Genomic DNA, 144179 nt, shown 5'->3' with positions numbered 1-144179 from the left:
ATTGAAAAAAACAAAACCAAAAACATTAGATTGACTCATTGAAACCAGAAGTAGGAGAAATAGGAACCAAGTAAGAGAAGCTTGATGAGAAAATAGATTCTTAGAGATGGACAGGATCTCAAAAGAGTAGCAATCTGCTCCAAAGCACCATCAAATGTGTATTGGGCTTCTGCAAGAAGACTTCTTCATACATTCCCCCCAGTCTACCTTTGCAACCTTATTATATCTTACCTAGACTTTAACTGCTGAATGGGTGTTGCTTCAGACAAACTGGAACCTGAAAAAGACCTTTTTAAAAAAATGTTTTAAAAGGCCAAGCTCTCCCATGTCATCTGGGGCCATCACCTATCATTCTGACCTATGTCTTGCCACTGGACCCAAATGACTCTGGAGGAGAGAGTGAGGCTAATAACTACACAGCCCTAAATACAATTCACTTTCAAGTCAAGATATTACCTTCCTGATGCCATCGGTCCTCTTTGAGAACAGACAAACAATAACAACAAGCATAGTACTCCCCTTCAGTACCTCAGATTTAGCTAAATTGGCCTTTATGACATTTTTCATACACCACCTTCCATTTCCTTTCTCTATCCCCTGTTTCTGCCTACAATTCTCTCTTCCTATCAATGTCTTTAGATTCCTTCAAGGTGCAGCTCAAATGGTGTTTTCTACATGAAGACCTTCCTGCTCTCCTCTCCAGCTGCTATTTCTCCCTCTCCCTACCCCCCAAAAAATCACTCTATTTTTTTATCAGCTTTGCATATGCCAGTAATTAGCATGGTATCTTTTCCTGCTAGACTATACATTCTCTGAAGGAATAAATTGCTTTACCATTGTCTTGCATCCCCAGTGTCAAAACTCATAGTATACATTAGTAAAAATTTGCCCTTTGTGATGTTTAAAAAGTTTGAGAGCCACAGTTTCTGACTAATTTAATAATTTTCTTAATAAGGCTAGCATGTTATAAATAAAAGAGGTCCATGGCCCTCTTGAAAAAACCCCTCATGGCAGTGGGTGCACAATTTATATGCTCTTGGAAGAGTAGGTGTTCCTGGGAAGCAATCAATTCTGATTGGTTAAAAATTAATGTAAGAATGAATATTATAATGAGGTGGGTTATATTCCGATGAATGTCTAGAGATAAGTGATTTTCCATCATCATCTGTCTGATACATTTTCCCAGAACTGTCTGACCAAACACAATGAGCAGGCATTGGCCCAATTAAAATTTATTTTACAGTCTTTGGTTAGATCTTTAACCTGGATATGTCTTTGAGAAAGATTTCCCACACTGATTGATTTCTTAATAAAAAAGTAGAAAAGGGAAAAAACTTTTCTTTCATGTTTATTGATTGATTTTGGGAGTGGGGTGAAGGGCATCCCAAAGCAACACATTCTACTTTGAGAAGGCTTGAACTGTTATGAAGGTTTTTCCTTATAGGAGCTAAAATCTGCCTCTTGGCAATTTCCACCCACTGTTTCCAGTTCTGCCCACTGGGGTCAGATCAAACAAGGTTAATCCCTTATCTTCATGACAACCCTTCAAATGCTTGATGGAGGAATCCATTTGTAGATTTTATAAGAAGGAAGCATTTTTGGGGTGGCTAGGTGGTACAGTGGATAGAGCACCGACCTTGGAATCAGGAGTACCTGGGTTCAAATCCGACCTCAGATACTTAATAATTACCTAGCCATGTGGCCTTGGGCAAGCCACTTAACCCCATTGCCTTGCAAAAACCTTTAAAAAAAAAAGGAACCTTTGACAGTAAAAGTTTTGTGGGCCAGTAAAAATTTCCTGAGGATATGAGGATGGAAGACATTGTTCTAGATAGTGTGCTATGGGATGTTCTTATTTGAGGAACTTAGAAAAGGAAAACCACACTGAACTCTTCACTCTTTTGACCTCCCATTGTTCTTATTGTTTGGACTCTTCCTTTTGTCATCTATCTCATTTGCCACTAGTAAGCTGTGTAACCTTGAACAAATCAGTTTTGTACTTAAGGAAGGAATTCTTAGCCTTGGTTCCATATATTTGGGTTTATTGTTTGTTGCTCATTTGTTGTTGGGTTTAGGTTTCTTTTTGTTTTGGGTTTAGGTTTTGTTTTGGGGGGGTGGTATTTCAATAACTGTGTTTCAATATAACTGGTTTCCTTTAAAATCCTATGTATTTTATTCTATGCATTTAAAAAATTATTCTGAGAAAGGTTCTATAAACTTCACCAGACTACCAGAGGGATCTATAGCATATACAAAAAAATTAAGAACCCCTGATCTGAGCTATATAGTCCAATGCAGCGTTTTCTACTGGGGGGAGGGGGGGTGTCAGAACTCTGATCAAGGTTACAGTCCTCTTGACTTTGTCAGTAACTTACCTGTGTGACCTTGGGTAAATTACTTCACTTTGATGGACCTCAGAGTCCTCATCATCAATCTAAGGGGAAGGGATTGGACTGAATGATCTCTCTTTCTTCCTTCCAACTCTCAATCTATGTTCTTGGGTCATCTCTGAGGCCCTTTTCTTGTATTAGAACTCGGAGTTTCCTGGTGGTCTGCCAAACTATGAGAGAGTTCTCTATTCCAACTATGATTATGTTAGGATCAAGTTAAAATTCAGGGAGAAGGTTGGAAGGAGGGTTTTCTGCCTTCTACACATTTCCAAGGCAAGAGGACTATTAGGCAAATGAATGCTTATCTCTCGAGCCTGTATAAGGAGTCATGGATGAAGTCAGTTTACATTTTTGGGAACTCTATCAGAGAAGGCTCCTGGGAGAAGACAACTACTTTGCCAGGCTGCACACACTGATGATGATTTACAAATAAATAGAATCCTCCATTATGAAGGCAATAGATTCCTCAGTATTTCTGTCTTTGGTGGTTTAAAGGCTGGGCCAAGTTTACTTCTTAGTATAGGGTAGTGCAAAAACCAGATGAAAATTCCAGAGTAGGACCATCTGGTAATGAAGAACAGCTGGAGAATCTTTACAGAGTAGGAAGATCTGCAATGCTATTGTTTGGATAATAATTGCAATAAAAAGTAAAGCATAAATCTGTGTCACTGTGCACAGGACTGTCCTGGCCTCATTTCTAAGTCCTGCAATGTGCTAGGTCTCTTTACTTCTGCTGAGGAAGAGACTTAACCATAGAGACTCTGGGTATGGGTGAATTCAATTTATAAAGTTGAGTAAATAGAAGAACTTTGAAGGTCTGTATATACAGCAACACCTTTTTTTTGTGGAGGTAAAGAGCTAGGACCAAAGCTGATTGCTTTTGACTGGGAAAGAACAGTTAAGCTGAGTGTGGTACATGATTACAATGAGATATTAGTATGCACTAAAGGAATGATGAACACAAAGAATTCAGAGAAATATGGGAGAACTTCTATGAACTGAGACAAAATAAGTAGGCAAAACCCAGAAAACAATATAATAATAATAATAATAATAATAATAATAATAATAATAATAATAATAATAATAGCTAACCTAAATAGCTGTATTTTAGTCTGTTAAAGTTTGCAAAGTGCTTTATATATATATATATATATATATATATATATATTATCTCATTTGAGATGACTATTATATATGATATATACACACATACATAAATACATACATTCATACACACACACACAGACAAAAACCCCCACACTGAATCCTACATAATTATAATTACTAAGCTTGGGTGCAGAGAAAGGAAATAAATCTTTCTCTTTCCTTTGCAAAGGTGGAGGGCTATGGATATGGAATATTCCAAAAGTCTTAGTGTGGTTTGAAGCAGCTTAAAAATGCTCTAAATGTTGGGGGGTATCCTGTATATTTAGTTAATGTGTGGTTAAATTTGGTGAAATATTTTTCTCCTTTTCTTTCTTGTTATTTGTTACAATGGAAAGTTCTCTGGAAAATCGAAGATTTAGGATGTTATTGATATACTAAAATGAAGATGAAAAAAAGATAATTTTCTTCTAAAGAGCTTTGAGCTGAGGTTTTCCACAAAGCAATTATCTATACTATCCCATAGTCCTTGGGTAAATGGGATTTTTATTTGCTGTTAGCATACTTTGGGATAAAATGACAAATCACTGTCAGTCCTTTGACCAAAGAATACTCAACAACCCAACAAAAACTGTGTACAGGATCAAATCCCCAACAATGGGAAACAATAAAATGTAATTAGCAGGGGTATAGAATATCATCTGAATTCTGGGTACCCTCAAATAAGGGCAGTGACCACAGGTACCCCAGTACCCAACTGTCCCAAGTAGACTCAAGGATCCCCTCTTAGACTTGCATCAATACTTTCTTTTCTCAGAGTAGGAATGAGGGTTGTTTTGCTTGGTTCCAGAGAGCGGCACAAGAAACAGTAGGTGCAAGAGAAAGAGAGAGAAATGGGGGGGGGGGGTCCACCTAAGGAAAAATTGTCTTATCAGCGGAGCTGTCCCAAAGTAGAATGGCTACCTTAAGAGTTAAGAGCCCATCAGATACCCTCTTAAGTAGAATCTAGAGAGGATATAGTTAAATATGTTTAATCAAGCATTTACTCATGTTTATTATGTACCAGATACTGTGTTATATCTAACAATATAAAGACAAAATAAGGCAATCCCTGGCCCTCAAGAAGCTTCTAATTTATAGGGAGGATATGAAAACACAGATGGGAAAATAAGAAATGTATACAAAATAATGGAAGTAGACTAAAAACAGGAAGAATTAGAGAAGGTTTCTTGTAGGGAACCACATGAAATGGTCATTGAAGAAAGACTCCAAGATGCTGGGGTGACAAGGGAAGGCATTCCTGGCATGGTAACGATAGCCTGAACAAATACATAGGAAAAGGAGATAGAATGTCATACACCTAATACCATGCAGCTCAGTTTAGGTAGAATGTTTAGTGTATAAGGATGGTTGTGGTTCAGTCATCTTTCAGTCATATCTAACTCTTTTTTTTTCAAGGCAATGGGGTTAAGTGGCTTGCCCAAGGCCACACAGCTAGGTAATTATTAAGTGTCTGAGGTCGGATTTGAACCCAGGTACTCCTGACTCCAAGGCTGGTGCTCTATTCACTGTGCCACCTAGCTGCCCCTAACTCTTCTTGATACAATGGGATTTGCTTGGCAAAGATACTAGAGGGGTTTGTCATTTCTTTTTCCAGCTTATTTTACAGATGACAAAACTGAAGCAAATAGAATTAAAGTGACTTGTCCAGACTCACACAGCTAGTAATAAGTATTGCAGACCAGATTTGAACTCAGAAAGACTAGCCCCCATGGTCTAGCTGCCCCTATACAAAAGAGAGGGGTGTATAATCAGACTGGAAAGATAAATTGGAGTCAGATTGTGAAAGGAGTTCCTATCAGATTTAAAGGTAACCAAGAACCAAAAAGGCTTCCTGAGAGCAGGAAAATGGTCCTGTACTTTAGCATTATCAGTTTGGAGGATGGATTGGAGATAGAAGAGGCAACTCAATTGAAAGTCCATTTTAGTGACTAACTGGGGTATTTTGGAAGGGGTTGTTGCTCAACAGCAATGTATGGAATAGATGGACTTCTAAGGTTAGTCAATCAACAAGTATTTATTAAGGACTTAATATATCACTAGGTATACAAAGAAAAACAAAAACCACTGACCAGGCCTGTCAGGAGGCCCCATTTTAAAGACTCCTTCTAGCTCTGAGATTCTATAACAAAATAGGCCTATAAACTCCCTTCTCTGTCCAGTCTATTCCTTTTTCTGCATTCCTGAAATATGGTTAGGTTTCTGTAGGACAATGCATCCCCACGTGGCCAATTGTTTGACCAGGACTCAGAGATGCCTGGTTTGTGCCAGGCCTCTCCTGGCCTTCCCTTCTTCCCTCAGGCTAGGGCACTCCACCCTTGCCACCACAGACTCTGTGGTTTGGCCTTCCTGGTGATGTGAGCTAAAAACAGAGGGAGTTGGTGCACCCTCAAAACTAAGACCAAATAAGTTTTCCCACATCCACACCTCATCTCAGGTCTTTTGCAACTTCATAATCCATCTCCAATAGCCACAGAGACATTTGTGTTGCTGACATCTCACAAATTTAAAACATGATAAACACTTATTATGTGCCTACTGTATACAGAGTCTTAGTACTAAGGAATACATAAAGTTAAGATAACATATGGACCCTGTCCTCTCTTCTGATGATGTGACTATGACATAGGGTCTAATGTTACAGGATTAGTGCTATGTAATATTTTAAAGGAAGGTCATTACCAATTGAAGGCTTTCCAGAGACCAGAACAATGAGTATGAAAAAATAGTTCTGAAGGGAGGTTAACTCAGCCTGGGAATATTTTCTACTTGAAGTCGGATGGGTTTCAAAAATTTTCCATCCTATTCCCCTCCTGAAGCTCCCTCTCAAGATCCTCCACTAAGAAGGAATTAAAAAAAAAATAGGCTTTTGAAATTTAAAGAACAATCACCTCTTCCTTTGCTTTCCCAGGAGAGGAAAGTCACTAAGTACGAAGGCACTGTCAAGAAATGAAGAAGGCAGCCTTCAGAGAGTAGAAAAAATCAGTGAAACAGAAGTCAGGAGATCTGAACTGAAGTAAGAGCTGTCACTATCTAGCTGTGTGACCTTAGGCAAATCATTTAACTTTTAACCTCAATTGTCTGCCCAGGATAACAATAATTACCTTTCTACTTTATAGGACAGTTAAGAGGATCTAATAAAATTGTGTATGCTTGTGTACATACACATTCATAAAATTATATGTCATATGTGTTCTGTAATATCTTATATGAGCAAATATTTTCAAAAGTGCATAAACATGAAAATATTTGGGGAAAGGCTACAAATAAGGAATTTTAAGGTCTAAAGGCACTACTAGAAGGGCAAAATAAAATATATAGGATATAATAATAAAATAAACAGATGCTGATCAATAGAATGATAAACTAAACTCACTTATTAAGATATACTTTCATCTAGACCAGTGATTTTATCAGCCTGGGGAAAAGTAGATCCCAACTCCACAAGAAGAGAATTACCTTTGGCCAATAGGTAATTAATTACTGGTGGACTTACCTGTGGAAACTTGGAGGTATTAGAGGCAGATCTTTCTGCCTCCAGGGCAGGCTCTGTGGTCATTATTACACATCATCTCTCAAAAGACATTTTAATAGGGATTAATAGAAGTCCTATTCTTGGGTTTAGAAAAGTCAACTGCTTCAGTACAGATTGGGGGAAGTATAAGACTTTCACCACTGACTGAAAAATATCTGGGGGGTTTAGAGGACTGAGGTTTAGTAGGAATTAATGTGGCAAGAGTACAACCATAATACCACTAAAATTTTAGACTGTATTAAGGGAGGTCTGGTATCAAAAGGGGAGAGGTAAGAGTTGAGTCAGACTCTGCCCTGGTCATACTACATCTCTGATTCTGTACTTGGTTATGGGCCTCATGTCTTCAGGATGTCGAGAACCTAGGAAATATTCAGGGAATACTTAAGGGCCTCAAATTCATGCCATATGAAGACCAATGGAATGAAATTGAGATATTTGAACTGAAAAGAGAAGACTTGGAGGAGGAGGCTCAGACCACCATCTTTAAGTCCATAAAGGGTTGTTCTTAGGAAGAAGGAATAGGTTTGTCCTGCTTAATTCCACACCCCCTGCCAAAGTACAGTCAGGAGCGCTGAGGAGAATTGCAGAGAGGGGCATTTGGTTTTGACAAAAAATAAATTGTCCTCTGGTGTGATGATTCACTTTGGCAATTTCTGTTTGGGGGGCGGTGAGGAGGGCAGAAGCTAAGGCTGATACATCTTTTGAGCTCAGGAGTTCTGAGTTGAAGCAGTACCAGAGTCTATCAGCTCTCTACACTAACCCTGGCACCAGTATGGTGAGACCTTGGGAGTCTGGAGCCCACAGGCTACCTAAGGAGGGGTGAATGGATCCAAATTAGAAATAGAGCAAGCCAGAAAGCTCCATGCTGATGAGCAGTGGTATCCACTACACTTCCAGGCTGAATGAGATAGGGAGTCCAGTCCTTAAGGAAAAAAAAATACAGAAACAAACAAAACCCTTCCTAATGATTACAGATGGTTCAAAATGGAATAGGTTGCTTTGGGAAATAGTAGGTTTCCTATTACTAGAGGTCTTTGAGCTAGACTGAATTATGAATTATCAAGAATATTGTAGAGGGTACAGTTATCTCTTCCACATCTTGAGTATCTCCACAGCAGTTTTGATACATTATGGATTGGTAGAAGAAATTAAAAGGGAATTTTTTTAGGAGTTCTGTGAAAGCCTCAGATGACACAAAGTCTATGACCAAAAACAACTCTAATTTTACAATAAAATACTGTAAACATTCCATGAAAGACAAAAAAGAAAGTGAAAATTCAAATTTCTCTGGTACAAAGGGGAGACCAACAAATTTTATAGGGATTTTCCAGAGAGAGGGGTTGCCAGGATGTGGAAAAGATATCTGTATTTCTATTCAAATACAGGTTGAACCACATGATCTCTGAAATTTCTTATGTTGATGATATTCTATGAAATTTTTAAACCATTTTTCCTTTGCACAAGACAAAAGCAAGACACAGAAAATAACTTTTAGTCAATACTTTAGTGAAAAGTTGATGAGCTCCTATATTCTCTGTATGTTTTTATAAAAGTAATATAATCTACTTCTAGACTTTCCTCTATGCTAACCCAGCAAATCCTTCCTCATCTCCAGACCCAACTAAAGACAGCTTAAATGATTTATCCAAGATTGCAGTGGCAAAGGCAAGATGAGAAACAATGTCTTATGAGGTCTTGACCTAGAAGGGTTCCACAGAATCATCTACTTCAGCATTCTCAGTTTAAAGAGAAGGAAATGGAAGGTCAGAAAGGCAAAGATTCTGCGATGTGACCTGTACTCATAGTCAACTTACATAACTATAGATCTAGAGCTGGAAGGATTCCAGTGGCTTCCTTGCCTAACCCACAGGTGAAAAAATGAAGACTCAGAGGCCAAGATCCTTGGAACCCAGGTAGCAAATGTCAGGGCCACTGTTTAGGGTCAAATAGATCGCAAAAGAATATTGGGAGAAGTTCCTTGAATAGAAGTTTAACAAGGAATTGAACCCAGATCTGACTTCAATTTAACCTTCTTTCCCCTGTAATACCCTGAGATTGACTTCCAGCTCTGTCTTCTTTTTATCATTTTGCTGTGTTTAGCAGTCATCTAAGGATGGCATCTCATCCAAGCCACCCCAGATGTATGACCCAGCTTTGCAGCCCAGAGATGCCCTCCTCAAACCTGTCCTCCTTCTAGCCTTTTGGAGAAACATTAAATGAAGGAAGGCATCTATCTGAGCCAACAAGCGACTAAGGATCACAGGGTACCCTCACCTCAGGACACTGATAGCCACGGAGTGGGATCATCCCCAGCAATCATTTCTAAGAGTGCAGGTTAAAAAGTCCTCCTCCTCCTCCTGAAATAGACTTCCTGTTGAAATTCAGCAAGCAAGCTATTTTCATATTCCACAGGCCCTCCTGTGCCTTCGGAAGAGGAGAATGCTGCCTCACTTAAACTTCATACCCAGCCTCTTTCAGCTTTCAACACAGTGTTCTGTGGAAATGGGTGCTCTGAGCTTTGCCTTGTAGTTTCTAGCCCCTTCACAGGCCTCTCCACAGGCATCCTCTAGCTTTGATGCCCTCACTGCTCCCAGCCCCCAGGGATAATTAGTACTAGTCAGGCTAAAAGTCCCAAGGCCACAGATACTCACTCAGAGCAATTTGTTTGTGTTCAGATATAACAGGCACAAGGAAGGAAGGCCCACTCTAAGCCTAACTAGAAAGGATAAATTTGTCCTGGGCTCTCTTCCATCCATCCTCCGGTGTGTTTTCCTTTTCTCTTTCTGGCAACTTCCTCCCCTCTGAGCCGCTACTGGCTGCTCAAAGTCTCTTTCTCTCCCCTCATTTGTCCTACCCAGCCCTGTCCTCCCAATTCACTTTAAATACTATGATTAGCATGAAAAAACTTAGAAATCATCTAGTTCATTTCCTTTAATTCACTTCAGGGAATATCTGTCATTTGTTTCCAGTTAGTAACCCAACTCTGCCCCCCCCCAGCTCTCTCTCCCCTCCACATTCTCTCAAACAAATTTGACCCCTTTGGTGTGCCCTCTCCCTTAGAGCAAAGAAATTTGAGATAAGGTGTTAATGGTTGCTAATGGACTTCATACATTATAATAATAGCTCATATTTTTATGGTACTGAAGATTTACAAGGCACTTTCCATACAACTCTGTGAGTTAGGTAGGTGGTATAAACATTATCTCTATTTTTATAGATAAGGAAACTGAGACTCAGAGGGGTTAAGTGCCTTCCTCAGAGATGGAATTCATACCAGCACTCTAACTCCAACACTCTTTCCGTTATACCCTATAACCCCAGCATAGTACTTACTGAGCAACTGATACCTAATGACTTCTCTAGGAAGTTTATAACAGTTGTGGTTAACTCATTTGATCCTCACAATAACCCATGATGTATGTCCTGAAAATATTATAATCCTCATTTTAAAAATAAAAAAAAAAGATTTGGGTTAACCAAACCCATGGCTACACAAACAATAATTTTAAGAGGCACAATTCGAATCCAGTGCTGCTGCCAACTCCCAGTCTCTTTGCTATATAATATAGCTTCTAATTTTTTGACCTTGTCTCTTCAATTTAATCCTAGTCATGTAAGGTCATTACTCATGTCTTAGGCATCTTTGTATCCCTTACAGTACTTTCTACATAGGCATCTATTAAATGTGTTAGTTTGACTTAATTTATGCTATTCACTCAAAATGACTCAAAATTTACTCCATCTACTCAGCACTAATTTACATTTAAATGAGAGTCTTTACCTAAAAGAATAACTAATGAGAGAATTTTGTACAAGGTAGTGGGCTGATATAACAAGGTAGTCTGGGGCAAAAAGGTTTTTTTTTTTCTTGTGACCTTCAGATCCCACAGAGTCCAGTATTCACACTACCCGCATATCAGGGCAGCCCTACAAGGGAAACTAAAATAGGAAAATTGCTATGGTCCTTGCTTTCTAAGCAGATGGTGGGTGGGATTCCTTCCTTAGCAATAGGAGGCATGTTCTCCTAAGACCAGCTGGCAAAAAAACACAAAGTTATGATTTGAGTAGATTTTAAGCAGCAAGCTTCAGAATCTTAGAGATAGGCAGAAGCCAAAAACGCCCAATGTTTTTCCCTATCATTATCTCTGAATCAATCAGTAAATATTGTCAAAAGCTTTTAAAATGTCCAATATTCAAAATACTATGAAGAGGATGTTCCATGCATCTGTAATGAACTAGGCAATCTGATGAGATCATTCATGAAGTACCCATGAGTGATAGCCATTGGTTGGCTGTCTCCTAGCTGACTCATTTTGACTTCATCATAGTTTCTTTGGGGATCTTGAGCTATATATCTATTTCTGGCTAACTATCCACCCATTACCCTCATTTAGATCTGTTGCAATAGCTTCTTCAGGGGTCTCCCTTCCTTAGATCTCTCCCATTTTCACCCTCCCTCTGTATGGTTGTCAAAAGAATTTTCTTAAGTCCAGATCTGACCATGTCAGTTCTTTACTCAATAAAATCTAGTGTTTCCATATTTTGTCTTACTAAATAGGCACATGTTCCTCCCCCAGGGAGAGTGTAGGAACCATTCTTAGTTACAAACATAATATTAGATGCTTGATAAATGCTCACTGACTTATTGATTAATTACTGCTCAGGAGGAATTTTCTTCCCCCTGCATAAATCAGATTTTCTCATTCACTCCAAGAAAGGGGAATGTTTTGAACCCTTACATCTTTCTTACTTTGCTTACATCATTTACCTTGCTTGGAATACTCTATCTAAATTCTACCTATTTATGATGGTTCAACTGCATCCTATAATCTTCATGAAACTGCTTTTTTTAATGAGTGTGTTTATTTGTTTATGTGTGTGTGTGTGTGTGTGTGTGTGTGTGTGTGTGTGAGAGAGAGAGAGAGAGAGAGAGAGAGAGAGAGCCACAGTGACTGAAAACCAACTTCAGAAGCAGAGACTTAGGTATAAGTCATACTTTGGACACATACTGTTGTCATGATCCTGGACAAGTCACTCAATCTTTCCAATGTCTTAGGCAACTCTCTATGACTATAAATTAAAGAATAGTTGCCTTTCTAACTTGGTTTCTTCACTGGGAATCTGAATGAAATAACAGGTCTAGACCAAGAAAGAAAAAGAAAGAAAGAAAGAAAGAAAGAAAGAAAGAAAGAAAGAAAGAAAGAAAGAAAGAGCAAGAGAGAAAGAAAGAAGGAAGGAAGAAACAAAAAAAGATAAAAGCAGAAAATCAGTTCCTGCTCTTGAAGATCTCATATTCTTTATTTTGAATTATAAAGATTTAATTTTGAGTTTTTACAATTTTTCCCCCTAATCTTACTTCCCTTCCCCCACCCCCCACAGAAGGCAATTTGCCAGTCTTTACAATTGTTTCCATGGTATACATTGATCCATTGAATGTGATAAGAGAGAAATTATATCCTTAAGGAAGAAAGATAAAGTATAAGAGATAGCAAGATCAGACAATAAGATATCAATTTTTTTCTAAATTAAAGGTGATAGACCTTGGTCTTTGCTCAAACTCCACAGTTCTTTCTCTGGATACAGATGGTATTCTCCATTACAGATGGCCCCAAATTGCCCCTCATTGTTGCACTGATGTAATGAGCAAGTCCATCAAGGTTGATCATCACCTCCATGTTGCTGTTAGGGTGTACAGTGTTTTCTGGTTCTGCTCATCTCACTCAGCATCAATTCATGAAAATCCCTTCAGGCTTCCCTGAATTCCCATCCCTCCTGTTTTCTAATAGAACAACAGTGTTCCATGATATACATATACCACAGTTTGCTAAGCCATTCCCCAACTGAAGGACTATTACTTGATTTCCAATTCTTTGCCACCACAAACAGGGCTGCTATGAATATTTTTGTACAAGTGATATTTTTACCCTTTTTCATCATCTCTTTGGGGTCTAGACCCAGTAGTGCTTTGGCTGGATCAAAGGGTAAGCACATTTTTTTTGCCCTTTGGGCATAGTTCCAAATTGAAGAGCTCATATTCTTAATGGAGGAAAATACATAATTTTAAAGAAGATACTTGAAGGGAGAGAGGAGAATGTCTGAAAGTGTAAAGAATACTGCCTGGAGAGGGATGAAGATATGGTTGACTTGGGCATCTTTCTTAAAATGAAGGTTCTAGGAAGAACCAGACAATCAAAGAGAGAAGATTCAGGGATCAAGGATATTTGACCATGTGAAGTCTAAGGTAGAGTGGGTTTCAGGGGTGAGGGGGTTACTGGGGTATTTTTGGAAGGGTCCAGAAATATAACCTGGTTGGAATGAAGCCAGAGGACACCTTTTTAGGTAACAGATTAAAGCCCTCTCCATAGGAAAGATGGCCATTTTATGGGTTATCCTATTTATTTATCCATGTTGTATTTTTATTCCTGAGAAGCAAGGAGGCATATTGGATAGAGCTGATTTCAGAATCAGAGATAAGATTTGACTTCCAATCTGACCATCTAATATTTCTATGTCCTAGGAAACTCTAAATATATACAGTACAGTACAGAGAAGGCTCAATCTGCATTGGTAAACTGGGGTCTCCTCCTTCAGGAGTTCCATTTAACTTATGAAATCACACAGGCTTAACTGTATTTTAAATCAAATTCTCCTGAAAATTTCTATTTTTTCATAGCTTTATTTCTAAAAAATTTACAATGTTGCCAGCTTCTTCTTAATATCCTTCCTTCTATGTCCTTTTTAATAAAGTAAATTAGGACATAGTAAGATGTGGTTCAAGTGATAGTACAGGTGGTGGTGGTGTGGTCTAAGAACTGATTAAATATCTGGATCCAAAGAGTGTTGATTAATGAATCCCCATCATTTTGGAGAAAGGTCTCATAATGTAGTAAGGCAATGATTTACCCTTGGCCATGTTCTTTTCAAATTTTTTTCATTAGTAACTTGGATGAATTTGTGAATTACTCAGTCTTTGGAAAGATAGCCAATGTGTTGAAAGACAAAGGTTGGGATTTTGACAGACTGGAACAATGGCCTGACTGTTGTTGTTTATTCTGGATCTGTTGTAATTTTATCAGCATGGGGGAATTCCCAGTTTGGAAACTCTCATACGGGTCTGCAACCCATTTTGTAACTTAAGAGTCTTTGGAACTATTGATTATGCCACTGAGAGGCATGGGAGATAGGGTGTTTCAATGGGAAGATTTTTGGGTATGAAGTCAGAGGAACCTGGGGTCAAATCTCACCTCTGGCAATTGGAACTTATACAAATTTTAGCCAGTGATTAAATTTATGTAGGGGTAGCTAGATGGTGAAGTGGATAGAACACTAGGCTTGGAGTCAGGAAGACTCATCTTCCTGAATCCAAATCTGGCCTCAGATATTTCCTAGTTGTGTGACCCTAGACAAGTCACTTAACCCTGTCTGCCTCAGTTTCTTCATCCATAAAATAATCTGGAGAAGCAAATGACTAACACTTCAATATCTCTGCCAAGAAAATTCCAAATGGGGTCACCAAGAGTTAGACATGAATGAAAAATGACTCAGCAACAAATCCATGTGGACCTCAGTTTCCTCATCTGTGAAATGATCTGGATGGCCTAGATAATCTTTGTGGTATCTTCTAGCTCTGAATAATTTTGGGTAAACAACTTTCCTGTATTCACACAAGTAGTATATCAGAGGCAAGAATAAATCTCCAGCTTCCTGAGTCCAAGACTGACCCTCAATTCATTTCATAATTAATTACTTGAAACTTAATAGGTAAAATCTGCATTTAGGTTAAAAAAAAACAGCATCCTAGTGCAAGATGAGGACATTGTGGCTAAATAATAATTCAGACAAAGATCTGAGCATATTGGAATTAGTGTTAGCAAAATGTTCTAGGTAATGGAGACATATAAGGAAAAAGTATAAAGCAAAACAATCTTTGCCCTCAAGAAGTTTATATTCTTTTTTATATAAGTTTATTTATTTATGAGAAGTGTACATTATATATTGGGAAGCAACATATATAACATACAATACATGTGTGCACATACAAAAAATTGGCATAAAATATATAAACAGCAAAAAAAAAGTAATGAAGGAAGGGTGAGTAAAAGTTGTGTTATTTAAACTGAGTTTTGAAGGAAACTAAAATTTCCAGGAGGTCACGGGGAGGAGTGAGTGCAAGCCAGGACCAGGGCCAACCTGGGAACTGACACACAGGTGGGAGCTCCATTGTAGTGTATGAGGAACAGTGAGTACTCTGGTTTGGCTGAAATGTAGAGTTTGCATAATAAGATATGGAAAAGTAGGCAGCAGTCAGCTCATGAAGAGCTTTAAATACTAAACACAAGAATTTGTATTTGATTTCAGAGATAATAAGGAGCCCCTGGAATTTATTGAGTAGAGGAATGCCATAGTCATACCTATGCTTTAGGAAAATTACTTTGGCAGTAAGGAGTCAAGTCTAAGTTGTCTGATTCCAAATTCAACATTTTTTCCATAGCACCACAGCATAAGGAAATTTTCCTAAGAATAAGATTTGACTGATAGTAGAATGGGTTATTTTTGGATATGGTCAATTCCTGTCACACAAGCAGAGGTTAGATAGGTGGCCTGGTGGATAGAGTGCTGAGCCTGAACTTCAAACCTCAGATAATCCTTCGCTGTGTGACCCTGGACAAGTCACTTCATCTTGTTTGCCTGTTTCCTCATCTGCAAAATGAGCTGGAGAAGGAAATAACAAACCACTCCAGTATTTTTGTCAAGAAAACCCCAAACGGGGTCATAGAATCATACATGATTGAAATAACTGAACAATTAAGGTCAGAGATGCTGCAGATTAAATTATGCCTGTGGGTAGGGAAGCAGTGACCAGGGTGGAGGTAGGATATGATGTCTGAAGAAAACACTGTGGTGGTGGAGATTAACTTAGATGATTTAGGGTTATCTTAGATGACTTAGAGTGCCCTTTGAACTACAGAAATTTTAAGATTCTATATTAATTTAAGCCCATACAGGGAAAACTGGCCCACTTGCAATTGAATCAGTTCACTTGTTTGGCAGATGGAGCACTGGACCTGGAGTCAGTAAGACTCCTGGGTGAGTTCAAATCTGCCTCAGATCCTTCCTAGTTGTGTGATCCTAAGAGAGTCACTTAACCATTGTTTGCCACAGTTTTCTCATCTGTTAAGCAAGGATAGTAATAGATCTTACCTCTCAGAGTTGTTGTAAGAATCAAATGAGATAATTGCAAAGTGATCAGCACAATGCATGAGACTTAATAAGCTCTAAGTAAATGTTAACTGTCATCATCCTCCTCCTCATCATTATTACTAGAGAAAATTTTTATTTAAACTTTAAAAATTAATAATACTAACACTTAAAAACAACATTTATTTGAAAAATCAGAAAAATATTTAATAAAAATCATGGTGTTTTTTTTTTGTTTTTAACTTTGAATATGGAAGGACTTTAGACATGCTCCAGTCTACCTCCCTGATTTGACAGATACTAAAATCCTAAGATCAGTGACTTGGCCAAGGGCCCATGGTCAACTACTGGGAGAAGCAAGGCAGAACACAAATGTCCTGGTTCCTAAACTCCATTGTCTCTCACCAAATTATTATTTTTAACAATTTTATCATTTTATAATTCTTTAAGCAGTCCCTTTTATACATACATAAATAAGTATGTATGTGTGTATTGTGTGTGTGTGTGTGTGTGTGTGTGTGTGTGTGTGTGTGTGTATGTACTTGCAAGTCAATGGGGTTAAGTGACTTGTCCAAGGTTACACAGCTAGGTAATAGGTAATTATTAAATGTCTCAGGTCCTCATGACTCCAGGGCTGGTGCTCTATCCACTCTGCCACCTAGCTGCCCAAGCAGTCTCTTTAATGGTCAAGTGTTTGAATCAACAAATGGCTTTTTAACTTTTTTAAAATGAAATTCATTCCTGAATGAAGTACCTTTCTCCACTTGGGCAGGTCCCATGTGCCAATGTACAGATGGGCACAGAACATACATCACCCTGCAAGTTGCTAGTTAGAACTACGAAGGTTTGAGATTTGAGGGGGAGTTTGTGTCTGCCCATGTAGGATGGCAGAGATTCTGCTAGAGGCTGGCATCCTGTTGAAGAAGCTGGATTCCTTCCTGCTAATGACACCACACTCAGTGTTCTAGAGTTGCTGAGTCTGAAGCAATTGCTAGCAGAGAGTTGCCCGTTGAGCTTTTCTCTCCTTTTTATTCTTATATCATCTACACCCCCATCGTGATTCTTCAGACATCATATCCTACCTCCATTCTGATCACTGCTTCTCTACCCACAGTCACTCTTCTCCTGACCTGATCACCTTTTATTCAACCAGAAGGCGCGATCCCCTCCAGACTAAAAAACTCTAAGAACAAAGGAATTTTGTAAATGATGAAGAGTTAGCCTCTAACTGCCAGTGCCCAGAAGAACAGAAGAAAAGTGGGAATATAGAGCATGAGGTCAAAGGCAGGGGAAACAATGGCTTGCTCAAATTAACTCCAAAAATCCCTGCCTTGAGGTACCCCAGCTTCTTAAAATAGCTTAGCTATCTCATTATGTTCAGGATAAGCACACATAAATCTGTCCAGATGTATTTAGAAAAAGGCTGAAAGACTAAGCAACCATAGGATCCCAGGATTTAGGAGCTAGAAGAAACCTTGGAGATCTGCTCATCCAACACTTTCATTTTCCTGGAGAAGAATGAGGCTTATAAAGGGGGAAATGACTTGCCAGGCTCTGAAGCAATGAGCAGAGCTGGGATTCAAAAGCCTGGGTCTTTGGATTCTAAGTGTTATCTATACTCTTCCATCTAAATCACCATCTGTCATAGACTCAAGATGGATCAATTCATAAGATAAGGGTATTTGGAAAACTGGAAGGAATCTTAAAGGTTATTTCTTCTACTTTCTTCAAAAATTATCTGTAAAATAGGAAAATAACTTTCTTCACAGGATAGTTATAGGGAAAGTTCTTTGTGATCCTCTGAAATCTGAATTCTTCTTCTTCTTCTTCTTCTTCTTATTATTATTATTCTTATTATTATTATTATTGTTATTATACAGTGAAGAAATTGAGGCTCAGATTAGTAAAGTGATTTACCCAAGATCACACAAGTGAAGTGGCAAGAAGCAGAACTAGGGTTCAAATTCAGTTCTTTAGATGAATATCCTCTGGTAGGATGTAAGTTCCTTAAGGGCTGGGACTGTTTCTATTTTGATTTTTTTTTTGTATCCCCCAGTTCCCAGTTCTTGGTACATGACAGGCACTTAATAAATGATTATCATTTTTGCTGAACAGTATTGCTGTTCCTTGCAAAATTCTTGTTTGAATTTACAAGTGCCCCTCTTGTGTATGGTTAGAAATAAGGAATAATTTTATGGACTACACACAGGGATTTTAATTACACTCTCCCCACTGTCTTCTTCTCCCCTCTTTCTTCTTTTCCCATATTATTCCCTCTTGAAAATTAAGCTGTGAGAGAAAAATTCAGCCTGCCAAACGCCCACAGAGCACATATTTTAATCTGGTTCCTCAGTCTTCCAGGAAAGCAGATGTAAGATCTAACAACATTCTTCCTGCCGACTGGAACTAAGTCCTGTTTCATGCAATTAAAAAGGAGGGATTTTTTTTGGGGGGGGGGGTGTGGGACAGACAACTAAGGAAGAGGAAAAATTGCATATGGGTGATGTTATTCTCGACTCTGGTTTCAGCTGCTTCTGGATTCCTTTTCAGGGGATCAGTCAGGTAACATTAATTTGCAGCTAGAAGGGACCTTCAAGTAAGGGCCTTCCAAGTAAAGAAAAAACACTTTAGATGAGAGACTAAGGAAATGAGATAGAATTTGTAGAGGAGGATGGAATCTGAGGCCCTGAACTCATGAATCTACTTCTCCCAAAGACATAATAAGCAATGTAATATAAGCCAGATCTAGGAGTGAGAGTTTGACAAAGTGGCGAACACTGTCATATCCAGTACTAGAGTACCCTCAACTCTGAATTTTTAGATGATAAAACACTATAAGTTCACACACACACACACACACACACACACACACACACACACACACACATTTTTTGCAAGGCAGTGGAGTTAAGTGATTTGTCCAAGGTCACACAGGTAAGTATTCAGTGTCTGAGTTTGGATTTGAACTCCGGTCCTCCTGACTCCAGGGCCAGTGCTCTATCTTCTATGCCACCTAGCTGCCCCAATATAAGAGTATTTGATAGTTTCAGATGGCTCCTTTATTAAACATTCAGTATGTGTGAAGGACAATGCTAAGGACAAACAAAAAGAGAGAGAATCTCTGTCCTCAAAGAGCTTACATTCTTATGAGGGAAGATAATATAAAAAAAAGAGCTGGGGAAGAATAAAGGGCATCTAGGCAGGTATGGTCACAGAGTCATTTGAGGAACAACCAAGAGGAAGATTGGGACCCATCCCCAAAATGAAAGTCAAGAAAGGAACTCACCAATGGAAAAAAGGGTCTATATAGCAGAAGAATATTTTGGGGGTAAAAAGAACCCATAAACTGAAGGGAGTTTCAGTGTGAGAAAGTTTACAAAGACTTCTTTCACAGAAATCCTCTGAAGTATAGACAATATTAATATTTATTTTTAGACTCACTTTATTATGTAGAAACTGAGACCCAGAGAAATTGTTTCATATCTAGGAAGGGTCAAGGTTGGATTTGAACTCAGATCTCTTGAGGCAAGGCCTGGTGCTATTTCCACCAAGCTACCTTGCCTCAGGAAGTCAAGTCAATAATAGTTGCACAGTTCATTAAGGCAAAAAGCATAGCCAATGGGGAATAAAGCCTGGTATGTTTAGATCCTTTACCAAAATGGCCTGATGGTTAATCATCAATGGGAGGAGAGATATCATCAAAGACTTGCAATCTGAAACAAAGATATCTCTGTGTGTGTGTGTGTGTGTGTGTGTGTGTGGTTGTGGAGGGCTTCATTAAATAGTGGAACTTTGCAGTCATCCAACCTATACAAATATCACAATGCATTGTAAAGTAGTTCCAGCACAGGATTTATTTGTTCCTGTAAAAATTGGAAACTCATTGTTGTAACAGTCTCATTTCTCACACTGTTCTTCCTAAGGGAGACTGACTTGTACCCTCACTGGAGGCAAGTTCTTCTAGCTAGCTGGTCAATGATTCCTCTGAGAGCTACTTGCTCGCTCTCCTCGGACTTCCAGGCTGATCCCTTTCCAGATCCTCTGGCCAACTTCTGGAAGCCTTGCCACACAGGAAATGCAACGATTAGCCTCTGGACTTTCCCACAATGGGATGTTTTTTTGGTTTCAGGGAGATTCAGATAGCAAAGACTCTGGGTCATCGAATGGTTTTTGGTTGTTTCAAGCAGGAAGTTTCTTTAGTGCCTTCTGGAGAAATTTGTTAAGGATTGTTCTTAAACTATTCAAGCAGTTTTTTTAGTTTAGGAATTATGCATCCAATCGGCTTCTTCACTGGGCACTTACCTAGCTTTACGTGATGCACTGTTGGGATATACCTAGCAGCATAAGACAAGGCTCATGTCAAGGCGTTGACAATCTAAAGGAGGAGATAAGGCAAGATAACTTGGTAGAAATAGCATTATGTCTTGCCTCAAGAAATCTGAGTTCAAAATCCAACCCTGACCCTTCCAAGATATGAAGCAAAGTAACCTAATTCCTCTAGGCCACAGTTTCTGAATAAGTAAAATGGATCTAAAAATAAATATTCATATTGTTGGTGCCTCAGGAGTTTTGTGAAAGAAGTTTGTATAAACTTAAATTCCCTTAGAAATGTGAATTATTCTCACTATTATATATCCACTTTAAAAGATAACTAACAATGCCAGGAAATAAGGATATGAGTGATGCAAAAGGAGCAAGAGAAAGTAAGTTCCAAAGGAGTTTTGAGAGAGGTCCTTGAGGGCTCAGTTAGAGAAGGCTTCATGAAGGAGGTGGCATATGAATTAGGTTCTGAAGGAGATAGGATGTAAATAGGTAAGACCTAATGAGGAAGAATGGCAAAAAACTGAGGCAAGTTGGGCAACCATAAAAGGTCAATTAGAGTGGAACAGAGATCTTGGTTAGTAAAGTGGTCAGAGAGTAGCTGAATAGGGCCATATTTGGAGGGCCAGCTCTAATAGTAACTTAATCCTTATTTTGGCTCATTTTTTAAATCTGTAAAATAGAATTGGTAACCATATATTCATTACACAACATACCTCAAAGGCTATCTAAACATTTAAGGTTGGGATGAAGGATCGAATTGGAGCTTGGGCTATGATTTTACCATGAGAAAAACTCTCAATGTGGCAATTCCTTCCACTAAAGCACTTTTGCCATTCCTCTGTAATGTGCAATTTTTAAGATTTCCTTAGGACACTAAGAGATTAATTTAATCTTAAAAATTCATTAAGCATATATTATTTTCCAGGCAATGTTCTAGGAACTGGGGATACAAAAATATCAATCATCCCTGCCCTCAAGAAACTTACATTCTTGAAGTCCATGAGAGATGGTCTCTTTTTCATTTTTTCTCCTCTCTCACCTCTTTTTTCTCACTCTGTAGTTTATCAGATTCTAAATGATTTTCTCATAGCTACACATTCATATGTAAAAAGCAGGGTTTAAACTGAACCGTCTTCCTAATGCCCAAGGCAGACCCCTTCTCCATCACATCAGAGCTGCTTTTGGAATGTAAGCAATCATTATTTATTGTTGCTATCAGTTGAGTACATTAAAATTGGGTATTCCTTAATTGTCTTTTTCAGAATCTAGGAGTTAAGTAGCCTGGGTTTCCATTGGATGCTCTTTGAATTTTTATGAATGGAAGTTTACAGCTGATCTTTGCTATTGCAGTACAAGATTATTTATCATGTTTGGGATTGAAGGGGTTGGAACTAACATGGGATTTCACAGAAAGCAGGATGCTGCAATGGAAAGAATAATGGATTTTTGGAGTCAGGGGACATCATTTTAAATCTTGACTCTACCACTTAAGTTCATAGACTTAAGGGAAAGAGAATGAGTATATACATAATTACAAAATATATAAAGTAGGTAAATTTAAAATAGCTGGAAAGAACCCTAGTAGTTCTATCTTAGTGGATTGTTGTTGTTTTTGTTGATTGTTTTTTATCCTTGAAGAGGATCAATGACATCAGGAGGGTGATATTTTGATTTACAAGTGAATTGGATTTGTCAGACAGAGCTATGCAAAGTCATCAGTCACTCTCTCCTCCAGAGTCATCGGAGTCCAGTGGAAAGACATAGGTCAGAATGACTGGTGACGACCCCAGAGGTAGTGGCAGACCTGGAATCAGGAAAACCTTCTTGTAGAATGTGGTGCTTATGAGGTACCTTGAAGAAAGAGTGATTCCCAAAGGCAGAGATGAGGAGGTCATGCATTCTGGGCATGGGGAACAGCTATGGTAAGGGCACAAAGATGAAATATGGAATATCAGGAGTCAGGCACAAAGAAATCAGCTCATCTGCATCTCAGGGTACAGGAAGGGAAATAATGTCCACTGAGGTTGGGAAAATAAATTAGAACAAGTTGTAAAGGCTTTAAAAGCTAAACAGAGCAGTTTCTGTTCGATTCTAAAGATATTAAAAAATCACTGGAATTCACTGAGAATGAGAATAACAAGGTTAGATCTGTACCACACTTTGGCAACTTTTCAGGAAGATGAGAGCAGAAATGGAAGGCTCTTTTTTCTCAGTTGCCACACTTCAACTGGAGTCCCAACACTTACTGGGGTCATGAGGACCAAGGAACTAGAAGAGATTTCTATGTTATCCCATATCACAGGTCCTTTTGCAATGAGCCACATGTGTTACTAGAGTAATGCATATTCTTATATGGGTACATATTAGACTAGAGGTTCCTTCCATCTTTGATATTTTATTGTTCTGTTATAAATCAATGTCTGAGTTTATTCTATGGAGTAGTTATCCATCATTTGATAAACATTTATTGAATACCTGCTAAATACTATATGATATATAAAAAACAATATATACCATATTTATATAATAAACATTTATTGAATGCCTACCATATATAATGAATACCCAATATATATTATGTTTATATAATTAACATTCATTGAATACCTACCATGTTATATGAATACATATGTACATATATATATATATTACCATTTATTGATTATCTACTATATCTATATAAGGTATTATGGGAAAGATAAAGATAATTAATAGTCTCTTCCCACTCAGGTCCATCAAATTCAGCAATCAATCAAACAAGTATTTATTGAACATCTACTGTATGCCAGTCTTGTGTAGACTGATTAAGTGACTTGTCCAAGGTTACACTAGTAGTATCAGAGTCAGACTTTGAACTGATGTCCTTTGATTACAAAATCAAAACTCTTTCCTTTGCACTATGCTTCCTATCTCCCCTCTGCTTCTGAATTATTGTGATCTTGATGACTTAGGTAGAAGCCCAGTGAAAGATACTTTGCATGGCAAGGAAAGAATAATTTGGTTCTCCTCTTCCTCCATGTTTTCCTACCCAGGAGCACAGCTAACTCGGCCTTAGCCTGGGGCTCTCACCTGAGTTCTCTGGCAGGTTCCTGCCAGGTGCATATATTTGGATTTGCACCTGCTTGTTTCCACCTCTGCCTACAATATGTCAGGAGAAAAGCTGCCCCAACAGCTGGTAATAGGCAAGAAAGACTTTGAGGCATTCTCCTCATCCATTCCTCCCACATTGCTGGGCTTGGCCTGGAATGTACAAGGGAGGGACCTGCCAGGGGGTGCTGATGGAAACTGGTGGAACAGCTGTCCAGAGGAATTACCTCATTCAGCAGCATTTAGATCCCTAAGCTTCTTCTCAGGACCTTTTTGGCCTGGGATTTCCGGAATTAGCAGTCCCCAGAGATCTAAGGGCACAGGGATGGGCAAGGGTCTCAAGAATTTGACTCCCCTCCTACAATTCTTCTTTCTCTACTTATCAAGTAACACTCCATTTGTGCTAGTTGCAAGTCCATTAAAGGTACCCACCTATGAATAAAGAAGTCATATCTTAACATTCTGCTACTTTGCTTCTATTGACCCATGACCCCCAAAGCCAAGGGAAATTCTGTCTCTTCAAAGGGGAAGCTCCAGGCCTACCTAGTCCATGATGCAGTCATAATAAGGCCAGACAAGAGAGTTCCTAGAACATTAGAACTGGAAAGGATTTTAAAAACCAGCTAGAAAGTTCAGACTGTCATTTTTCAAGAGATTTTCAAAAGGAAGAAGTGACTTGCCCATGGCCACAAAATTTATAGTATGAAGTGGTATAAATTATTAAATATTAATAAATTACTAATAAAACAACAATAATAAATACATTACTCAATTACTCAGAGTATCTTTGTAAGCAGACAGAGGGAAGATAAACAGTAATGCTTCTGTATGATGCTCGCATGGGCTATACTCTATACATGTCTATTTCTGTCTTTATTTCAGCAGTTTCCATAGCACTGGGTAGTAGAATACAGAGTTTGTACTTAATACTTTTATTTACCACAGGATTTAGAGCTAGATGAGAAGTTAGAGATCATCTAGTTCAATCCTTTCATTTTATGGAAAAGGAAATCAAGGGCCAGCAATAGTAAATAATTCACCTAAGATCATTCAGATAGAAAATGGTAGAAACAAGATTGTATGCCACCAAATCCAGAACTCTATCCATTACACTTTGTTACTGCTTGGTTGTTTCAGTCATGTCTGACTTTTCATGATCTGTTTTAAAGTTTTCTTAGCAAAGATACTGGAGAGGTTAGCCATTTTCTTCTTCAGTATCTTACAGATGAAGCAAATGGGGTTAAGTGATTTGCCCAGGGTCAGTCACTCCTAAGTGTCTGAGGTCCGATTTGAATTCAGGAAGATGAGCCTTCCTTATTCTAAGCCCAGTTCTATTCACTGTGACACCAAGCTACCCCTTTTTAATTGAAGCTTATTTTATAGCCACCCCCACACAAATGCACATACATACACACACACACACACACACACACACACACACACACACACAAACATACCCACAAAATCTCCATCTAAGAAAGGAGAACACTGAGCCAACTGATATGAAGGTTCTGGGATGAGAGTCCCAATGTCTTTGAAGTAGAGGTTGAAGGCAGTTAAAATATTAACCATTTCCCCTCTGAGTTGATGACTCACAAATTCAATTTTACCCTAGCAGTGGAAAATAAACCTTGATATATTTTTTCTTCTTCCTATCTATCTATTTCATAAGTGGATATATGCTATGCTCAAAGTGGGGGGGGGGTGGATGCTTCCTAGGTACAATACAAAACCCTGATATTACCTACATCTCATGCCCAGGAAACCATCATAGCCCCAACCCAATTGGTTATTCTATTGCTCTTTGGAGTTTCATGGCATGGCTCAACTCTGAGTCACCTCCTTGTTTCTATTATTTATTTTTCACATTCAATGGAATTGGACTTAGGACAAAAATTTATGAAAAACAGTTTTTTTAACAATAAAATTCACCTAAAATATATTTTCCCAACCACTTTCTCTTTCCTAAAACAAAGATTTCTTTTTATACCAGGTTACTGTTTACTTTAAAAGTCTGCTAGGTAATTTCAAGTGAGCCACAAATTCAGTGAAAAACCTTATAATTCTGCTGAGTGATCAAGACATATCTTATATCTAAATAACTGTTCTACCTGCTTGAGGTCAAACAAAAAACCTCTGTTGGGATTATTCTTCCAAGTGTTTTGGTCCCCCCAAAAAAGATGAGTTGGAGCATAATCGAGAAAAGATTTGCCTTTTTCAGTCCCAGGGGTTTGGAACTTCCTCAACTTTCTTTAAAACCTATGTTCACATATTCAGTCTCTGCAGACCTATAGCCTATTCTTTCTGTGATCTTCAATTTGAATTTGATTGACTTTAAAAATTTATTTATAATTCCACAAACCGTTATTAGGGAGCTAATACATACTAGATACTGTGCTAGACTATGGGAAAACAAAAGAAGAAAAGAAAAACCCTGATATACTACAGGTACAGGTTGCTACTAACTATCCATAAGTCCTTAAAGAAGTTGCTTTTACATTCTCTGGATTTTACTGATCAGGTGTGAAAAGGGAAAGGATTGATCTCTATGATGTCTGAACCTCTTTCCATTCAAGCATTCTATATCTATGTTCTTGGAAAGTGGGGGGGATGGAAAGGGGAAGGGACTCAGGGAGGTACGAGGATATATCAGGAATTGATTCATACTCTTGTGTTTTTACTTATAAAATGTTTCCTGCCTAGAAAGCTCTCTCCACCACATCTACAGCTTTCCTCACTCTTCCCATCTTTCAAGGATCATCTATTTCTTCTTCAGCCCCCACTGACTCTCCCTTTCTGAACCTCAGACTCCTCCTCATAGTTTTTAGGGGTGTGAAAAATTTTCCATTTTTAAATGGAAAACAGACATGGCAATGTATTATTTACTTGCAGATAACAAAAGAGGGCAGAAATCTCACAAAGGGCAGTGTATGGGATAGGAGCTGGGTAAAGAGAGTTTAACACAAACAAACCTTTTTGTTAAATAAAAGTTATATGGCATACAGAAAGATTTTCTACTTCCAAGTGAAGCATAAAACTAGAGAAATAGTCTCCAACTAAGCTAGCTAGTTTTTTTGTTTTTTTCAAGGCAATAGGGTTAAGTGGCTTGCTCAAGGTCATACAGGTAGGTAATTATTAAGTGTCTGAGGTTGGATTTGAATTCAGGTTCTTCTGACTCCTCTATCCACTGTACCACCTACCTGGCCCCCTGTTTCTTAAGATGAGATCAGCAACATTCATTGGCATTTCATCAAACTGAGTTTAGTAGCACTATTCAATGTCTATGAGAATACTCATCATTCTTTACAAAATTTATCAAAAACACCCTTTCGATGCTTTGATCTGATCTCCCAGTTTTGTGTATAATTTTCTGTTGTTGGGCAAGTCATAGTTAATGATAAGAGAGACTTGAGGACGTTTAATCCTCTGACCCAGAGATCTACAGAAATAAGTACCTGGCTTGTCCCAGATCTAAACTCTTTTATGGGATATGTCTCTAGGCATGGATGAAGTATTGAGGTTGGTTTCTCTCATGTTTTTCAGTCAATCAGTCTACAACCTTCCTCTTGGTTTTACAAAAAATAATCAGTACTATAGAACGGGACCTACGTTAGTCCACAAATTAATTACATACTGTCATATTAAGTGAGATGGTATATATAAATATAATATATATTTATATTATATATATATGCATGTGTATGCATATATATAGGGTTTAGTAAACCTTAAGGCATTGGGTAAATTCTAATACAACTGTTTTATCATCCTCCAGTGGTTTTGGGTAGTTTTGTTCTGGCAGGGTCCCTGGCCAGGGAAGCACTTCTTCTTCTCTTGAATCCTCTGTACTTGCCAGGTAGGAGATGTGTAGCAAATATGTAATTGAGTCTGTCATAGTTTGACATTCAAGTGATGTCATTTTAATGGTTTGGAGACTGCTCCTATTTCTGATGTCTTACTTTTCTACTCATCTGTAAAATTGAATAGTACTTATTCTCGCTACTTATTTTGTTGTTGTTCAGCCATTTTCAGTCATGTCTAACTCTTGATTTTCTTGGCAAAGATACTAGAATGGTTTGCCATTTCCTTTTCCAGTTCATTTTACAGAGGAGTAAACTGAGGCAAACAGGGTTAAGTGATTTACCCAGAGTTACATAGCTAGTAAGTGTCAGAAGTCGAATTAGAATTCATGAAGATAAATCTTTCAAACTTGGTACTCTATCCCCTGTGCCACTTAGCTGCTTGTAAGCAAATAGAAGCATAATAATGATGGATAGCAGACATTAGTACAACTGCAGAGTGCAATCTTCAGTAAACCTACCCATTTCTTGAGTTCCTTATGAATTCTTGAACCACTCTCCCTGTTAGCATTCTCTGCTATTTGAGAACAGTGTTATAACTTTCTCCCTTTTATTTTCTACATCAAATCTCATGCATTCCCACATTAAACTCTTTGCCTCAAACAAGAAATCATATAAAAAGGTATTAAATTGAATTTTGTCTTACATACAGAGAGAGAGGTTATGACTTGTTAAGTAGGCTCCATCTAGGCGAATGAACCTCATCACATAAAGGCATGGCAAAATGCAGCAGACTCAGGATGCAGACAAGATAAGACAGTCTGCTTTCAAGGAGCATATAGTCCAACAATATTGTGAATAAAAAACAATGAAACAAACTTATCCTCTCTTTCATATCTAATACTTTCCCCAATTAAAACTAGTTATCAGGGGTGGCTAGGTGGTACAGTGGATAGAACACTGGCCCCGGAGTCAGGAGTACCTGAGTTCAAATCAGACCTCAGACACTTAATAATTACCTAGCTGTGTGGCCTTGGGCAAGCCACTTAACTCCATTTGCCTTGCAAAAATCTAAAAATTCCCCCAAAACTAGTTATCATTTATTAAGCTGATCACTGTATCATGCATGGCATAGTGGATGAATACTCTTGGAGTCAAGAAGACCTGCCTCCAAGTCTCCCCTCTGATATACTGGCACCCAGACTACTAGATAGGGGCAGCTACGGTGGCACATATGTTAAAGCACTGACTTTAGAGTCAGGAGGACCTGAGTTCAAATCCAAACTCAGACATTTAATAATTATCTAGCTGTGTGGCCTTGGGCAAGTCACTTAACCCCATTGCCTTGCAAAAAAAAATAGACTACTAGATAAATTGTTCTGAAGATTAGATCAAAGGGCTCTAATATCTTCCCAATTGGTTAGTTGCTAAAGCAACCAACCCCAGTTATATAACTAGGTACTGCAGAAAAAGTTGTAGACACTCTCTACACTCTACTAAACTGCCTTGAATCAGAGAAATCTCTCAAACCAATCTTTATAAAAGGCATTCATTTCACTCTATGAATGGTCCTCAAATTAACTGCATTTTGGAGCCATTTCATTCAGTCAACCAGTGTGTGTAGGCTAACTACTTATTAGTTATTAGTTGTGGTGGATAAAGTTGTAATGGAGTCAAGAGGACCTGTTTACAAGACCCACTTTTTAAATTACTGACTGTGTGACACTGGATAAATCACTTTACTTCCAGGCAGCTTTCTAAGGAAGGCTAAAAATGGAGGAGGAGGTTCCAGTCTACACTAGTGAGGGAAGAGGCTTTTTCAATCTGAAGTTCCTTTTAGAAATGACATTCCAGGTATTGATTTGTATTGTACTGATTGATTGATTGATTGATAATTATCCTTTGTTCTTAAAGAAGATCAAAACATCTGGGATGCATGACAAGCACATGAATTGGATTTGAGTGAGGGGGTGCTGTGCTAAGTCACCAGCCTCACTTTCTCCACCAGAGCCATCTGGGTCCAGTGGCCAGATATGAATCAGGATGACTGGAGATAGCCCTGGATGTGAGGCAATCAGGGATAAGTGACTTGCCCAAGGTCACACAGCTAGTAAGAGTCAAGTGTTTCAGGTCAGATTTGAACTCCTGTCCTCTTGACTCCAAGACTAGTGCTCTAGCCTCTGTAACATCTAGCTGCTTGTATATATTTGTATATATTTACCCACATACATGTGTACACATGCTCATGTATATAACATGTAGATACATGTGTTGTATGCACAGTTGTGATGTGCATACAGATATGTGCATGTGTGTATATTGACGTGTTTATAACATGTACACACGTGTGTGTGTTTTATAGAGAGAGAGATATGTATGTGCCAAGCATTATTCTAGGCTCTGGGACAGAGATCCTGGGGCAGTTTGTACAATCAATCAATAAAGATTAAGTACCTATCATGTGTTAGTCTCATAAACCCAAAACTATCCCTGCTCACAAGGAACTCCTAGTCTGAGAGAGATGACATGTCAGCAACTACTTAAAAACAATCATTTTTCCTGGTATAAGTACACAAATTAAAAATAAAAGACATTGAAAAAAATGCTCTCTGCATCCAGAGAAAGAAATGTTAAATAGTCATATAGAATAAATTTACGTGTGTGTGTGTGTGTGTGTGTGTGTGTGTGTGTGTGTAAAATGGTTGTCATCACTAAGAATCAGGGAAGAAGGGGAAGAAAAAAGGGAGAAAATTTATATGATAAATTTGTTGAATATTTGAAGAGAATATAATATGGTATATGTACAGTTTCATATACAATCATCTTTTTATTATACTGTGTTATAGAAATGCTTGTTTTGTTCCATGAATTGAAAATAAAATAAATTTGTACTACAAAAAAAACCCAAACCCAAAATACCCCAAGATGTTGGTGGGATGAATTGGGAATAGCCTTAGAGGGAAGGCACTTAGCAAATATGAATTGAGCTAATCTACTATACAACAGAGTAGACAAGAACATTAAAGGATGGGTTCCTTGAGAATGTCTAACAACTCAGGACCAGATTGGGAATCTCAGCCTCTTACCTCCTGGCCCTCCTTCTCCCACCTGATCTGAGCAATTGGAGGCTGTGGCCAAGAGTTTGGATGGGGAGACGTAAACATAGGCTGCGGTTCCCATAGCTCTTATTATATTGTCACGTAAAACAGTGACTCACTTAATACCACCGTGAATAGCTTATTCATCAGGGTTAAAATTACACACACGGTGTTTGATATTAAAAATAAAAGGGGCATATATTTGGCTTACAGAGAATGGCAAAACATGGCTGCTCTGTAGAAGGGGTTATTTAGATGGTATGAATGAATGTTTATAAATTCAGATTGCTAGAACTGCTGGGGCAACAGGTATGAACAACTTCCACTAAAAATAGGGGGAACCACAAATGTATTTTGTAAAGTACTGAAATATTTTCATGCCTCAAGGGTAAGAAACACAACTTAAAGATAACAGAAACAATAGTTTTCCCTCTAGAAAAGATTCTCATAGTTCTTATGTTTCCCATTTGGGGTCAATCTGGTACTTTCAGTCATATTCATCAGATATATAAGTTATGACAATCCATATACAACCAGCTTCTGTTTCTACTGTACTTCTAATAATTATCCTAAGAAGTAGTTAGGGAGAATTATAATTCCCATTTTATAGATGAACCTTAGAGCATTATAAGTGTGAGAAGAAGACCTAAATTCAGCTCTAATACATACTAAAGGGACAGGAGAACCCAAGAGCCTCAACAGGATGTAATATTAAACATCCTAAAGTAAGATTCCCAACCATCCAAGTGGATCCCTCAAGGAGGATTTATAGGTGGACTTGAATAAGAGTCACACAGAGTGAGAAGGCATTATTCTAGGCTCTGGGACAGAGATCCTGGTGCAGCTTGTACAATCAATCAATAAAGATTAGGTACCTATCATGTGTCAGTGTCATAAACCCAAAACTATCCCTGCTCACAAGGAGCTCCTAGTCTGAGAGAGACAACATGCCAGCAATTACTTAAAAACAATAATTTTTCCTGGTATAAGGACAAAAATTAAAAATAAAAGACATATTGAAAAAGAGACAACTCTGGTTTGCAATAGAAACCACCATCTCTAAAGCAACCACTCTCCCTCAGACCCCAAAAGTGACAGAATAGGACATTGAACCCAAAAACCTTTGGGATTTCAGAGCCCCCCCCCCCCGGAGATCATGGGGCCTGTTATAGCCTAATACCCACAGCCATCATCCAGGGATGCAACTCTGGTGAAAAAGAGGTTAGCCACCTTCATCAACAGGTAATCTATGGCACCCACAAGGGTAGGTAGGTCACCTTATCTGAGGCTGCAAGGTACAATGAAGGAGGTAGCTTGGACCAGGAGAATCAAACCAGTACTGACATCTTAATTAGCACCTCCATCAGAGGTACAGTAGGAGACAGTCAAGGGACCTCTAGACTACTAGTCATGCTTCCAACCCAGGCCTCTCAGCCATTATTGAGAGGAAAAATTACTTTTGGAGAAAAGACTCATCTTCATTGACCCCAACAACAACAATTGTTACCAATGGACAGATAAACCCAAGGGCACTGGGAGCCATAGCATGCCCTAGATGACTCTGGGTCAATCTGTCATAGTCATTTACTTGAGAGAATGCTTCTGTAGGTATCATAAATAGCTACTGAACATCCAAAGTCCTGGGCACTGTCAAATGGTTCAATATCAGAAACTGATATGATATTTTTCAGGAGAAATGGCATGAAAGATCATGCATTATCATCTACTTTACCACCATATCCTAGAACTACGGAACCTTTTCCTCCAAAACTGTTGAAACCTTCTATCTGCTTTAGAATGTGAGCTCCCTGAGAGCAAAGATGAGCTTAGAGCAAAGCCTTACACTTTTCCTTTATTCACTCATAATGTCTACATGATCTTGGATCATTTGGTCTCTATAGAACTTAGTTTCCTAAGGACCAGAACTGTTAACCTGCTTGCTGTCAGATGAGAAATTTTCAGGTGGATGTGAACAAGTGCTACACAGAGTGAGAAGACATGAACAAGGTACAGTCTGAATTGTTGGGGGAAGACACCACCTGAATGAGATCACAGATCCATTAAAATAATGAAGAAGTACTTGGTCCCTGAGGACTGCTCTAGTTGATACTTAAGGAAATGCCAATTGGAACATTTTCATCTGGGCTTTGAAAGTTCTGATTAAGGTAAATGAGAAGAACACCAAAACAAAGCCAAATGCTGAGTAATTGTAATAGCCAATTTGGTTTCCTCCAAGCAAAGCAGATGGGCTTCCCTTCTTTCCATAGAAAGGTGAGGAACTCTGGGAATAGAATATTGCATTGTTGGCACAATCCCTGGGTCAGCTTTTGGTCTTCTAACATTTATATGGGACATTCTATGTGCCAGGAACTGTGCTAAGCAGTTTTTATAAACATTTTCCTTTGTTTCAAAGGAGGATCCATTGGTGGTTTCACTCTATTACCAGTGGAGATCCTGGAGATTTATATTCAGAAATGAATGTGAAATAGAAACAAAAGGCTATCAATATTTTAAAAAAAATTTCCCTAAGGAGATGGGAAACGTTGACATGAAGCAATTAAAGATAGTCTAACCAATACCTCCCTATTACCAATTGATTAATGATCAGAACCAAAGGGATAGTGTATCTTTGACTAAAAATTAAGGTTATCTTTCCAGTAATCAGCTCAATAGCTACTTATTGAGTGCTTTTGATTTGTGGGGTCCTGTGGTCCCTTCTGGAGTTACAAAGACAAGGAAGATCTGGTTCTTGTCCTTAAGGAGCTTACATCTGAGACATAGAATTTCAGGGTATAAGAGGTATATGAATGATTTTGGAAGGGAGAGATCAAATATCTGGAGAAGGCAATAAAAATGAAAGCAGGGGCCAAGGGAGGTTTCATGGAGAAGGTAACCACTGATCTGTGATGTCTTCATGGAAGGCCTGCTTCCAAATGTGCAGACTACCTTGTTCATGCCTTCTCACTCTGTGTGACTCTTATTCAAGTCCACCTGTAAATCCTCCATAAGGGATCTGCCTAGATGGTGGGGAATCTTACTCTAGGATGTTTAATATTACTTCCTATGGAGATTCTTGGGTTCTCCATCTGTTATATGAGGTTACATGAGGGTCCATCTCCTTTTGTTCTAGAACACCCCTCTTTGCTTATATATTTTATCCTTATTTTTGGTAGTCTGTTTTATACCTACAAGTCATGAAATAAAATCACGTAGATCCAATGCCTTCTAACTAACATACTTTTTCTCCTCTGGAGTATAATCGGAATGGTGAGAAGAATGTTTTTAAGGACCAGGATGTCGGAGTGGGACAGCTCAAACTATATTTCTAGAGTTGATTGACAAATTTTCAGTATGAGCAATGAAACCTCAGAAATCAACTAATGCTATCAAGCAGTGTTTGATATATTGTTTGGTTGATTGCCTAGACCTAAAAAAGTGGTAGAAAAAATGCTGATAATTCAGATCAAGCTTAAGTATATAATGCTGACAATTCTTTTTCAGCAAGTCAATTGTTAAACATTTTGAATCTGCTGGTGATCCATTCAAGTTCATTTAGCACTAATATTTAATACTTTAAAAAATAAATGAAAGTATTTCCTTTGGCAACCTGACATGTACTTTTAAATTTTTTTCCTTATCTTCTCTCTCCATTTTCATGGAATCATAGAACATCAATAGTAGAAAGGATCTTAGAAATAATCTGTCATCTTGTTTTTACAGAGATGGAGAAAGAGATGCAGAATGGCAGTGACTTGTCCTAGGCAACCAGCAATTATTTTTTCCTCTATTTCACCCTAAGTTTGTTTCTATATATACACCATAAGCTAACTGAATACTTCATTGAGAGGTTGAGCTTACTTGAACATTAGGATGACTGACCTAACTAGATCATGACATGGCTGATTAGTGTTATGATGGACTCCAATTCACTGCTTGCTAAATGAACTATTAAGAATCCATTGGGCAATGATTGAGCATTCCTTCTGTACATGAACAAATCAAATGAATTCTCTGGAAATGTGTGGAGTAGAGAAGATTTCAGTCTTAAAACTTAGACCTGGAAGGTCATCAAGGTTTGAAAGGTTAAGTCTAGTTATGTTCTAGAAAGAGGTAACATTGTGTAGTAGATAGGGCACTAGGCAGACCTGGCTTCAAATCTTTATTAGCTGTCCAAATCTCTTTGATCAATCTGGGCTTCAGTTTCCTCATCCTTAAAATAAGGGAGGTTTGGATTTAAAGGTTTCTGAAGTTCCTTCTATCTTTAAATTCATGATTCTATGACTCCATTCTTTGTAGCTACCTTTGTAGACGAACTGTGGTAGGTCAGTGTCACCACAAAGTGTACTAAAGATTAGAATGTCATTTTTCAAGCATCATCCCTCTCCACTATCATTTTCTTCTCAGTCTTGGAGCAGGAGCCCTTACTTTCACAGTTCCTGGCACCCTACCTGAATCTTTCCACTTCATTGACATTTTTCAGAGATTATATTCTACCAGAAAATCTTTTTGCTCTCTTCCATTTCTCCTCCCTTCTGTAATTAGCTCCTACTGTTGTCAAACCAATACAAAAATTTCAAGGCATTCCTAATAGAGGTGACTTTGTTAATTATTAACATTCCATCCTATTTCTTCTGCAATCTCCTAAAGAAAAGTGACATTCTAGACTGTTTATTCTTTAAACCTCTGGCTGCAGGGACCTGCAGGCTTCTAGGTTATATGGAACCATTATAGGTGCATATATCTAGTGTAGGAAGGGACCTAAAAATCATCACATCCAAACCCTTTATTTTACAGATGAGGAAACTGAGGCCCAGAGAGGTAAAGTAACTTACTTAAGAGTTACCTAGTCAACTGTGTAAAGCAAGATTAAAATTCAGTCCTATTCAATATGCCACAATGTGTCTCAGAAAAGGAGGTTGAGTACAGGAACATTTTTCACTATTTATAAAAGGCCAATTCAAAAAAAAGGGCAGATTGTAGGGGATTTTCCTCCCCAGCTCCTTTTTTATTTAAATTTCTTTGTTACACTTTAAGTTCTGAATTCTTTCTCTCTCATTTCACCCTGCACTTGAGAGGACCATCATTTGACATAGATCTATAAATATATGTAAAACCAAACTATACATACTTCTAATTATCAGTTCTTTCTCTGGATGTGGATAGCATCTTTCTTTCTTTATAGATCCTTTGTAGGTGTATTGAATGTTTATAATACTCAGAATAACTTGGTTGCCCAAAATCTTATTGAAGAGGAAAAAAAAGACTAAATTTCTACAAGTGACAGATCTCCTCTTCAACTCTCCTCCCGACCATACCCTACACCCCATCTATCATATAGTCACTATGACCGGGGCTAGGGAAGAAAGAGGCTCTCAGATCTTTGCACAAGTAGGTAGCAGGCAAGTTTTGTTCTGTGTTGTAATTGAGTACATACTGTACATGAATCCTTCCTAAACAAATTCCTTTTCACTGACTGTTCTGGGAAAAGGAGAGTTTTTAACCATTTCCTAGTACTAACTGGTAATGATCTAGACAACAAAGCTCTGCTTCCCCTATATCAGTATCAGCTGAGGGAGAGAGAGTAAGTACTGTCCCCTAGAGATCAGTCTCAGAGTCTGTATTCTTCTATGACTTATGATCAGTATGTGTGTGTGTGTGCCTTTGTGTCTGGCTGTCCATGTAAAATTTTCATCAGTGTTTACTGACTGATGGAAATAACTCCATCCTCACTGAGTTCTGGGATAAAGCAGAGAAGAGAGACACTTATCCTGAAAGGCAGATTTTGACAAGTTAGATTAATGGTCGGGAATAAATAGAACGAGTTTCAATAGGTACAAGTTCTTCCAAAGTTACCCAGGGGAGAAAAAATAAAAGGCAAAGATAGAATCAATCAGTTATGGTCTAATGGATTCAGAAGACCTAAGTTCAAGAGCCAGCTCTGTCACTTACTTCGTGACATAGGAAAGTCACATCCTCATTTCTGTATCCCATTGCCCTTATCTTTAAATGATGGAGATGTAAAATTATTAGATTATCTTTAAGTCTCACCAATACTGTGTGATATAAAAATAAGGAAGAACCTGGGACTGAATAAATCAGTAGAAACAACCTTTGACATAATTTGTGCAACCCTGGTATCAGAAGACTGAATAACATGAAAATCCTGGGGATTTTTAAAGGAAATTCTCATAACTCAGTGTCCTTGCCCTATCAAGAAAAAGTTAAAGGATATAAGCCAGTGCTCTGATGCCAACTCTTCTTGCAAACACATAGTTGATAAAATTTAAAAAGCAAAATGCTATTGAAAAGGTTGATAAAACAAAATAGATAAAAGAAATAAATTCTTAGAGAGTAAAGAAAATGTCCAAAGAGCAACCTTCTCCCAATTGATTTTTTGAAGTGCACTTCCTTCCAATCTTAACCAGGTGCTTGACAGTCTTCAGATGGTCTTTCCTCCCACAATTCTGTGTCAGGGAGCATGAGGGAGCATCCAGCAACACACCTCACTGTGATTCCTTCTTCCATTCTATGAAAGTTCCATCAGGCAGCATTACTTGTCATGAATCATGGAACAAGAAGTAAAAGTAAAGGCAAGGAGAGAGATCACTTCTTTTACTGGAGATGGGTGGGAATTATAGATTTTGCTTTGTAAGATCACATAGTTAGAATGGGACAAGACTCTAGAAGTTCCTAGGTCAACTTTCCCTTTCCTCCACTTTATAAATGAAGATAACCGAGACTCATTTGTCCAAGGTCATGCCAATAATAAAGGGTGGGTGGAAGAGATTGTATTTGATAAGGGTCCTGAAGAACTAGCAGGATTTTAGCATCCAGAAAGCAGTTCAGAAAGATATGGAAGCATGAAAATGTGATATGAGTCAGGGGATGGTAAAGAATTTGTTTTACCTAGATTTGATTATAGGGTACATATAATAGAATAGAAAGACAAAAACCTGGACAGGTTGTCCAATAAATTTGCAAGTTTATAAGAGATAGGGAACCATTAAAGATTTCTGGCAGGGGAGTGATGATAGGAGATAGACTTTAAGGAAGCTTCACCCAGTAGGAAGTATATGTAGTATTGAGAGTTATAAATGATGATTTATTGACTGTGGGATATGAAAGAGTCAAAGGTGGATCCAAGGACGTCTTCATTTGACCCTACCTTCTTCTCAAACTAATCATCTCATATCTCTCCTCCCTTTAATGGCTTAGCTCCTATAAAAAAGTTGTCCACACTTGTTGTCTTTCTTCTCTTACCTCCTACTCACTTCTCCACCCTTTGCAATCTGGCTCCTGTCCTTACCATCCAACTGAAACTGCCTTCTCCAAATTCACAGATGATCTCTTTATTGCTAAATCCAACAGTCTTTTCCCAGTTGTCAAACTTCTTCACTTTTTTCCAGTATTGAACACTATTAACTATCACCTCCATTTTCCCCAGGTTTTTGTGACACTTCTCTGTTATCTCTCTCCTCCTACGTTTCTAACTAAACTTCAATATTTTTTACAGACTCTTTATCTAGGTTCTAACCCTATGAATGCATGGCTACAGGGGATCTGTCTAAATCTTTTCCTCTTCTGTCACTTGGTGATTTCAGCTGTCATCTCTATAGAAATGTCTCCCAAATCTATATACCGAACCCTCATTTCTCTCCTGAGTTCTAGGAAGACATCCATAGGCATCTCAAACTCAACACAACCAATACATATTTGGTTATCTTTCCCCCTAAACTCATCTCTTTTCCTCACTTTCCTGTTTCTGTCTAGGGAACCACCTTTTTTTCTGGCCACTCAGGTGTGCAACTTAGGAGTCATACTCAACTTCACTCTCATAACCCATCAGTTGCCAAATTTTGTCAAATTCATCTCCACACAGTCCCCTAATCTATCTTCTTTTCTCTACCCATATACCTACCACCACAGGTCAGATCCTCATCACTTCTCATTTGGACTATTATAATAGTCTTTTAATTTGCTTCTCTGAATTCAGTCTTTCCCTTTCCCCTCAAATAGCTATTATTTTCTGTTCCCTCCTCATTTCTTTACGTAGACAGATGATTTAAAGGTGGAAGGAACCTTTAAGGTTTTTCTATTCTTGCCCCTTCAGGTTACAGATGAGGAATGTGAGACGCAGGAAAGTGAACTGATTTACCTAAGGTCACAATGTTACTTAATATCAGAGACAGAATCTGAACCCAGGCCCTCTGACTCCAAAATCAGCCCCCCCCCTTTTTAACTTCCTATCCTTTTATTTCTCTACTGATCATCGCCCTTTCTAAAGACTTCTTCAGGGCAGGAAATATGTTTCATTCATGTATCTTCTTTCTTCCTGCACAATGACTAAGACACAGCAACCATAAGATAGCATCTAATAAATTTATATAAATGACCACTAAGGGAGAGGAGAGAGGAGGGTTTTAAAGATATCCTGAAGAGTTCTCTGAGGGGGTTAGAAGTCATGATCTCTTGGGTCCCTTCTTAATTTCTTTGCTCCTAAGAGCCTGTGAACCTAAAAAAATGTAAAGTAACAAAGCCTTAAGAATAAGGAACAGGGAGCGGCTAGATGGCGTAGTGGATAAAGCACCAGCCTTGGAGGCAGGAGTACCTGGGTTCAAATCCAGTCTCAGTCACTTAATAATTACCTAGCTGTGTGGCCTTGGGCAAGCCACTTAACCCCATTTGCCTTGCAAAAACCTAAAAAAAAAATAAGGAACAGGCACCCTACCACAAATACCAGACACTCCTGGGCAGGAAAATAAAGGGTTAGGGGGAGCAAAATGAGACCTACGGCTTTCACCAGGATCTTTGACAGGCTAAGCTTTGGCATCAGAAAGGCCAGATGCCAAAGAAAGCCCAGTGCTTTTCCTCAGGCATCTGAGTATCCACATATCTCTCAGGAGGCTGGATTGGAAGTACTGCCAGGAGTCTATCTGTGGCAATTGGAACATATGGCAGCTGTGCCTCCCAGGGACTTGGTAGAAGGGAAAGGGTTTAAAGGGGGAGAGAAATATGCTCTGCCATGTTCATCATCACTACCTTCTTGAACTTCCCAAAGGAGGTCAAGATTTCTTGTAAGTTTTTAGCTAAAACCTTGGAGTTACCAAACAATTTATTAACAACAATTCACATCTCAACAATCTTTGCAGTTTTCAAAGTACTTTCCTCCTAACAGTCCTTTGAGGTGGAGAGGGCAAACATCATCACCATTTTACATATGTGAAAATGGAACATCATTCTGTTTGCAAATACCATAACCAGACCAAAGCCAAGGTCTCATCTCTAAATTTAGACTGTGGTCTCCTGAACTATGCTACCATCAAAGGAAAGAGCCTTCTTTTCACAAGGTTCCAAGGACATAGTGCCTTTTCCCCTGAGGTCTCCAAATGAGTCTGGGAATATGATTTGGTGAATAAAGAGCTGCTCAATCTGTGACAATTCTAGTCAGGATTTGCCAGGTTCAAGTCTTGCCCCAACATATGATAGTTGAGTGACCCTGAGCAATTCATTTAATTTCTTGATGCCCTAGATAATAAACTAAGATGATAAAGTACAGTTTGCTATGCCTATGAAATCATAGGTCTGAATCAGAAAAATTAAGATTGTGTGTGTGTGTGTGTGTGTGTGTGTTTGCCTGTCTCAGGGGAGGGATTGGGATAATGTTTAAAGATTTTTAAAATTATCATCATATTATAATGGAAAGAGCACTGCATTTAGCATCAGAGAACCTGGATTTGAATCCTGGCTCTTCTATTTGCTACCTGGGTGACCCTGAATAAGTCCTTCCCTGTCTTTAGGCCTCAGTTCCCTTATTTGTAAAATGAGGGGAGAGGGATAGTCCTCTTTCCAATTCAATGATGTTTTAGCTCAACTTTAAGATAATAGTTTTTAAGGAGTGGCTGGGTTGCTCAGTGGATAGAGCACCGGCCAGGAAGTCAGGAGTATCTGAGTTGGGATCCGGCCTCAGACACTTAGTAATTGCCTAGCTGTGTGGTCTTGGGCAAGTCACTTAACCCCCATTTGCCTTGCAAAAACCTAAAAAAAAATGTGAAAATCCAAGCAAATTGTCTTCTCACTGAGTTGTTTAATCCTCATATCTCGTGAGTTAAATAAATTTCTCTTTTTCTTTCTTTGGAGAGTGTGTGGAGGTGGTTCCTCTCTATTATCAGCAAATGTCTCCCCCCCCCCCCAGAAAAAGCTGGTGCCAGGGCCTCTGCCTTTGTTAATCACTGTCCAGGAGAGAGTTGGGGAGTAAGCTGTCTGGGTTCTTTGAGTTGGGGTGGCCCAGCTCCCCTCCTCCTGTTCTTGTAGCTTCAAGCCTTGCTTTTGACAGCTTCTGCAAATGTCTGGCAAAGCATAGCAACCCAGGCCTGTGGTGTAGCAAGGGCCAAGGCAGCAGATGGCTGTGAATTTCTTTAAAAGCAGCTGCTGGTAGAGATGGAGTTTTCTTTGTGTGGCCTTTTCAGTGAATCAGTTTCATGACACAATTTGAGTATGGGAGAGGGAGGCAGGGAGAGCAAAGGAAATTTGGTTTTCTTGTTCTGAGTTTTCCCTCTTCTGTAGTTTCCCAGTCATTCTCCTCAGGGGACAGAGCTGAGATTCCCACAGTTTCTGTGGAAAGTTTCTGTGAAACTTCCTTTAAAGCCAGGCTTGGCAAAGTTAAAGTTGGTGAAGTTTGTATTTTGTGCCACCACTACCAGAGCAGCCCTTACATGTGTAATTTAATATACACAGTAGGTACCTAATAGAGATTTGCTTCATTTTTTTAAAAAAATCAATTTAATTTTTCTTGTTACATTTTAAGTTCTGAGCTGTCTCCCTTCCAACTTTCCCTACTTCACACTAAAGAAGGCCACTATTTAACACAGATTAATGAATATATATAGAAATCATACTATTCATACTTCTATTTATCAGTTCTTTCTCTGGAGGTAGAAAGCATCTTCCATTATAAATCCTTTATTGTTCATTTGATTAGTTATAATATTCAGAATAATTTGGTTATTCACAATTATTATTCAGATATTGCTCTTTCAACATTCTCTGGGTTTTGTTCACTTCACTCTTCATTATTTCATACAAGTCTTTTCATGTTTTTCTAAAATCAACCAGCACATTTAATACAGCACAATGGTATTCCATCACAACCATATATATATATACTACAACTTAATCTGCCATTCCCAAATTAATGCGATATCACCTCAATTTCCAGTTCTTTGTTACCAAAAAGAGTTGCTATAAATATTTTAAGATATATAAGTTCTTTTCCTTTTCCCCGATCATCTTGGGAAATGGAACCAAAAAAAAGGGTATACAGTTTAAAAACTCTTTGAGTATAATTCTAGAATTGCTCTTCAAAATGGTTGGATCAATACACAGTTCCACTAACAATGTATTAGTGTCCCAATTTTTCTACATTCCCTCCTACTTTTGACATTTTACTCATCTATTGTTTTAGCCAATCTGATAGGTATGAGATAAAATGCTTGCTTCATTGAATTAGAATGGTTGAAAGTTAGAGATGGAAGGATCTTGAAAACTCTTCTAGTCCACAGATTCTTAACCTTTTTGATGTCATGAACCCTTTGGGCACACTGGTGAAGACTTTGGACCTCTTCTCAGAATGTCTTTAATAGATATTTGGTAGAAAATGGAAGGAAAGAAAAGTTAACTTTCAGCTAGAGGCTAGTGAAAAATAAAGATGTAATTTTTCCTCCATTCAAGTTCATAGATTCCCTGAAACCTATCTATCGATCCCTGGTCTATGGAGTTCTGGTAAAGAACCCTTAGATGAGTTCAGCCCTCCATCCCACCATCCCAGCTCCCTATGTCATCCAATTGAAATCCCACTTTCATCATTTAAACTTTTTGAGGGAAAGGAAGGACATTTCTGAGATTCTCTGTCCTCATATTTTGACTTGCCCTTGGATCTTCCTACAATGAAGGCTTGAACAGCAGGACAGTAGCTAGACCTCTCTGATTATCCCTTCTTACAGAATTCAGAGTTGAAAGGATCATTTCAAATACAGATAAGAATCCTTCTCTCAAATATCTGACCAACAGCCAGCTTGAAATTGAGTATAGGCCCATTGCCTCCCATGCTAGCCCATTCCACTTTGGTATGATTCTAATTAGTAGGAAGTTTTTCCTTATAGTTTTCCTTCCTCACTGATCCTATCTCTGTCTTCTGCTCCTCTCCATGTTTGATGAGAAGTTCTGCATATCTAGGAGGAACTGACCCGAATCAGAACCTATTTACTGTCCACAGACTTTAAGCTATAGGTTCAAACATAGAGTTAGCATAGAAAGACTGGTGGAACCAGAATAATTATGCTACTTGTACCCTCCCTGGGGTTAAGGTGGGTTGTTAAGTGAGATCTTGTTAGAGACCCTCTGGTCTTTCCCATGACGATAGAGATTTTATTTTTCATTTTTCCATTCTGAGAGTTGGAAACCCCACTGAACACAATGAAATTCTCCAGAGAATGAATGCTACTCATCTTTTCTCAACACATCCTTCTTCCAAAGGATAACTTAAAAAAAAATAACTTAAGGACTCTGATGAACACATTCATCAATCATGATTCCAGAGGACAGATGACGAGGAATGCTACCCATGGACTAATATGCAAAATGAAACAAACATATTTTGAACATTACCAACAATGAAATTTGTTTTCCTTTACTATACTTGTTTCCCCCAAAAAATCCCATTTTCATGCCTTTGCCAAGAGCATTCTGATACATGGAATGTTATCTATTCCCAACTCTGCCCATCTCCACCTGTTGAAATTCTCCCCATCCTTCAAGACACATAGGAAAAACTCAATGGCTACTTGAAATGCATGGAATTCCTAAACCATTCTGACTAGTCTTTTCCTAAAGTAAACACTTATTTACAGGATCCATAAGTACAGCCTTCTCAATGCAAGTTTTGAGTTCAAAAAGTCAGGAGGGAAAGTCCCTTATTACAAATCAGTCTGTCTACATTGCTCACGTCATGTCCTCCATAGGGTCAAGGCTCTCTTTGGGGCAAAGGCTTTCAGTAGTACAGTGATTTAGAGTTAGAAATGGAAACTTTTTGTACTTTGGCTTATGAATTGGCTCTCCAGTCTTCCCTCCCCCTGCAAAAGGACCAGTGAATTAAATATACCTTATTTGGAGTAGCCAGAGTTGAAACCAAAAGTTATTAAAAAACATGTTTCATTCTTATAACTGTCTCCTATCCCAATCTAGCTGGGTGCTGGCCCCTGAAAATTGTAAGACATGCCCAAACTAGCTATAATGGGAGACAATCAACAATGAAGGAGGCTACTACTTTGAAACCAGACTTTCCCTATAAAACCAAAGAGATGGGAGAATAATTGAGGAAATAGGACATTTGTACAGAGAGCTAAGATATCTAAACCCCAAAGTCTAAAAGGCTTGATCAAGTTGCTTTTCAACTTTGGGTGGCTGCATTACCTTTCCATATCTTGATTTCGTGGTCTATAAAAAGGAATTCTTAATCTTTTTGTCAGTCATGGACTCCTTTGTCAATCTGGTGAAGTCTAGGTATCTCTTCTCACAATAATGTATTTTTTAAAATAAATTTATAATTAAAGAAAATGCTAAATATTAGTAAGAGCTTAGTGAAAATAAAGATGTATTTTTTCCTCCATCCAATAACACAGGTACCAATGAACTCATTTAGGGATCAAGAGATCCAAGTTAAGACTAGGTCCATGGAATGAGTGGTGCAGTGAAAAGAGCACCAGCCCTGGAGTCAGGAGGACTTGAATACAAATCCAGCCTCAGACACTTAATACTGTGGGACCTTGGACAAGTCACTTAACCCCTTTGCCTTGCAAAAACAAATGAACAAAAAAAACCCTACTCCATAAAATCAATAATTATCAAAATTTTTCCAACTTATACATCAGAGGCCAAGTTGTCCCAAAGTCATGAGAGATATCTCTCCTTAGATGGGATGGCTGGGAGAGTGGGAGACAGGAAAACGGGGATGGGAAAAAGAAAAAGTTCACTTCTCCCTTGGGATAGAAAAAAATGACTTCTCAAAGTCTATCTGTTCCCTCAGGCAATAAGGATTTTTTTTTTAGGTTTTTGCAAAGCAATGGGGTTAAGTGGCTTGCCCAAGGCCACACACCTAGGTAATTATTAAGTGTCTGAGGTCAGATTTGAACTCAGGTGCTTCTGACTCCAGGGCTAGTGCTCTAGCTACTGCACCACCCAGCTGCCCTGCAATAAGGATATTCTTACAGAAATATTTCTACAGAAATCCCTGACATGGATCTTAGAATCTGGGGCTAAAACAGCATAGGCATAATTTAGGCATTGGATAGAACTAGAAAAGAGCATCTCATACAAGCTTCATTTTATAAATAGTAAACCTAAGACCTAAAGTGGGGAAAGTGACTTGCTCAAAGTAATCCAGGTAGTAAATAGCAGAACCAGGATTCAAACACTTATCTTCTGACTCTAAAAACCATTTTTCTCTCAGCACAAAATGTTGCCTCCTTGGTCACTTTCCTGTTCACTTATAGAAACATTGCTAAAAATCCCCTCATTTCCCAGTATTATCTCTTGTCCTCTAATATCAAAAGGTTGGACTATATAATTTTTTGGTTGGAGTTGTAACCAGTTCTAAACTCTAGGACACTGTGTCAAAGCCAGCTCTTGGTGATCAGGGAATGGGGTAGAAATCATTCCTTCACACAGAAGGGAGAAAAGGGTTCATCTGTTCATCTGAGCTGTTTGAATATCTTTGCAGTGCTTCAGCACTTACTAAATTTTACTTTATAATGCTCTGAATATGAATGAAAGTGTCAGTGAAACATCTTGAGCTCCTTGGGAGATATGAGCTATATATAAATAGGTGATGCATTCATTGTATAATAAGAGCTACCATACATGAAGGGAGGTGAATACACACATGTATATATACCATATGACCCTGGCTCTTCTATGGAGGAGAATCCTGTCTTGGTCACAAGCTGAGACTGTGGATCTCACCTTTAAAAAAGATGTATCTCCTATTAGAGGAGACAGGGTGGAGTGTTTTTCAGTTCTTTTGGGGAGCTTGCATTTAAAGGTATCTCTTTCCAGTAGTATCCAATAGAATGACGAGCATCATTCAAGTGATGACAAGATCTCTTTGTTTCTAACTAGGTGTGGTGTCTTAAGAAGTTGCTGGCCCTGATTGATTCTTGCCAGAAGGGCCAGCTCAGCATCATTTTCACCACACCTAAAACTGCTATAGTTGGTAGGGGAAGAATAGGATTTAAAACTTCAAAGAGCCTTAGAAATCTTATCTCACTTAAATGATCAGGAATAAATGTTCCCTAGCCAGTTGGTTAAAATATTTTTATTATTATATTATATATGCAAATAAGTTATTTGCAAGTTGTCTTCCCCATTAGACTGTGAGTTCCCTGAGATCAGGGATTAATATTGATAGTCATTGTGATTATTATTTTTAACCCTACTTTGTATCACTTGTGCTTTGCACATTTTACATAGTAGGCATTTAAATGCTAATTGAGATTTTGGAAATGCTTGTCAAATGAATGAATGAGTCTTGGAAGAGAGAAGTGCCCTTAGAAACCATTTAGTCTAATTCCCTTCTTTTACAGATGAAATAACTGAAGCCAAGAGAAACAATGACTTATCCAAGGTCAGTCATATAGCTTATCAATGGAAAAGCCCCATTATACTCTTGACTAACAGACCAAGGTACAGGCTACATGTTATATGGCCAACTGAAAGCAGACCTTCCACAGAGCACTGAAAGGAGGTGTTTTTTTTTTTAATGGATGCGGTAGCCAATTGTCATCTGCTGCTTTTAAAAAACACTTCATGGTAAATGTAGGTTCTTACCTGCTATAAGACTTGCTACCAGTGTACCCATTAGCACTTTAGTGCTTCTTCTCAGTGGGCCTCATTTTCTTCATCTGATAGTGATGAAGTGGCCTAGCAAATTTCTGAAGTCCCCCAAAAGAATAAGCCTCTAATCCCTGGGGTACCAAACAAATATAGATATCCCCAAAATCTTAGGGAAGATAAATTCTCCTTTCATGTTAAAACAATTTTACAGTTTTTATAAGTTTTTAGTTCCAAATTCTCCCTTCCTCCATGCTCTCCCTAGATGGAAAGTAATTAGATAGAGGTTATATATGTGTATTCATATAGAACATTTCCATATTATTTTCTACAAGAAGACTTGAATAAGAGAAAAAAGAATGAGAGAAAGAAAATGAGAATAGCATGCTTCAGTCTGATATTTAACAATATCAGCTCTTTTTTTTCTTGAGGCAGATAGTATGCTTCATCATGAGTCCTTTGGGATTTTCTTGGATGATTGTATTACTGAGAATAAGACATTCACAATTCTTTATTGAACAACTTTGCTGCTACTATGTACAGTGTTCTCCTGGTTCTGTTCACTTCACTTTTTATCAGTTCGTGTGAGTCTTTCCATCTTGTTTGTCATTTCCCAATAGTATTCCATTACAATTATATATCACAGCTTTAGACATTTCCCAATTGATTGGTATCCCATCAATTTCCAAATCTTAGTCACAACAAAGAGCTGTTATAACTATTCTTGTACAAATAATTCCCCCCCCCCTTTTTGGATGGAACTAAGATGTAGAGACATGCTGTATTTGTGTAAAGTATAAGAAGAATTAAACCTCTTTTGAGGAAAATATTAGCCTTACCCTTAGGTATTCCCTTTTCCTACCAATACTAAAATGGGTCATACAAGAATAAACTTTTGCAACAAAACAAATTAGACATATCTGCTCATAAATTCCCACCCCTTGACCCCTATTTGGTAACAAAAGCATCTGATTATCATCTTTACCAACAATGTAGAATAGCTATGGTAGAGGTATTTGTAAAGAATTCAGAAATTATGTGCAATAGTAATGGCAAAGCAGTAATGTTATATATTGGGATTGGGGTTGGGAAGGGCTGGAATTGGAGTCAGAAAACTGATTATTAATTCCACTTCAGATGCCTACTAGTTATATAACTAACTGCCCTGTACCTCAGTTACTTCATTTATAAAATGAGAGAGAAGGAGCAGATTCCGTGGTTTCTAAGATCTCTTATGGCATCCAGCAAGGATTTAATAAATGCCTAGTTGATTGAATGATTGATAGAACCTATAATACAATGAAGTCCAGCTCTACTACTCCCTTGCTAGGTGACCTTGGGCAAGTCTCTTTCTTGGAGCTAGCATGATAACAATGAGAAAAACACAGATTTTAGATTAGAATCAAGGGACTTCGGTCCAGCTGATATTTTTTTATTAGTAGCATGAAAATTGGCAATTTACTTAAAATTTTCGGAGCTAGTAAAATGCCCTAGATGGCATCTGAAAACCTCTTCTTTGGGCCTCACTTGCCTTTTCTTCAAATTAACTAATGATAGATAGCAGTAATATAATGCTTTGAGGTTTCAAAGTACTTAAAAAATTATTTCATTTTATCAACACAAAACCCTAGTAAGCAGCTAAAGTGGCACAGTGGGTAGAGCACTGGCCCTGGAGTCAGGAGGACCTGAGTTCAAATTCAGCCTTAGACAATGATTACCTAGCTCTGTAAACTTGGCCAAGTCACTCTTATCCCCATTGCCTTAAATAAGTAAAAAAATTTTTAAAGCCCTGGTAAGGTAATATTATCCTCATTTTAGATGAAGAAACTTAGACAACCAAGGTTAAATGACTTGCTCAAGGTCACATTGAGATCAAATTTGAATTCAGGTCTTCCTGACTAGGGTTCAGGGCTCTAACCAATGCAGAACTTAGCTGCCCTAGAGAGGGAGTAAAATGAAGCAGAAGGCTTCTCAGATTTGGATAGAAGACCTGGCAATCTTCCTAGATTTACTACTCTTTAATAATAGCAGAGGGCTCTTAGGAAAGTCACCTTGCCTTCTGGTCTTCTATCTTCTCATCTCTAAAGTAATAGTGCTGGGCTAGGTTAGCCTCTGAGAGCCTTTCCATGTCTAAATACTATAAAACATTCTCTTAAGACAAAAAAATAATTGAAAAGCAATAAAGGACCAAGTGGAAAGATCAGGGAAGGGGACTAGGCTAGAAGAGCTCAAAGATTCTGAGTCTATGATTCTATTAATTCATCTAGATTATCCAATTTAGTTTCTATATGAATTTAGGCCATAAGATAGACTAGACCTTCACTTTGTCCTCTTTTTTTTAATAGAGAACTAATATTAGAATCATCATAGAATTCAAAGACCTTCCAGCTAAAGTTTTACCTGAACAAGAATCCATTCTATAATAGATCAGACCAATGGGCATCCAAACTTTGTATAAAGAGTTTCAGTGAGGGGGAACACATGACTTCCTGAGTTGCTTCCATTCAACTCTAATTGTTAGCTATGTTTTAATTGCTTACAGATGAAATCTGCTTCCCTACAACCTTCATCCATAACTCCTAGTTCTGCCTTCTGGGGCCAAGTAGAACAAATTCCCTATTTGGTTAGGAGAACCTTTCAAATACAGTTCTCATGTCTTTGCTTGATCTTCTCCATTGGAGTAGTTTTTGTTTCTTTTGAAAAACTTAAAAATACACAAGTGTTGCCATATTACACAATGTCCCTTATACAAAGACCCACATGGTAAATTCCATTTAAGTTTTAGCTCCAGGTAAAACTTTGTTTATGCAAAAAAAAATTCACATCCTCTTTCTTGTTGGACAAAGAGAACTATGTAAGTGAATATGCTTCCCCTTTGGTCTTAACTATTGGAAAATAGAGGCAAGTCCAATGACCAAATTGTAATAACTTACCCAAGGTACCTATTAACATCTACTCTTTTGGCTGCTTTCAGATTGTACACCTTCTGTTGTTACCCATAATTGTCCTGTTTGTTCTATATTATATTTTGTTTGCTACATCAAATCTTTTTTGGAACTAGGCAAAGTATAAATCCTTAATAAGTATTTAAGAAACCAGAGAAGGAATGCCTTTGTGGGACAAAGGATTGCTCTATAATTATGTGAAAATCTGGATTTACAAACCAGATGTCAGAGTTTGCTGTACATTGAGTACACCTGTACAGCTTTTACTAGGCTGAGAATTTTTGTTTGCCTCAAGCCTGCATTCCTATAAGATTGCCCAGTACTGACCACTTAGATTTATTTAGGGTAGCTGCTTTCTCAATGCACTTTTGTTCTGGGAGCATTGCTAAATTATAAGTAGATGACATAAGTATGAATGTTTTTGGATGACCAATGGCAAATGTCACGGGTACACTTTACCATGTCCCATGGTTCCTAATCACAACCAGTATGGTTATGCATTTCTACAAAAAAATCAAATGAAGCAAGCTAAAAAACTGGTTGACTTCAGCCACAGTATAAAGCCTCCTCCCCAGAGTTTTAAAACTGGAAAATGGCTTGGTAGCATTCAGTTCTCTTACTCTCTCTACAGAAATGTTTGATCACTGCATTTCTTAATATCAAGGTAGAGCAGTATTCATGGAACATGAGCTCTGTATGAACAACAATCTGACTACAGCATTGATATTATAAAATTGGTCATGAAGTATGCCTCCCTCCTTTTAGTTGAGGTAGGGGATCAGAGGTAAAAAAATTGCTGCACATTCTTTGAGGCATGGTCACTGTATCACTTTGGTTTGCCTCATTGTTATTCTCTATTGCTGGAGATAGCTCAACTTGGGGTATCTTTGGGAAATGTAGAGGGCAGTATATCCAAAAATGTCTGACAGAAAAACAAAAGACATCACTAAAATTCTTTAAGCAAGTCTCCCTGGGTCATATCCTATTAAATTGGTTTATATCAAATATTGCTTACTATTTGCATCAATTCATGCAACCTCCTTCTTACTGGAACTCTTATTGCTTCTGTCTAGAGATGTCTCAATTAATGATGATGCCAAGATGGGCTTCTTTTTTTTTAAGTTTTTTGCAAGACAAATGGGGTTAAGTGGCTTGCCCAAGACCACACAGCTAGGTAATTATTAAGTGTCTGAGGCTGGATTTGAACTCAGGTACTCCTGACTCCAGGGCGCCACCTAGCCGCCCCCAGGGTGGGCTTCTTATGGTGAAATGAAAAACGCTGAATTTCGAATCATAGGACTTGGGGTCAATTTCAGGTTTTTGATTGAATATCTGAGTATCTTTAAGAAAAATCACTTAACTTCTCTGGGGCTCATTTTCCTCTTGAAAAATAAGGGAAATCGGGTAACATGACTCCAATATTATAAAATTATAGCTTATTTCTCAAAGCTGGCAACCACATAGAAACAAATGGTATCCAAATGGGGACTCTCTCCCCCAGTAATGATTGTTTTGTAATTAAGAAAGAGCGATGGTAGGTTCCCCCTCTGGGGCTGTTTAGAATTTAAATTTACAACGTATTTCCTTTATACTTTGGATTTGAAAAAAAGATCATCACCAAATAATAAAGATCCCCTACTTATTATCTCTGTTTTCTTCCCTCCGTTCCCCAGTCTTCTCTACCATTTAAGCAACTAGGTGGTGAAATGGAGAGAGCCCTGAATCTTTAGTCAGGAGGACTTGAGTTCAAATCCAACTTGGTCACTTAGTAGCCATACTACCCTAGATAAGCATTTAACCTCTCTCTGCCTCAGTTTTCTTATCTGTAATTTGGGGATAAAATAATCCCTATCTTCAGGTTATTGTGAGAATAGAATTATATTTTTTCCTTTTTTTTTAAGGGTTTTGCAAGGCAATGGAGTTAGGTGGCTTGCCTAAGGCTACACAGCTAGGTAATTAAATGTCTGAGGCTGGATTTGAGCTCAGGTACTGTCTATCTACTGCACTACCTACCTAGCTGCCCCAGAATTATATATTTGTAAAGTGCTTTGCGGAAAAAAAAAAGGCATCTTTGCCCTGCTCAGACTAGTCTCATTACCCTTTTACAGTGCCAAAGTTCTTTTCAGTTCCAATTTTCATTGTTCAGTCAAACAACTACAGCAATTGTCTTCTAAAAACTCACTTATTAAGAAGCAAAGATGTCGGACTAAAGAGTCGCTGCTCTCATTAGAGAGTTAAGAGGCAATGGAAGAAAAAAAAGAGCCTGGACTGAGAGCCAGGGATCTAGCTAGGTCCAGCTAAAGGGGAAGTGGCCAAAGAAAAAGGATTTTGAGTTAGACAATCTGGGCTAGGAACTGAACTCTGCCCAGCTCATTGCATGACCTTGGGCAAGTATATTCATCCACTCACTTAACATTTTCTAAGAACTACCAGGTGCAAGATACTTGGGAACCCAAAAACAAAAAAGGGAAATTGTCGGTTGTTGGGAGAAGAGGGAAGAGAACAACGGGTATACAGAGGAGTCCATCAACAAACAAGCAAACAAATGAATATACATATCTCTCTCTCTCTCTCTCTCTCTCTCTCTCTCTCTCTCTCTCTCTCTTATATATATATATATATATTGAATAGAAATTTTGAGGGGAACAGGCAGGAACAATGGGAGGGATCAGAAAGGACTTCTCATAACACATATTCCTTTGAAGGACTCAGTTACTTCTTCTGCAAAATGAGAAAATTAGACCAGATGACCCGTGAGGCCTTTTTCCGTTCTAAATCCCGTCCCAGTTTTGCCACTAACTGGTCGTGACCTTGGGCCAGTGCCTCCGCCTCTCAGGGCCCTGGCTCCTCACCAGTAAGAAGAGAGGTGGGGGTGGAGGTGCCGTGCGTTAGTCTACCCAGGTGCTTTCTAGTCCGGCCTTGCTTTCTTTCTCACTGTTACATGCAGGGTCCCTTTTACTGGGTCAACGAGGGCGGCAGGGGCAGCCTGGGCTCCGGGGCCCGCCCGGGTGCTGGGCTTGCAGGGCCCGGGCCTCGCTGGCGCTCCCCGGCCCAACGGCCGCCGGTGGCCCGGCGGGAGGGGCGGGGCGGCGGGCTCCCGGCTTTTTCTCGGCGCTCCTCCGCAGCTGCCCTTTCCAAACTTTCAAAAGATGCGTCCGGACCCCGCCCCCGGCTCCCGCGGCGCGGCGGCCGCTGAGCAGCTGCGGAGGGCGGCGGGGGCCGGCCCGGGGCGGGCCGGGGCGGGCCGGGGCGGGCCGGCGGCAGGTGGCTCCGCCTCCCGGGGGCGCGAGCCGGCGCCGGCCCCGAGCCGCCCGCCCGTTCCTCGCTGGCTGGGAGTGCCGGCGGCAGGCGATGTCCCGGAGCCGAGCCCTCGGACCCGGGGCCCCGGCGCGCGCCTAGGCGGCGGACGCGGCGGCAGCGGCAGCGGCCGAGGACGGGGCCGTCGATGGCCCTTCGCGCGGCGCAGCAGGACCGCACCCGGGGACCCTCCGCGCCTTCCCTGCCGCCGCCCCCCCCCTCCCGAGAGTGATGGGCAACACGGCTCACAAGGCGCTGCCAGGTAAGCGGCCGCTGGCGCGGGGCCCGCTGCTGCCTCGGACCTGCCCGCGCTCCCCGCGCCTCCCCGCTCGTCGCCGGGTGGTCGTGCTCGGCTCCCGCCCTCCGACCCGCCAACACTCGCACGCTCACTCACAGCCACACACACACACACACACACACACACACACACACACATACACACACACACATGCTCACTCACAGGCACACACACGCACACACATGCACACACACACGCTCACACATACACACATACACACATATGCGCACACACACACACAAACACACACACGCACCCTTGCCCCGGGGCCAGGCGGCGCCCACTGGGGCTGGGGTCTCCAGCCAGGAGCAGGGCGGCAGGACTGCAGCCACCCCCTCGCCAGGTGTCCCCCCCCCTCCCCGAGCTGCGTGGCTCCCCGCCGCCCCAGGCTTTCCTTTGGGCTCTTCCCACCTCCTCACACACGCTTGCTCCGTCCCAGCGTAGAATGGCATTGATGAGAATGGCGGGCACAGGCTGGCATCCAGGAGCTCACCTGAGATCTCCGAGGTGTGTGTTGGGGAGGGGGTGCAGGGAGCGGACAGCAGGGGCGCGGGGACAGCCGTGGAGGAAAGGACCGGACAGCGAAACCTTCCAGCCCCACCGCAGCTCCTGAGCCCCCCACCCTAACCGCCTTTGTGTCCGTCCCCCCTACTGCCCGGAGCGCTTCCCGGAGGAGGCAGCCAGCCTCGTTCCCCTTTGTTCAGGGGCTTCTGTTAGGCCCCCAGTTTGGGGCGGGGGAGGCTGCCGGCAGAAAGGAGATCCAGGTCCTGGTGTCCAGAGGGGATCCTCTGGGAAGCGCCACCTGCAGAGGGAGTTGGTCTTGCTCCCCGAAGTGCCAGGGATAGGATGGGGGAGTCCACCGGGGTGAATGTATCTGCTCCAAGTAATGCCTTGGTGGCTCCGGGGCCCCGGAGGGTGTTACCACTGGAGGTAGAGGGACTGGGGACGGATCCTAACGGAGTCCCAAACAGACTGACAGCAGACTGACAGCCTTCAGGACTATGTATGAGAAGGGATGAACTTTCTCCCCTGCGTGTCGCCACCTGCTACTTCCACAGCTGTTTGGCTTCACGGGGCGACAGGACTTGGACCGGGCTGACTATTGCTATTGAGGTCTTTGTCGCCCGGTCAGCCTTTTCAGGACTGTTTCTAGCAAGTGGTCTAAGGCCAGAAGGCTGTCTTCTTGTCTGTCCTTCGGTTACATTGTGGTATGATTCCGTTTCCCTGTAGTTACTCATCCCTTGGGTTTGAATGCCTCCCCTCCCCCTACAACTGGTTGAGTGGATTCTTTTGGCAAACCTTGACTATCCGTTGATCAAAGATCACAGTCTGACAAAGTATGGAAGGACTTTGTTGTTAGGAAATACAGGCAGTTTTCTGCAGAAGGTTGGAGATTTTTTATAAATCCACAAAAAAGAAAATTCAAGGAGGTAGCCTATAGAGAGGCCCAGCAGAAGACTTGAAAAAGAGGACAGATCACCTTATCCTTGTACAGCCAGCCCCACATACACATCATCCCTTCTTCCTTGGCATCTCACACATGGTTATCAGAACATAATCTCTCTTCCCCTCAAAGAAATTGAAATAGATTCGAGCCAAAGTCACTGATTTTTAAAAACTGAGCTGTGGAAGGTGAAAATGTTTAATGATTGCTCTGGATGTTCATCCAGAACACTGAGGCATTTGAAGGCGCCTATAGATGAACTCTAGAAATTCAGTAAGCTGGTGAGGGAAGAGACAGACTTGATACATTATGATATATTTTACATTTTTTCTGGGTCCTTATTGTGGCATGAAGATGATTGAATTCTCAGATAAGCATGAATTCTGGTATAGACTACAAAGCTGAAAAGATTTTCGATAGGTCTTAGAAATGATTTGTCTTTTTAAAGCAGTGTCCCATTTGAACCCCTTTGCCAATCTGGTGAATTCTATGGACCCCTTCTCAAAACAATTTTTCATAATCAAAAGAAAACCAAATTTATTAAGAGATTAGTGAAAATAATGGCATAATTTTTCCCCTCAAGTTCATGGACTTCCCAAAAATCTATCTATAGACCCAAGTTAAGAAACTCTGGTTTTGAGAAGGGATTAGTCAAGTGTGAAGAGGCACACTGGTGGAAGGGCTACTCAATCATAGCTACTCATGAATACCATCAACCAAAGCATAGAAAAGTAGGAGTACCGATGATGAAAGGAATATCCATGCCAAAGCCATCATGCATCCATAAAGCATTTGAGACTTATGGTACCCTTGAAGAGTGTAAAGAGCATTTAAAAGTTAGCATAGGTAAGTGGGAAGACCTCTGGATTTGGAATCAGAAGACCTGGGTTCAAAATCTCCCAGCTCTGCCACTCAGCCACTATCTTTATTAATCTTTTGCTTTCCTTATCTATAAGATAAGAGTTAGAGTAGATAGCCTCTAAAGTCCCTCTTAGTTCTAAATCTGGGCAGCTAAGTGGATAGAACTCTGCCCTTGGAATCAGGAAGGCTCTTATTTCTGAGTTCAAACCTAGCTCAGATACTAGCTGCGTGACCCTGGACAAGTCACTTAATGCTTTTTGCATCAGTTTCCCCTTCTGTGAAATAAGTCCAGTTCAAATTGTACAATAGTGAACAACAAAAACTCTAAATCATCCTATGATCAGAAGGCAAGAGACTTCTGGTGCTGTCCCAGCTCTGCCATTAAGTAGCTAGATGAACATGAGCATTTCACTTTCTTCTCTGGCTTCCATTCCCCCCATCCATAATGAAAGAATTAGAGGTTCTAAGCCTTCTCTGTATTTGACAATTCAGGGAAGCTTAATGGACCCCTTCTTATAATATTTTGTTTTTGTTTTAAGACTGAGGCTTCCTACCTGTCCCAGGCTAGGAAAAACCTCCAATCCCATCCTAATTGCCATACCTTGACCTGAGTCAATTCATCCCTCCTTAAGTAGCTTGGTGGATCTCTATTCCTGAGACTTAATGCACATTGACTTTAGGCCACTTCATCTCAGCTCGCCAGTCCGCATGATCCACCAGCCTCAGTTTTTCTGGTAGCAGTGATTGAATATACCACCACTCCTGCCTCTGAATAATGTTTTTAAATGCATAAAATATAATGCATAGTACCACCACAAAGGAAACCAATTCCATTAAAATAAAGATTATTTTTGTTCTCCTTCAACTTTACAGTCTCTGGGCCCTAGATAAAAACCCTGGAACATCATCTTAAAGTTCTCTTTAAACTCTGTGGTCTTTGAAATCCCTTTCACTGCAAAATAGGCAACAAGATGACTTTTCTTTTGAAGGTTATGTGTAAGTAAAAAAGTTAAAACAGGAGTCTTAGCTGGCTGTTGCTAGAGTAGATCTTTGTCTTCTTCCTGGTGAACTGTGTCTGTGGTAGGAATTTCCTATGGATATAACCAAATATAGCTTGGAATCATTCTCATCCAAAAAGGAACTGGTTTAAAGAATCACACCCTTTACAGTCTCTCTTAATTAAGAAATGTTTATGCATCTCCAGGGCAAAAATCTATTCTTCCAGATGTGGGTCATCTTTCAAGGGTGAGGGTGGGGGTGGGGGCAGACATACTGAGTATGTGAATGAAAATATAGCATTCTAAAAATAGAATGATATTTATCTAGTAGTATTCCCACTCAAGCTCAAAGCTCACTCCCTTGCCTCTGTCTTTATTTTTCAGCTCTAAGTGAAGAGTTCTAACATAGGTCACTTTTTCAGTACTTATCCTGAGAATCAGAATAGAATTCTGAGGCTACCTAGGCTAACTCATTCCTGATCAGGAATTCCCTCTCCAACATCCTGGACATGTGGTCAGGCAACCTGCACTCCAAGATCTTCAGTGAGGGGAAGCCCATTCCCTCTAGTCCTTCTTGATTTGAGATAGTTGTAATTGTTAGGAAGTTTTTTCCTAAAATTAACTAAAATCCACTTCTCTGTGTCGTCTGTCAGTAGCTTCCTGTTCTACCCTCTGGGGATTGCTAAGGCCCCATTGTTCATCTGCAAGAAAGCCCTCCTAGTACTTCAGGATAATTATCATGTTACCCTATTCAAGTCTTTTTTTTTAACTAAATAAATATCTTAAGGTCCTTATACTTTTTTTCTGATAGCTTAACTTCCAACCCATAATCTATTCTGATTGCTTTTCTCTTCTCTATTCCCTGGATTCTATTCTCTATTCTCTGGATATCTTTCCAGCTTTTCTGGGTTTCTTTCCTAAAATGGCACACCCTAAACTAAACCCAATAGACCAAGTGTGGGGTGACAAATGGCAGAGTCCAGAGGAGCTGTCACCTCCGTATTTGACTCTTCTCTCCCCTCAGGGATCATTGTCTAGCCACACTTCTCAGGGGTATTTCAGATGAAGGACTTTGGTTTCAAACAATTATGACTTTCCCAAATGTATGGATAGTAATGAAAGCAAGGGCAATTCAGGAAAGATAGTCTATTGAAGGAAATTCAAAAATTTCATAGAATCATTTATGATGCTTTGTTGAAAGAATTTCTTTTCTATCTTTCCTTGGTAAAAAAAAAACAGCTCTGTATTCTCTCACAGTTAAAAAGGATACTTATATGGAATTCCTTATCAAGAACTTGAAATAATTGATTTAACATTTACTGAAGAAGAAAAGGGAAATAGGGAAGGATGCCCATCTTATCCCTAACACATATTATTTGCTGCAGAGAGACAACAAATAAATAGAAGATATTTCATTTTTTTCTCATCAAAACACTTTAATCTAATTGTGAAGAGATGAACTTGAAAGTGTTGATGTTGATGAAATTTGTCTTTGTTTCTTTTTTGTTTGTTTCTTTTTTTTCTTCCTTTCTCCAATGGGGTGGGGTGTGGGAAGTAGAGAAAATAAATTTCTGCTAATTTAAAAAATTGAGAAGTGGGAAGGGTGCCACATATATGAACTACTGAATGCCTTTTCAAGTAAGGTCACTGGATTATTGGTTTTACTAAATTGTTTTACTTTCTTGCATGAGATCTATCATGAAGTGGTGATAATCTGTGTCTGTAATATTAAAACAAAACACATCAATAAAATTTCAGTGGGGTGGGAAAGAGAAGAAATAAATGTTTATTAATTGAAGCTTTTATTTTCATTTAAAGACCCACAACAAATGTAAATTAGAATCAAAACCTAGAGCTGGAAGAGGCTTCTGAGCAAATCTAGTCTAGTCCAATCTATGTAGCTCCATAGGTTGCCCTGGACAGTGCTCCAAACTAGTAGCTATGCAGTATGAATATCTCTAGTGATGGGGAATTTTCCCATTTCCAATCGAGACACCCTGTTCTGCTTTATAATAGTTCAAATCGGTAGTCTGATTTTTCTTATCAGGTTTTCTTACCTTCCCTGCAACTTGTTCCAATGGTTCCTAGATCTGTCCTCTGAGACAAAACAGAATTGAACTAATTAATCTTTTACATGACTGCCCTTTAAATTCTTGAAGACAGCCATCATGACCTTTCTTTTATAAGTCTTTTCTTCCACTGAAACATATCCACTTTAGGTTAGCCTTTATAGACCACATCCAGAATTGCTGAGGAGAAGAGAATTGTCAGAGTTGATGGGGAATAGTAGAAAGCTACCTAGAGGAGATGGCTTTTTGTGGAAGAAATTGAGAAACAAGGGGCCTAGGAAGAAGCCTCTGAGGCTGAGGATTTGTAACAATGATGTGTGTGTGTGTGTGTTGTGTGTGTGTGTGTGTGTGTGTGTGATCTTCCCTTCTCTTTGCCAACACATTCCAACCCTGCCTATCCCTCCTGGACCATTCTTCATTATTGGCTCAAGCTGAAGAGGAACCTAAAGATTGAGCTTGAGCTAATTAAGACATTCTATTTTACCAATTCAACTTCATTTTTCTGTCTCCACATGTCAATTTATTATCAGAGATATATTTTGGTTTTAAAGTAAGAAGAGAAAATAATTTTAGCAGACAAAGTCTTGAAATTGGTGAGCAAAATACTACAAATTAGCCATTGTTAAAAAAAAAACAACTAGGATTTCTAGCTTAGCAGGAACAGTTTATTTCTCGTCTAAATCCAACCTGACCCAACAAGCATTTATTAAATGCTTACTTTGCACAAGGGACTGCAGAGACAAAGACAAAATGACAGTTTCTGACTTCAAGGGATATAGTTTGAAAGTATCAGTAGTTCTTGAAAGAAGTTTTGCTGGATGTGCCATGAAATTTTTAGCTGTTGTACTATTAGAGATAAGAAAACTTAAAAGTAATTACATTTAGTATAAATTTTATTTATCAACAAGTATAGTATGGTAAATATAGTATTTGCAAAATAAAACTTTCTTATTACATTATTTTTTAACCTCCTAAGTCTGACTTTAAATTTACAAAGAACTTGACAAAATTGATGTCTACCTTAGTGAGGTCAGTTTAAAAATTCAGTGTTCCTCTTTTTCTCATGACCAAGGACTCTGTTTCATGAGAAAAAAGCAGTTTGAGGACTACTGATTTACTTGATAATATGAGGAGGAAAAAGAGAGAGCCCTATAACAACTGGCAGGATCTAGAAGTGCATCTCACAGGAGGGCAGATGTGCTGAATATTGAATGAAGCCAAGTATTCTAAGAGGCACAGACAAGGAAGGAAAGGTAAATTTGGTCTTGTAAAAGGCATATTTGACTCATTATAGACTAGATGTGCCAAATATAATTTAAAGCAGGAGGATGTAGGGAGTCAGAGGGTCTTGGAAATCCCTTTTTCAAAAGAGAAAAAGGACCTATGTAGACAGAAACACTTAGAAGCTCTTTTAGCAGTGACAAAAACCTGGAAAACTGAAGGGATGCTTATCAATTAATTATATAGACTATGAATATATGTAATACTCTTGTGTTATAAGAAACTGTGAAAGAAAGTTTCAGAGAAGCCTAGAAAGACTTATATGAACTAAGACAGTGAAGGGAGCAGAACCAGAACAATTTAGGTAACAACAATATTGTAATGACATACAAAAAGACTTAAGTTTTCTGATCAATGCAATGACCAAGCATGATTCCAGGAGATGAAGCAGCATGCCACCCACCTCCTGATGGAAAAGTGATAGGCTCGAGATGCAAAATTAGGCCTATATTTTTGGATATAACCAATGTGGGAGTTTATTTTCTTTCACTATGAATATTTATTATAAAGGATTTCTTTTTCTTTCAATGGAGGTGGGGAGAGAAAGGAAGAGAGAAAAATAAAACATATTAATTGAAAAAAATACTTTATAAGGGTTTGTTAAAATGAGATGTCCTCTTAACAGGTGATTAACTTTTTTTTAGGATTGTCTTATTTTTCAACCTTCAGTGAAACCCCAGAAATTTTGAAGTAATTTTCTTAGATTCATAGAATTTAGAACTAGAAGGAAACTTAATTAGCAAATTTGGCTCCCAGGGCAATCAACTAAAATGCACTCAGCACAAACATAATCTTATCAACTTTCAAAAAGTACTTTATTTTCCCCCCGATTACATGTAAAGACAATTTTTAATATTCATTTAAAAAATTTTTTTGAATTTCAGATCCTCACTCCTTCCCTCATCCCCCCTCCATAGATAGTAAGCAATTTGATAAAAGTTATACATAATAAATATTGCAAGTTACCATATTAGTCATATTGTAAAAGAAGACATAATCCCAAAGGAAAAAGACACACACACACACACACACACACACACACACACACACACACACACACAGAAAAAATAGTATGCTTTGATCTTCATTCAGACTCCAGTAGTTCTTTCTCTAAAGGGAAGAGGCAGTTTTCATCATGAGTTCTCTTGTCTTGGATCACTGTATTGCTGAGTCATTCACAGTTCATCATCCTACAGTACTGCTATCACTATGTACAATGTTCTTCTGGTTCTACTCACTTCAGTCTGCATCAATTAGTATGTCTTTCCAGGTTTTTCTGAAATCAACCTGCTCACCCTTTCTTATGGCACAGGTACATATCAACTTTTTAAAACAAATTTATTTTATGGGAGACTTTTGCAAAAGACCTAAAACCTTAGATTGTATGACACTCCTGGAGAGAGAGCTATAGAAAACTCTGTGCTCCAGTGGGTAAACAGAGACAATGGGATGCCAGTCCATGTTAATAAGAGTCACTGGAAGGGGAGGAGATCACAAATTATCTGGGATATGATTCTAAGAAACAGAGGATAGGAAGAAGTAGTCCATCTGGTAGCTTCCTAGCTTACTTAGTTATTCATGCTGACTATAGACCGTCTTCAGTTTTTACCTGCTGAAGGAATATAAATTATTTTCCCCTAAATTAGCTAGTTTTCCTCTAAAAGTGGTACACAGTAACCACATCCCAGTTATAACCTTAAACTTTAGTGACCATCCAATCTCTCTCTCATGTATAAACTGGAGCTCAGTGAAAGACAGAACTTCACTAGGAGCATCCAAAATGATTTTGATAGATTGGAGCATTAGGTTGGATCTTATAAGATGACATTTTGTTGGGGTAAATATAAAGTATTGCTCTTGGCTACAAAAAATCAACTTCATGTACTGGGGAGGCATAGATAGAAGTTTTTCTGAAAATAAAGATATAGAGGTTTTATTGAACTGCAAGTTCAATGTAATGTGGAAAACAAAGTTAATGCAATCTTGGACTACATTAAAAGTGATAGTTTCCAGGAATTAGATCACTGTACTCTCAGCTCTGATTAAAATTCATCTGGAATATTCTGTTCTATTCTGGGTGCCACAGTTTAAGAAGGATGTTGATAAATTGTTTAATGTTCAGAGGAAGGCAACCAACATACAAAGATCAGTTGAAGGAAATAGGCATGTTTAGCTTATAAAAGAGAAGACTCAGAGGGGATATGATAGCAGTTGTCAAGTATTTGCAAGGCTATCATTTGGAGGAAGGATTAGACTTGTCCTGTTTGGTCTCAGAGGGCCAAACCAAGAGCAATACTCGGAAGTGACAAAAAAAAGGGGGAAATTAGACTTGATGTCAGGAAAATCTTCCAAACAATTAGAACAGTTCAAAAATGAAGTCTACTGCCTGAGAGGTGGTGGACTCTCCACTCCCCTCCTTAGGGAGTCTTCAGGCATGATGGCCACTTTTGACCAGCATATTGTAATCAGAAATTTCTTTTGTATAGGTGTTGAACTGTGTGACCAATGAGATCATTGGCAAGAGTCACGGACTTAATTGGTTAGAGCAGTCAAATCCACATTCTCTGACTTTCTACTCTGCCATACTGCTTCTTTAGATCCTGCTTGATAAGTAGCAAAGAATTAATGAAGACCAGCTATTATAATACCCTGTCTGCTTATAGCTTTCTCCTCCATCACTATAGCTATCTCCTCTGTCAGTGATTTAAAGTCATTGCTGCCTTTTCTTCAGCTGTCATTTCCCATCTCCTGGCTACTCTATCATATCATTAGAGATTTTATGGGTCCATTGAGCAAAAACACTGAATTCCTCTTAGTAACCCAGTAGTTCCTTCAGTGTGTATACAAATATCACAGTATAATCAGGCCCAACTAGTTAAAACTTGTAAAACAGGCCAGAGAAAGATTATCGTGATATTTTGAGAATAAAACATAAGATAGTTTGGACTTTGAACTAAGTTGTTTTAGATTTAGGATTGTAATTCTGTGAAAGTATAGTATTGTCTTTCTTTATCATCACCATCATCATCATCATCAGAATCATTATCATCACTAGTAGCACTTAAAGGTTGCCAAACAGTCATCTGACAAATAGTTCCTATTTTAAAAGTACCCTGGATTGATAAAAGTGAAATTATTATTTATGGTGCATAATAAATCAGAAAAAATATGTTGAAGTATTTCCCCCTCTTCTTCACATAATAACAATAATAATGATTGCTAGCACTTATATAGAGCTTTAAGGTTTACAAATATTATATCTCTATATCCTTACAACAACCCTACCAGATGGACTACTGCTTCCTATCCTCTGTTTCTTAGAACCAGGTAATTTGTGATCTTCTCCCCTTCCTCTTCTTCCCCTTCTTATTAACATGGACTGGCATCCCATTGCCTTTGTTTACCCACTAGAACACAGAGTTTTCTATAGCTCTCTCTCCAGGAGTGTCATACAATCTAAGGTTTTAGGTCTTTTGCAAAAGTCTCCCATAAAATAAATTTGTTTTAAAAAAGTTGATATGTACCTGTGCCATAAGAAAGGGTGAGCAGGTTGATTTCAGAAAAACCTGGAAAGACATACTAATTGATGCAGACTGAAGTGAGTAGAACCAGAAGAACATTGTACATAGTAATAGTAGTACTGTAGGATGATGAATTGTGAATGACTTAGCAAATACAGTGATCCAAGACAAGAGAACCCCATTTTATCAATGAAGAAATCAGGGCAAGGGATGGCTAGGTGGCGCAGTGGATAGAGCACTGGCCTTGGAGTCAGGAGTACCTGGGTTCAAATCCGGTCTCAAACACTTAATAATTACCTAGTTGTGTGGCCTTGGGCAAGCCACTTAACCCCGTCTGCCTTGCAAAAACCTAAAAAAAAAAAAAATCAGGGCAGAAAGAGGTTAAGTGACCTAAAAAAAAAAATCAGGGCAGAAAGAGGTTAAGTGAGTTGTCCAGGATCTTTTTTGTTGTTTAGTCATTTTTCAGCTGTGTCCAGCTCTTCATGATCCCAGTTGGAGTATTCTTTTTTATTAAAGATTTTATTTTGAGTTTTACAGTTTCCCCCCCAATCTTACTTCCCTCCCCCCACCCCACACCCACAGAAAGCAATTTGTCAGTCTTTACTTTGTTTCCATGTTGTACATTGATCCAAGTTGAGAGAGAAATCATATCCTTAAGGAAGAAACAAAAAGTATAAGAGATAACAAGATCAGACAATAAGATATGTGTTTTCCCCTAAATTAAAGGGAATAGTCCTTGAACTTTGTTCAAACTCCACGGTTCTTTATCTGGATACAGATGGCACTCTCCATTGCAGACAACCCAAATTGCCCCTGATTGTTGCACTGATGGAATGAGCAAGTCCATCAAGGTTGATCATCACCCCCATGTTGCTGTTAGAGTGTACAGTGTTTTTCTGGTTCCACTCATCCTGCTCAGCATCAGTTCATGCAAATCCCTCCAGGCTTCCCTGAATTCCCATCCCTCCTGGTTAGACCACAGTTTGCTAAGCCATTCCCCAATTGAAGGACATTTACTTGATTTCCAATTCTTTGCTACCACAAACAGGGCTGTTATGAATATTTTTGTGCAAGTGATGTTTTTACCCTTTTTCTTTACTCTTCAGAGTATAGACCCAGTAGTGGTATTGCTGGATCAAAGGGTATGCACATTTTTGTTGCCCTTTGGGCGTAGTCATTTGGAGTATTCTTGGCACAGATACTGGAAAGGTTTACCATTCCCTTCTCCAGCTCATTTTACAAATGGAGAAACTGAGGCAAACAGGGTTAAGTGACTTGCCCAGGGTCACACAGCTAATGTCTAAGAACAAATTTGAACTCTTCAAAACGAATCTTCTTGAATCCAAATCTAAAACTAACCACTAGGTCACCAACAATATATGGGTTCAAAGAACTAGTTTCAACCCTACTCAGTCCACTGCCTAACTGCCTTAATTGCCTGCCTCCTTTGAGAATCTTGCTTTTTTTTCAACACCCCCCCCCCAGCACTCCTGCTCTTTTTCCACCAGCCATGGTAAACTGATGCAAGCTAGGACAGCAAAAAGGAAAACTGTTTCAATGAAAACCTTGCTAGACTTTGGGTCATGAGCATTTTGGGTTTCAGATACTGCTTCCACAGGCTTCAAAGTGCCGTCAAAACTAGAGGTATCATTTGAAAATTTGTCAGGACCCTTTATATATAAAGTGAGTCCCTTTATGAATATGTTTAACTAATAGCTACAATTAATTTAACTGTCCATTTTATTGGATTTTTGCAATCTCTAGAGTAGACTGTTTGACTAATTGATAAACTGTTTAATTAGTAGTGGCTCTGGCTTCAGCTATCAGCCTTTCATATTTTAGAGTTATTTGCAAATTACTACCATTCTCACCTCTGACCATTAATTTTACCTTATGCTGCCATACCTATCTGGTGGTGAGTTTGGAAAGACAGAAAAATTCTGGCTCCATCTCTATTATTTCTCTTCAGGTAGTAATGTGAACGATGGAGGGGATGGCAGGCTTCCTAACGCCTGTGTATACTATATTCATAGGATTTCAGGATTTGAGAGCTGGAGGGACCTTGGGAATCAGTTAGTATAACTCTAACTTGGACCCAGAGAGGGAAAATGATGATGCAGTTACTCGCCAAGTAGATTCTTAGAACAGGTAGTCTAGTGTGTGCAGCCATAAAGAAAATTCATCCCCCTCAACCCCCCCGCATCTCTATTTCTCCACATCCCTGTTCACCCAGATTCTGTGCTTCCCAGTGCGAAAGCAGGCAGCTTAAAATAGATTTCAGGGGCACCAGGTGGCATGTGTCTTAAGAGATGTAGAGGTTGATGTACCAACTTCAAATAGAGGGAAAAAAACTAGAAGATTGTAAGCATAGACACCCAAATAGTGAGTGCCTATCCAGACTCAATTTGGAGAGGCCAAAAGAGATTTAAAAAACTAAAAATTTGTAGGGGCAGGAAAGAGAGGTTGACAGAGACAGGTGGGTAGGTAGCCAGCTAAAAGGGCAGAAATCGTATGAATATATGATGAAGGAATAAAGTATGTTGCTGAGCTATCTCATAGATGGAAACATTTCATTGTTGTATTTTTGGATTCTCAATGCAGTACTAGGCACAGCTTCTGTGCTTGGAGCACAAAAAGGACTGAATAAATGTTTGGTGAATTCTCTCATGCTATCTTTGCAAAGCCAGAATTTGTCATATCCTATAAAACTTGAACCCTTTGCTATTTTATTCATTTCTTTCTTTCTCTCTCTCTCCCCTTCCTTCTCACCCTCCCTCCTTCCTTCCTTCCTTCCTCACTTTCTTCCTTTCTCTCTCTTTCTCTTTCCCTCTCTACTTCACTTCCTTCTTTCTTCCCTCCCTCCCTCCCTCCCTTTCTTCCTAGCTTTCCCTTTCTTTCCTCTCTGTCTCATTTCCTTCTTTTCTTTCTTCCTCACTTCCTTCCTTCTTTCTTCCCTTCCTCCTTTCCATTATTCCTCTTGCCTTCCCTCTCTCCTTCCCTCTCTCCCTTCCTCTTCTGTATTGATTTGTGGGATGCTAAGCAGATCTCTTAACCTCTCAGTGCCATAAATTATTCTTCAAGACTAAAAGCTGCAAAGATGGTGATCCATATTTGGAGAAAGAGTTTCCTCATTTGGAAATTCCCTATACAAAAGAAGTCACTGATCTTGTCCCTTAGTTCTAAAACTGTATAACATCAACAAAAGCAAATATGCAAACAAGAAAAATAAAAGGAGATGGATGGTACATGAAACCATTAGTTTCAAACATCTTTTTTTTCCCTTAAGAGTACACATTAATTTTTTTGACCAAAAATACCTTATTTGTTTCTGTCCTCCTGTCTGATCCCTTCCCTTTCTGTATTTTTAGAGGGATTTTTGATACCACATACAATGCTAGGGTGGTTAAACCAGTTTCTAATCCATTTCATTTTTGTGTTAATGAGCAGTCACTCACTTAAATACCCTGATCAACTCTCTGAGTCACTAGAGGTTATGGAGTAGTCACTGACCTGCATTGGTGAGAAGTTTCCCATATTGATGAATTCCCTATATAGATTGCAGGCCTGGACCACATTTTTTCATTATGATACTATGCATATTATTATTATTATTATTATTATCATTATTATTATTATCATTATCATTATTATTATTATTATTATTATTCAGTTCTCTTCCTGCATCCTGCTGTATATGTCTTCCAGTATTTCTTTAGGTTCCTCATAGGTGTGAACTTTTGGGGGGAGGAGGGGAGGTGTCATGAGAACCAGGTCTAAGATCTAGAGACCACTATCCCACATAAGGAAACTCCCTCTGTTGATACTGATTGGCAAGTGCTCTGTGACTTCTAGTTTTCCATATTGGTCAAGGACATACAACTTGTCTAGGAGCACCTGGCTAATATGTTCCTATTTTGTTGGTTGACTATCCACTAAGCTATCTACTCTGTCATTTCTTATGGCATAGTATTTTTTTTTTTGCAAAAACCTGGAAGCAATCTATCTGTCCAACAGTTAAAGAAGGCTGGTGGTATTTGAATGTCACAAAATAACATAATTGGGGAGCTTCTGTTATTTATTAAGCACTTACTATGTTCTTGGAAAGGTGCTGAATGTAAGGGATACCAGGACAAAAGAGAAGCTGTCTCTGCAGTCAAAGAACTTACATTCCTGCAGAGGAAGCAACATCTACTAGTCCATGTAGGATAAATATAAAAGAAATATGAGATAGTGTGGGTTAAAAACTAGAAGCTGGGGATCAGGAAATATATCATGTCTAAGGTAGCACTTATACTATATCTTAAAGGAATATTCATGAATTCCAGGCATGAGGGACAGCTAGGGGAAAGACATGAAAATGGGAGATGGGAGATGGAGTAGGGGCCATACATATTCTCCTGTCTCTTTGCTTTGCTTTTGTCTCAGTGTTCCACTTTGCTACTTTGCTAAAAGATTATCCTCAGGGTAGGTTGAACTTTTAAACCTGCTTTATCCTTTGGTAAGCAGGTGAGACTTCTTAATAAGTAAAAGTGTGAAGAACAGCAAGAAAGTCTAGTTAGGCTACAGAACACTCTACAATCCTTCTTCAGAGAAGTATATAAAGCAGCTCTTTCCAGGCATTATTCATTTTAGAGCTTATTTGAGTTTAGAATATTTCAAATTCCCTTTAGTAATGTTTATAGTATTAAGCAAAAAAAAAAAAAACCATAAGTATTCGTAGAAATTTTTAATTGCTCAACCAAGATCCATGTCCTTTTGCAGATGGCTCTGTGATCTCCTTTAGGATAAACTTTCCACCAATGAGATTCTTTTCTTTCTGTATTCTTCCATAGTGAATTCACCCCCATGAACTGAAGACTTTCCTCTGGTTCTTTTAATGTTCTGTGGGCTATCTATCTTTTATACATTATTTCTCTAAAATGAAGGAAAAAGTGCCTACTCTGTATCAACACTGTAGTAAGTGCTGATGATACAAATAAAAAAGGCAAAATGGTACCTTCCCTCAAAAAAGCTCACTTAATTGAAAGAGAAAACATATAAAAGAGAATTTGACTCAGGATTGCCAAGGTTCCCTAATTAGAGTGGATTGCCAGATCAGACAGTAATGCCCAAAGGTCTGGGAACAGAACAAATGGTAAGATAAGACCTAGAGGACTCTGTGATTCAGTGGTAGAGCAGAAGGTAAGGCCTGGTGGTCTTCCAGCTATCTGGAAGGGCTGTAGTTTATAATTTTCTTCTCCTCCCTGTGGTAAACATCCAGGTCACTCTTGCCTAGCTAATATATTCAAGCCACCTGCTTAATGAGATCTCTGGGCAGGGAACAGGGTATCAAGTTTTAGGGAAAGATATGAAGAGAAGGCAAGGGTAAAGGACAATCCTGCCTCATTTTCTTGTCATAGAATGACATACCATTGCTCTTTGGGGAATGATCCCCCAAATCAAAGTAAATGTAACAAACTTATAAATATCAAGTGAAGAGGAATGGGAAGGCACTGTCACCCTACCCCCTTGTGGAGGTGGGAGGTCTACAGGGCATTTTTGGTAAAAAAAAAAAATATGACAAAGCTGCCTATTTATTCCATGTATCTCTCCATTTATTCCATCCATCTCTCTCCAAAATAGTCACCTGCCATTTTGATCCTTCTGAGTTCATGATTCTTTAAGATTCTCAGGTATAGACTAGTCCTGAAAGGAATGTTGATGTTGACAATATTGGTTTTTGTAACTGGGAACAGTTTTAACAAAAGAAGCTACTAAGAACTATGGTACTAGACTCAGAGTCAGAGAACATGGGTTCAAATCTGACTGTGGGCAAGTTGCTCTATCTTTCTGCAACCCAGTCTACAAAATGGAGGTATTGGATTAGATGAATCGTGAAGGTCCCTTTCCAGTTGTAAGTTGACATTCCTATGACTAGTAGGGTGAGATTATTTCTCCAAGGAATTAATTTAGTTTAAGTCATTGGTATTCCATAAATCCATTATTTGTGCATCTTAGAGAGGACAGAAACTTAGGTCCATTGTAAGACTTATTAAGATTCCTTATTCCCATTCATCACTTGAGTTCCTTAGTGTGGTTCTCAGGGACTTCAGTCTTTATCTCGGGCCATACATATTCCCCTGTCTCTTTGCTTTGCTTTTGTCTCAGTGTTCCACTTTGCTACTTTGCTAAAAGGTTATCCTCAGGGTAGGTTGAACTTTTAAACCTGCTTTATCCTTTGGTAAGCAGGTGGGACTTCTTAATAAGTAAGCCATTTTTTTATGTAGCATAATTCTCCAGCCTCTTCTTTATAAAGAGAAAAGTCCTTATGCATTGCTGGCACATGAGGCAATGCCTTTAAGCTATTAAAAATGTATTTTGTTTATATCAACAACATCACATAGTGTTTATATAGCAATTATATCAACCAGACTACTTGTTTTCATGCCTTTATTCCCAATAATAATTAATTTAAGAACTGTGTAGAATAGATATACAAAATGTGCCTCATTCTATTTTTGTGTTTCTTCCTTCTCAAGTGGGCAAGATTTCTGTTCCCTAGGAGATCATCTCTTGCTTTGGGCAGTTGTTCCTTGGGGTACTTAGGGCTTATCTGGGTCATAAAACATGGCAATAACTGTGATCAGACACTAAAATGGGCATGAAATTGATAGTTGTAAGGTTATTGGAACTGAATATAAATCTCTGCCCAGCAATTGAACCCCACCAAATGACTCAGATGAATATGGGTTGGTATCTAGAACTGGAAGGTTTTAGAGAGAGATTATCTAATGCAGCCTTCACATTTTACAGGGATCAAAGAAGGAAGAGATTTATCCAGGCAAGGCCATGAAGTTCATTAATGGCATAAACCAAAAATGCCCCAGGGAGCAGGGTTAGAGATGCATGTAAAGAAGGAATGTTTTCTCTGGGTGGAAATCCCACGGTACATGTGCAGGAGAGAACCAAAAGAAACATGACTCCTGCCCTCAGAGTGCTTATAGTAAGGATGAAGGACCAATACATATTTGTGTGACCAGACAACTGATGATACTGTCATAGAATCCCAGCATCTCAGAGTAGAAAGCAACTTCAGAGGTCATCTGAGTCCAGTCTGGACCTAAACAGGAATTCCCAAAATATTCTCCCTGGCAAAGCTATGCTTTGGAATAGGTAGTTTATGTTAAGTAATAGATGAGTGTTATAGATAATAATGCTAGAGAAGTCTGGAGAAGGTATAGATCCCTATGGGCCAAAGTGACCCAGGATGACTTTAAAGAATTTTGCTTTGAGGTGGATTAAAATAGGATTCAAAAAAAGGAAAGGGAGCCGGAATTTCTGACAGTAGGATTGTCATGATCAAAGGTGTGGAGGGGGAAACCATATAGGACATGTTCAGAGATAATAAAGGGCACTATAGATAGATTTAAAAGTAGGATTAGCATTTGAAAGTGAAAGGTAAAGTTATGCTAATAAAGCGACCAAAATATCCAGACTTTTGATCAGAGACTGACTCCATTTGCTGGACTAATAATGCTAGGAAACCATCAATGTGAAAAAAAGACTCCATAGACTCCAAAAATTTGCAGCAGCACTTTTTTGTGATAAATGATAATTGGAAACAAAGTAAATGCTTATGACTGAGGAATGACTAAAAAAAATTTGGCATATGGATGTAAAGGAATAATATTGTGTTATAAGAAATGATATGTGTGATGAATACAGAGAATTATGGGAAAATCTACATGAACTGATGCAGAATGAAGTAAGCAGAGAAAATGTACACAGTGACTCCAAACAATATAAATGGAAAAAATGATCCTCAAATTAAAGTAAATGTAACAAAATTATAAAGATGAAATGGAACTCAAATGAGGAGGGATGGGAAGGCACTGTGGAGGTGGGAAGTCCATAAGTATTATATATCACACATATTTTCAGACTTTTTCAATATATCAATCAGTTGTACTGACATTTTTTAATGACTCTCAGGGAAAGGTTGAGGGGAGGGATAGATATATAAAATAAACATGGTGATAGAAGAAATAGAAAATATCAATAAAAACATTTTTTTAGGTTTTTTGCAAGGCAAATGCAGTTAAGTGGCTTGCCCAAGGCCACACAGCTAGGTAATTATTAAGTGTCTGAGATTGGATTTGAACCCAGGTACTCCTGACTCCAAGGCCGGTGCTTTATCCACTGTGTCACCTAGCCACCCAATAAAAACTTTTTTAAAAAAAAGAAAGTAAAGTTGGAGAGGTAGAAAGGGAGTGGTTTGAATGACAGGCTAAGTAAGGAATTTGGGTTTGCCCCTGCAGGCATTTGGAACCCCAGAAGGTTTTTGAATAATAGGGTAAGGGGATCAGTTGCACAATAGGAAGATTAGCTTGGCAGGCATGAAAATATTCATTTTAGGATTCACTAATCAGTGTTCTTTGTAATTGACAAATTACAATTATCTGTTTTTCCTCTAAAATTTCTTTCAACTCTGAATCTGTGATTGTATGTGTTCTCCCAATATTCGATATTGAAAGGTCATTCAAAGTGATACCATAGGTAAAAAAAAAATCCCTTTCCCTGCTCCCCATGCACAGAAATATACCTATTCTTGAAAAGTAAATAGATTGTTGAAAAGTTGAAGGTACATGAACTATTATGAATCAAACTATATTTTAAATGTACTTGGAATATAAAACAATCTAGAGGTGAATTAGTATTTAATAGAAATAATCACCCTTTAATTTTGTTGATTTCATACATTAAAATTTTCATATAAGGTTTGCTGAAGCTGGGAATTGTACTTCCTAGTTATTGTTGGTTCTCTCAACATTCACCTCCCTCCATTACTGATATAATACTTTAATTAATATAATTAATGATTATACTTTATTATATTACTTAACATAGAATACTATGTGGAAACTTTAATATGACACTTTGTGAAATCCAATCTTAATTTTCTAAAGGCTTAAAGTTTGGATCCAACTTTACTCAAAGGGAAAGTTAAAACCATATGAAATGATCCTATTTTTTCAGCTAATCTCAACAACAAAATGGAGACTTGAAGAGAGGGTAACTAAGTATGTAGGAATTTAGAGTAGAAAAAGACTTTGCTTGTTGAGGAATCAAACTTTTTTATGGTGCTTAATGGAGATTATTGGGTGCTGGTGATAGAAAGAAAATCTCTAAGTGGAATTGGTAGTGATGAGTCATCCAAAACTAGGTGGTCCAGTGGTTAGAGCACCGACCCTGGAGTCAGGAGAACCTGAGTTCAAATCCTATCTCAGACACTTGACACTAACAATGTGACCTTGGGAAAGTCACTTAACCCTGATTGCCACCATATTTCCTCCATATCTGGCCACTATACTCAGATAACTCTGGAGGAGAAAGTGAGGTTAGTAATCCAGTCCATTTGCTTGACATGGCATCACCTTCCCGATATCAGGGTCTCCTTTGAGAACAAAAAACCAAACGGCATCATCACCTCATTACTATCAAAATGCCACCCAGCTTTTAAGACCCAGTTCAAATATTATCCCTTCCATCATGCCTTCCCTATTTTTACCCTTGCTCTCTCTCCCTGTTCCCTATTTGGAGATCATTATTCCATTCTTCAGACTTTCTAAAGCATTTTCTTTATACCTTCCTTGAGGCATTTACTTCATTCTGCCTTTGAGCCATACATTTGTGTATTTGTACTAGAGTTTAAACTCTATGTGGGTAGGACATCTTTCACCTAGCCTTGTGCTTTGTATGTAGTGGGAATGCAATCAACTTTTGGTCATCCAGTCATCACCAAGTTCAGAATGCAAGGACTTTATTTATAGAAGTGTTTTGAGCCTTTAATGGATTTCAGGTACAGAAAAGAAATACCCTTCTTCTCTTCTGTAGCAGAAGAATAGCAAGCAGTAATAGCTGACTCACAAATTGGCAAAAAGAAGGAAGTTCAGTATTAAACCGGTTAGCTTATGACCTCATATCTTTCCTTGTCACATTTGTCACTATCTAGTCACAGCCACCTCCAAGCTCATTTTAAACTTCCAGGAAATGTAGTTTTGGGAGCTTAATGTTGGTTGACTAAAATCAGTCATTCATATCTATATTTATAGGTGTTTCGTTCACAAAAACCTTCACAAAAGTTCACTGTAAGAGTAGCTTTGTGTAAATAAAAATGAAACAAGTAAAAACTTGGATCTGACTTGCCTCTATTATTTTCTATTTGTATATATTTTTCATAATCATTTTTTCTTTCATGAAAACATAAATTTAGATTTGAAAGTTTCCATAAGGGTCATCTTAATTCAATCTTTATATATTAGAGATGAAGATAGATTAAGTGATTTGGCTAAGGTTACACAAATGGCAGAGTCTAGCTTCAAACTCATGGCCTCTAAATCAAAATTCAAACCTTTTTCTATTTTTGCCAGAAAACTATTGAAATTCTTTGTAAATGTAGAGGAATCCTAGGTGAAGGATCTCTTCTTCTGCTGCATCAGGTGAACTAGAATTCATTCTAGCTCATTCTTAGCTCCTCCCAGACTGAGGCAGGCTATAACCAATCTATAAGCATGGTTCTAAAGCAGGAGTCCTAGGGACACAGTTCATATACTTACACCTCTCAGTCAGTTGTTCCCCTAGGAGTTTGCAAGTGTTCTCAGAGCTATTCTGTTCAAAGCCTCCATAGAATCAGTGTTCAGTCTGTTGAGAGAACTCATACCCAGAATATTGCTTCTATTGACTTGATATCTTTGATCTTGCTAATTTCTTCTTAGAATGGTTGAATTATTGGATAAGCCATATAATATCCTGACTTTTCATTGCCAGTAGAGCTATGTTAACTGTATCAGGGACCAGCCCAAGTATAGTTCTCTTGGGCTCACCACTCCTACTTCTCATCCTTGAACATCTCATCTCAGCTACTATATCTATTACTTTACTGGACATCAATGTTTGGTTACTCTCTCCTCCTCCTCTTTCTCACCTTCTTTTTGTCCTCCTGTTTTTCACATTCAGGCCTTTCCTACTCATTGGTTGCAACATGAGGAATGAGGGTGGAAGAATGGGTGTGGAACTGAAAGCAAGGTCAGAGATGCTACAGAGAGAAATAGTGTCCTTAGGTAAATCAACAGATATAGAAAAGTCAAAGACCTTAAATGTGGACTATCTTAAGTGAGGCCATATGCTGTCATAGATTGGGAGCTGGCCTTGGAGCCAGGGATTCTTGAATTCAACCACTACTTCTAAGCACTCTCTAAGATTATAAATTGCAGGAAAAGTACCAACCCACTTGGGGGGAGAGAATGGATATCTTCATCCAACCAATTTGTTGTTGTTGAGGAATTTCCGTTGATGTTTTCTTGGCAAAGATACTAGAGCGGTTTGCCATTTCCTTCTTAAGATCATTTTATAGAAGAGGAAATGAGACAAATAGAGTTAAGTAACTTATCCAAGATCACACAGCTAGTAAGAATCTTGAGCTAGATTTGAACTTGAGTCTTCCTGAAGCCAGGGTCTGGTGCTCTCTCTGTTTTTCCCCCTGGATGTCCTAGTGGAAGGAATTCCTGTATTAATAAAGTCATGAGAGAAGGTAGGTACAGTGAAAAGAATGTTGAATTTGGTGTCAGGGTTCAAATCATTCCTTAATCACTTTCTATATGACTTTGGAAAAGTCTTATCCTCTTAGGGGCTTTGAAAGTGTAAAATAAAGAAATTGAATTAAATGACCTCTCAGATTCCCTCTATCTCCAAATTTATGATTCAATGATCTTTGAATTCTGAGGCAAATGTTCTGGTTGCAATTGCCAGTGATAGCTTTGAATAAATACAGAACTTAAATTCAAAAAACCTGCCTATGCACAATGGCAAAGCTGAGAAAAGGACCATTTTTCTTGGTTTTACTCTTACTTTTAAAAAAGATTTATTTAAATGAGCAAAGAAGTAGCTATAATCACAGGCAACAAAGTTCTAAAAGGAGCCACAGAAAAACGCTGGGGCCTAAAGGAAGGAAGCCATGATTATAGATGGGTCAATGCAATTCCAAATTATAGGGCTCAGTTTGATTTCCTTCAATTACTTTTTTGTCCTGTTTCTTGTTTGTCCTCCCACCTCCATGGTAATATGGAAAGGAGTTTTTCAAGCCCTTGGTGTGCCATGACCTCTCTAAAGTGTGGATCTCTGACATTAGTTTTCCAGGAACTTTGTTCTCAAGGTTCAATTACAGAATGAGGAGAGAATCTTTGTACACTGTCTTTGATACAGTTAAGCCTCAACTGACTTCAAGGGTGTGTCCATTCAAACTACGTCGTTGGCTTTGAATTTTGTGAGATCCATTACTGCTGGAATAAAGGGGCTATCATTTAGACCTTGGAAAGTGAGTATTTTCTTCATACTAAAGGGAGGTTTGCAGTAACCTCTTAGCAGTATTGTAAGACCAATGTCAGAAAATGTTGCACATACTACAGAGTCTCAAAGTTGTCGAAAAGAGTTGAATTCCTTTCTTATATTTAGATGGAGAAGTTTGTGAAGTCAGATGAAAATGGCTTAGCTAGAAATTATACCAGTGGAAGAAATTATCTCCATTTTCTAGTGAAGATTAACTTTCAGTAGATATTTAAACTGATCTAAGCTCTCTTTCCATATAGATTATATAGTGCTCCCCATCATGCAATTTTAGGTTCCAAAAAAACTCACCCTTTGGCTTTTATACAAGTGTGCTTTGCAAGAAAACCCCACCTTACCTGTATTGTTCTCTCTCTTTACCTTAACTTTTATTTTATTTTTAATTTATGAAATAAAACATGCATTTTATAATATAAAACAATAAGAAAGATTATCACACATGAAACTGAAAATCTACTATATATAACTTTCTAATGTCTTTCAAATATACAACAAAATTATCTTTTGTAATGTTTAAAATTTTTGTATTTTTCCCCTCTTTTTTCCTTCCTTATCCCCCCACTCTAGAGGTGACTGCCATTAGACACAAATAGGAATATAAATGTGTAAAATTATTTTAAGCATATTGATATTTATCAGTTATTTTTCTCAATGCTTATAGTCTTTATATGTCCTTCATCTAGTTAATTTGGATATTTATAATAGTCAAAATAACTTATTCACTCAAAGTTGTTCTTAAAACAATATTGCTGCTACTTGTGTACAACATTCTTTTGGTTCTGCACATTTTACTTTTCATTATTTCTTGCAAATCTTTCCATATTTTGCCTTTTACAATCCTTTGTACCCTTTAAGACAGATCAAATGCTGCCTTTTCTGAAACACCACCCTTCATACCCTGCCCCTTCAATGTTAACACTTTCTCCCTGAAACTATTTTGTCTTTCCTTGTATATCTATATTGTATTCATTTATCAAAGCAGCATAGATCTAAAGCTATAAGGGACCTCAAAGGCCATCTACTCTAACTTTCTCATTTGACAAGTCAAGGAAATGAAAACCCTGGAAAGTTAAGTGAATCACTTTAGGACACACTTATCTGTATAAATATACTTACTATGGATAGGAATATAAGCTTCTTGTGGATAGGAACTATTGAATTTTATCTTCCCAATGCCTAACACAGTTAGTAGGTGACTGGTATGCATATGTTGAAGGGACTGAATTACTCCCAGGTGTGCTACCTATGATTTTTGTTCATATCTCTCTTTGAATCCTCCAGAGAGAATTCACCCAATCAAAAGGGCTTCTTGTGGTCTTTTTGATATTTCATGGCTATTAGGACAATACTCAAGTTGTCCATCTGTTAACTTCTCATCCTTGCTACCCAAATGGCCCACTTTATCCTGGTCATATGCATCTTTAATGACTTGTTCAATTCAGTTTTTGTTAAGTTTCCTCACACCATGTCAAAATAACCCCTATGCTCCTTTTGCTGGAACAGAAGCTGTGGATCTGGAGCCATAAAGGACCCCAGAGACCAACTAGTCCAAAGTCCTTAATTTATTGGGGAAAGGGGAGGGAGGAATGAGTCCTATGGAAGTTCAGAACTATATCTGTGGTCATATAGGTAGTGGGGTTAGAAGCAAGATTTAAGTCCAGATCCTCTAATTCTGCAGTCAGTCAATAGTTAAAGTTTCAATTCTGGGACTCAGATGATTTTTCAGAAGGGTCCTTCTCTTATTTTACTTAACAAAGAATTTATAAATCTCCAGCAGAACAATGCCTTTTCTTTAAGTGAAGACTCTTGTCTAGGCAGTATTTACACCTATTTCTCCTGTCCTTATTGATCTAGGCAAAGTTATTCCTCTTGGTTTGTATTTCCCATCCCCTCTGCAGCCTCCACTTGAGGTAGAGATGAGCTGAGTAATTCAGAAAAGGGCACCATCTGCCGAATGCCAACACTTTGGAAGTCATCTTCTTTGGTGCCAGAAAAACTGTGGCTGCTATATCTTTTGCTGTGGATTCTATCAGTCTGAGTTCTAATTAGGAGGAAGGAAGGATGGAATGGATTTTGCAATGAGGAGGAAGCTTATGAGAGGGTGTAATAACATTAGTCTGCAGTACTGAAGCCCAGAAAAAAGGGCTTCTGTCACTGATCACCAAAAGGGAAAAAGATAGTTCTATTTTAAGTCTTTTTTCTCCAATGTTACAAGGCCTTCAAAAGGAGACTTGATAAGGGTTTTGGAATGTTTTTCTCCTCATATCTGTGGTATGGAAACAGCTGTAACTCAGGAATTTTTTTTTGGGGGGGGGGGGGATAAAGGGGAAGGGCGGTGATGTGATCACAGTCCTTAAGTGTTTGAAAGAATGTCAAATAGAAGACATATTAAACTTAGTCTATGTGACCCCAGAGAACAGAACCAGAAGTAATGGGTGAAAATTACAGAGACAAATTTAAACTTAATGTAAGGCTTAACTGCCTAATGATTAGAACTATGCAAAAATGGGATGAACTACCTGGGGAAGTAGAAGGTGCTGCCTCCTTGGAGTTTTTCAGACAAAGGATTAATGACAACTTGGCGGGGATGTAGAAAGGTTTCTTTCTCAGATGTGGGTTGACCTGGATGGGTACTGAGTTCCCTTTTGACTCTGAAATTCTTATGTTCTGTTAATCATAGAATGTCTGAGCTTGCAAAGGACCTTGAGAGAAAGAGACAGAGACAGAACAGTCCTGTGCTGCATGCTAGAAATTCAAATGCAAGCATAAAAGAAAGTCCCTTTCTCTCAAGAAGCTTACTTTTCTTTGGGGGAAGACAATAAAGAAAGCATGGTGAGGAGACAACTGAGATCTGATACAGAGACCTAAACCAGGGCAAGATAAGATTAAAAACCTACACATTGGGGATTAAAGGGCAGAGTCCAGGAATAAAGTGAGAAGGTGTAAAGTGGTATTAAGTATGCAGTTCCTGAACCTAATACAATCCACATGTTATTAGGGGTTCAACCCACTTGAAATTTTTTTGCAAAAATGCTTTACCTAAGTAGATAGTCTACACAAGACTAAGTTGTTCGGTCCCCAGCTTTTAACTTTCTGCCCACCCACTGCCATGTAATGACTGCCACTAAGTGTCATGCTAGCCATCTTGGAGGAATTAGTCATTGCAATTATTTTTTGAAAATATCATGGAACGTGCACCCATGAATTTTTCAGCATGGAACACTACTGAAAAACTTGTATGCCCAAATCTATTCAGATCCTGTCAGCTTCAGAGGACACTGAAGCTTAAATATTTGTGTCTTACCCAAGATCACATATCAGATAAGTGACAAAGATAAAGACTAGGTCTAAAGCATTTTCTCCCAGTCTTCTTTTAACTAAACTAAACTAAACTCCCTATCCCACAAAAGTCCTTCTTTTTAAAAGATGAAAGTTACAACTTGGAAATGATGAAAATTTCCAAAAAATATTAACAGGAAAATGCATTTCTCTCCTTCCTTTGGAAAGTAGGTTTTAATTTGAAGAACTTATATTGTGAACATCATTGAGGAAAGAAGTGTTTCATCCAAACTTATGAGGGTCTTGGTAAATAAAAGCAAAGGAAAAAGTTCCCTGAAACTAAAAACTGCCTTCCTTACCCCAAGCAGACAACTTAAAAATGTTTGCTGCTGCTAACTGCTGGTGAGAGAGAATAGATGAATCATTGTAGAGCCGACTCAAAGCATATGCCCTACTGATGAGTGATGAACAGCATTCTTCCTGAATAGAATATAACAGAACTAGAAAAGGCCCAGAGAGGAACAATTGAATTGATCAAGAGAATTTGGATAGATTTTTAAAAAATAGTTTTTCTCTGCCTGGAAGGATAAAAGCTGAACAAAGATAGGATCAAATTCTGTAGAACTATGAAGGGTATGATAGGTCAACCTAAGCTTGTTTGTTCTGTGAGTGTTAACAGATCTTAGGATACTAAAATTAGCAGAAACCGTTGATGCTGGGAAAGAATATATTTTAGACTAAAAAAAAATGGAAATTTTAGGATTACAGTTTTAGAATTTTGAAGAGGTGTTAGAGATTAGCTAAACTGATCTCCTTGCTTTGTGGGTGAGGACTCAAGGATCAATTGATTAAGAGACTTTTCCAGGGTCCCACCGATAGGAAGTAGAGAAGATCCAGGATTGAAATTCCAGGTCTGTGACTTCAATCCCTTTCCATCACAAAATTATGTCATTAAGGGGATAGAGATAACCCTGGTTTCTGAAAAGTTACGCCAGGAAAGCTCAAGATTTGGCAAATCCAACCAGGCTGGAAAGTAACCGCCAGCATGAGTGAATGTTGTCCTGTCTTTCATGGACCAGCCTTGCCTAAGGATAGAGATTCTTATCATCAGAAGGTTAACCCAAGAGTATGAAAAAAATTTTTTCTGACACAGTAACTCATGTAGAGGAACTGTAAGTTGTATCATAGCACTGCCTATGTTGAGGAAATAATATTTCTCTGCCTACTGGATAAATTTGTGAAATTTGTTACCTTAAGAGGTAACATAGTTTGAAACTGTATACTTCAGGAAGATCGGAGATTAATTCATGAATGTACAGTTAAGGGAAGCAAAGATAATTTTCAGGGACATTTTGCTGGATGACCTTGAACTCCTACAAACTGTTATTTGTTTTACTTTCTAAAGGGAGAACTCAAGTCTGGACTAGACTGAGGGGAATATTGATCTGAATCAGGGTGGCAAACATTATGCTTAAATGAATGACATTGAAGGACAACCCAGCTCCCTGAACCTGTGGAATAGGATTTCTTTTTTTCCAGTTAGATTTCTTTTCCCAACTTTTCTGTCTCTCCCAATGTCTTCTGGCCAGAGCTCCATCCCTTTATTGAATGTTCTATGTCATCCAATAGGCTTCTGAAAGAGGAACATGAATATAATGGAAAAATCTTCTCCCTCTTGTTCTGACTCCTGTAACCAGCTATGTGAGGCTTTGGTTAACCTTAGGCCCAAATCATCATGGTTATTATTTTTTCTTTCAAGTAAAAGGACCATTTTACACAGGTTTCATTGATGTGGCATGGGCCTGCGCTCCCTGCTATATAGAAAAAAAATGTCTTATTTTTAGATGAAAGGCCACAAATGAGGTCTTGGTATGAAAGAGATGGCTGGAAGAGGAAGAGGAGGAGTTGGAAGACTTTGGAAATTGGCAAGCAGCATCATGGCAAACAACAGCTGGCAGAAATCTATCTTGTTACTAGACTTTCACAGAAAGAAAAAGACATCAAGTTTGGTCTTTGGCACAAGTTTTCTATATTACCCTACCTCCATTTAGTGAGTCATTTTTACATATGAAAGGTATTACTTGAATCTAGTTTGAGAGACAATGACTTTAACTTGAGCAAGTCATACAAGATCATTCTTTAAAATTACATTAGGAAAATCCTTTCTTCTCATTGGACAAATGTAAAATGAGGAGCCTGGTTTTGAAACCCCTTCCAGCTCTAATATTTTGTGGTTCAATGATTCTTCAACCATTGACCTTCATCTCTTGGGTCAATGGATTCTGAAAGCTTCCCTGGATAGTAAGCATGCTTCATTTTCTCTTTCTATATCCCTTGGAGGTAAGGCTTGCCTGCTCAGGGTTGTTCTAAAAACAGACGTCAGTTTACATTGTAGCTTTGACTTGATGGTTCTCTTTTTCTTCTTGTTGTTCTTTTATTTTAAGTATCTTAAATTTGTGTAATAACATGTCTTCTTAAAGACCCTTTTTCACTCTGGTTTTCTTTATAATTCATGTCAAGACACAGTACTCAGAGAAAAAAAATCTGAGGAGTTACCACAGTGTTTATCCCTCATTCCCTGAAGGAAGTAAGATCATATAATCAAGATTAAACAAATATGTAAACTTAGCTAGTTGCTTGGCTACATTTTATCTTAACATATAGTTGGTTTTGCACTAAACCCTTCCTCTTATAGTAACAAAGCAGTATTTCTCACTGTCCAATTAGAAAGTTCCAGTGTTCACCAAACTTTTCTCTTAAAAAAAATCTACTAAGAATTGCAGTTCCTTCTCTTTGTCAGGTCACTTTCTGATGACAAACAAAAGTAAGGGTGTTGGGTTTATATTCTCTCTCTCTCTCTCTCTCTCTCTCTCTCTTTCTCTCTCTCTCTCGGCCTAATTCCTCACTTAATGCTTTTCTTTGAAATCTAAAAGTGAGAAGAGCCATCCAACTCAACCCATTTTCTTTTTAAACTCAGACCTATGTTTTATTTTAGATTTTGCCTTTGATATTTATTACTTGTGTGACCTTGGACAGGTCACAATTTCTCTGGGCTGAAGTATCTTCATCTATAAAATGGAGAAAGACTAGATTGCCTTCATGATGCCTTTCAGCTCCAAATCTATGATTCTATATCATTGATTGAGAGAACTCCTGATAGAAAATGCCATTAGGGGCAAGTAGGTGGTACAATGAATAGAGCACCAGCCTTGAATCAAGAGGACCTGAGTTCAAATTTGATCTCAGACACTTATTAGCTATGAGATTGTGGGCAAGTCACTTAACACTGATTGTCTCACATTAAAAAAAAGCGATGGAAACTTCCAATAGTAATTCAGATCAGCAACTTACCCAATTTTAGGACTTGGAGAGTTTTCTGAGGTGGCATTGAGAGGGTAGATAACTTTCTCAAGGTCATATATTCAATATGGATCAGAGGTATTCCAGGATCTAAAGTCTTTTGAACCCCAAGGCTACCACACTTTGCCACACTCACATTCTCTCCCCTTCATTTTACAGATTGAAGAATTGAGTCCCAGAAAGGGCAAAGAAGGCCACACAAAGTTTCAGAAGCCAGAGCTTCTGGTTTCCAATCCAGAGCTCATTTCAATATTGGGTCACTTCTTTTAATAATTAGTTTGTTACAATAAAGAATTGTCCTGTTTTAGGTTATATTGTTTTTTAAAAATTTTTAAATTCACTTACTTGCTCCTCTGATTTCCCCTGACTTTTATAGGTGACTCTCCAATTTTGCTACCAGTTAGAAATAGCCCAAAGGAAGAAGTAGACAAGGTTTGTATCTGGTACACTTCTAAGGTCTTCCACTTCATTCCTCCTTTCCCATTCTTCTCCTTTTCATTGATTCTACCCATCATGTCTAGTTGAAGAAATTAAGAATGAAATATCCAAGGAGATTAGTGGACAAGGGCCAATGGTATGGAGCACCCAGTGGTCAATTTAGAACCAATCATTGAGATTGAAGTAGCATGAAAAGACAAATAAGGGTATATGAGAAGTGTTGTAAAGAGCAAAATACTTTGAAAAAAAAATTTCCTAATACTATGAAACAGTGTACTCAACAGTTTGGCTTACTGGTCTACCTGCTAGACTATGACACTGTTGTGGCTCCTAGATCATAACATTCCTTCTCCTGTTTCTATGCCTTTTCTCTCTTTCTTTCTTTCTTTTTTTTAGGTTTTTGTGAGGCAATGGGGTTAAGTGGCTTGCCCAAGGCCACACAGCTAGGTTCTATCTACTGCACCACCTAGCTGCCCCCCTTTTCTCCATTTCTGTGAATTCTATTCTCCCTCCCCCCCCATGCTGGAATCTTCTTCCTCTTCCTTTCTGCCTTTTCTTGGCTTCCTTCAAGACTCCCATTCTTCTGGAACTTTTTCTGGTCTCCCTTGCTGCTAGTACCTCCCCTAAAAGTTTTCCTTCCATCTGCTTTGCATCTCTCTCGTATGTACCTCATGATTTACTTCTTATTGCCTTTATTAAAATGTCTCTCCTTGTGAGAAAGGACAGTATTTTTTCTTTGTAACAGCACCTGGTGCACACTAAGTACTTAATAATTGCTTGTTGCTCCATTGACTGATGTCTTTATAACATCCCAATGGAAATAAAATTCCCATTGCATGATTAGGTTCTCCAAATGTTCTTCCTTGCAGATAACATTGTGTTGGAACCCTATGGGCATGACTCGATGAGATATATGATCTCCCAAAAGAAGTTGGCTTAGGAAAAACATTTGGTGAAGAATCAGAAGATGATAGCTTTAGAGCCAGAAGGAACTTTAGAAGCCATTGATCTGGTATAGCTCCATCATTCTGGGGAAATGGCTTCCACAGGAATGAAGGGACTTTCCCAAGGTCTCACAGATAAGTGAAATGATCCAGGCATGATTTGAAAGTAGACCTTCTAACTTCAAAGCCAATATTCTTTTCTACTATTCCCCAGTATTTTTCTACTGGTATTGCCCAGATTCTTACATGCATTTGAATGGACAATTCATTGAGTTAGTCAATCAGTATATAGGTGCACATGCACATGTGTGCGTGTGTGTGTATGTGTACAAATATATTATAAATTCTATATGTGTATGTTAATGTATGCATATAGGGCATATAAATACACATACATGTATGAGCACATACAATGTACATCCATGCTATAGCTCTCTATCTAATTATCTATTTATAGCTTAGAGTAGTTCTGTAGATGGACAGTCCTAGATCCAGCTATTGTATAGGAGTAAAGTCAGTTAATTAACAAGTATTAAGCCAGACATTGAAAGACACATAAAAGGGGTGTTGAAAAGGGATAGGGGAAAAGAGATACCTGGTGAGGTCATGGGGGGGAGGCTGACCTGGGCCCCTCCCCAAAATGGAAGTCCAAGAAGAATTCACCCATGGGAGAAGGGACCCCCAATATAGTCCAGAACTATACTACCTTTTCCAAAATAGAGCTTCTGGTAAGAACTAACCAAAGGGCAAAAGAGTGTTGCAGGGATGGGGTGAGGAGGCAGTTATTTCATAGAGAGCAAACTGGACCACCCCTGAGTACTTGCAGTGATCCTAAGCTACTCCCTTTTAAGTTCAACTTTGCTTCATGGTTCTGAATCATAGACTACCATAATTCTAGAAGAAAATCTCCAGTGAAGTCAAGGGGGAGGTGCAAGGTTTACAATGAGTTATTAATGTGGACAACTGGCATGCAAGAAGTGATATCATCTTTGATCCTTCTTTCACAACATGATTAATATGGATATAAGTTTAACATAATTATACATGTAAAACCTATATTAGATTGCTTTTTTGTCTTGGGAAGGGGGAAAGGAAGGGAAAGAGAAAGAAAAATGTGAACTCAAAACTTTGCCAAAAAATGGTTGTTGAAAACTATCATTATATATATATATATACATACATATATATATATATATGTATGTATATATATATATAGTTGAGAATATATATATATATAATATATGAAGAAGTGATATTATCAAGGACACATATGACTAGAAAAACAGATGTTTCAAAACCTAAAAAATTTCCAAGACTTACATGAACTGATATATAGTGAAGTGAACAGAACCAGCAGAATTTTGTGCACAGGAACAGCAATATTGTTTGATGAAAAACTGTGAATGACATCTTTTCTCAGCAATACAATGATCCAAGACAATTCCAAAGGACTAATGATGAAGCATACTATCCGCCTCCAGAGGAAAAAACTGATATTGTTTGAATACACTGAAATGGGCTATTTTTTTCACTTTCTTTCCCTTTTTTCCCTTTTATTCAAGTAATCTTGTAAAAAATGAATCTTTTTTTTGTGGGGCCATCTCTGTTGTTCTCCAATGTTAAAGACCCTGTTGATTCAAGATCAGAGTGCATAGTAGTAATATAAAGTAGGTTTGTCATAAATGATAGACTGTCTCAAATGTTGTGACATCCTTATAGTTTGTCACAGTGGAAAGAGGCTGCCAACACCATGCTGTAATAGGGTCTGGGGGTGCCCATATTCACCCAGACACCCTTCCAGGAGTACAGCAGTGCAGTTTTTATCTAGAGAACTCTGAAAATCTAGCAGAAATGCTCCATAATGCTTAAGGGTTAAACAACTTATTTTTTAAAATTAACATGTAAAAAAAAATAGACTCAGGGCTAGTCCAGCAGAAGTACCTAGCCTTAGACACAGCCTGTTGGGGAGAAAGGGTCTCCTTGCCCTTCTGCCCTCAGGTAGCAAATTTGCCCATCACCAAGGCGAGAATCAAGCTGATTGTCTCTTAATTTTAGCTCATTCTTTAATTGTCTACTTTCCATGTTCCCTTAAGCTCTCGGTATTAAATTAAACCCTTTGAGTGTTCCAGGAGCCCAGTGATACATGTTGATTAGTGTGCTGAAGAATCAAGATACAAAGCAGCAGCCTTTCATTACAGAGGAGAATGTCATTCCCTTCTTGGTGATTACTGCCCTATTGTGTTCTTTACTTTCATTTATTATGACTTTTACTTTTAAAATGGAAATCTAAACACCCTGAACAGGAGAACACCGGAGGAACTTGGGATAATTACTAGTGCCCCAAGTCTGCCACCTCCTCTTAAACCTTCCAGGGTCTGGAAGTGTGATTTGATAGAAAAATGTCTTGTGGATTAAAGGAGTGGGGGTGAGGTGGGGAGGGAGGGAAGCATACTGAGCTTAAAACAATGGTAGAGATTAGGAGACAAATTTATTCTAGTAGGTTGGCAAAACCCTTTGGAAAAGGAGAAAAAAACCAAAAAAACAAAAACAGCTAACATCTCTCTGAGCTTAACAGACGGAGTTGCTTGTTGCTTGAATATAAAGCCTCTTCAGGCTCACACTGAGCCAAATTTCATTAAAAATGATTACCGACAGGTGTTCCTTCTAGAAAAGACCCACATTATAAATAAATAAAGAACTGTGCTTTTTCTCATAGGTAATATGGAGTCACAGTATACTTTCCTAGGATTTGGTGATTTGGGGAGCTGGGCTGACATGGGGGGGGATGGTGAAAGAAGCTCAAAGAAACCAGCCAACTATCTTTCCCACCCACTCCTAAATTCAGTTTATTTATGGTTCTGTCTGATTTACCAGCCTACAGATCTTAGCCCTTAAGAGGGAAACCCTTGATAGGTGTGATAAAATTGCTCACAATTACAGCTGAGATGAAGTGGAAAGAAAACTGACCCTGGAGCCTGAGTTGGGGATGGGGGTGGGAGGGGAGTTTGGGGGTGGGTTCTAATTTCATTCCTGATGCTCATTACTTGTATGATCTTAGGCAAGTGACTTATCCTCCTAGATCCTCTTCAGTTCCTCTGCTATTAAAAGATGAAAACTAAATGTTTTCTGCAATCCTTTCCTGCTCTAGAATCATAATCTAGTCCTAACCCCTTATTTTACAGAGGAGAAAACTGAGGATCAGAGAAAACATGTGACTTGTCCAGAACCAAGTAACTGATGAATGACAGAACCAAACTTAGAACCCAAGTCCCTTGACTCTCAAAACAGTATAGTTCCCTTCCTTGCCCCCTTCTATCAAAATCGAGCAAAAGGTAATTGACCTATAATAATAGCTCACATTTTTAGAGAGCCTTAAGGTTTGCGAAGCACTTTCCATACATTAGTTCATCTGAAACAGACCATGCTGCTGGGAGGGCAGGGGCCTGGAGATCTTGAAAGGCTTCCCTTTGGAGGTGGCAGGAGAGTTGAGTTCTGAAGGAAGCTAAGGATTCTAAATGGGGAGATAAGCAGTGCTTGGGGAGAGGGTCAGATTTTTAAGATTTTCATCTGTTTTGTAGCTTACATTCAAACTGCACAGCAGTCCTGTTGACCTGCATCTTTGTAACTCTGTTTACAAGCCAAACTACTTTTTAAATTCATAAATAGAGAATTTTAGGAGTAATCTTCTTAGTGCTGAAAGGAGAAAAGCATTCTGGAAATACATAATAATAGTTCATAACATCAGGGAATTTAGAGTTGGAAGGACAATAGAAATCCAAAATAAATATCTGAGAAAACTGAGGACCCAAAGAGGGTCAAAGCAGTGACTGTTCTGTGGTAGTGGGGTCAGACTCATGTAATCATAGCCAGCATTTATGTATGGTGTATTATCCCAAGCGTTATGCTAATTGATTTACAATTATGATCTCATTTGATCTTCACAACAACCCAGGTGCTAACTTATAATCTCTATTTTACAGATATGTTATGAAGACAAACAGAGATAAGAGATTTACCCAGGTTCACACAGTTGTCTAAAGTCCAATATGAATTCAGGTCTTCCTGTCTCTAGACCCAATATTCTTATCCATTGGACCACCTAACTGCAGAAATAGAAATAGGACCACTAAACCATGCATAAAGATTCCTGCAGACTGCATGTTGACTAAAAAAAAAACCACTTAGTAACATTTTCTATGCTTCATTGTATTATTATTTATTTGTTAAATATTTCCAATTATATTTTAATCTGGTTGGGGCAGAACTGGATAATGTTCCCAGCTGCCTGCCTGCAAGCAGTATTTTTGATAGCTCTGATATGATGCATAGAGCACCAGATCAAAAAAGTCAGGAAGAACTAAATTCAAACTGCCATGAGGTCACCCTTATTAGTGTGACCTGGGCAAATCATTTAACATGTCTGAGCCTCCATTTTCTCATCTATAAAATGAGAACGATCATAATAGTTCCCACCTCATGGGGTTGTTGTCTATTAAAGGTTTGGGGTATCTTATAACAATATTGAAATGTGAAGTGGTAGAAATGGTAGGTGGGGGAGCAGAGGATCAAACTTTTAAGGGATCTAAAATCTAAGACTAAAATCTAAGATTTAAAATCTAAGTCTCACCTTCCACTTCCCTTTGCTGTCAACCAACTGGACAACAATTCATGTTTTGTCACATTGAATCTGCTGTGGAATTTCTTTTAAATCATTTGGAACATGTGGAACAGAGGGTAATGAATCCATGGCATTCGTGTTATTTTCAAAATGTGGGTTTTCTCATAGCCTTGACATAAAGAATTTATTAAACTTCATTCTCTAGTATGATCCTTTCTTTGTGAACTCTTTAAAGTCAGGAATTATCCAGGCACAGCTTTTAAATAAATTAGTAAGATTTGAGTAGTCTTAATTCCCCAGATGTTAAATGTCTCTCTAGTCTGCTGCTATAGTCACTATAGGGTTTGTTGTGTTTCCCTTTCCGTCCCAAGAAGTTCAATTTATTCTATTTATTCATCCAACTACAAACAGCCACAAGGAGGCTATTTCCTCACAAAGCTGGAACTAGGGTTTAGAGGCAACTTTGTGATTAGAGAGGTACGCCTGGGGCCAGGAAGACCTGAGTTCAAATTTGATCTCAGACATATGCTAGCTATGTGACCCTGGACAAATCATTTAAGCTCTGTTTGCCTTAATCCACTGGAGAACGAAATGACAAACCACTCCACTTTGCCAAGAAAATTCCAAATGTAGTTACAAAGAGTCAGACATAACCAATCAATAAACAAAAGGCCCCTTTCAGGAGCTTCCAAACTAAGTTCCAGATTCCATTCTGGCAAGCATCAGTCAATCAAAAAATGTTACTGGCCAATGATATGGAACTCAATTACACATCCACACCAAGAATGGTTCATGAAATGGTTGGAATAAATTTTTAAAATCCATCTCCAAAACTGACTAGCTGCAGGACCCTGGGAAAGTTACTTAATCAGTGAGGCTTAGTTTTCTCATTTGTAAAATGGGATAAATGATAATAATAATAATGATCATGAGAGCAACTAACATTTGTATAGATCTTACTTAATATAGACAGGCAATGTTAAAGACTTTATAATTATTACCTCATTTGATTCTCACAACCCTAGGAGTTAGGTACAATTATTTTCCTTATTTTACAGGAAAATTAAGTTACAGGAAATTAAGGTGTTCTGAGATTAAGTGACTTGCTCAAGATAGCTAGTAAGTATCTTAGACTGGACATCAAGCCTGGCCCTCTAGCTACTAGTGCTACAACAGCCTCTGCACAAGACTCTTGGGAAAAAAGTACTACATATATATATATATATATATATATACATACATATATATATATGTTGTTTATGTTACAACTTTATCATTTTATTTCTCTTGTCAAAAATGACAGCATGGTTGTACTAAGAAGATACCTGGGAGAATGGGACATAACTAGTGGACAGGAGGGAGAGGATACATACATCAAGGAATAGTTTCAAAGGAGAGCTTTCCCCACAAATATGCCTGGGCCAAGTTATGTACTTTTCACCAGGTTCCTTTTTAGCCCAAAATAATTTTAGAAGCTAAGATTTTTTTCCAAGCATTTGGTATATTCCCCTTCCTTTTATATCCTACCCTCATTCTTGCCACTATAACATGCTGTCTCTCTGGATCGTTAAAAGAGCAATTAATTATATTAATCAGTTTTGCAAGTGCATTTATTTATGGCAACTCTGTGAAGTGGATAATGAAAGTATTCTTATCCCAATTTTATGGATGAGGAAATCAAGACTCCAAAAGATTGAGTAACTTGTTGAGGACCATATAGCTAAGTCAGAGCTGGAATTGGAACCCAGATTCTTTCCAATGTACCATAATATAGTAACCCTTTGTAATTCCTGAAATAGATTCTGGAGATTAGAGTAATTCAAATAATATTTATGTAGAACACTTCTTATTGAGTCCCAGGAGCTAATCTATATTTTTTTATTTACTTGTTTTACTGGATTTGTTTACTTATTTATTTTTAAACTAATATGATTTTCTATGTATGTTTTGCAGACACAAGTCATCAGGCTCGTTTGTTATCCAGTCGGCCATGCTACACACTGCCCACCAGTAGCCATGATCGACGCTCTATCCTGACAATTACTGAGCCCCCACGTTTCCATCCTCAAGCCAAAGGCAAAAATGTACGCCTGGATTCCCACTCCCGCAAGGCCACCCGAAGGAATAGTTTCTGCAATGGGGTCACATTCACCAATCGACCCATCCACCTTTATGAGAAAGTCCGACTTAAGCTAGTGGCTGTACACCATGGTTGGAGTGGGGCACTACGTTTTGGCTTCACTATCCATGATCCATCCCAGATGAACTCTGATGACATACCAAAGTATGCCTGCCCAGACCTGGTGACTAGGCCAGGTTACTGGGCCAAAGCTTTGCCAGAGAGATTTGCACTGAGGGACAATGTTCTGGCTTACTGGGTTGACCGTCATGGGAGAGTCTTTTATAGCATCAATGATGAGGACCCAATACTATTTCACTGTGGCATTAAAGTCTCTGGACCCCTTTGGGCCCTCATAGATGTTTATGGAATTACCCATGAAGTACAGATTCTAGGTAGGTAACACTTATGCTCATTCCCAGCTGTATATTTAAGTAATATCATTTATATTTTTAATCTTGTTTTTGATCTGTATTTATTATTTTGTTGGTTAGAGGAATTTTCAGTGTAAAAATTCCTTTCTCAACTCATCTGCCATGGAACAACCTTAGGAAATTTTCTGTTGTACAACAAGGATATGCAGTCTGCCAAGGGACACACAGCTACTTATATTCCCATGGCAGAATTTGAATCCAAGTCTTCTTGCCTCTGAAGTTAGATTTTTGTCTGCTATATCTCGTTGCTTTGCACTATTAATATATTTTATACAGGAATATATTGTCTGACCTTATATCATATTTTAAATTCATACATCTTGTTCTTCCTCCATTCTCTGATTCAAATGTGGGACTGTGGGCTTCTATCAGTGGCCATAAAATAATTCACCACAGTGAGAAGGGAGGAAGAAGTGCTCCCCAGACAGAATAGAGCAATTAAATACAGTATTTTTCTCTTTTGTACCTCTTTTAGAAACAGGTATTGAACTCTGCAAGGTTTGACCTCTGTCATTTGTGTGTAGAAAGCAATTCTCTTTTCAAAGAAAATATAAGACTACTCTCTCTTCCACGTCCCCATATAAAGCCAAGAATTAGGTAAAATGCCTGCAAGACAGCCTGAATACAAATCTTTGGCCAGATCCTATCTGTCAATTTGCAAAGGGGCCAAGGTTGCTAGCTATGATGTGGGAGAAAAACCCCCAAATCTGACTTAGGCTAGCCAAACTATGAATAGCTAAGACTTATAATCCAAATCTCAAATAAATACAGCACTCTGTGAGTCCAAAATTCAGAGAAACTTCTTTGGTTTTACTCTTCAAACCAAATTTAATTTCTCATTAAAACGATTCAGTAAGATGCCTCAGAGGAATAACACAAATCTTTGTTTAACTTAAATATATTCTTTATCTTGAATTTGGACATTTGTACCATCTCACTTGTGGATTTTTATTATATAATGAAAAGCAGCAACAAGGTGGCATAATGGAGCCCCAGGTCTAGAGTCAGGAAGACCCAAATTCAATCCAGCCTGGAAAGTCACTACCTTCCATTTATCTGTTTCCTCAACAGCAAAATGGACATAATAATAATAATAATAATAATTAAAAAACTTCTCTCCCAGGGTTGTTGAGAATTATCAATTAGATTATATACATAGATATAATGCTTTGTAACATTTAAATTGATATATATATATGCACCACTATTATATCATCTTTAATGGTTTACAAAGCACATTTTACATATTCTGCATGCATCTCAGACAGTCCTTGAAGGAATACTTTGCAGGTTGTTATCATCTTCATTTTATCAGTGAAGAAACTGAGATTCCAAGATGAAGTGTCCTTTGCACATGATTCCTTCAAGTAGGAAGTGATCATCCTGGGTTAGAACCCACTTCTAGTTGTCTTTCAACCATACTTTTCACAGCTGTCTTCCTTAGAAAATAATTTTCTATTGTCACAAAATGAGTTTAATCCCTCTAGAAAGGTCTAAAAGCAGTTAATACATGGATCTCCAGAGGGGATTCAGTTGAATTGTTCTAACATCTGCTTTTTTCTCCATCCATCTTAATGGGAAATGGGGCCCCAGGAAAATTAAGGATCTCAAGTTCTTTCTCCTCTTTTGTCTGATTTCTTGTTTGGGAATCATAGCATTATCTTATATCTTCTTTGAGGGTCGTTTCTGAGTCTGACATTACATTTTATCATTATCAAAGATGCAATATCAATGCAGGACTGTCTTTCTTATCAGTGATCCCAGAAGTCAATTGTGTCAAAATCAGAGAACATTTTCTATTATCCTTCATTTTGGAAGTAAATTCTAGTTAGACCAAAAGAATTAAAATCTTTTAGCTTTGGCCTTTGGTTTGGCATCACAAATGTCTTGGGAGTAACCACTCACATTGTTGCCCAGCCTAGATTGCTGTGAGACAGCCTGTCAGTATGTGCTTGGTTATATAATAGTTGCTTTAAAAATATTTATTGGTCAAACAATTGATTAGAGTCCCATGAAAGGAGAAAAGACTATAGGCTTCCTTCAGCTATCAGAGAAATCTCAAAAGAGAAAAACATATATAGTATTTGCTATTAGATTTTATATTTACAATCAGGATTTGTTTTGTTATTATCCTTATACTGTAACCTGAACTTTTATTTCTTTTGCAAAGTGAGGAACAGAGTAGGTATGATTTGAAAGTGAGTAGGAGAGATAGTTAACATAGCGGATGGCAATCTGGACCCAAAAATATTTCAACAGCCTAGAATAATGGACCAAATCTAATAAAATGACATTTAATAGAAATAAACGTTGAACAATCGAATGCAAAAATACTGAATAAGGCTGGCATGTATAACTGCTGAAAGATTCTTGAAAAAGAGACCTGGGCAACTCAGTGAAGTTATATATCCCTGCCACAGCAATAGTGTAACATAGCAACCAAAGTGACCAGTGTGATTTTAAGGAATATTAGAGAGATGATGTCCAAAGCAAAGTGTCTAAATGGCTGTTGTCCTTGGTCTCGGTCAGGCCATATCTGAAGTATGTGCTCAATTCAGAGGTCAGTGACTTGGACACTGACAAGATAGAGTACATTTGAAAGAGGATGGATGGTCAGAAAGATGAAGACATTGGACTCCCAGGATCCACAGATGATGTGTAACCTGGATAAGAAGTCATCAGGTATCTGAGGGGCTAGCATGTAAAAAAATGTTTTTTCTGCTTGGGTCTGAGAACAATTCTAGAAGTAAGGCCTAGGAGTAATAGAAAGGCAGATTTGACTTGATAAAAGGGAAAATTTCTTAGTGGCTAGAGCAATCCAAAAATGGAATGTACTGCCTTGGGAAGTAGTAAGTTCTCCCTTACTGGAAATCTTCAAGCAGAGTCTGGACAATGTCTTGTCAAGGATGCTATAAGGGAGGAGAGGGAGGCTCCTGTCCAGGTATAAGATTTGGAACTCTAAAGTTCTAAGACTTCTGCTTAGAAGAATGACTTTCTGGAAATGTGTATGACATGGTTAATAGAGGTGGTAAAAAGTGATAGCCTTAGACAAATCTTAACTTCTACAGCTATTTTTATTGTACCCCTCTACCAATAAAATATTTTGAACATGCACAATATATCTATCATTACTTTTTATATGTTTGTTTATAAATCATATACATGTACTGCTCTATTATATATACTACACAATTTATATTAAAAGTAGGCTTTTATATATAAAAGGATAAGATAAAATGAAATAATATTGTAGGAGGGGGTAAACAATTTATGAATGAGTAAGGGAGGGCATGGTCAGATTTGTGCTTCAGGAAATTCACTTTAGCATCTGAGAGGAGGGGAGATCAGAGAAGGATGAATGAGGAGACTATTGCCATCTTCCATGAAAGGTGATGATGGTCTGAACTACAGTGCTGGTTATTTGGGCATAGAGAATGAGAGATAATGGAGATGTGGAGGTAGAAATTTTGCTACTGACTGCATATGCTCAGATATGTTATTAGGGAAAATGAGGAGTGGAAGATAAACTAACTTGAATAACTAGAGGGATGTTGGTGCCCTCAATTCTAATAGGGAAGATGGGTAGGTTGAGAAGGAAAAAAATAATGTAATGAGATCTTCCATCCAGTACACAGTCATCCATGGCTGCTTATCCTTTGTACCTGAGTCTCTCCTATCTGAAATGAAAAGTGGAGAAGTTAGAGCCTTACTAGTTATATCTTAAAAGCAGACCTGGCTCTATCAGAGTTGCCTGCTACAGCCACAGGGTCATCTGGATGGTAGGTATGTTGGGGGATTGGGTGTGGATATGTTGGGGGAGATGAATTTTTACATTGGCACCTTTGTGGCTGCTTTAATGGATACCCAGAATGGAATTAGGTTATAACTGTTCTGGAGGGAGGGGCGGCTAGGTGGTGCAGTGGATAAAGCACCGGCCCTGGAGTCAGGAGTACCTGGGTTCAAATCGGGTCTCAGACACTTAATAATTACCTAACTGTGTGGCCTTGGGCAAGCCACTTAACCCCATTTGCCTTGCAAAAACCTAAAAAACAAAAATAAAAAATAACTGTTCTGAGGGGCTAAACCCCGCCCCCCCCCAGAAACGGGTAAGGTTTTATCATGGAGGGAGTTGGCAAAGTGGAAGAGGTGGATAATGGTAGATATTGTTGTATTGGAGAAAAACCTTAGGATTAATTATCAGTGTAGGTATGATTTTCCTATTTTTCCTCCCTCCAAATGATAGAGCATACCCTACTTGGGGTAGGGTCATATCTCTACCAATGAGTGACCTGAAACCCATTTTTGACCATGCTTCTAATGGCTTTTCCCATCATATAAACAATCACTCCACACCTTTTCTGCCCCTAAAGAACATAGGTCTGAAGCAGTCATTTGGAAAGACTCAAAAGAACCATCAGCCTTCTGGTAATAATATGGTTACCTTCTCAAGAGATATTTGCATATTTATCTTAACTCAGAAAACAAATTATCAAAATAATATAAAATGTGATGGGATATGATATATTACAATACTATGTAATAATGATATGATAGATAATATATAATAATATGAAGGAATACTAGCAGTTGGGAGCCTCAGGAAAGGTTTCACTCAAAAGATGGGGCACCTTAAACAATGAAAGGGTCTCTATGAGACACAGGTAGGGAAAAAGTCAATTCCAGGCATGGGGACAACCATAATGAGATCACTGTGAATTTCTGACTTGGTGGAAGGAATTGGGAGTAGAGAAAGTGATGCCCCTGGGGGTGTAATCTGCCAGGTGAAGACAACCATTATGGAAAGAAGAGATGTCCAGTGTGAGGAACAGAAAGAGGGTTGATTTAACTGGATCATGGATATAGGAGGGGGAGTTATGTCTAGTGAGGCTGGAAAGATAGTCAGGGGTCAGGATTCTGTGGGGCATTAAGAGCTTAACAGAAGTATTTATTTTTTTAATCTAGAGGCACTATAACTAATATTTCCCATTTAACAGATGAAGAAATCGATGCTTACAGGGGGGAAATGACTAACCCACTAGCTACTGTCCCACACTTCCCCTCCCCTTCACATCTAAAATCCTGGAACAAGCCATCTATATATCCCTTCCATTTCTGTTCCTCTCACTCCCTTCTATGCCCCTATGCAATCTGTATTCTATTCCCATCATTCAAATAAAACTACCCTCTCTAAAGTTACTAGTGATGTATGTCTTCATTGCCAAATCTAATAACCTTATCTCAATCCTGAATCTTCTCGGCCTCCATAGCTTTTGATCCCACAGATCACCTTTTTCTGAATATTCTTTCCTCTCTAGATTTTTGTATCTGTTCTATGCAGATGATTTTTCAGATCTGTCTATCCACCCATGGCCAAATTGTCTCTCCTGAGCTCCAGCCTCCCATCACTGATTGCCTCAGACCGGTTATCCTGTATGTATCTTACATGTCCAAAGCAAAATTCATTTTCTCCCTGTTCCTAAGCTCCCTCTTACAATCAAGGAAACCTCTATCCTCTCAGTTACCAAAATTCATAATTTTATTTTCATCCTTGATTCCTTAGTTTCATTCACTGTGCTTATCCAGTTTGTTGCCAAATCTTGTTACATCTGCCATCTTATTATCTATTATGTCTACTCTCCACTTAACAGTGTCTTCATTATTTCTCACCTAGACTTTTGGTAGTTTGGCAATTAGTCTATTTAATTCAAGTCTTTCTCCTTCTAATTTCTCCTCCCCTCAGTTGCTGAGGTGCTTTTTCTAAGGCATTGGGTGATCCCACGGTGTTGTCCCCCTCCCTGTTCAGAGAGTTCTAATGGCTCCCGTTTATCATAAGGACTGAATATAAGCTCCTTTGGTCTTTAAAGCTCTTCATAACCTGCCCCCTTCCCACCTTTCCAGTTTTTTACAATATTCCAGCTCCAGATACTCTACAATCCAGCGTACTTGCAGTTCCTTAGACAATATGCTCTTACTTCTGTCTCCTTTCATTCGCACTGGCCTGGAAGACTCATCCCTTTATCTGCACCTCTTCTCTTCCCTTCCTCACTCAAACACTCATCTCAAATACCTTCTCCTCTAGGAGATCGCCGGTTGTCTTGGCTGCTAACACCTCACTTAGAACACCTTTCATCTATGTACTTACTTGTTTATACATTGTTTCAGCCATTAGAATGCAAATTCCTTTAAGGATGACTTTGTGTTTTTGCCAGTTTTTGTATTCATAGTGTTTAGCATAGTGTCTGAATATAAGGAAGCATTTTTTTACTTTCCAGCTTGATTTGACTACACTTACATAGGGGAATAACCATCAGGACTGGGATTCAAAACTAGATCTCTTCAATGTAAGACTATTGTTCTTTCTCTTCACAATGAGATCACTGTGAATTTCTGACTTGGTGGAAGGAATTGGGAGTAGAGAAAGTGATGCTCCTGGGGGTGTAATCTGCCAGGTGAAGAATTCCTAGAACCTTAGCATTGAGGATTTTACACTCTTAGATGTTAGATCTCATATCCAAATCCCCTGCTGCCACCTACCCCAGACAAATTCAGCATTGTCCAGAATTGTTTTTTCATCTTTTTATGCTCCTGTTGACAAAGGAGTTTTTCTGAAGTTTAATTGGCTTAGTTTAAGAGGAACTGGATGTAGGATGATCTATAAAAAAAATCTTCCACAAAAGGGCCACTGGTGGCTTTTGCCTCTACCCTTTTGAAGAACTGAACATGCCAGAGTAGAAAGAGAAAGGGCAATGTGTGGTTTCCACAGTCTAGACATACCTACATGACTAGGAACTAAAAGGATGTGAGAGGATTTCTGAAAAGAAACTACAGAGGGGCAGGTAGGTGGTGCAGTGGATAGAGCACTGGCCCTGTAGTCAGGAGGACCTGAGTTCAAATCCAGCCTCAGACACTTAATAATTGCCTAATTGTCTGACTTTGGGCATGCCTCTTAACCCCACTGCCTTAAATAAAAATAAAATTAAAAAAAAAAAGAAAAGAAACTATGGAAACACAGATTCCCTCAAGAGATAGTGAAGTGCAAAGGAAAGAAGTTGAATTTATGGCCAGAGGTCCCCCTTGCTTTGCTATCTGGCAAGACACTTAATTTTTATGGGCCTCAGTTTACTCAATTGTAAAATGGGGAGTTAGGCTAGATGATCTCTAAGCTTCCCTCCAACTCTAAAACTATGAACTATCTCCTTCCTGACTCTCCTCTTTTCCCTCTCATCTCCTTGTTTTCTCCTCCCATCTTCTACTACACCTCTCACATATGATTAAAAGGAAGGGTGTGGGGTCATGGACGCTCTGTACCCAAGAAATTATAATACCAGGAGTGTTAGAATCATGTTAGTTCATAGGGGGCAATAATTTTTGTTGGAGCAGAATTAGCATGTGAATCAGAGGACAAAAGTCTGGCAGTTACTTAACCTGAATTTCTTCATCTATAAATAAGGGTGGTCATACTTGTACTACTGACCTCCTAGGGCTATTATGAGACATTCACTAAACTATAAAGTGTTATGTAAATATGAATTACTCTGTTTGTTTAAGCATTTTTTTTTGTTTTGATGGAAAGGGTGAAGGTTTTTAAGTGGGGTAAAGGGAATGTGCAAAGTCACCAAGGTGGGAACTGATAAACTATCTGATTATCCATGAAACTTGCCTGACCCTCCAAGGGAAAGTGATCAGACCAGTTTGGGAAACCATGCATCTTCTCATGCCCTACCTCCATTAAATGAGAATGCTCCCAAGAAGCAGGCTGTTGTGTAGCACCTCTTTCTCTTTGCCCACCCCCCACCCCAGTTCACAGTAGGCAGATAATATTAGAGAATGAGGTTAGTCAAAGTGGTAAGAAATAAGATGGTTAAAAAAAAAAGAGTATTTAATGGAGTTCTTAAATGCCAAGACCAAAAAAGTATCTTATATGTGCCAGATTGAGAATGAAACAATCCTACTCATCCAGGTGTTGTAGTAGATAGAGCACAGGCTCTGGAGTCAGGAGGACCTGAGTTCAAAACCAGCCTCAGACACTTAATAATTGTCTAGCTGTGGCCTTGGGCAAGACTCTTAACCTCATTGCCTTGCAAAAACATAAAAAAAAAGAGAATGAAACAACCCAAGGAGGTTACAATCTAGCAAAAGGAAACTATAGATACAATACTAAAAGTAAATTTGCTGGCTGAAACCTTCAGATTCTTCTTGATTGGCCAACAGTAGATCCCAGGTCAAACTCTACTTGTTCATTGTTTGGGCCCTGATGACTTAGAATGAGTGTAAATATAAAGTAATTCTGTTTGGACCAGAAACCTTGATTTTTTTTTTCTTTTGACTAGGTACAAGTGGTCATGCTGTCCCTCATTTCTTTCTTACCTAGCCTTAATCACTAAATGACCTCAGGCAAACTCTGAAACCTATTAAAGATCTTAACTTACAGTCTCCCACTTCATCCAGGACCATCTCCAGTTGTCCTGATCCATATCTGGTCACTGGGCCCAGAGGACTCCAGAGGAGAAAGTAAGGCTAGTGCCTTTTGCACTTAAATCTAATTCACTTGCATATCATAGCATCACCACCCTGATGTCATGGTCCCCTTCAAGAATGAAGGACAGACACCATATGACAGGAGATGGGGAGGAACTGCCAGGAAGTCTTAGATAGATTATGACATTGCAGCTGAGTTTTGCAGGAAACTAAGGACTTAGGAAGTAGAGGTGAAGAGGGAGAGCATTTCAGGCAGAGAAGACACAGAACCTGTGCAAAGTGGAGATGGGAGGCAGAGAGAGAAAGGTACAAGGAACAGGAAGAAGGTAGCCTAGGTATGATAAGGACTGGGAAACTTGCAAGAACTTAGGCATGAAATGCCTGAACCAAGGAATGGGATCTTATATCTGAGAAAAGGATGTGTTCATTTCTTCTGCAGGGTCAGGTATCAGTTTATTATTTAAATTTCAGCTCTGAGAATGTTCAAGAGGGTGGGAGAAAAGGAAAAGGAGGGAGGAAAAAAGGAAAAGGAGAGGCAGAGGAAGGGAAGGTGAGACATGGAGGGGGAAGAGAGGAGAGAGAGGAAAGAGTGAATGAGGGAGAGAGAGATAAAAATAAATTTGGAAATGAAAAAAGAGTGAGAACAGGATGGAGGGAAGGAGGAAGATAGAGGAGATGGAAGAGAGAGGTATAGGGAAAGAGGAATTTTCATTCTTCAATAAACACAATTCCTGCCACAGGAGGGGCTCTGCAGTAGACATTGGTACCCAAGGAGTTAAGGAATGAACTGTGATGACTTAGGAAGGCTTGTTTGCAGGAGGCTGGGTCACCTTAGTTCCCAGATTCTCTCTTCTTCTGTGGGAAAAATAGAACAAAGGAAACCCAAGGTGGGATTGATGCCATACTGAGATTTGTTAGGTTAGAAATACTGGAAGAACTAGGATGCCTAAAAGGTCAGAGGTTATTGGAAAGGAAGGAACTGAGCTAAGAAAAGTGAGAGAATCAGTTTGAATTGATTTCCTGAAAACATTTTCTCACCTGGAATACTCTAGCATGATGAGGAGAGCAACCTTGCAATCTTGGCCAGATGTTTGATTTTCTTGTATATAGACAAAATAGCCTTGTCTCTGAAGAACTTATGTAGAATGACCCAGAGCTAGGAATTGCAGTAATTATGAACTCTTTCTCCATTCCTCATTAGTTGTTACTCCTTATTCTTTTTGCCAAAGATCTCCCTGATAGCTTTTTGATCACCTGAAAAAAGAGAGATAGTAATATTAACAACAGCAGTAACAATAATCATATCTGCTAGAATTTATTTAGAACTTTAATGTTTGCAAAGTGTTTTAAATGTAAACAAGTTGCTTACAACAACCCTGTGAGGTAGGTAAGTACAATTATTTAACCTCATTTTACAGTTAAGGAAACTGAGATAGGCAGGGGGTTAGAGATGTTAAAGCCTTAGGTTGTAGGTCCCTTCCTCAGGATCACACAACTAGTGTCTGAGGCCAGATTTCCTGAGGTCTGGAAGACCATCACTATCCACAGCATTGCCTAGTTCCCGCTGATAAAAAGTTAACATTGGTCCAGTGGAAACATATTGTGCTTATGGAAATATCAAGCACCTCATGGCCAAATAGTTGCCCCAAGATTGATTTATGAAATTCTTAAAATGATCAGATGATCCTCTTTTCCTGTATGGGTATAACCACTTATCACCAGATGTCTCCTTCCTTTGGAATCTGCAGTTTCCGTTACCCAGATTACTATGGAAGCCTTATAAATCTCAGAGCTGTCTTGTCTCTTCCAGTGCATGCACTTTCATCTTCTTTGATCAAAACAAACAAAAAATGTTCTAGGCTCTCCAATTTTTTGTGATCATTTATTTCTTCATGGAAATTTATTTGTCAGTGGAAGTATATTTTAGTTTTTCAGACATGAGATATATTTAGCCTAAGAAAATGTAGAGAAAGGTTGCTTCGGTGGGATATATATGGATCCAACCATTACTGGTGTCCATCAAGCTAAGGTAAAAGTAGGAATGAAGGTCCATTCACTCCTCCCTTCATAGGATCAAAGTTCTAGAGTTGGGAAGAACTTCAGAGGCTAATCAGAGTTATATTAGAGGAAGCTGAAGCTTGTGAAAGTTCTGTGACTTATTTAAGGGTTACATGGGAATTAAGTGCCAAAAGTGAGATTTGAACACATCTAACATCTCACATTAGAGCAGAGGAAAGAATATTGACTTTGAAGTTAGAAAAATTTTGTTGCCATTTGTGCTAATCACATACCTATATATTCTTGGGCAAATCACTTAACCTGAGAATATAAATATTGTCACTTAACTGACTTTCCCCATTCATAAAATGAGGGAATTGTGCTAAATGACTTTCTGAAGTCCTTTCCAGAACTAGATATGTGAATGAATTGGCTAATTTTAGACCTGGAAGAAGGCTTAGAGGTCATCTTTTCCTGCCTCCTCATTTGAGGACCAGAGAGATGAAATGATCTGCATGAGTTTATATAGATAGATAACTTATAGGATTTGAACCCAGGTCCTCTGCTTCAAATTCAGTGCTCATTTCTATTTACTTTGCTGCTTCTCTCTGATCTCCCAGGATTAATTTATAGAACTATTACTTAACCATTAGTCATATACCTTGTACTTTACCTCTACCTACTTACATGATAATTAGAGGAAAAGCTATTTGTAAACCTCATAGTACTATGTAATGGTAATGTTATTGTGGTTACTTTCATAGTGTATCTCCCCATCCAGATTGTAGGTTCCTTGAGGGAAGGAACTCTAATTTTATACCTATAATTCCCAGTTTAACTGGTCTTGCACCTGATAAACGTTTGTTGATTCCTTTTAGATTCAGTGCTTACCTTAGGATTAGATGATAACAGAATCTTAGTAGAACTTTAGAAATCCTTTACTCCAGGCCTCTCTTTTGATATATAAGTAAACAATCGCAATGTGACTTGTCCTAAGGCACAAGTTGATGGTGGTGGAGTTAGTATTCAAATCTAGATTCTCTGACTCTAAATTCAGTGCTCCTTCCCCTATTTCTCACTGTCCCTGCTGTGTTTTGGCTCTGTTCTCAGGTACAACAAAGGACCCCCAGGAAGACTCAGTAGGTAAAGGTACTTTTGCCCTGCTCCCTTTTTGTTGTTCAGTTGCTTGAGTCAAATACAATTCTCAGTGACTCTATTTGGAGTTTTCTTGGCAAAGATCCTGGAATGGTTTTCCGTTTTCTTCTTTCATTTCACAGATGAGAAAACTAAGGTAAACAGAGTTAAGTGAATTGCCCAAAGTCACACAACTAAGTAAGTGCCTGAAGGAAGATTTGAGTTCAGGTCTTTCTGACTCTAGGTCTGGCACTTCATCTCCTAACTGCCTTCCTGCAGTTAATAGATGATTCATAAATGTTTATTGAATGAATGTACAGACTCTTATTAACCTGTTTAGGCTATTTATGAAGCACTTTTGAAGCACTGTGGCAGAACTCTGGTTCTCAATGTTTTTTCTTTTTTTTCTGATTGCAAGATATCCTTTTGCATGTATGAGGAAATATGGAATCATACCAAGAAGCACACATATGATCATAAGCCTGACTCCCATACTAGTTGGGCAGATTTAGATGGACATGTGATTGTCAATGTATATTATATGATTTTAATAATACAATAATATTATACAATATTAATATTATAGTATGTCAGTCATATTAAACATTAAAATTATAATAATAATTATATAATATAAGAATAGCACATAAATATAATATAAAATAAATATTAATATTAAAGTATATTAATCATATTAAACATTAACATTATAATATTGTAAGTGTTATATATATATATATATTGAATTCTCTAGGTGAAACTCTCATTTGGGAGACTAAAAGCTTAGATAAAACATGATTTTTGCCCTCATAGAATTCTCAGTATAGTAGGAGCATAGGACCAGCAGCTATAATTTCCTTCATTACATCAGAGAACTAGCAAGGTGTCCTTAACAAAATGCTCTGTGAAGTCAGGGGTGGGGGGATGGGAGGTGGTCATTACTTCCTGACCAGCAGAGGTTTCCTAGGGGCATTAGCTTTGAAGTTAAACCTTAAAGGATGAGCAGGAGTTGGAACAGCAGAAAAGAGAAAAGGAGGTCCTTCCAGGCATAGGAAACAGTATGAACAAGGCAAAGAGCCCTGAGATCATAGGGTGTATTGAGGGCAGAGAGCTGTCAGTTTTGGCTAGAGCATAGGGTATGTGAAACACATGAGATAAGTTTGGAAAGGATGGTGCCACCAGGGTGTGGAGCACCTTGAAAGCCAGGCTGTGAAGCTCAGACTTTTACTTAGTGGATAAACAAGGGAGTAACATGTAACATGGTGCAATGGGAAGGTCTCTGGCTATCAAGACTTGGGTTCAAAGCTTGCATCTGTGTGACCTTGGGCAAGTCACTTACCCCTTTTCCAGTTTTTTCATCTATAAAATGGAGATGATCCTATTCAGAACTAAATTTCCTTTTTTAAAAATGGAGGAATCAGATTAGATAGTCTCTGAGATCCCTTTCAGGTCTTAAGTCCCTGATCCTATAATCTATGACCAAATCTTTAAATAAGAAAGATGATTCTGGCAACAGGTCAAAGGGTGGGACAACCAAAGGATAGAGACCAGGCAGAGCCCCACCCTATCCAGCCACTGAAGGGTTTCTGCTCCCTCCTCTGGCTCCACCTTAACCTACAGGACACCAAGTGAAAGTCTACTGGCATCAGCAGACCTTGGCTCTCAGATACTCCATTCTTCTCTCAGGCTATTATGAAGCATTTCCTTGGTCTCCAGGGCTTTTTTGGCCTCTGCCCTGGGATGTTTGGAGTTTAGTTATGCTCAGTGCTCAGTTAGGCTTTGTTGTTGTTGTTGTTGAGTTGTTGGAGTTTTGTCTGATTCATCTTGACCTCATTCGGGGGTTTTTGGCAGGGATACTGGAGAGGTCTGCCATTTCATTCTCCAGATCATTTCACAGATGCGAAACCTGAGGCAAACTTGTCCAAACTTCAGTCCAAACAGATGCAAACTTCAGTGACTTGTCCAAGCTCACATAGCTAGCTAGTGTCTGAGCCTGGATTTGAACTCCTGAAGATGTCTTCCTGATTCCAAAAGCCTGTACCATCTAGCCTCTCCTCTCAATTAGTTTAGGCATCCTTAAAGTAGGGCTGAAACTAGCTCTTTTAACCCATACACTGTTGGAATCAAGAAGCCTCATCTTCAGAGGTTCAAATTTGACCTTAGACACTTACCAACTATTTAACCCTGAGCAAGTCATTGTATCTTGTTTGCCTCTGTTTCCTTGTCTGTAAAATAAATTGGAGAAAGAAATGTTAAACTACTCTAGTATTTCTGCTAAGAAAACTCCATATGGAGTCATAGAGAGTCAGGCATTACTGAACAACACATTTACTGTTGTTATTGTTACTTGTTTTGATGAATTCTGCTACCTCGTCCACACTATATTTTTCTCAAAACTATTAAAATATAAGCTCCTTAAGGGTAGAAATTGCCTTGCTTGCTTGTATCTGTATCCTAAGCATTAATAACAGCAGCTAACATATTATAAACACTTCATAAATGCATTTTTCTTTCCATTCATTCAACCTGAAGGGAAGTGGTTTGGGCCTATCAACCAATTCTCTTTGTCAGACTAAAAGGTAACTTGTAGCAGAGGTAGCAGAGGTTGAAAAATGGAAATAGTTAAGTGCATTTGTCCAGGAGGGTGGGAAAAGACGGGAATGGAGAAGGACTAAAAACCATACTTGCAACTTGTAATTCATGTAGTGTCGTCTTATAATTTGATCACAGATAGCATGTTTGCCGAGACCATGACTTCCTCTCGTCTCAGTAACACTCGGTTCAGCACTTGCATCCCACAAAGTAACCATGACTCAGCCAACTTCAACAACAATGAGCTGGAGAACAACCAAGTGGTAGCCAAAATCAGCAACCTAAACCTGAGCCGGGTCCCAGGAGGGTCCACAGACAACCATGTCATCCCCTGTTGTCCCAACAGACGTTCTCGGGCTCATGGAATACCAGCTTTTTTAGATACAGACCTCCACTTCCACTCCACCAGAGGGCCTGATGTCACCTTCTCTCAGGACCGGATGGCAGCCTGCACCAACTGGCAGGAGAGCAATAGGACCTTGGTGTTTTCAGACCGACCTTTGCACATTGGTGAGAGCCTCTTTGTTGAAGTTGGACACCTGGGTTTGCCCTATTATGGGGCTCTCTCCTTTGGCATCACGTCCTGTGACCCAGGGACATTAAGGACCAATGAACTCCCCGCAGATCCTGACTCACTGTTAGACCGCAAGGAATACTGGGTGGTCTACCGAGCATTCCCCATCCTCAACAGTGGAGATGTGCTCAATTTCATGGTATTGCCAAATGGGGAAGTGCACCATGGTGTGAATGGCAACAACCGAGGAATGCTGATGTGTGTGGATACCTCACAGTCTCTCTGGGTGTTTTTTACAATTCACGGAGTAATCAATCAGCTCAAGATTTTGGGTAAGTTCATTTGAAAGAAGTTGTTTGGAACACTGCCAGATTTCTTACTATTTTTCTTATTTGACTGCTGTTATATTCCAATGCTTTGCTGACTGAGGACATTCTCTATGCCACAGAGATCCAAACATGTTATATTAGGACTAGGAGAATACAAAGAAGAAGAAGAAGAAGAACAGGGTAGGCAGTAGCTAGAGCTCTGGACCGGGGACAGTGAGAACTGAGGTAAAAAAATGATCTCAGACATTTAATGAGCAAGTCACTTAACCTTTTTACCTCTGTTTCCTCAGTTGTAATTTAGGGATAATAATAGCACATACTTCCCAGGGTTGTAGTGAGGATCAATTGAGATCATAATATCTGTAAAGGACAGCATAGTGCTTACTTAGCACAGATATAGATAGATAGGTAGATATAGATATATATCATACTATATAAATAAATATAAACACTATCTAAATAAATAAATAATATGTTATTAAATATTTAATAAAAGGAGAAAATTATTAATTATTAATATGTATAATGATTTCTTAATAGTTATGCATGTTGATAATAAATTTGATGTTTCCATTCATTTATATAATTTGGTAATAATTTTTATCATTATTACTAATATTATAATTACAGTTTGGTCTCTGACCTCAAGGAGTCAACATTCTAGTAGGAAAAAGGAGACATGAAACTTAAATGTAGATATAATATCTGCATTAGCTGAATCCTGATAAAATATGATTTCCTTGAGTGACTGTGTTTGAGTTTGCACACTCACATCACATAATAATGTACCTCCCCAAGCCCTCTTTTTATAGTTGAGGAAACTGAGCTTCAGAGGGATTAAGTAAAAACCTAGGATCATATATCAGCTCTTCTAGGCATTTCAAGCCCTTCACACCTACTAATGAAACTGGCTTTCTTACTATTCCTTACTTGTGACATCCTCCATATCCTGTCTCCTTGCCTTGTTTCTACACCTCGTCCCTAGCATGCCCTTCCTTCTCATCCTTGCCGCTTGGAATCTCTAACTTCCTTCAGGGCTCAGCCCACCTGGTACCCCAAGCACAAGTGACCTCAGACTATCTTACACCTATTTTATTCTGGCCTTTATAGGTACCTGTTGATCCTCTTCACTATATCATAAGCATCAATAAGTACTGTTCGATTTTTTTCTCGTCCCTCCATTAGCCTCATATCATACCTGGAAGTAAGTACTCAGATGCCTGTGGATTGATTCATTGATCACACAGGTGACCAAGTCTGGTATTTGAACCCAGGTCTGCTATAACACAGCTACCTTTCTCTGATATTGGACTATCCTGCCAAATAGAAATCGCATTTCCTCCTGTCTGTCAATACTCAGGAGAACTTTTCACAGACTTCTGTATTGATTTATCAAAAAATGAGATAGCACAAAGGGTCCAATCTTTCAGAGTCAGGAGGCCTAGATCAACTATTTACTGATTTGTGTAACTTCAGTCTAAACCTCAATTTCTTCTACCATAAAATAGTGATAATCAAACTTGTTTTAACCACTTAATGCAGTTTTTTTTCCTGTGGGAGAGGAAATGCATTTTGTAAACTATAAAGTGCCCCAGAAATATAACCCATTATTTTTGTTAGATTTGGGCCTTCTGACTTTATCTCAAATATTTGGTCTAGCTTCTTTCTCACTTCTGTGTTTCCCTCTGACATCAAGGGGGGAGGCTCCCATGACTGCAGCCCTTTTCATTTCAAGGGATTTCTTTGATTGCAAATGCAATGTGAATAAACAATGTGATATGGCAGCTGAGAAACTGAAATTGAATATGACCTTCATCTGCTTCAAAAGGCAGAGTGCCCAGAATGAGGGAGGAGATGGTGTCTCTGGTCAAATATCTTTGAACACTGTGTTTAGTCCTGAACATCATATTGTATGGAGGATATTGAGAAGAGCCTGTGATGTAGGCTTAAGATACAAAAAGAAGAAGACAGTCCCTGCCCTCAAAAAATTCACCTCATACTTAGAAGACTGTGAGCAAGGTGGGAAGAGTATTGGAGATCATGCCAAGGAGAGAAGATTGGATTTCATAGAGTAACTGTCATAAAAAGGAAGGTTAGATTTATTTGGCTTGGCCCTGGATTGTGGAACTAGGAGCAATGAGTAGAATGTGCAGAAAGGCAGATTTAGGCTTAATGTAAGGGAAAATTTCTTATCAATTCTAGTTAACCACAAGCAGGATGGGACTGCCTTGGGAGATAGAGGTCACCCTTCATTAAAGGTCTTCAGGTGAGACAGCCATTGGATGCCTTTTTATCAGGAATATCAGAGAAGAGTTCCTTGTTTAGGAAAAATTGAAGTAGATGTATGCTGGGCTCCCTCCAGATTGTGATTCAAGCCCACTTCAAGATCTATTAATCTGTGCCCTAACTGGTCCTTGTCCCAAACCTCCCATTATATCATTTCTCAAAGCCTCCTAAAGGTATAGAATGTAGCGATTATGTTGCCTTGGTGATAGCAAGAGCTTACTATCTAGTTTATATTTTCCTAATGTTTCTTTTTTTTTTTGTATTTTATTTATGGCATTGGAGTTAAGTGACTTGCCCTAGGTCATACAGCTAGGAAATTATTAAGTGTCTGAGGTTGGATTTGAACTTAGGATCTCCTTTCTCCAGGGCTTGTGCTCTATCCTAGCTACCCCTTTCTAATGTTTCTTAATAAGTTCTTAATAAAATACTTGATGATAGACTTATCAATGTCTATTGTCATAATATTAGTCATTTCTGTGGGAAAAGGGGAAAAACCCCCAATCCTCCTTGCTCTTGATTGAACCTTGCCTTGTGTAAAAGAAAAAAAAAAGAAAATTAAGCAAAAGAATCAGATTAGATTCCATGACACATCTGACAATATATATGCATATAGTTATAGATACATATGCATACACACACATCATTCTGCCTAAGAATGGTGAACAGATCCTTATCTGTTCTTTGAATTCAATTGATTTTTCAGTTCCTCAGGGTTCAACTGCCACAAAGAAGTGTACTTTACATTGTTGTAAATTGGTGAGTATTTGGATCCTAACTTATTTTACAATGTTTCAATTCATACACCTCTTATATTTCTCTGAATTCTTTATGTTAATAATTTCTTACTGTGTAATAATATTCTATTATATTCATTTAGCACAGTTCATTCAACTATTCCCCAATTAAATAGGTACTCATTTTCCATTGGCAGCTAGGTGACACTATGGACCTGGAATCAGAAAGACCTGAGTTCAAAAATGACCTTAGGCACTTATTAGCTGTGTGACTCTGGACTCTTAACTCTTGCCTACCTCATTTTCCTCAACCACAAAATGAGTGTAGCAATAGCATCTCCCTCTCAGGGTTGTTTTAAGGATCAAATGAGTTAATAGTTGTAAAATGTTTTGCAAACTTTGAAGTATTACTTATTAGTTGTTATTATTTTAATTTCTTTGGCTAGTACAGAATGCTGCTATGAATATTTTGATCTATGTTGGATTTTTATTTCTATTTTTGACTTCCTAGAGGTATATTTTTGCTTCCTCTCCTAGTGCAGAGATTTATAAGCTTTTATTATATCATGGACCCCTTTGTTGATTTACTTATCAATATATCTGGTAAATTGTCTAGTTAAATCAATGGGCCCTCTATCAAAGCAATTTTTAATAGTTCTTTTTTTAAAAAATTTATTTTTTCAACTCCATGTAAAGATAGTTTTCAACAATCATTATTGAAAGGTTTTTAAGTTCCTCATTTTTTGCCCTCACCTTGAAAGAGAGAAATCTAATATAGATTATATATGTATAACTACATTAAACATATTTCCATCATTAATCATGTTGTGAAAGAAGAATCAGAACAAAAAGAAAAAACTATGAAAGGAAAAAAACAGAAAACAACTTTTAAAAATTGAAAATAGTAAGCTTTGGTCTGGCCTGAGACTCCATAGTTCCTTCTCTGGATGTGGGTGGTATTTTCCATCACACATCCTTTAGAATTGTCTTTGATTATTGTACTGCTGAGAACAAGCCCATCATAGTTGATCATCACACAATGTTGCTGCTAATGTGTACAAGGTTATTCTGATTCAGAGCAATGTTTTTCAGTGCATAAAACAGAATACATAGGAAGTTAATTATATTTAAATTAAAAAAAAACAAGTTCATGTTTCTAAAAACAGGTTAAGAAACCCTGATTTAATATCTATCCAATCTTCCTTTGTGGATTGTACCCCCAAGACAGCTAGCTCCACAACAGCAGAAGGTCAACCAAAACTTACTGTTTAATTGAAGGCCCCCTCCCTGCTCATCCACCTGCTGACCTGAAAACTGAATACTGAGCCAGCAGCAGCTGTTGGGGCTTGTTGGACCACCTGGCCTCCCCTGCTCCTGACAGATGGGGAGCTGCCTTTCCTGTCTGGAAGAGTTGAGTTAGGCAGAGTTCTTCTCTTCCTCACCACCCAGCCAGCACCTGAATGGAAGAAAACAGCTCTTTTAAAAGTACTGACAATTCAGGAGCAGATAGAAGAACATGAAATATAGGGTTGGAAGGGGGATTAGTCATCACTTAATCTAGAGTTCTTTTAGGGGAAAGAAATATACCTTAGATGGGGAGACATATATCTTTATTTTAACTAATGCTTAGTATCCTTTGTAATCCTATTCATCTTATTTATGCATTCTGGCACAGAGGATAGAGAACCGACCCTGGAGTCAGGAGTACCTGAGTTCAAATCTGGCCTCAGACACTTACCTAGCTGTGTGACCTTAGGCAAGTCACTTAACCCCATTGCCTTACAAAAAAAAAAAAAACATTGTTCTGAGAAAGGGCCATAGACTTCAGCCCAAGGAGTACAGGACATGAAAAAGTCTGAGAACCACTGCTCTGGCCCAGCCCTCTCTTTTTACAAATAAAGGAACTGAGACCAAATGAAGAAAATAGTTCCTATTATCACTCAGATAGTAAATATAGCAGGGCTCAAGTTTGAGCCCAGGTGTTCTGACTCTGGATAATGGGAGGAGGAGAAGGGGGAAGAAGAGGAGGAAAGAGGAGGAGAATAAATATGAGGAAAATGATAAAAAAAAATTATATACCTCAATATATGCTGGACACTGAGCTAAGCACTTTGCAATTATTATCTCATCTGATCCTCACAACAGCCTTGTGAAGATGTTATTATGACCCCCATTTTACATATGAGGAAACAGAGGTGAACAAAGGTTAAGTGACTTGCCCAGGGTCATGGAGCGTGTAAATATCTGAGACCAGATTCTAATTCAGGTCTCTGTGACTCTATATCCCTGCGACACCTAACTGCCCATTCAGTTCCTTTTTCACTTATGCCACAGCTAATCCTTGAGCTTCTCTTTAATACGCTGCTGTTTGGTACCCATGCATTTTGGTCATCCCCCATAATGTTCACTGCATGGGATCTGAAACATTGCTTCAACATATAAAACTGTGATTTTAACTGAAAAGTAAGCAACACTCTATCATAGATTTTGATTCATAAATGAAGCAATAAAAAACAAAACAAAACAAAAAAACATACCTTCATGGATAGTAAAGAAGCCAAAGGCATGGATCCTTCTCTCCAGGAGTTTACAATCTAGGTGGTACTAGAACAGTTCTGGAACACCTGACTGAAATATCTTTTTAGCTCTGTGGCAAGTGAACAGATTCAAACTCAGACGATGCAGACACAGCCCTATATATCTCTCTCTCCTTTGTCACTGCCTTTTCTTCCCTTCTGCCCCCCTACTCCACATATCATATTCTCCTGTGGTTATGTTCAGGATCTCTGCCACCTTCCTAGTTTCTTTAGTCTTGAGAAGCAGAAGGAAAATGTGAATTATCAGTGTGGGAAGTTGAAAATGTCTGGAGAAACATGCCAGCAGATGGCAGGGATTCCACCCCTTACCACCAATCTAGAAAATGAGGACATAGCATCAAGAACCATGTGCCAAACACTACCCAAGGATCCTTAGGAGCCAGAATGTTGGGCTGCCCCCACTTAATCCCATGTGGGGTTTCAATATGAGTCTCAAAAGCAGTTTTCCCTAACTAAATGATCTCATCTTGGCACTGCTACCTTGGCCACTATGAACCTCAGTTTCCTCACCTATCAAATGAGGATTAAGGTTACATTTCCTGTCCTGGCTTATTCAACTGCAGTTGATTGTCCTTTTTTTTCTCTTTGATTTCGTAGGCACCTTGCAGTCCAGCCCAGTGACTGCTTCTCCCTCAGGATCTCCCAGTGGCTCACAGTACGACAGTGACTCAGATATGGCCTTCAGTGTGAACAGATCGTCTTCAGCTTCTGAGTCCTCACTAGGTAAGGAGCCCCTTGGAGTAACAGTGTCCACAGGGCATGGGCCAAGGCTGCCCGCTCAGGGCTCATCTTCCCATTTTAGTTGAAACTGGATTTTCTGAGGAGCAACCCAGTGATAGTTTATGGCAGCCTTTCCTATCCCATTTCCCTTCTTGTTCTCTCTCCACATGCCTCTCAAGTGTAGTTACACCAAATCAGTGATGCTGTGTAAATAAGAAGAAAAAAAATCTAAAAATGAAGCCAAACCAGCCTAGTGTCTGACATACAATTGTTGATGGACATAAAGGGTAGTAATAATACAGTTTTAACTTGGAAATGACTTGAGACTGTGTGTGTATGGATGTATGGGTATAAAAAAATATATATATGAATGTATATATGTATATATATACATACACATTTATATTTTTATATATAAATTCTTTTTAATAGTTTTTTCATGTTCATGTAAAGACAATTTTTAACTTTCATTCTGTATAAAATTTTGTGTTCCAAATTTTCTCCTCCACTCCCCCCCTCCATATGATGGTAAGCAATTTAATATAGGCCGTTTTATATATGTGTGTGTGTGTGTATATATATATATATATATATGTAGATATATATATATGTAGATATATACACATTAACATATAAAAATTCTTTTTAATAGTATTTTATTTTTTCCAAGTTCATGTAAAGACAATTTTTACCTTTTATTTTTTATAAATTTTTGAGTTCCAAATTTTCTCCTCTGCTCCCCCTCCCTATGATGGTAAGTAATTTATATATATAGATATATAGATATATAGATATAGATATATAGATATAGATATAGAGAGAGATATAGATATAGAGAGATATGTAGATATAGGTACTGATATGAATATAAACATATTAACATATATATGAATTCTTTTTAATAGTATTTTATTTTTTCCAAGTTCATATAAAGATAATTTTTAACTTTCATTTTTATATAGAATTTTGAGTTTCAATTTTTTTTTCCTCCTCTCCTCCCTTCCTAAGATGGTAAGTAATTTGATACAGGTCATTATATTTATATAGAAATATAAATATATACATATATTTATAATATGTGTGTATGTGTATACATGAATTTATATATTTATATAGTCTTTTAAATAGTATTTTATTTTTTCCAAGTTCATATAAAGATAATTTTTTAACTTTCATTTTTTATAAAATTTTGAGTTCCAAATTTTTTACTCTCCTCCCCCTCCCTAAGATGGTAAGTAATTTGGTACAGGACATTTTATGTATGTGTGTATATGCATATATACGTTTATGTGCATATATACACATATACATATATGTATGTGTATATAACACATATACATATGTGTATATATGCAATCATATAAAACATGTTATTATAAATTATATGTCAGTCACCAGGAAACTACATACCTGTGGTCTTCCTTTTTCCTCGATGTAATTCAATCTTTAGAAAAATATTAACAGAGACTGCTGTTCAGATTGGATTAAATTTGAATGGAGCAGGGGGAAGCTAGGTGGTGTAGTGGATAGAGCACTGACCTTGGAGTTAGGAAGACCTGAGTTCAAATCTGGATTCAGACACTTAATAATTACCTAGCTGCGTGGCCTTGCAAAAAACCTAAAATAATAATAATAATTTCCTAGATGTTGATCTTGGGCAAGTCACTTAACCCCATTGCCTTGCCACATAAAAAAAAAATTGAATGTAGCATAAATTCTTCCAAGTAGCAATCTAAAGAAGTTTTGTTGAGAGTTCATTTTCCCAAGAATGCACCAATGCTGATGGGAAACTTGTGCAATAAGACTTGTGTGACTTGAGTAGAGGGGAATATTAATGTACAGTCACATTACTGGTTGTTTTTCTCTCAGTCCATGGGTACCAAGTAAGCTCTTTGGGGAGAAAAAGGTATATAGACCATGAGAGATAAACAGAAGGAAATAGCACTGGACAGAAAAAGAAGCATGAGTAGGGAAGAGGAACAAAAAAGAGAGAGAATATGGAAGGAAGAAACCATATCCAAGAATCCAATAATGTTGGCCTGGACAAAGGAGATCCTTTAGTCAGCTTCTGTTTTACATTATTTTTCAGTAACTTAAAACTTTTCATGTTTCTGATGACAAAAATTAAGGAGAAATTGATGAGGTGAAAGAGATGCATGTAAAAACTGACTTGAGCTTAGTTTTTTTGATGTTAAGTTTCAAACTGGTTCTATCACTTCCTAGCAAATGGAGAGGGGAGAAAGGGAAACAGCATCAAATTTTATGTACTTGGGCTCAAAGATCATTGCAAATGTCAACTAGAGCAATGAAATTTAAAATAAAAAATACTTGCTCTCACTTACTAGTGGTGTGACCCTGGGCAAGTCACTTAATTCTGATTGCCTTGCCCCCAAAAATATACTCCTTGGAAGAAAAATTAAGAAAAATTATCTGTATCACTTTACTGTAAAGTATAGTCAAAGCTATGGTTTTTTCCTGTAGCAATATATGGCTGTGAGAATTAGGCTATAAGAAAAGCTGAGTGCTGCAGAATCAATACTTTAAAATTCTGGTGGAGAAGACTTTTAAAACAAGACCTCCTTGGACAGTAAGGAAGTCAAATCAATCAAATTAATTCAGGCTATTATTCACTGGAATGTCAAATGCTGACACTGAAACTTAAATATTTTGACCACATATTTAGAAGATGGAAAAGACCCTGATATTGTGAAAGATAGGAGACAAAAGGAGAAGGAAACAGTAGAGAATGAAATGGAGAGATAGTGTCATGGAAACAAAATGAACTCATATAGAAGGATCATGAAGAGTCAGACATAATTATCACGATAATCCAATTTGTAAATGACCCAGAAAACTGGAATGAATAACTATCAACTTGGATGATAGACTCAAAATCCAGATAAAATCTCAGCAAACTAGCAAGAGGAACTAAAATCAATAAAATGATGTGTAATAGAGACAAATGTAAAGACTCAAACCTAGATTCAAAGCATCAAGCTGCACAAGTACAAGAAAATGACTTGACTAGACAGCAGTTGATAGGAAAAAGAGACAAAGGGAACACAAATTTAGAAAGAATGTACATTTATGGTATGGCAACCAAAAAAACTAATGTGAAGAAAGAACACTGACCCTGGAGTCAGGAGGACCTGAGTTCAAATTCGGCCTCAGACTCTTAATAATTACCTTAACCCCATTTGCCTTGAAAAACAAAAAAAACCCAAAAAACTAATGTAATCTTAATCTGAATTAATGGAAGTGTAGGGTTCAGAATGAGGAAAATGATGATCCCCAATACTCTGCCCTGGTCAGAATGGAATCACAAAATCCCAGAGTTGAACTACCCCTCAGATGCCAATAAGGTCAACTTGTTTCTACAGAAATCTTGATAGTTTGTTGTTCAACTTCTTCTTAAAGAAGATGAACCCACTATTTTGGAGTACTGTGTTCACTTCTGAGCACCACACTTTTTAGGAAGGACCTTCACATATTGGAGCAGGTCCAAAGAGGAGTGATCAGAATGATCTGTAAAATGAAAGAAGCAGTGATAAATGTCATGCTTTAAGGTTTGCCAAATTCTTTTTACAAATATTATCTCATTTTATCTTCACAATAATTCTGGTAGATTGGCATTATTATTGTTATCTCCATTTTGCAAATGAGCAAACTGAGACAAATAGCATTTAAGGGACTTACTCAGGATCACTCAACTACTAAGTGTCTGAGATTGACTTTGAACTTGAATCTTTCTGATTTCAAGCCAAACTCTCCATCTCCTGTACCACTTCACTCCCTGATGTGATATATGAAGATTTCTTGAAAGAACTAAGAATATTGATCCTCAAAAAGGAAACATTTCAGTGAGGAAGGCAGGGCAATTATTTCCTATCTTTAAGTATTAGAAGAAATATCAACTCAGAGTTAGGCTTATTCTGATTGACCCTGGAGAGCAGACCGATGTTACAGAGAGACATTTCAGATATAAGTAAAAACTTCTTAATTATTAGATCTATCCCAAACTGGAATGGTCATCCTGGAAAGGTAATAATGCCTATTGTCAGAAGACTCCCTCAGGAAGCCATGAAGTACATGACCTTCAGAATGATCCATCCAAATGATGAAGTCAAGAGAATTTCTGCTCAAACCCAATTGGAATAGAAGTCTCTTCCAACTCTTGAGTTCATGTGTTTGTATGAAATTATTAGTTTCTCCTTTGGGCAAATGAGATAATGTATGTAAAATGTTTGACAAACCTTAAAGCACTATATAAATGCTAACTATTATTATTATTATTATTATTATTATTATTATTATTAAGCCCCATTTAAAAGAAAATCAACTTAGGGCAGATTTAACACTTTTCCTCAAGCATGTGCTTAGGTGATCATTTTCCCCAGCCCACACTTTTCAGGCTTGTGCTCCTTATTGCCTTCCTTCTGCAAGTCCATTTCCTTGGAACTATGAATTGAAAGGGAGGTAAATATGGAGATGTAGTGGTGAACATTCCTCCAAACCCCTCAATACTTAGGCACCTTGAAGCAAACTGGATCCTTCCTCTTATGAAAATATTTGTAGGTCATCCCACAAGTCTGATTCTTGTCTTTCTAGCAATACCAGGGACAAATAAAATGAGATATTTGAATAATCAGATATCAAAAAGCTCACTGAAAAATATTGTAATTCACTAGCTCCATCTGTTCTCACTTCCCTAACCATCATTAGCTAGTGTGGTGGTACATGGGCAAATTTCCTTAGAATTTTTTTCCTTTCCTTAGATTTAATTCTATTTAATTCAGCATATATTAAATGACTACCATGGATAAGGCCACTATTCTAGATATTAGGGAAAAAAGGTGATAATAAAAGTATGCTATCTTCTCTTAAAGTTTTTAAAAAATAAAATTAGTATATATTTTTAACATTCCTTTTTTTAAAATTTTGAGTTTCTGACCTTTCTTTCCCACTCACTCTTTCCATATTCATTGAAAAGGCAAGAAATGTGATATTAATTATACATGGAAATCATACAAAACATATTTCCATATTAACCATGTTGCAAAAAAAAAGGGAAGAAAGTTTTTTTTTTTTAGGTTTTTGCAAGGCAATGGGGTTAAGTGGCTTGCCCAAGGCCACAGGGCTAGGTTATTATTAAGTGTCTGAGACTGGATTTGAACCCAGGTACTCCTGACTCCAGGGCTGGTGCTTTATCCACTGCACCACCTAGCCACCCTGAAGAAAGTCTTAAAAATAAAAAATATACTTCAATCTTCACTTTGAATCTATCAGTTCTCTCTCTTTTTTATCATAAAGTCCTTCAAAACTGTCTTGAATCACTATTGATCAGTACAGTCAAATCATTCATAGTTGATCATCATATAATATTATTGTTCTCCCTTGTATGATGTACAAATTGTATAATGTTCTCTTGGTTCTGCTCACATCATTTTGCAACAATCATAATTCTTGCCAGATTTTTCTGAAACTATCCTGCTCATCATTTCTTTTAATGTAATAATATTTCATCACAATCATATACCACTTGTTCAGCCATTTCCCAATTAATGACTATCTCCTCAATTTCCAATTCTTTGTCACCACAAAAAGAGCAATTATACTTATTTTTTGCATATTTAGGTCCTTCTTTGTTTTTTTGGAGGGATGCAGATTTCCATATATAACATTATAGCCCTTTGAATATAGTTCCAAATTGACTGGATCAATTCACAACTCCACCAACATTGCATTAGTGTCCCAATTTTTCCACTTCCCCTCCAACATTTACCATTTTCCTTTTCTCTCATTTTAATTAATCTCATAGGTGTGATATGGGCATTTTAAGAATTTTTAATTTTCATTTCTCTAAACAGTAGTGATGTGGAACATTTTTTATGGCTATAGATAGCTTTGATTTCTTCTTCTGAAGACTCTACTTGTATCCCCTACAATTTATCAATTTAAGAAAGACTTGTATTTTTTCATAAATTTGTCTCAGTTTCCCATACATTTGAGAACTGAGATCTTTATCAGAGAAGCTTGCTGTGAAATATTTCCCCAACTTTCTGCTTTTCTTCTAAATGTGGCTGTATTGGTTTTCTTGGTGCAAAGCTTTTTTAATTTAATGTAACCAAAATTATCCATTTTACATCCCACAATCCTTTGTCTTGTTTGGTCATCAGTTCTTCCTTTATCCATACATCTGACTGGTAAAATGTCCATGCCTCCTTAATCTGCTCATGGTTTATGTCTAAATCATGTACCCATTATGATCTTATCTTGATAAATAGTATGAGATATTGGAAATGACTCTATTCTCAAAGAATTTATGTTCATTTCAGGTAGAAGAGAAGGCTATAACATGTACACAAATAAATAAATACAAAATATCCAATTTAAAAATCAAGAGGAAGAGGATACTTAGTATAGAACTGGGAGGGGAACTGGAGATAGGTATGCTATCTTTGAGATCAGAAAGACCTCACACAGAAACTAGCACCTAAATTGTGCTTTAAATGATTATAGGAGGTAAAGAGTGACTTCCATATTCTTTTCAATTGTGATTATTAAAGTTTATTCTTTCAAATTATACCTAGGTATTGATCCAGGTGTAGTTTGCATAATCTGATTCTGAGGTCAAGATTTAATTCTTTTGGTAGTATGCAATTGGGGAATGGTGTGGATTGTGAATTTCATGGTTAAAAATTTTTTCACGGGGAAAGCATACATTTGTTCTTCTCATTTTTCTTTTGAACAGTGACTGCTCCAAGCTCTCCTCTGAGTCCCCCCACATCACCTGCATTCTCCCCTCCGGAACCTCCAAGCAACAAGAATGGCGAGTGCACCATCTGCTTTGACAGTGAGGTAGACATGGTTATCTACACTTGCGGCCATATGTGCCTCTGCCACACCTGCGGTCTTAAACTGAGGAAGCAGCCAAATGCCTGCTGCCCGATCTGCCGACGCACCATCAAGGACGTCATTAAGATCTACCGGCCTTAGTCCTTCCATCATACCCCAAACCCACCATCACTCAAGTGGGCAAAGGGGCTTTGCAAACAAAACCAGAACCATGCCTTGCCACCCACTGCCAGTGGCTGGTCCCTGGTTATGCCAAGAGGTTTCCCCATCTCTTCTCAATCATTTTTAATGATAGGAAAAGTAAGGGATCTGGTCTAATTAAGAAACTTGGCAGAATTCAAGGGAGGGAGTGTAGCTGCTTTTGGTGAGATAGTACTTTTCCTAAAGATACTGTCCTATAGATAGATGATCACAGGCATTGTCACATATAATTACTGTAGTATATGTACTTGCTCTCTCTAAGACCCAGACTTGCCCAGCTAGGAAAGTGTCAACCTCTGTGCAATGCTTCTTGGGAATGGTTCACTTGAGAGTGTGTGTGTGTGTGTGTGTGTGTGTGTGTGTGTGTGTGTGTGTGTGTGTGTGTAGAGGAGACAGAGAGAAGGGAGAGCAAAGAAAAAAGGGAGAAGAATTGGGGGATAGCATAGGGAGAAAAACGAGAGAATGAGAGGGAGTGAAAAAGAAAGAATATGAGTGAGTGAGAGAGAGAGAGAGAGAGAGAGAGAGAGAGAGAGAGAGAGAATGAATATGGGAGAGAGAATGTAAGAGAATGAATGAATGAATGAATGAATGTATTATGAATTCTGAGCTACTGGAGATAGGAGCTTCCAGTTCCACTGAGCCCTCCCCTGCCACACTCCCAATTCTCTCCGGAAGCCCTGAATAAAGAGCTTCTCAAAGAACATCCAAGAAATTGAGAAACAGCTACAATCAAGTGCACGTATCCCTTTCCACGCTCTTTCCCTCCTCAGGAGCTGTTGGATGAGTGACTATTGAACATTTTCAGTTTTTGCCCAACCAGAAATATTACTTGGGTAATAATATTTTAGAAAGGGAACTCAGATCATCCATGCTCTGTTTACAATCCCAGATGTGAACAGCTGTATCTGGGTGCTTAGTTAAAAAAAAGAACAAATGAGAAACTTGTTGGCTTTTGATTTTGGGGTTGTTTTTCTTTTTTTTTAATCTCCATCTTTTGAGAGTGATTTCACCAGTACCAGTGTGCAGCAGAGCTAGGGTTCTGACCTCTCCCAGAAGATTTGTTGCCCTCACACCTGCTCTGCAGAGTGGAATTTTATGCACCATGCACCTTCCCCCTTCCCCACCAACTCCCCAGTACTTTTTAGAATATTATCTTCTTAATCTTTACAATTAGGAGGCCCCCATGGCATGGTCACCTTTCCATAAAAAAAGATGCAAGTATAGAGATAAGAACTTGCTCGGAGGTCATTTGATAATAGCTAGAACCCTTAGATTCTTCAGTTCATTATTTCAATCACTTGCCAAAGGTATGGCAATCTGGGGCACCCAAGGTGATGTTCAGTAGTTGGACCAGGGTCTGTCCTTCCAACTGAAGATAAATTTAGAAGCAGAGAGAGTTTGTTTTTATTGGCTTCCCATTAACTTCCTTTCTGGGCCTCTATGCTGCCTAGACCCTCTATCCTGGTCATGTTGTCAGTTAACTGTCAACTAATCTCTAGTGGATTATCAGCCCATAAGGTGTTAATTGATAATTATGGCATCAGCTGACAATCTTGAAGTGGGATCCTCTTCAGTGCATTTTTTAAGGAGGATTGTTTAATATAGCTGGCCCTCCTTGAGGAGTAGAACCCAACTTCACTACTTTTCTTTTCCTGAACATTCTATTACTGCTACAAGATCCTAAGGTGTCCTTAGATCATCTCCCATTGCAGCTGCAGCCACATTGAGTATATCATGAGTCCCTGTTCACAAAGGGCCATCCATCCCAATCTTCTCCACACCCATAGGTGCAAATCAATAAAAATGTACCTATGGCAAAAAGAGCTGACCTCTGTGATAGTCCATGCTGCCTTTTCCTTTTAAAGGATGTAATTCTCCTATAGTTCCAGGAGTTAGGAAATTGAATACTATAGCAAGAGAGCTGGTAAGCCCTGTTTGGGAGCCCTTTCTGGCAAATAGCAGTATGGCAGGAAGAGCCCTAGCCGGGAATTTAGAAGATACCCCGCTACCCCGCTACTTGCCCCAACCCCACTCATTTCTGCCTCTAACTCATTGTATAGGCTGTAGTCAAGGCTTGTTTTTGTCTCAGTTTTCTCATCTGTCAAATGGGGATAATGTTGCTTTCCCTACCTATTTTGCAGTGGCTCTCATGATGATCAACTTTGAATATAGGATGTGAAAGTTCATTATAAAGGTCAAAAATAATAGAGAGATGTGTAAAGGGTATTTATTTTTAAATGAAATCTTTTCCAAAGGGAAGACAGATAGAGGTAGAAAAGGAAGTTACTGTCAATTAGTTTTGGTTCCTTAGGCATTATTCTTCTGCCCTATGTAGGGTGTAAGGGAGAGAGCAGATCTTCAATTAAAACCTTATTTGATGTTAGAAATTCTGTATATTATTCTTTTCTCCTAACTCATTCAGAGACCAATGACTGACTGGTCCTCAGAAAAAAGGCTCAGCTCCAGAACCAATAAGAGCCAGTGATGACCATGGGCTATTAAGCTTAGAGGTTATGAGTGAAAAACAATTCGGTCAAGTTGAGTTAAAATGATATGTAAAAAGAAATGGCTGGGAGATCTTTTTTAAGTCAGGGTTGCATAATGGCTACTGAGCTGGCCTTGAAGTTAGGAAGAGCTGGGATGAATCCCTACCTTTGACATGGGTTTATGTATGACCTTGGGTAGATTACTTAACCTCTCAGTGCCCTAGTCAACTGGACCTTGTGACTCTTCCAAGAAAGAATAAATGATGCCCAATCTAGTTTCCATGTTGTGTATGTGTATTTGTACACTGATTCTTTGGAATATAGTAAGCCAGTATATGTCATATATGGCCATTCTTTCTGACCAAAATATTGGATTCACCAAAACAGCCTATTCCCCACAAGTATCAGATTACAGAGAATTTAACTGTATATATCTAAAGAGGACCACAAACCCAGAATGTAAAGGCTTTGATTTATAAAGAGGAAATGCTTGGTTTTAACTCCAGTTTTCCTTCTTATATTCTTCTTGCAAGTCTTTGTTAGTGCTTATTGTTGTCTCTTAGCCTCAGTTTCCACAGATGTACTATGAGGAAATTAGTTTAAGGATCAGTGAGTCTGTGGTGACTGACTCTAGCTTAGGAGCTATCAGGCCTCCGATGTATTGGGAATGTTGATGTGTACAGTACATTTCATTAAGGTGTGTACCCAATGAGGTTTTTTTTTTTTTTGGATTTTTCCCAATTACATTTTTTGGTGGGATGTGGGTAAGAGGTAATGGGATTAGAGGACTTGCCCAGGATCACATAGCTGGTGTCTGAAGTCATATGTACTCAGGTCCTCCTGATTCCAGAGCTGGTGTTCCACCTACCTGCTTCCCTGCTTTTTTAAAAAAATTTTTTAAGGCAAACGTTTATTGACCAATCATAAAGAACATTATTTTAGTTATCAAACCAAAGAAACAAAAATTTAATGAAACTTGATTTTTTCAAAAATAACAGCTAAACCTCTCCTAGAAATACAAAAATTTTTAAATACCAATTTTTTTGATACTAAGGTATGCCTGTGCTCAGACGGCACACCCTATGTATCCAAGCCTCCAATCAGGAAAATTGATGCCGAACATCATTTTTCCTTCACTTCCCCATCCTGCCAACCCTTATTTCAGCAACTCAGTAGCATTAGTGCCACTTTGATCCTTAAGTGCAGAGATTTGGAAACTATTAACGGGCGGCCCAGGCCTCTGAGAGCATCACAGGCACTGCTCCCGATGACCTGCCATGTGAGCAGAAAATGAGACAATGGCTTGTTTTAACCTGCCGAATCATTGCCATAAATAGCATCACCATCTAAGAGGAATTGGGGGCTGGGGTGTTGGGGTTTGATTGTGGTTTCTTTTTAAGCTAAGATTGTTCAGTGCTTGAAGCGCTTCCTTTTTTTTTTCCTAAATTAACCACTAAAATTCACTCAGTTGCTGCACGTGATGGCCACAGTGAATATTGTCTCTCTATGGTGTTGCCTTGCATTTTTCTTGCTTCTTTGTAATACCCAACATAGTCCTCTTTGCCCAGGATGAACAGTATGAGGTATACTGTTGTTCATGGGCTCTGCTTAAAAAGGGAAAGAAAAATCTTTAGAAGTGGCATTCTTTTTAACCTGGAATGAAAGAGCAAAAAGCATTTGGCATCCAGGAAGAACATGGACCCAAAATCTTATTATAGAATTTTCTCCAATGAAGAACAGGCAATATAAGGAAATGAAAAGAACTCAGGACCCAGAGTTAGAGGCTATGTTTGAATTCCACTTCTGCCACTCACTCACCATGGAGTTGGGCTATTTTGTTGCCTCCTCTAAGTCTCAATTTCCATAGCTGTAGGAGTTCTGTGGTTTTCCTTATCCTTCCAGAATTGTCAAAGATCTTATTAAGCCTTCAAAAGGTGAGAACTGGGCTATGCCTTAACCTTGCTAATATGTTTCATCATGCATCAGTGAACTGTTTCCAATTTTGGTATGATTAGAGGAGAGAAGAGAATTTGGAGTTCAGAAGACCAGAGGGCTTGGGTTTGAATTTTAAATCTGCCACCTTTTGACTTTGGGCAAGTAGCTTAATGATTAATAGTAAGTGATATGTATATATTACTAATTTGCAAAGCACTTTAAATATATTTTCTATCTGAGCCTTGTAACAGCCCTGTGAGTTAGGTACTAAAGATATTATCCTCACTTTACAGAAAGATCAAATGAAGACCTGAAGTCAAATAACTTACCAACACAGTGTCAGAGGAAGCATTCAAACCCATATCTTTCTGATTGTAAGTTCAATTCTATAACTACTATGGTACACTTCCTCTCATCTTATAGTTCCCAATTTCCTTATGTGTGAAATGAGAAGATTGGCCTAGATGGTCTCCAAAGACCCTTCTAGTTCTCAATTACCCTGCTCCTCAAATAACTAGAAACAAGGTTAATTAAATGAATTCTTAAGTAAGTAATGAGGTGCCCTTGTTTTGGGATTTTGTAGCAGGTTTATAATGGACCTAGTAGTTAAATCTAGAATTTCTAATGGAAGATTTGCACATAGAATTACTTTGAGAATTGCTCTTTTAAGCTTACCTGAATGCATTTCCAACCTTGAGAGAGCCAATCCCAACTCTCTCCAATAGAATCCACCATTATTACAGCTCCATTCTTTTACTCCACTGTTGATGGTGGGACAAAATCAGGACTGATACATGTATGCATGTGCTACTGATGGCCCCATACACCCCGGAGATGAAGCAATTAATGGAGCTGGTTCACAGAATTGCCACCAGTTCCATGTCTGAGAATGGGCACACAAAAGGAGAAAGAAACAATGAACCTTTGCAAAAAGAGTGAAGGAGTAAAGGGGTGAAGCCAGCAAGAGGTTTTGCAAGGGCTAGGCAACTTGTTTTCACTTTGCTGAACTTTTCTAGAGAGATTCTGACTCCCATATCGCATACAGTTGGGAAAAAAAACAGACCTCACCTTGATTATCCATTGAATTTAGTTGAGCTTTCAATAGGACATTATTGAAAGAGATGAAATGGACTTCACTTTGTTTTGACTTGGGGAGCCAGAGAAAACTATAAACCCAGACTTCTTAGAACATTGCACCTCCCAGCTCTCCTCATTGCCTCTCCCATTCCTAATCTCCGACACTCTTGAAAAGTAGAGATGCCTCAAAGGCAGAATAAGCCTATAGTTCAGTACTAGAACAAGAAAAGATGGATGGGTCCACAAGAATCTGACCTTTTTGGAATAACTGTTCTCCCTCCCTCTAGGGCCCCTGAGAAAATGACTTCTCCCACACTGTAGTTCAGAAGGTCAGAAAAAAAGGAAACAAACCTTCCCAGGGATCTAATGCAGACAGCCAACTCAGCCTTCCCAGAATGATCAAATTCTGACTAGACTGTGCTAGTTGTGCCTTTGGAAAGGGGTGGGTCTCGAACAATTTGGTACAAATGATTCTCTGAAGGGTGGTGGCTTTTTTTCCTTCTTTTTGCTGCTTTGTGATACTTCCCATTGGGATAATTTGGCAGTGATTTCCTGTCCATGCCCATTCAATGTTTGCTATCCTCCAGAGCAACTGTCTCCTTTGAGCAAAGTGACCAATTTGCAACACATAAGCTAGTTTCCTCTAATTCTTAAAATAGGTTTAAATTCTACTCCTGCACTTTCCTTGATTCATTTTTCTAGTCCTCATTTATTCCTGTAATTTAAAGAGTAGTTACAGATCAGCAATGATACAGGTTGTTTCATCTCCTGGAGTTCCCAACACTACTGAAATCACAAATTTGGTCCAAAAGACTAAAACTCACCTGGTTATACAAAGGGCAGGACAGAAGACTACCCATCTCTAATTAGAGCACTTGAGATAGCTAACTGAAAATCCTTGTCTCCAACAGGGAATCCCAGGCTAAACATTTAAGTCTAGATTATAGCTTGGATGGCAAGTCTGGAGTGGTCTTCACTCTGCCTTATTGCACCTTGGTGCAGGTTTCTGCAAGGGAGCCTCAGGTTCAGGAAAAAAAGAAGTCTCCTGGGAATAAGTAATTCAAAATTGTCTGTTTTGATGTCTTTTAAAAATTCCTTGATGAAATGACTTGTACAGAAATCTGTTTGTGCCTTATGGGAGTGTCTGTGTACTTTTTATCCTTTTTAAGCTACTTTAAAAAAATTAAGGGGAGAGAATTACAAACATGGTAGTTTTCTAGTTTTTTCTGTGATCACTGAAATTACTTTGCTTTTTTTGATATTTGAGTGACAAACTATATGTTTTCTTGGATTCTCCCTCAATCTTTGTACAGAGCTCTCTGGATTTGTCTCCTCATTCCCTTGATGGTTCACTTTGGTATTGGGAGGGACATGGACTTGCCCTAACTGTTGGGCCTCTCTAATTTTGTGCTCTGTGCGTGTTGTGTGTGTAAGAATTTTGTCTGTTTTTCTCTGTTTTACATTAATATAATTTTACCTGTTTATGAAACAAATAAAATTTTTGCTTGTTAAAGTTTGTTTCAGATTTTGTTTTGTAAACTATGCATTTAGCCACAGGGCAAAAGGTCTCACTGAACATCCATGATTTCTTCAATTTTTGAGGACTTTAAAGTAGTATTTTCAGGGAAAGAGGAGAGTCAATAAGTCTGAGCCCAAATTTAACTCGCTAGTAGTGAGGAGTTAGAAAACATCTGAAGAATATCAAAGAACTAACAAGTATGATGTGGTGAAAAGAATGCTAACCTACCAGGAAGGGAGTCTGATTTCAAACCTTGACTCTAGTACATGGTAGGTTAATGACTATGGGTCACTCCTCTGAATCTGTTTCCTCATATGTAAAATTGGGGATAATCCTTTCTGTTTTAACATTTACATTTTTTAAATTATATTTTTAAATATTTTTTATTTATTTTGAACTTAAATTCCTAAAGACAAAAAAAAACTGTCCATGTGCACAGTACAATCTGAAAAGAAGGTTCTCTATAAAATCATGATTTTATATTTCACACTATCTACTTATTTTGAAAAGCTATATAGCTTTTCAAAGGTACAATTTGTCCTACTCTATTTTCTAAGTTTCCTTCTACATTTTCTTTTATTCTCTACTAAGCATGTATACATGTATATATATATATATATATATATATATATATATATATATTCCCAAGCCCCTCCTCCCTCACCCTAGTGATGACTACCAATAGACACAAATATGCATATTTGCATATATAATATATAAATATATACATATTAGTGTTTATATATTAAATATGAATATTTGTGTCTATATTATATATAAATAAATACATATTTGTATCTATTTGTAGCCATATATTTATATATAATATATATATATATATATATAAAACCACACTATATATATTTCCATTTGCCAGTTCTTTCTCTGAAGGCAAATAGTAGCTACCTGCATAAAATTGGAGCTAATCCTTCTCAGACTGAGGCCCTTATAAGTTGTACACCTTTACACTGTTAAACCTTTAATCACTCCAAAAAATGTGAATTGATATGACAATTCAGGAGAATCTTCTGCCTCCATGCTTATGTCTTCCTTCCCCTTCTTTGCCATCAAATTCTTGCCTGCTCTTTAAAACCTAAACTCTAATGCTATCTTATCCAAGAAATCTCCTATAATTCCTTCCACACACATACTCAGCTAGTAAAGACATAAAAGAGTTGACAGAATTCTGAAAACAGATATACTATTACACTTCTCACAGAGGTATGAACTTAGCCCAACTATCCAAGAAAGTAACTTGGAATTTAACTAAAATGCCCTTACCCTTTGACTCAGCCATCTCCCTGCTATCTCATGGAGTTCCAGTACAGGAAGTTTCCATATCAATATATGTATTTTTGTGGTGACAGAACTAGAAGCAACGTAACCATCAGATGGGTAAAAAAAAAAATAAGAGACTATTAATATGATATAAATTAGATATGACAATTGTGAAGGAATCAGAGAAACATGAGAAGACTTCCATGAACTTCCATGGAATATGCATATGTCCTACTATGTATAATAATACCTATATATAATATATTATAATATGTAATAATGTATTATAAAATAATATAAGGCAAATAGAGAAAGAATATATGTAATGCATGCAATAATATCAATTTAAATAAACCAAAGGAAAAAAAATAAAATAAATTACATGTTATAATGACCAAGCTGGTTCCCAAAGAAGGTCTAGGAAGATGCACTTCTCACCCTTCATTGCAGAGATAGGAAGCAACAAATGAGCACTGTTGTATCTACTATTAATTTTGCTGAAAAGCTTTTTTCCTTTTTGTTTTAAAATCTTTCTTAGGGACGAGTCAATGCATGGGTAGGAGAGAGGGATATGTTTGGAAATGAATGTGAAAAAAAAAGACATCAATAGAAATAAATGTAATAGGGAGGAGACCTGGTTGAGGCCAAAGTCAAGGCCTCTCCTTCCCCAAAGGCATTTCTTTGGGTTGGGGGGGGGGGGGTGAAAGGGCTGGATTCAGCTAAAACTCCAGGCTTGCTCCAGTTTCTGGAATGAAACCTTTCTGAACTCACTTGATAATTTATTGGTAATCTCTGGGGCATGGCCAACTTTCCTCTGCCTATCTAAACAAGATTCTTAGGTAATGTTATTCCAGTTGGAAGGCTTTTTAGCACTCAGTCTAAGGTCTATGAGTGACTGTTTGAGACATGTTCTCAGTTATGATCTCAAGGCTGAAATAAGATAGGGTAGTTTCTATCTCACCCTTACACTAGTCTGGAAGCTGTATACACTGGGTCCTGGGTATGGTTCTGATCCTTATTCCTCATCTGCAAACTGTGAGCATTAAATTAGATCATATCCAAGGTCCCTTTTAGTTCTGCCTCTCTGACCACAGCATTCAATTATTGATAACCACTGGAAATCCTGGGTCTAAAGGACCAAGAATCAGCTATGCTCAACCTGCCCAACTAAGTCATACATGAAGCCATAAAATTGTATGCTATGAATAGTCTGGGCAGAACCCAGCAGGAGATGATTGCTAGGTGCCTATTCTTTAGACAGTTCCAGCCACTGGCCTCAGCTTGGTGCCAGTGAATGAGGACAGTGGCAGCCCAGTTATCAGAGGCCATAGTTCTGCCCCTTACCAGCTGGTTAGACTGGGATTCCTCTTGTAACAGTGAAAAAAGCAAAAAAAAAGAAAGCAGTACAAATTGAAGTGCCACTGGAAATGTCCAGGGCTCCTTTTTCCTCTCCACTAGCAAATCTTGCTTTCAAGAAGCCAGATTTCTGAGGTTCTGCTATTAGAGGCTCTAGATACCCTCCAGCACTGACATTTTATGTGCTAAGGATTTTGGGATGGGTCTGGCTCAGATGAATCCCCTTGTAGTTTAGGTTTGACACTGGAACAAAATGAAACATTCATAAGTCATTCCAAACTTAAAATTTTACTTAAGCAGAGCAAGAGAAAGGTATTTAACAAGGATAGGCATTGTGATGATCCCCTTGAGATGGTTCAGTGGACCACAGTTAAGCATCTGAGACCTTAGCTCTCCTCCTGAAAGCTTTGTACAAAAATGATGTCAACAGTGACAGCCTTTTGTTTCAAATGATGTCAACCATCTTAGCCTAAGCCAATTAACATTAGTAAATAACTGTGTTCATGATGATACTCAGCCATTTTTCAATTATGTCCAACTCTTCATGACCCTATTTGAGATTTTTCTGGCTAAGAGACTGGACTGGTTTGTTATTACCTTCTCTGGTTCATTTTACAAATAAGGATACTGAAGTAAAGAGGTCAGACAGGGTCACACAGCTAGTGCCTGGGGCTAAATTTGAACTTCTGGACTCTAGACTCAGCACTGCATATACTATATCAACCACCTAGCAACTAGTGTCACTCCTGAGCAAAGATTTTTATTTATTTATTTGTTTGTTCATTCATTCATTCATTCATTTGTTTGTTTATATTTTATTTTTTATTTATTTAACACAAACCTACTAACTCTCAAGAAATGTCTGCATACCTTTCGAGTGAAAACTAGCTTAACTTTTATGGATAGAGGGTTTAGGAGAGGTAGGTACTCCTACCATATAAATCCAGGTCCAGTTCTGACATATGTTCTGTGTTCTGAGGTTCCTTTCAGTTCTTGACATCTCATGATATATCAGATCTGATATTCCTTGTTCTTTCATCCTTTTCAGCTCTGGCATTCTATGTCATAAGATCTCTTTTCACTTTAACATTCAGGTTCAGTTTCTCTTTAATATGTGTGGTAGTATTCTTATTTTATAGAAAATGATGGGGCAACTTGAATTGGTAAAATTACATCTTTATTTTCAGTAAACTCTAATTGAAGTGTAGCAGTTCCTTCAATTACAATTTTTTAAAAATTATTCTGAAAAGGCATTCATTGGCTTCCTCTCACTACCAAAAATGTCCATGACAACCACAAAAAAATTTTAAAAACTCTGATCTAGATGATCTCTCAAATCTCTTCCAACTCTAAAACCTGTAATCTTAAGAAGAGGAAATATATTGTTATACCAGTTAAGTTATTTGGACTCTTTTTTTTTCCTAAAGTATAAACAATTGCTTTCCATTTTTCTTCCTAGGAGGAATATTGGGCATTGAGAAGTTAATCTGGGGTTTGCTCTAAGATATAAATGAACATTACTTGGGACATTTCTGTAGAAAAATCATACTTCAAGTCTATGATTAAAGAAGAAGGTGTTGGGAACCAAAGACCATGGAGGAAGAAGAAGGACATTTTCCTTACTTTCCTTTCTGTTTAGGAATTACCACTATGGAATGTAACAGGTTTCTAAAAAATACCCCATAGTCCTACTCTAATGTCCTATTTTGATACTGAGATGATCTGGTTTCTCAAAGATTATGACAGGCCCTCATATATTGCATGAGGAAGTAGAAACCTCTTTATCTTGCCTTGGGCCTTTTGTAAAAGAGATGCTGAATTTTAGCCCAGAGGAAAGACATTTGTAAGCTCCATCTTTATAGCTTTGGGAAAAAGAATGTAGACAAGGTTGTGCTAAAGTCAGCTTGACCTAGTTTCCAAAAGCTGGTTGTTAAATTTTTTTAGTAAATATTTATACCTTGGAAATCAGCAAACAATAAATTGAGACTTGATTTATTGTTTTATTGATTGGTTAGACTCAAGAAAGTGGTGGGGAAAAGGTTAATAGTCAAGATTAAAATTAAAAGTTTGTTATACATTCATTTCTCCCCCTCTCCTTTCCCTCCTTGAGTCAATTGTTAAACATTTACTAGCATACTCTTGGATGGAGGTAATCTGTATGGAGGTGCCTCTGTTCTCTTTGTTTCTTTGGGCTGTCAAGTTGGCAATGCTATAGGCTTCCAACAAATCCTACATGGAGTCAAGGAAGCAGAAGTAGCTGGAACTACTAACAGGGGCACCCCTCTTCAGGAGGGCTTTTAAAACAGTGATTCAAACTTGGCATACCTTCATCATTATTTGGTAGATCTTCTTCCCTTTCCCCACCTCAACCCACCATCAAAAGCCAGGGCAAGGAGTCATAGACCATCCCCTTCTCCAGGACCATCTCCTCCATTACCCAGGTCCCTCCAGTTCCTAGACACTCACTCTCAGTTGATTGTTGACCCATTGACTCTGCCATAGTTTTCCAAAGGTTCTTGCCTTTGGTCTGGTAACATTCCCCTTTAGAAATCTAAATACCACCTAATCTATCTATCCACCATGTTCTAAATCCTCCTTTATGTGTTGTCTGCTTCATTTAGAATGTGAACTCCTTAAGAACAGGGATTGAGTCATTTTTCCATTTGTAGCCCCACTACTTAGCCCACACGGGGCCTTGACATATAGTTAATGCTTTTCTATTCTATAGAAGAAAGCAAAGATAAGTAAAACAGCTGAAGTAGGTCAAGCAAACAAAGATGTGACCTATGGGGGAAGAAATGCAATTTTGAGAGCCTTCACATATCAATTCTTAAAAAAAGATTCAAGAAGGGGAGAATACCAAATGTTTGGGGATGGGGCAGAGGAGAAAGAATCACAAAGTAAGAAACTATCAATAGCGATGACTACATTCCAGTCCTTGAAAAATCTTTATGAAAGTCGTCATCCTTGGTATATTTATGAGAAGTAAACAGGCAACCTTTAGCAGACAGAATTCTTACACTTCCTTACACTTAACTGAAAGGTGAACAGTATACAAACTGCTAGGGATCTCACCATTGTTTGACTATCAAGACATGTTTGTTTCAAAGGAATAAAATAGTGCTTTGTAAGTTCTCTTCCTATAAGATATTTCCAGCTTATATATTAACATCATACAAAATTCCTTGAAAGATGCAATCAACAAACATTTTATTAAGGGTCAAGTATGTGCCAGGTTCTTAAATATATAAGTATTAAGAATAAAATAATTTTTATCAGCAAAATGTTTACATTCCAATGTGAGAAACAAGTATACACATAAATATTTATTATTAATATTAGTTAACATTTATATAGCATTTACTATGTCCTAAGCACTTTATAATTATCATTTCATGAGATCCTCACAACAACCCTCAAAATAAGTGGTATTATCCCCATTTTGCAGATGATGAAACTAAGGCAAACAGAGGAAAACTGGCACACAACTAGTAAGAGTATGAGATCAGATTTGAACTCAGGATTCCTGACTCCAGGTGTAATATTATATCTATTGTGCCTCCTGTGTGTGTGTGTGTGTGTGTGTGTGTGTGTTTATTTATAGACACATACACACTCATGCACACACACACACACACACACACACAAAACACATGGAAGGAAGGGCAACTAGGTGGCACTGACTTTGGAGTCAGGAAAACAGAAGTTTGAATCTGGTCACAGACATTTGACACTTACTTAGCTATGTGACCTTCGGCAAGTCACTTAACCCTGATTGCCTCCCATCTGGGCTATCTCAAATTGTCCTGATTCATATCTGACCATTGGAACCAGATGGCTCCAGAGGAGAAAGTGAGGCTAGTGACTCAGTAGAGAATAGAGACATCCTTTGGATGCAATTCATAACTCTGATGCTTCAGAGATAGTTGTTCACCTCCCTGATGGTCTTTGAGAACAAAGGGAAAAAACCATGTGTGTGTGTATGTGTGTGTGTGTGTGTGTGTGTGTAACAAAAAATGCATACTTATGTTATAATAAATAATTTTGTTTGATAATCATTGATTATCTATTTCAAATGTGGCATAAAGCAGAGAGACATATGCTCAGCAAAACTGTCTTCTGTTGTCATGGAGGATATGCAAGGGTCATACAACCAAAAGTCATAGATAGTCTGCAGTCTCTACTCCTGGAGGGAGTACACCTACATAGTTAAAATCATAAACCCATTGATCCAAAAGGTTGTGGAGTCTGACTTTCCAAGCTAGGAAACAATAGTCAGCTGATCACTGAATGCAGTTCAGGAACTAACTGGTTTTGCATCATCTATATACCATGGAAGATCAGAATTAGCTACAAAAATAGATTTTTGAGTAACTCTTACCTCATCGAATCACAGAAAGGGATCTCAGGGACCATCTAGTCTAAATGCTCTAATTTTAGAAAAAAGGAAATAGTTTCTGATTCATTAAAATAACCATGGTCAAGGGTGCTAGGTGGTGCAGTATATAGAGCACCAGCCCTGGAGTCAGGAGTACTTGAGTTCAAATCCGCCCTCAGACACTTAATAATTACCTAGTTGTGTGGCCTTGGGCAAGTCACTTAACCCCATTGCTTTGCAAAAACCTAAAAAAAAAAAAACAGCCAGGGTCACAAAACCAATTAGTAAACCCGCTTCTCTTTCCCCATCCCAGAATTTTCCCCATTTCCTCTTGGTATATTATAAAAACTCTTATAAATTTAGGGAGACAGGCAGGGTTTGTCTTAGAAGGAACGATTAATCAAAAATCAGAATTTTGTTGCTGGCAGGAATAAAAAAACTAAAGGTCTAAGGTGGAGATCAATAGTTCTTCCAGCTTTATCAAGTCTTTTTGTCCCTTGTCCCAGATTCATGGGCAACACATGAGTTTTATGTGTTATGCCAAGAGTATTATGAGTAAGTTCCTCTGTGGTTTTATTAGTTCCTGGAATTGTTGGAGGGATGCAGATCAGCAATCTGGAGTTTAAAAGAATTTTCTGACCTTGAGTCAGAAAACTGATCGGGACTAGGGACTTCCAGGGTGAAATAATAGATGGGGGGGGGGTAGATAGAATAAGTAAAACAAAGAGACTGAATCTTCAGGCTGCCTGATTGATTCTTCAGGCTGCCTGAATGATTCAGGTCATCATCTGGAATTATGTGGTCTATTTAGCCTTCCCTTGTAAGAGAAAGGGCTGCCACCTGCTACAACCCAGGGGTACCAGCTCCTTGTATACTATGGTTTCTGATCTCCTGTCAGGTTTTTCTCCTGATCTTGCTTCAGCTTTTTAATTTCTTGTATCCAGGAATCCAAATATCTTGCATCCACTGGAGTGGGCTGTCCTGGGAGATGGTGAGTCCTCCCATCACAGAAAGTTGAAAAGAAGAGAGTCTTCTCAAGTAGGAGTTGAGTTTGACGACTTCAGAGATACCTTCCCTCTTTGAGATGCTATGAAACTAATTCCACTCACTACCCCTCACCCCCATTGCCCAGTGATTTCTTCCTGAGTTTCCTGCCCATCTGCCTTATCAGAAGGCATGATACAAAAAGCAGTATGATGCTACAGATTGAATAGCTGGGATAGAAGAGATACACAACACAGATTAAAAACCCAAGGAGACACCCAGAAGAGGCAGTACCATTTTTCACAGAGAGCAGACACAGCTACTCACAGGGTCCAATGGTGAGCAGAAGAGAACAGCACAATGATGTCATCAGAGTTATGAATTGCATACAAAGGATGTCTCTATTCTCTATGTATATGCTTAATCCTTATATGTGTGTGTGTGTGTGTGTGTGTGTATTCACTGTTTATTCTTTCAAATTTGTTTCTAGTGAGTGAGTCAAGGGGATCTTATTACAATTTGTTTTATACTGTTTCCATTCTGAGTTGCTTGTTCAAAGCTAACACATTGGGTACTCATGAGTTATAGCTATAAAGGGATCTGACCCAAATGAGTGAATTGAATTTTGGAGGAGCACTCTGGGGATCCGCATTGCTTCATAAGAATGAATATGTGCTTGTTTTGGGGACAGGAGAGAAGAATTTAAAATACCTTCCTGTCACCCAGATGAGAGAAGCTCAGATGAAAGATAAAGTCACTGTGATTGCCAAATCATGATCAGAAAGTAGACTGGTTAAGGGTACTGGGAAAAATGTTGGCAGGAGAGAAGAAAGTGGGGCCCCAGAATCCAGCCCAGACTGAGTGTCTCAGGGACTTACCATTGACATAAGTCCTATGTTGCTGGGAAGCCAATGCTCTGGGGCTAATTTTTTTCTTTAAGTTCTAACATGCCTTTGTTTTTATTCCTTATAGGTCCTGTCTCAATTTCTTTCCAGTTCTGGATGACTGTCAGAAGTACTTTGAATTTGACAGAATTAGAAATTACAAGGTGGGGGGAAGGCATAGTTACTCAGAGCAGCTTCAGGAATGTGTATTTAGAAATCAGGAAGCACAGGGTGTGGTCTCTAGGTCAGAAAAAAAGAGTGGAGAAAGAGGTTCCTTAAGAATCATTTCCAATGGATTAATAGATCCTTATCCACTGTCTGGGGTGAGAGGACTTCTGGAAAAATGTCCCAGGGATCTGTCCTCAGTCCTGTTTAACAATTTTATCATTGACATGGATAAAGGCACAAGATAAAGGCAAGCTTATCAAATGCCAGGAGGAAAAGCTAACACTAATTAACTCGATGTAAAAAGACCCTGGTGGTCTAGAATAAACAATGAGTTGGATAGTTCAGGAAATAATAAGGATAAATGTAAAGTCTGACACTTGGATCAAGGATGAAGGAAGCTAAAAGACATTTTGAAAATATATCTTATAATCAAATGTAAAAAATATTCGATGACAGACTACACTCCAAAAGGCTCATGATACAAAATGCTGTCCACCTCTAGAGAGAGAATTGATGGACTCAAAGTCTGAGTTGAAACATACCTTTCCTTTATTTTTCTTACTTTCCTACTCCCCACCCCCCAGTTCATGGCTAATGTGGAAATATGTTTTGTAAGATTTCATATGTATAATGGGTATCATATTTCTTGCTTCCACAATGGGTGGGGAGTGTGGGAGAGAGGGGAAATATTGGGAACTAAAAATAAAATTTTAAGAAGGTCTGAGAGTTTTTGTGAACTCTAAATTCAGTATGAGTTTTCAATAGTGTGACCTCCCCCCCAATTAATTCTCTCATACTCACATGTTAATAAAATGATCATGTCCTAAATAAGAAAGGTGATGGTTCTGCTCTTCTCCTTTCTGTTCAAAAACCAGTTTTGGTCTTGTATTCAGTTCTAGGCATCATGGATACAGGAAATTAAAAAAGTAGGGACAAGTTCAGGAGAAGGTGAACGTGACAGGCGATCGGAAACCATGATATACAAGGAACTGGATGTGTTTGACCTTAGGAAATGAAAGCTTGTTGTCTTCAAGTTTTTCAAAAACTGTCCAGTGGGAAAAAGGATAAAACTGGCTTTTCTTGGCTCTGGGGAGCTAAATTAAAAACTGATTTGAAAGTCCAAGAGGTAGATTTAGCTAAATATAAGGAAGAAGACATTATAACATTTAACTAGAGAATAGACTAATTTCTTTTTGTCATGATTTCTTTCTTTCTTCAATATCAAGATCATTGAATATTAAAGTTATTCAATCTTTTACAATTGATTATAAGATATATTTTCAAAATATCCTTGTCTAAGGACATACTTGTCTAAGTCAGTCAGAGGTAGGACTGGAAAATTCTGGCCTCTATCCACTGTAACCAAAGTGTCAAATACTCTCTTAGCAACCTGAATCAGATTAAAATGTAATTGGGAAATATTTAACAAATTAATAAAAGTTCAATGGAACACGATCATGTGAATATGTGATTTTCTAAGTCAATATGCAGCCAACAGGGCTCCTTTCATATGTATTATTTAGTGGCCCCCATTTCTATTTCTGTTTGACACCATTACCATCTTTCCTTTCCCTAAGAGAAACTAGAGTGGGCTGAGCTGCCCACGGAGATGGTGAGTTCCCCCATCACAGGAAGTTTCTATGGAGATTGCATAGAGGAGACTCTTCTCAAGTAAGGGTCGAGTTGGGTGACCTTAGAGATCCCTTCCATCTTTGAGATGCTTTGAAACTGGTTCCACTCCCCACTCTCACCCCCATTTCCAGAACCCAGTGATGTCTTCCTAACAGTTTTCTAGCAATATGCTTTCTCAATATCCTAGGTCTTTAGAGCTAGAAGGGACCTTCTAGCATCACCAGGTCTTTGATTTTTAAGATGAAGATGGCGAGATCCAAAGAGATGTGACTTACCTAAGGGCACATTGCTCCATTTAGGCTACTCATCCTTTCAACAAGAAAGTTAAAAAAAAACCCACCCTGAGTCCAGATACCAGTCCCAAATTCTGATGGAAGGGAAGCATCTATTAAGCATCATGTGCTAAGCACTTGATAGCTATTATCTCATTTGATCCCCATAGCAACCCTGGGAAGCAGGTATGACTCCCTATTTACAGTTGAGGAAACTGAAGCAGATACCAGTTGGAATGACTTGCTCAGAATCACACAGTTAGGGTCTAAAACTGGATTTGAATTCAGGTCTTCCTAACTTCAGATCCAGCTCTCTAGCCACTGCATTTTCTAGCTGCCTCTAGATGATGGAGAGGTTGAGCCAAAATATTGATAGCAATGTATTAAAATCCCAAGTCTTTATATTCCCCCAAATCTTGCCTCAACCACTATGTCAATTAGATTTAAGGACATTCTTCAGAAATATTTGAAGAACCAGATGGTCCCTCAAGGATTAGAATAGAGACAGAGACTGTATTTGTGATTTCACTCATTTCACCCTCTACCAAACATCTTCTTTGAAACTTTCTGTCTTGGGGGTGGCTAGGTGGCACAATGGATAGAGCACTGGACCTGGAGTCAGGTCCAGCCTCAGGCACTTAATAATTTCCCAGCTGTGTGGCCTTGGGCAAGCCACTTAGTCCTATTGCCTTGCAAAAAAAAAGAAAAGCAACCTAAAAAAAGAAAAAGAAACTTGCTGTCTTTGAGTCTGGATCACTGAATAGTCAAGCAAAGGTATAAAACTATATGGTCATTTGGTCCAGTGGAATGAGACCTGAACATTCAGAAACCTGGATAACTGACTCCAACTCTATTATTTGTGTTCTTTTTCTGTTTGATTGGGCCTCCATTCTTTGTATATAAAATTGAATATATAAATATATATATATATATATATATATATATATACAAATGCATATGATATCTCAGCTCTAGCATTCCATTAATGATGAGTTTTCAGTTTTCCAAGGTCCCATGTGAGTTTCATTATGGAAAAAAATGAGGCAACACTGTCCTCTAGTGGTTTTGGTGCCATTGAGATAGCAAAAAAGAATACCAATAAAGCAAAGAAAGAAAGACAGGAGGTGAGTTCTGGCATTCAGTTCTGAGTTTTTCCTTCACCTTTGGCTACTTAGCAATGGAGGATTTAGCCAGGTTGCCTGGAAACTCAAACACAAAGTTCAAGTAAGAGAAAATATGGCTGCCCCATGGCCTTTACCTCCTTCTTGCCAGACTTTCCAGGTTGCCTAGGTATATGTACAATGGAAAGAATGGGGGCCGCTGCTCCTGCCTGGAAACCAGTCTCTGGAAACCAACAATCATCCCATCACTGGGTTGCAGGTTCCCATTCAAGATGAAAGCTGGGGGTGGGCTGGGGGAGGGAGGCAAGTGAGAGCATGGATGGGCATGGTGAAAGCAGGCTACCTTGGTGACAGAGATGGAGAGTCAGAAATTCCCCCAATAGAAACACTCTCCTGGGTTTAGGGTGAACCATTGAAAAAGAGAAATAGATTATTCTCCCAATTCTACCCACCACCAATTTCATGGCCTTGGGTCATTCATCGGGCTCTCCAGACTTTGTTTGCTCATCTGTACATTGAGGAGGTTGCTAAGGCTCTTCTCAGCTCTGATATTCAGTGATCTGTGTTCTTAGGCCTCTTCCTGATCTATCTTTAATGTTTTAAAGTCTTTTCTGTTTCTGGCACTGTATGATTTTCATTTTCTGGGATTCCTCCCTTCACTAAAAAGTGCTGTTCTTCTACTTAGGAGACAATTATTGCATCATTTCTCCTCACCATCTTGGTATAGACCCTTATGGCTCTCTCTTCCACCCACCCCATAGCCATCTGCTACTCCCAGAAATCCTTCTGTCTCCTATGTCAGATCATCACATGAAAATCAACAATCCAGACTGAAGAGATGTGGAAGCAATGGCTTCCCCTTAGCCACAGAAGAAAGAAAAATCTCTAGATTCACAGCAAGGACCTGGGTTCAAATCCTGCCTTTGACAGCAATTTGTATGTGACTTTGGTCAATTTAATTAACCTCTCTGGGTTTCAGTTTCCTCAACTATGAAATGAAGGAGTTGGACTAGATGAATCTTAAGTTCCAGTCATAAATCTATGTTCTTGAGATCCTATGCTCACTGCAGTCATGTTGAAGAAACAAACATCTCAATTCAATAAATATAGAGAAAAGGCACATAAAGAGACAAATCAGGCTTAAAATGAAGCAGAACTCAGGTTTAGGGTAGTTAGGTGGCCCCATAGAGCACAGAGCACTGGGGCGGGAGTCAGGAAGACTCATCTTCCCAAGTTCAAATCTAGCTTCAGTCATCTGCTAACTGTGTGACCCTGGGCAAGTCACTTCACCATGTTTGCCTCAGTTTTCTCACCTGTAAAATGAACTGGAGAAGGAAATGGCAAACAACTCAGAAATGACCCAACAGCAGAATACAGGTTTGTAGAAGAGAATCTTAAGGACAACCTAAAGTAAAGAGAAGTGTATGGCATGTATACTAGGAACAGCTCAGTTTTAAAGTCTCCTCCAATATAATTTGTACAGGTGATCTTTCTGAACAGATAGGGGAGCTAGCAAAAGTCCAATATTTAGAGATGAGTCTCTATACTTTCTATTGTTAGAAATACCTAGAAAACATGATTCTCTTTTTTCCTTATCTATCAGAACTCTTAGTCTCAATTTTTTTCGATATAATGGTCTCTCAAATTTATGCAGCACTTTGAATTTTACAAAACATTCTTCCATAAACTACTATCTCATGTGTTCTTCCCTCCCTGAATTATAGGTAAAGTTATAGGGAAAGTTAGGGTCTGAGAAGTTAAGTGATTTTTCCAGGATCATCTAGCTAAGCAAATGCTTGAGATGTTATGGGAATCCATTTTTTCCTGATTCTATCCCCACATCCTGTTTAGCAAAAGAGAGGAAAGAACATCATATTCAGAATTTAAAAAATATGAATTTGAGTCCTGGCTGTGTGACCATACCACAAGGTCTTTGAGTAAATTTCAGTTGTCTTATTTATAAAAATGTAGATAATAACCCTGTGTAGGGGACCTCCTAAGGTTGTTCTGAGGACAGTCTTTTGAAAAACCTTAAAGCACTACTGAAATGTGATGTTTTGCTGCTCTCATCTCCTAAATTTTTCTATCCCTGTTTCTTTCAGTTAACTTTACAATGGTTTATCTTTAGCCATCTTATTAAATAAATAGTACTATGTGTTTCAGGCTAGAAACTACATCACAGTTTTTCCAAAGAGGCAGAGGAAAAAAATCTAAATAAATTAATAAATTTGCAGGCGTGAACATGCATGTATGTGTGCATGCATGACTATACTTACATACACCTGTTTTTACTATTCATACATTCATTGCACAACAACCCATATGTGAGCTGTCTGTGCAATATGAATGCAGAAAAATCTTACATATGTGTGTGCAGGTATATGTACACTTATAAACACACATTCATATATACATAAACTTATCCATGTACACACACACAGAGCTTTACGCAGGCACATGCCCATATGAATGCATATACAATCACATACATGTGTGATCACATGTGCACACACAGACTTACATGCATATATAGATACACACATGCAGTTACAGGCATAGATATACAAATATGCATGTACCATATCCATGCATTGTGTGCCGTTCATAGTTGTCTACATAGATACATGCATACATGCATAAGTAATACATAATGATACACAAAGAAGCATGCATATACATGCACCACTTGCCCCAATATGGTACAATTGATGATTTTCCTGTGACCTATACCTTGCCTGTCTGGAATGCAATCTGGCCATGAGTCACTATTAAAAATATCTCAATTAAAAGTGTTTAGTACTTGGGCTTAATTCAGAGAGATTGCTCTTGTTCTTGCTATTTTTATCTGACTACATCCAACTGACTTTTACTGGATCAAAGGGCCTTACGTGAATTGGGACACCCCTAGAGTGAGATTTCTAAACCCTCCAATGAGAGATCCTGAGTATGCACCCTCCACTGCAACTGGGCTGAATGAGTCCTGCCACCCTTCCCATTTTGCTAGCTGGCTCTGCCTAGAACTAAGACATCTTTCCCTTTCCTGTCCTCTTCATCCAAAGAATTGGCTTCTACCCTAAGAACTTAGGGGTTGAGGGTTAATAACAAAAGGTCCTCACGAAATGGCTTAATTACTCTTTCTGGCAGGTTCAGGATAACTTAGGTGACTCCATAGAGCAGAGTCTGGGCCTTGAGTCAGGAAACCTCATCTGACTTTAGATGCTTACTATCTGTGTGACTCTGGGTAAGTCACTTATCTCCTGTTTGTCTCAGGTTCCCCATCTGTGAAATGAGCTGGAGAAGAAAGTGACAAATCACTCCAGTATCTTTGCCAGGAAAACCCCAAATAGTTCATAGAGTCAGATGTGGCAGTAATGACCCAACAACAGAATAAGGGACTATTAAAGGCAACCTAAAGTAAATATACTAAAACACTATATTAGGTTAGATTTAGAGAAAGTGCTGCAATTGAAATCAGTGAAGAGAGAAGTTTGCGCCTCATTTCTAACACCTACTAGTGGTAGGATCAGGGTCAAAACCATTTGACTTCACTAGCCTCATTTTCCACATCTGTGAAAAGGTTAGTAGTTTTCCTTCTATCTCAAAGAAGACCCTGACATCTGGGAAGTGATGTCATGACATTCAGGGAAGATTGATTAGAGTGAGGAGGTGTTGTGCAAAGACAGCTTTCTCACTATGTCTTCCAAAACCAGATGAGTCCAGTGGCCTGACATAATAACATAAAGACTATTGTACTTACTGAAAATTCCTCATTCATGTGGAATAATTGCATTTCCCAAATCCCTAATACTAATAGGTTCAATGAATTACCTTCACCTGCCAATGAGGTAGGGTAGACACACCCTGAGCCAGGGGACAAATAATATCCATGGTAACTACCTCACTGGGTGATGGTGAGGACCAAATGCAATAATATCTGTAAAGTGCTTCACAGATCTAAAAGCATGACAGCAATATCATCTATTATTATTGATACCTTCCTAAATCCCAAATGTAATATTAGTGATGTGTTTCTAAATCACCCAATACTATTATTATTGATGCTTTCCTTAAACACCCAATAATATTATTATTTATTTTTTTATTTTAGGTTTTTTGCAAGGCAATGGGGTTAAGTGGCTTGCCCAAGGCCACACAGCTAAGTAATTAAGTGTCTGAGGCCGGATTTGAACTCAGGTCCTCCTGACTCCAGGGTCAGTGCTCTATCCACTGCACCACCTAACTGCTCCTCAATAATATTATTATTGATGTATTCCTAAATCGCCCAATAATTCCATTTATTAATGGATGATTAGGCATGTCTGACTTGGTGTTTTTTAAAAAGAAAGTTTTATTGATTTCATTTATTTTTGTACTGCCTAAAGTCCTCCCAAATATCTTTCTTCTACTTCCTCCCTAAGAGATTTTTTAAATAAGAAAAAGAGAAAAAAAGATAAGAAAAACCAAACAATACTTTGAAAAAAATGAAAATATAGATAATGTTTCAGCACCCAGGCTCCCCGCCCCTGCAATACAATGAAGGGCAAGGTCCTCTTACATCTCTTATTTGGCACCTAGCTGGTTCTTTGTAATTTCACATTTCAGTTTTCTGATGACTTAGATAAAGCAATAGAGCTAGAACCAGGAAGGCCTAAGTGTAAATCTGTCCTCAAACATTTACCAGCTGTGTGACCCTGGTCAAGTCATTTAATCTCTGTCTGCCTTAGTTTTAAATGAGATATTTGTAAAGCACTTATCATAGAGAGTAGTATATGGTTGTCTACCCCCTCCCCTTCTTTGCCTCTTTGATAGTCACTGTGTATACTATTTTCTTGGCTCAGTTTTACTTCACTCTAGGTTAATTCACAAAAGTCATGCTTGACTGGCAAGACTTCCTTAATATAGCCCACATAGACCCAGACTATTGTCTTCTTGTGTGGTGATGTCCCCTTAGGGATAGAAACTGTACTAAGAGAGTTTTTCTTCCACTTCAGATAAAATACCAGCCTCCTTTTTCTGGCGTTACATGGCCTCGAGACTATTTTCTCTGCCATCTTCCCAGGCAATTCAGTCACTGTTTGTAATAAATTGCAGCCTACTTCCACCTATCTGACGTCTTTCCAGTGCCCTTTGGGTCATCAACAGTTTTGTTCCAAGATTACGGTGTTCCATGATTCACAGTCATATAGCATCACCAGGAGAATATTAGTGTTCAACAAGTGGGCTTTTGCGTCAGTAAGCAGTTTGAGAACATTAATAGAGCAGCTCTTCTTCCCGAATGCAATTCAGCCTGATCTCTTCCTCTTACTCAGCTCTGGGACCAGCTCCATGTCTGTCTGCAACACCTACCACATTCATGTAATTCCCAGGGCCCTCTCACTGATGGGTCCCCAGTTAGCTACCCCCAAATTTTAGGTACTTTGTGAGTCAGAATCCTTCCCAGAATATAGCTCAAAAACCTCCAATGAGGTGTTTGTTTTTAATAATTAGCTAGAGAACATATTTAGTTCATATAACAAAGGTATTTTGTGATGTGGTGGCACAGGAGATCTAGATTGCTAGACCTGAGATCAAGAAGACCTAGCTTCAAATCTAAACTCAGACATTTTGTAGCCTTGTGATACTGGGCAAATCACTTAATCTCTGTCTGCCTCAATTTCCTCAGTTGTAAAATGGGGATAATAAGAACACTTACCTACACATACAACCTATAGCAGATTGTTCTCTCCCATGGGGAGGGTAATAGAATGAAAGGGTGATGAAAAAATGCAAAACTCAAAAGCTTGCAAAAAGATGAATGTTAAAACTCTCTTTGCATGTAATTGGAAAATAGATAGATAGATAAATAGATAGATGATAGATAGATAGATAGATAGATAGATAGATA

At 38.4% G+C, this 144179-nt stretch overlaps 1 protein-coding gene across 2 annotated transcripts; it reads left to right on the top strand.

Annotated features, from left to right (window-relative positions):
• Nucleotides 1-52882: 52882 nt before the first annotated feature.
• NEURL1B (neuralized E3 ubiquitin protein ligase 1B) lies at nucleotides 52883-126216 on the top strand. 2 transcript variants are annotated; one of them, XM_074212408.1, is made up of 5 exons: nucleotides 52883-52984; nucleotides 90168-90728; nucleotides 105108-105815; nucleotides 112027-112152; nucleotides 118901-126216. In XM_074212408.1, exons 1-5 carry the CDS (start codon nucleotides 52954-52956, stop codon nucleotides 119143-119145), a joined length of 1671 nt encoding a protein of 556 aa, XP_074068509.1. In that variant the 5' UTR covers nucleotides 52883-52953; the 3' UTR covers nucleotides 119146-126216. The 2 variants fall into 2 exon arrangements, with proteins under 2 accessions (XP_074068509.1, XP_074068508.1); XM_074212407.1 differs by lacking the exon at nucleotides 52883-52984 and adding an exon at nucleotides 86621-86928.
• The last annotated feature ends 17963 nt before the right edge of the window (nucleotides 126217-144179 follow it).

The sequence above is a fragment of the Macrotis lagotis genome, chromosome 1, assembly GCF_037893015.1.
Source record: "Macrotis lagotis isolate mMagLag1 chromosome 1, bilby.v1.9.chrom.fasta, whole genome shotgun sequence".
Lineage (NCBI taxonomy): Eukaryota > Metazoa > Chordata > Mammalia > Peramelemorphia > Peramelidae > Macrotis > Macrotis lagotis.
This window is presented reverse-complemented; position numbering and strand designations above follow the sequence as displayed.

Bases quoted from the DNA above. Each gene is read 5' to 3' on its own strand.
- NEURL1B (XM_074212407.1), top strand. From the start codon at position 86,838: ATGACAGAACCAAACTTAGAACCCAAGTCCCTTGACTCTCAAAACAGT. The intron at 86,929-90,167 runs GTAATTGACCTA...TATGTTTTGCAG, and splicing joins CTATCAAAATCGAGCAAAAG to ACACAAGTCATCAGGCTCGT. The intron at 112,153-118,900 runs GTAAGGAGCCCC...TCTTTTGAACAG, and splicing joins AGCTTCTGAGTCCTCACTAG to TGACTGCTCCAAGCTCTCCT.